The sequence below is a fragment of the Lissotriton vulgaris genome, chromosome 11 (assembly GCF_964263255.1).
Source record: "Lissotriton vulgaris chromosome 11, aLisVul1.2, whole genome shotgun sequence".
Taxonomy (NCBI): domain Eukaryota; kingdom Metazoa; phylum Chordata; class Amphibia; order Caudata; family Salamandridae; genus Lissotriton; species Lissotriton vulgaris.
In genome coordinates this window covers 1050580847-1050725025 of record NC_141699.1, presented here as the reverse complement: position 1 = coordinate 1050725025, position 144179 = coordinate 1050580847, and the positions used below count along the sequence as shown (strand labels likewise).

General features: G+C 43.7%; 1 protein-coding gene across 1 annotated transcript; it reads left to right on the top strand.

The window, feature by feature from the left end:
- The first annotated feature begins 47384 nt into the window (after nucleotides 1-47384).
- TMEM212 (transmembrane protein 212) lies at nucleotides 47385-113513 on the top strand. The gene is made up of 4 exons (XM_086944940.1): nucleotides 47385-47587; nucleotides 90170-90229; nucleotides 104843-105166; nucleotides 112812-113513. The coding sequence occupies exons 1-4, from the start codon at nucleotides 47429-47431 to the stop codon at nucleotides 112830-112832; spliced, it is 564 nt and encodes a 187-aa protein (XP_086801066.1). The 5' UTR covers nucleotides 47385-47428; the 3' UTR covers nucleotides 112833-113513.
- Nucleotides 113514-144179: the final 30666 nt, after the last annotated feature.

Sequence of the window (144179 nt, the reverse complement as noted above, 5' to 3'; positions counted from 1 at the left end):
GGGACAGAATAGGGGCCAGGCAGAAGAAATAGACGAAAGACCTGGAACAAGTCAGACAGGCAGGGAAACAGAGGTGCCACATCAAAAAGTAAAGAGAGTGCACGAAGAAGGCCAAGTTTCCTCAACAACTGGGAGGCACGGAGGCAGAAGTGCACCCCGATACGTCAAGAGACTGAGGCTCAGACTAAAGACAGTCGAAGAAAAACTGAAAGACAGAAAAAGGGCTCAAAGTGAAAGAAATACAGCCCAAGGCAAATCGCTAAGAAAGAGCGACAGAATAAAGAAACAGAACCGACTGTATCGAAGCCCTGAGTGGACGTACTTTGTGTTGGAGGAAATTGACGAGCCACACCACAGTGGCAACAGTGACGACGAGTCCATTGCTGATCGGAGTTCGGACGAAGACCCTCCTTGAGAGAGCCCCGAAGTGAGCCTTTGGTGCAAAGAAACGAAGAGGGGTAGCAAAAGCCACCTGTAAGCTAAAAATGTCTGATCCGAATGTCTCTGGAAGATCCCGGTGTGGGTGTCTTAAAACCTGTTGTAAAATATGCGTGTGTAGTGTAGCCATGTTAATAGTAATGTGGATAGGACTAACCGTTTTTCTACCTTTTATGATAAGTAAAAATCCTAACTTGTCCCCTACTGAACCCGAAGCAGTAGACGTAGGGGTTGTACAGACTGCAGAAACACCACGAAGCCTAGAAAGACGCGACAAACGAGTAGGACTGACACACACACGACCTAATTTAGAAGCACCAGATGAGGATGGACTACATTTTCACAAAATGAGAAACAGGACGCATCTAAATGTTTTTGCTAACTTGTTAGTGCATTATGTAGAAGCTATGGAAATAGAGGACTGTTATGTCTGCATGAAGCTGCCAACTTCAGTAGCTGAAGGTGTGACATACCACCATTTACCTTTGACCTATGGAATCTCCTGTAGTATATTAGCTAGCTTGTTTTATAGAAGCACTTTACAGTACTATTATTCAAATGATGATGTAGTATTTTCTGAACTTCCTATTAGAGGACACCTGAATCGTGTACATACTACAAGTGACGTGACCCGCTATATGGGAGAATATTTCCTGACTATAGGTAACATAGATTTAGATACAGCAAGAGAAGATAATCTGACCTGTTCTCTGCAAGAGCAGGAAAAGATGTTTATAAAGATGGCAGACAGAAGGAGAGAAAAGTTTCAGAAGAAGGCGCATGACGAAAAGGATAGAGTCCCTAGGTGGGCTGAGCACATGGATAACACCTCAGAAGGCGAAGCCAGTCCTGCCTTGTTGCTGGATTTTGAACGAAAGGGGAAACTTTGTATCCACAGGGAAAAGACAGAGTACTATAAGAATGTATTCATCGGTTCCAGCGAGTGTGAACATAATTACAAGGTAATTGGAGGTTGGGGTTTCAAAAATGGGTCAGAACCTGTGTTCCCCGGAATATATTATATATGTGGGAACAAGGCTTATTTCAAATTGCCGGATCACTGGTATGGAAGCTGCTACTTTGGCATTGTTTTCCCGAAAATATACCATGTGAATACTGCAGCTGGAAGCGATGAAGAGACTAATGGCTTAGTGCGTAGTAAACGTGAAAGTGTAGGTGAAATTATAGGTGATATTTTTAGTGCACTGATACCTGGAATGGGGGTAGTTCTGAACACACATAGAATCTGCAAATTGTCTACAGTAGTGGATCGGTTATCTACTGACACTGCTGCTGGATTCCTGCTGGTCAATACTGAAATGGTTGCGATCAGATCAATGGTTTTACAAAATCGTCTTGCCCTTGACACCCTATTAGCAAAAGAGGGCGGAGTCTGTAGAATGCTGAAAGCGCAACATTGTTGCACTTACATTCCTGATAAAAGTATCGAACTAAAACAATATGTGAAAAACATAACTAATCTGGAAAAGGAACTCAAACCATTGGAGGTTGACAGTGCCTGGACGAGACTGACTGGAGGTCTCTCCTCTATAGGTAGTTGGTTTACTAACCTAGGTAGAAATCTTTTGTGGAAAATACTGATGCCAATAGTTATAATAGGTGTAGTTGTATTGATCATTTTTATCTGCTGCAAATGCCAGAAGTGCAAAAAGAAATATACTGTAAATAAGAGGGGGGTGAAAAGAAATATTGATGATTTAGAATTAGAAGAGTTAAAAAGTGAAATTTACAAAAAGGTGAAAAATCACCACTCTCATAGAGAAGCTGCAAGAAAACTCAACGAAAAATTTGTTGAAATTAAGATGGATGATATGGATGAATGAGAAAAAGTTGGCATCTGTTTCCTTCTATGTGGTGATGATAGTAAATATCATCAAAGAGGGGATTGATGGAGCTGGGATTCGCGTGCAAGCGCCCTGCTCACATACAAAACCCTTGCCTAAATCGTATAATCATATTAACACTATTGTTCGTCCTTTATTAAGTGGTTTCCCAAACACGCGGGTGTCCCCAGGATGCTTGCTTGTATGTCTTTTTTCATACTAACGAAGCTTGCACTAAAATCGGCTGCTTCGCTGTAATTCAGTCTGCGCATGCGTCGGTCATACCCATGTGATGTGACGCACTCGCATTCTGGAGGGAAGTTGTGCTCATGCGCACTGTAGCAAATATGGCCGCTTGTCTCTCACCATGCTCTCCGCTTGCTACCGCTGCTTTTGCCTATCTGTCTTTTCGCACTAAACAATAATGCTATAGTCATTATAAAGTAAGGGTTGGTTAGTATTTTATCATGGTATACAGTGTGATCATTTTTATATGTGATTTTAATTCGTTCTCGCTTACTTTTCATGTACCGCGTCTTTGTGGGCTGGGGCATACATGAGCGACGCCATGCTGAGGCTCCTCTGAACCCTGTCAGGTGACCGGGGAAAGTCCTAACTGCGCAGAAGCTGAAACCAGCCAGCTGGCCCCAGAAGCCAAATGCGCCTGAGAAACCCAGCACAAGATGAGGACACTCACCTTGAGAATAACTGATTTTGTTGCAATGTCTTGTGCACTCAGATTTTCTATTGTATTCTATGCATGGGAACGTGAACCCAAGGGGCGGGTAGGAAAATTTTAATATTTGGATGAGAAAGTTGAATTCTAGGAGGTGGTAATGACCACACCACCTCTCCTGACCAATCATAATGGGGGAAACTGTCATTTGCAACATTAGTGGGTGGTCTGAGGGACCCCAAAACAGTATAACTGCCCTAGTTTAGCTTAGGAAAATTGTCCGACTTGTCCGAGTAGCAGACCTGTCACTGACCCTACGAACTCTATAGGTGCTCAATCTGAAGTGCTGCGGAGCACTCTGTCCATACTTTCCACAAACTCCTAAGGGGTGGAAATAATCCTAAGTGCTGGCGAAGCACTTTGCTGGGGAATTCGAAAACCTAATCGGGGTTACTGGCGGATTACTTGCAGAAAGGTGCAACGCTGGCGTTGCTTCTGAAGCTGTGGGTGTTGGTCGTACCTTGGTGAGCCCAGTCCTGATCCCAAATCCTGAGGGGTATCCTGTCCTTACTGTCCGTGAGCTGTACCTGCTCGCATTCTGGCATTCCTTCCTGAGGGTCCTTGTCCCCGTCTTTACAACTGACCCGTGGCCAGGGTTAGTCTTCACTCAGACCTAGGTAAATATTAACCTGTGGGTTTGCGTCTCTCTCTCTACTCTTGACTTCTCTCTCTCCTTCCTTAATAAAGTACTCTTACCGTGATATTGTTCTATCACCTTGAGAACGAGTTATATGCAATTGTTCTAGAATTGTTCCACTTCTCTCCCCTCCCTTAGAAAATTACCTACTGTTATATTATATTAGTATGTTCCAATTTTCCCCTACCTTTAGCCTGATTGCGGTGAACTTAGTAAGAATAGTTTAAACACTTAGGTTAAGTACGTGTTCTAGGTCCCATCCACATCCTATGTTTTAGTATAAAATTGCAGTGACTAGTTTTGTTCTAAAAACTCCTACCTTTTAGTCTTCCCATGTACTCAAATGGTCTTAGCATTTATCTATAGCTATTTTATAGTGTTGATTTTGATGTTAGACGCATTATTCTGCCTATCACTTATTGCTTTGTCATATTCTCTCTAAAGAACTTATATAAAGTTTTAAACATCCTCAGGTGTCTGTGGTCATTTTACGGAATTGTGGAAAGTATTTACTGATTATAAAGAGTATCTGATGTTAGGCCTGTCTACTATTTTCCCTTATAGCTCCAGGTCCGTCGTAAGAATTGTGCCTGTGGTAAGTCAGGTACATGGTATGCAGAGGTGAAACCAAACCTTAATTGCTCATAGCAGCGTGCAGGAGGAGAAATATAAAATCCTCTCCCGATTCACCCAAATTATTAGTGTGGTGTTTGGAAAATTCGCACGCCAGGGCCCAGTGCGTGTAAAGAATTGGTAACCCAGGTGGCCCGGGATAACTGCGCGCTCTATCACTGCTTGCGGGCTTCGATCAGGACTGAGACTTGGTCTTTGAACTTGAGGATGTGCATTATAATCAGCCTGTGATGTGCCCCTGTGGTGGCTTGGGCGCAAGGGAGTGGTGCGCCTGTTCGATCGCAAACCATGGCAACAGAGAGCCCTCGGGCATCCAGGAACGCAGCCAGCACTCCATTAAGTCCGCTGCCCATCCTCCAGAAATCCCACCAAGTAAAGGTTGTTACAAAGGGACCTTTTTATCATCTTTGGCCCGTCTGTGAAGCTCTTGGGTGTGGGAATGGAGGCGGGCAACTGGGTCCTTAAGTTTCTGGACCTCATCTTCCACGGTGGATATACGGGATTCAGTTTCTTTAATCCGGGTGGTGGCGTTGTGGAGATCCTTCTGGATGAGGCTCACATCGATCCGGACCTCGGCAATCTTACCCTCCACTGAAGATTGCGAGGCATGGATAGCTTGGAGGATCACGGGCAGGTCAGCAGAGTTGGGGGGCGTCCCTGTCTGCAGTTCACCCCATCGCCCCAGATTCGGTGGTAGTGAATTGATCCATTTTAGTCTAGGTGGCGGGGGTCTTCAGAGCCTTGTCTCTGCCCATGTCTGTCCCTCAGCAAGGCAGGAGGTCCGAGCGGGCTCTTGGGCCTGGGCGGGAAGAAGGAAGACCGGAAAAGGTGAGTATGGGGAGAGGGTCTTGCCGCTCCGCGCCCTGCCGCCCGGTCGAAGGCTGATGCTCTCCTCAAATATGCCCCTCCGCCCTCCTGGGGCAAGTTCAGGAGTGCAGGGTCACACAAGCGGGCCGGGGCCAGATCTGGAGTCAGAGCCCAAGAGGTACGGGGAACGGGGTAACCAGGGGCCAGGACGTGGGAAGACAGGAAGACCTCTCAGTTCCCGCCCCGATGCGGTGGCTGGCACTTTTCCAAAGGTGGTGGCGGAGCAGAGTGGGCCACTGCAGTCTCCCCAGGCTCCCAGGCAGGCTGAGAATCGGTGTGCGGCCACAGCAGCAGCAGGCAGCAGGGGCGCCTCTGGGCGCTATGTAAAGCAATGTCACAGGCCAGCGGACCAGAAGGCGGGGTGTAATGGATGGCACGAAGGATCCCCCCTCGCGTGGCCCTGCCACAAGAGTCACACAGCAACCCACCTGCACTCAGGTCAGTAGAGTATAGCTCTCAAGTCCACGGAGGCCCAGAGTCAGGCAGCCAGTTGCGTCCGGGCCCCCGGCTGCAGCGTTGGGCATCAACAAGATGCGGCTGAGGAAGTCGTAGTCTCCGGTCCAGCCACCACAGCCTGGTACTGGCCCGCACTGCAGGGCCACTAGTGGGGAGCAGCAGGAGTCCCAGCAGCGCCAATGGGAGTCGGGAGCTTGAGGGGCGCAGTCACAGTGACGGCCTGGCCAGGGACAGGAGGCCGATCCCCAGGCCGCATGACAGATACGCTGTCCAGACACCTGAAGCCACCACAGGCCCGATCCCTCAGAGAGGCCCCAGCTGCAATCTGTCTCATCCCCGGGCTTTCGGATGTAGGGCGGGTGAGGCTCTTCCCACAGGCCAGCCGAGGCCGCCGCTGGAAAGACCCCCACAGGTCTTAGTTGGAACGTGAGAGTGGGGGGGAGCTCAAGCCCTGAGATTCTGATGCCCGATATATCAGCCGATCCCATGGCCGCAGCACGTCCTCACTGCCGCCCTCCGCTCCTGTCCCTGCAGCTCAGCCTGATAACGCCGAAGACGTGGTCAGGCGGGGGGAGGCCGCACTTCAAAGTCACGGCATGGGATGCCGCAGCTCCTGTTTAGTCCGGGCAGGGATGCCAGCAGATCTGCGAGAGTGCGATGCCGGGCTGCTTTCAGCGGCAAGCGGGTCCGCAGCACCAGGAGCAGGTTCAGGGCACCTGGTTGCGAGGAGAAGGAGCCGCCATCTTGGGTGTAGGCACGCCGAGGGCCAGGCTGGAATCTTCCTCAACAGTCGGGAAAAACGAAGTCTGCAGCTCCACCTTGTAGCATCGATCAACACCCTTTTCTACTCATCTCTGAACCCTAAAAATACCTTTCTACATCTAAACTCCACCCACTCCTGAAGCCTCAAAACCCCTCACCACCCTAAACTTCACCCCATCTTGAACCCTGAAAACTCTTTACCACTCCAGCCACTACCAATAACTGAACCTTAAAAACCCTTCCCAGCCCTAAACTCTGTCCATCCATGAACCCTAAACCTTCTCAACACCCATACACTCCACCTGTCCCTAAAAACACCTCACACACCACTCATCTTTGAAAGCTACAAAGCCATTACCACCCCTGCACTCCAACCATCTCTGAACCCTAAAAAGCTCTTTCTATGCCCTAACGCCAATTATTCCTGACCTCTAAGAACACCCTCATCACCCTAAACATGATCCATCCCTGAGCCCAAAACCCCACATCAGTCCCAAACTCCACCCAAGTTCAATGTAATTTGGGATTTTCCTTCAAATGATCATACCTTTAAAATGTTTCCTTTCGTTTTTGATTATTTGCATTTCCTCTGTTGTTGGTTGGGAGTTTTATATAGCAAGAACTTGACCCGAAGGTATCAGAGCGCTTTACATGAGCACCTGTTACGTTACAGATGGACACATTCATTTTTAGTAGGCACAGGGAGATTAAGTGATTTGCCCAGAATCACAGGATGTTGAGCGTCCCTGCTGAGACTCGAACCCAGTTCTCCAGCTTCAAGATTGACCGCTCTAGCCACATCCTCTCCTTAATATTGACTTTCTTTAAAATTGGTTTTCGAGGATTTGGTTTCCTCTAATGCTGGTTCTTTGTTTTTGTTTTTCCATGAATTCACTTACTACCGCTGGCTTTTCGCTCTGTGTAGGACCCCGTCTTACGTTAAGCTGTATTGTTGCTTTTTCAAATGTCTAGACGTGATTTGGGGCTTACTGTGAGTTCATCTTTTAGTGGCAGCCAGTATTTCCCAATGTCCATGTCATGAGGTACAAATCTTGTTTATTCACTGTGAGTATCATTGAGGTTGTGGATTGGTGTCACCTATAAATTGCTCAATAGGCAGTGCATTCTGGGACAGGTTTCCCTATGTGAAGGCAGCTAGATTTACTTACTGATTTTGCATTCACAACACTTTGCTCTGATGATTCTTAAATCTATTACTTCTTAAATTATCATCATCCCCAACCACCATTAATTCGCCCACTGCTCTAAGGATCTCATTCTGTTCAATTAGCAAAGTTGGAAATCAGGCAAAAGAGCTATGTTTGTCCATATTTCTACTTTGCTTCTGATACTGGGTGGATACATATAGCACTCACTGCCAAGATGTGGAATTTCCTTAAGTCATATTAAAATCAAATTAAATGTGCAAAACCTTGTGGTAGGAGAAATACTGTATCCCAAAACAGGCACACAAAAATTGACCATTATTCAACCTTAATTTGGCGGCAGTCATAGTGAAGTAGGGTGTGCAAACCTTGACCCCTTCCTGTGCAAAAATTGCATTCATTTTGTATGCGCTGTAATTGTTTGTGCACACGTCTACACATGCCTAAGGAGGTGGTAGTGGTGTAGCAAGTGGGGGGGACGGCTGCACAAGTTTGAGTTTTGGGGTGAGCAGTCCCCCCTGCTCATACCTGCGGCTGACGCAGGCGGCAAAACAGGAATCACCAGCAATCTCCCCCCCCCCAAGGAGAGAGCATAATTAATTCTGATCCACTAACACAATCTAATACCAAAACAGGTACCAATGCATCTGTATCTGCCTTAGAGTCAAGATGACTATGTAAGTGATTCCATCTAAAACTGTGAATGTTTTTATGCATGCCTGTTGGTGCTCTGCACAGAATTGATGGTAGGATTGTTGACATTTTGAAGAAAGGGAAAATATAGATATTACTACCCACAAGCCTGACTCTTTTCAACTCATCCAGGATACATTTTGAAATTTCAAAAAAAACCTAAATTAAGCCATGAGGTAAGCAACATCCACTCTTTACATGCATCTTTGTGTGGTGTTAGGAAATACAGTGATCTTAATATTCATTTTAATTTAAATATTGGTGGGGATTTTAAAGTAACTTATACACGCAGAGGAATGTGGAGAGAAAAAAAATGTGTCCAAGCGCAGATCCCTAAAATGGATGACTCCTAAAAACGCATTGATTTTGTCCTGTCTGAGATATGGCTTTTTTTATATATGGGGATTGATTTTAAATTTGCTGACTTTAGATGATGAATTGAAGTGTAAAGAGACCCCTAGTTAAAGGGCTGAAAATTGAGTAGCTGTGTTGACAGATGTAAAACATGAATTCAAGAGTTAGAATTGTGGCATCCTTATTCAGACCTGGGAGATATCTTAGTCGCCAAGATGTCTCAGCTAATGCTTGATCCTGGAACCTCCTGTGATCTGGAGATCACAGATCTGAATGCTGACAAGGCCAACTCAGCTAAACTGCCTTCTCATGTCAGTCCACTGAGTTGTTCAATTTAATTTGTAAAACGGGGAGAAACATGAGCTGTTATGAGAATTAGTTCATCACATAATAAGCATGACCAATCATGGGTCGCGGTGGTTGTCCCGCCACTCATGGGCTTGTTGCCAAGTCCCCTCTCTACCATTCCTATGTGACTCTTAGAGTATATCCATTCATATCCCTTCCCTATGTATATAGAGATAACTCTATTCACTTGTACATGCAGTAGACCTTTGTACTCTACCATTCATATGCGACTCTTAGAGTATATCCATTCGTATCTCTTCTGTGAGTGACTATACTATTTGTACATTTGCAATTTTTCTTTCGGTGTGTATCTCTTCCTTGTGTGACTTTACATCTTGTACATTTGCAATTTTTTCTGTTTGTATCTTTTATGTAACACATGTAATCCTTAGTCCTTATGTTGTGCAACTGGTTCTTATGTAAAGCGCTCTGACACCTTTGGGTAAAGTTTGTGCTATATAAAATCGCATTAAATTAAAAATACATTTTTTTTAAAAACACAGCCCCCGCAGTGTGCGGGGACCCCACACTGCTCACCTTAGAGAGGGCCACCTTGGGCTGGCCAGCTGCAAACAAATAAAACACTCAGAAGTACACAGGCAATTTGGGAATGGGGACCCCCTCCTTGCCTTGCTGGGAAAGGGGGCTTAAGGTTTTGTTGCGTCACTGCTGTTGCCATGGGCTTAAACCTAATTGTTTCCAAGATGCACAAGCAGACCAGCTTATACCAGCGATGCTAAGGGAGAAGGTATTCGCTGTCTATCATTTTTAAATCTAAAATACTTTATTTTTAATTTTAATTTTATTTAATGCGCTTTTATACAGCGCGAACTTTACCCGAAGGTGCCAGAGCGCTTCACCTAAGAACCAGTTGCGATACATAAGGATTTAGGATTACATGCGTTACATAAAAGACACAAACAGAAAACAAATTGCAAATGTAGAAATGCTCTGCCACTTACAAAGGGTTAGTGGATATTAAAACTACCGTGCTGGAGAGTGATTGTCATAGGCCTGTTTTCTGAGCAGAAATAATCAGCAGGGGGGTAAATATATGTATTTCAACAGAGAGGGGGTGGCGTGGGGGGCAGCAGAGAGAAAACGTCCGCGCGCCTCTCGGTCATCTGCTGCTGGCTCCTGGATGCGCCGAGATTGACGTCCTGGCTTCGGTCCAACATTCCAGACGAATGACGGAAGACTTGGAATGCGCGGCTGCCGAGCCCGGAGACACACAGAGCACCGTCCCGAGCTGGACTGGGAGCCTGAAGAGCCCTGGCAAACACCGACTGGCATGCCGCCCCCTGGCTGCCAGGCGAGTAAGTGCAGCAAGAGGGGGCCACAGGCCTCACTCCCCAAGACATTCTATAAAGATGCTGAAAATGGTGCCGTTTTGCAAACACATTTGTCATCATACAGTACCTTGTCTCCCTCTCCTTTTCCACCGCCTTCCTTCTTTCTTCTGCTTTGTCTTCCTCTCTTCAGGTTTCTCTCCTCCTTTCTCGAACCACAACATTTCCATGTCATCCTCTTCAACTCCTCGGATTTCATTCAAGAATCCTTATCCTGAAGTCATCTATCTCAGCTAATCAATATCGACTGTCAATTTGAGTTCTTCTGAATGAACCAACTTAGTTGATGTTTACATTGACGTCACCCCAGCTGAACAATTTGATTGGCTGGTCACATAGTAAGCATGGGTCCTCCCCTAGGCTGTCTCTGAGTAGAATGCTGCAATCAGAAGGGTGTGTTCCCACGAGGATGAACATACAGATGCTCGGATATTCTGGGTAGTAGTATGTTTTCTAAAAATTTAGGGGCATATTACCAAGGGGGGGCGATAGGCAATTATCGCCGGTTTAGCGGCCGTTTGCGGCTGCTAAGCGGCGATAATTCTATCGCTATATTAGCTAACTGATGTTAGCGACAGCTTTTAGGCGATATAGCGAGCGCTTTGAGGCCCGCTTTGCATGTCAGCGATATTTATCGCTAATGACATGCAAAGTGGGCGTACCCAACCTGTTAGCGACTGAAAGCAGTCTCTAACGTCGCTATTGCCTATTAGCAAGGCAGGCGTAGCGATGGAAATATTCCCGCTATTGCCAAAAACGAACGCCTGCTCAGACCAGTTCTTAGCCATGTTATCCAATGAGAGGTGGATAACATGGCCAAGAGCATTTTGTCGCTAATGCGTGAATATCACTGTATTCTCAGCGATATTCACGCTATCGCCGGAAAAATTATTGCTTTGAAGATAAACGTTGCTAATAGCAAGTTATCTCAGTGATAATTTCCGGCTATGCTTAGCGATAAAAAAATCATTGCAAAGCCTAGTTAGTGATAAATATTGCTACTCGTTGGTAATATGCCCCTTAATATTGTGTAATTCAGAGCATCCATGAACACCATTATTCAAACTAGTGGACCATATAATTGAATTTTAAAATGATTTGTTTATTTGACAGTGCTAGGGATGTATTTAATCACAATTGGATCTCTAATTTATTGCTTGTCTCTACATATACCTCATGGAGTTGCAGAGAGCAGTTTATTGACAAACACATGTATGTGCACACACACACACACACACACCTACACACACATATTCAGATGCATACACGATTTTTACTTACATGACACTGGCTACTTGCTTGGGTCCCAGTCTGTATTGCTTGTCTCTCTTGCTCCTCTCCGCTCAATCGCATTTTGCAGCGGCGGACTTCTGAGAGGCCAGAAAGAGGAGGGGCGGTGACAACCAAGACTTCGTGGTGCCAGGGCGGAAAAGAACTGCAGTGTTGTGTTGGCTATTCAAAATCTGCACTTTAGGCCACCAGTCCACAAAGAGTTTTCCTGATGCAGGCCATGGCCAGGCAGGCCCTTCAGCAGTAACTGCAGGAGGCAAGAGAATTGATGCACCAAACCCCCCACACAAAGGATCACCCCACACCACACACACACACCTACACACCCGCATGGATCCATCCAGATAACTGTGGCTTCATTACCAGGGTCTCTGCCTCCACTCTACATAAGCACAATCTCAAAGGTTTCCCCAGAGTATAATTATATGAATGTTATTAGCTAATTCAATCATCATTGTACTATCTCTTTATTGTTTTTTATGTTGGTTTTATTCTTTTGTCCCTGCATATGTACTTATTGTGTGTTGAGATCTGTCTAAAAACAACCAATACAAAAATATTGAAATAAATGTTATTAGCTGCTAGAGGTCTGACATTAAGTCACTTTTCAGAGGAACTTATTCAAGGCATTCTGATCCCCCAGAGATTTCAGTGGGACACCCTGGGAGCCCTTCTGTCCAAGATCATGTTCTTCCCTATCCTGGTCGCCTCATAGTTCGCCATTGCCACCAGTCTTATTTAAGGTATACTTGGTTCTGTTTATTTAAGGGGCATATTATCAAGGACAGGCAATACAATATCGCCGCTTTTATCGGCAGGAAACTGCCGATAAAGCGGCGATAATGGGCTTGATAATATGCTCTATGAATTCCAATCGAAACCCATGTTAGATGTGAACACATGTAACATGGGCTTCGATTGGAATTCATAGAGCATATTATCAAGGCCATTATCGCCGCTTTATCAGCATAAAAGCGGCGATAATGTATCGGCTGTCCTTGATAATATGCCCCTAAGTTCTTAAGAAACACCAAAATGGGAGATCAGTACGATACCAATGATACACTAATGTGTGATACACTAAATTACACTAAATTGGCACAGGAGTGGTGATCAGTACATGGAATTCAACAAGACAGCGACCTAGATGGGAAGTAATTACCTTCGACTAAACAGCACCGAGATGGAGATAATTATGGAGAAAAATAGAGAGCTAACCCATCTTCTCTTTATCTTCCCAAAGTGCTTGGTCACAAATTAACTCTTCCAAGGTCTAAACTTTGGGTTTCCATTCTGTTGCTAACATGAAACTCAGGGGCATATTTACAAGTCCCTATCGCCACATACACATCACTTTTAAGGACGTTTGTGTGGTAATAGGGGCTTTGCCTTATTTACAAGGCAGTGTTAAGCCACTTAATACCACCTTGAAATAAAGCACTCTTTCACTCTGTACTTTGCGTGAAGGGTGTGGGCAATGGGTGTTGCAGTGGGCGTTCCACCACAACACCCATTGATTTTGACCCTGCCCCCTATTTACAAATAGGAGGCAGCGCCAACATTAAGACCAGGAAAAGCCTAGTCTTAACAAGGTGAAAGGAGGAGAAATGCTTTATTTCTCCTGGTTGTTGCTGTTTCTTTGTGCGCTGCATTGTGCAGCACACATAGAAACAGCAAAACGCCATGAATTTTATGTCCAGGAAGGTGCCCCTCATTAAAAAATGATGATTTGCAACTATTATGTGTGTTGCACAATGCAGCACACAAAGAAGTTTCAAATTACCATTTGTGATTGTTTATGTGCAGGAAGGGACACCTTCCTGCACATAAACAATCATTCCCTCAAGGTAGGTATCCTTGCACTATGGTGCAAGGGTTCCTGTGTTGGTGCTAAGCAGCTTAATTTAACGCCAGGGCTAGGGAAAACGCAGGGATGTGCCTTATCTTTGTAAATACAGCTCATCCCTGTGTTTTCGGAATGGCGGAGCATGGCATTAGCATTTTGTGCTTAAATTGTAAATATGCCCCTCAATGCGCTGGTTGTGACAGTGATTAACAGCTGCTACCACCAGCTGACCAAATTAAGGATATCGTACCTATCCTATCACCTCTCGTAGAGCCACAGTAGTAGACACAGCCATTAACTCTAGGTTTGAATATTTTGGTAGTCTTTGTGCTACTCTGCCTGTGACCCAAATGCAATGTTTGTAGTGAGTAAATAATACCACATCCGGGGCTATCATAGGTCTTCTGTTAAGAATAATATCCATTATTTTGAAACTGTCTTGACAATGGGCCTTCCATATTTAAATGCCGCAAAAAGAACAATTGATGGACATGATGCTGAACAATGTCAAACATCCACCCCAGTATAGAGATCTGGGCCTAAATCCATTGCTTTGTGCTCCCCACATCATTCCAGCTTACACCCAGCCATATGAAAATCAGTCTTGACCCTGCTCCCCATGGTAAAAGTGCAGCCCAAACTGCCAGGCCTAATCTTCCTTGGAGCGGAAACAAGCACCCTGGCACCAGTTTCGAGGCATCAACCCTCATCAGCCAGACTCTTGGCACCAGCACTTATTTCGTCCCACCGGCACATATTTATGTCAGTTCACCACATGGTTAGTGCTGTCAGTCTACCTTTAAAAAACACATGAGCAAAGTGTTCCTGCAAGGATACGTAGAACGCCGTTCGAGCTCTCGTTTCAAAACGTCTGGATTTCATTTCCAAATTGACAGTTATCTGAGATCTGGTCAACGGATGTGGCCTAATCCATCCACATCTAAGATTTTACTCGTGGCTGACATTGTACTCCACGTCCAGTGCCGTCTTCTATCATTTTATTCGGCATTTTCTCATAAATTCCAGGGAGTTCTTTCAGCATTTAAAAATATCGTCCTGATGATGGTCTTTATGACGACTGCCCTCTAGACCGAAAGGTCGATACTTCATCATCTCCTGAAATGTTGCTTTGGCGCTAACTTACAACCATTTCTTATTGATTAGTTTAGGTTGTTTGCTTTATCCATTAGGAGTTGATGTTTTTAGTTATGAACTGTAGAGAAAATATTGTTTGCCTCTGTTCATGACTTCTGCTCCAATTCATTTGTCTGTATTTATCTCCCCAATTTTGCGTCAGTAAATATAAATTTGCCAAATATAGTTTTTTCTCTGTGTGTTCTCTCTTTTCCTTCCATCAATTTATTTTGATTGTGTGTTAAGACTGTTATCCCGTGGATACAATTGAGTGTGTTACATTTGTACAACTCATCAATCATACTGACTATTCTTTAAATAAGTCCCTTGTAGCATACTCTGACCTTAAACATATAGTGCCCAAGCCTACAAGGGTTTATTGGGTTTTCCCCTGCCTATAACAATTCTGACTTTGGGTCACTTAGTATAGTCCAAATTGGCACATTTTTAGGACATTATTGGGAAGTAGGCGCTGTTGGTTTGGGGTTTTTGTCAGTATTGACAGGGAGAGTAGGTGGGGCAAACTGCAGTGGCTGCCTGAGAAATATCCTGGGCCCTGGCACTTATGATTTTACAAATAAAGCACTGCAGCACACCTTCGGTCCTCTGACGGCACTGTCTTCATAGAGGCACCATCAACCTGCATCCTTCCATTCTTACATGCATAGGCTGTGTAGACAAAGCACAGTGCTACAAGATTAGTGACATTGCTGCTCTGCTTAAATACAATACAATGACATGGTTGGCCACAGGGAGACAAAGGAAGGGCCAAGATGCCATACTGCTGGCAAAGAAGCAGACGTGCCACCACGTTTTGCAAATGCTGGCAACAACTTATAAGGCAGACTAACACAGAAGTAAACATCAATATGTGAAGTTACCAAAAAACAGGCATTTGCAATGCAATTGGTCTCGCCTTTGGGACCTTATATGTATTTAGCTATGCAGCCCATTAGCCTGGGTGCTGAAACATCTACTGTTCTTTAACCTGGATGGAAAGTAAGCACCAAACTGCGTGACACGCCAGGTATGGGAACACATGGAGAGAAATATTGTCTTTCAGCAGGAAATGGTATAGTCCAAAGCTCTGTTTTTGATATAAAATCAGGGCCTTCAGTGTTCATATCTCTGAAAATACAAGATTTGAAAAACATATATTATTGTTTATGGGTGCTCGTGGAAGACAATTTCTATGGACTGTAATCTAGAGAATGCTAAAGGGATTCTGGTATTTTACTGACCTCTGCTGGTCGTTTTCTATCAAGAAAGTTAAATGGAGGCAGTTGCCAGAAATATATTAAAAAAAAAGGAAAGTCCCTCAGCAGAAAGCAATTCTGGTATTTTACTGACCTCTGCTGGTCGTGTTTCATCACAACAGTTAACCTCTTTGATGCGTCGGATGGCCCCCGGCCGTCCAACGTCATGGTGCTTGTGTGCGTGGGAAGGCCAGGGGCCGTCCAAACTGCGCACGCGTCAAATTCTGCCGCAGCGGAATTTGTGCCACGTCGAAGAGGTTAAATAGCGGCAGTTGAACAGAAAAAAAAGTCCCTAAGCGGAAGCAGACAAGTCCAAGGGATATCTCTAGAGCCCACACAGTACATATGCATATAAGTATATACTAAGGTATATACGTATATACTAAAGTATATACAAGAGGTCTCGAATGCTCGACCTAAAGAGTACAACCTGTTCCTTGGGTGAAAACAGCCAGCGTAGGTAAACAGGAAGAAATTCTACTTGAATAGCCATATTCAGCTTGCCATCAAACCAGATGCCAGGGTTTTAAATTGGTGCACTGGCTTTATGCAATCACCTAAAGTATAAGATACATCTTCATTGGCCAATGAAGCATCTGTCATTCATTTTCAATAAAAGCACACTGCAGCATTATGAAAACCATGGGAGCATCTTGCCAAAGCCTAGTACAGTGGATCTTAACCTGTAGTCCGAAGAACTCCTGGTGGCCCATGAGGCTTCTTCAGGGGGCCCGCAACTTTGTACAAAATCAATACATTAAAATTAATACAGTGTATATAATTAAAGAAGCAAAATTAAACATTTGACAACTTTTCCGTATTTGATTTTAAAGTAAACTAACTAATCCAATATTTGGGCATTGTTTTGTATGCATTCCTTTATATTTTGTGTATTGTTTTGAGGCTCAAATCATAGAAATTGTTTGGCTGGGAGTCCCTGGCTTCCAGCAGTGACTCAGTGGTGGTCCTCGGATTCCAGTAATGATTCAGTACTCGCCTAGTACAGTGAACAAACCTTGCCTGTACTGGGAGGATGCATGTGCATGTCAGAATCCAGTGGGTGGTGAAGTAGAAAAAAATGGCAGTCAATGGGAATGCTTAACTAATCTGTAAGTGAGAATATGAACAACTACAAATTCTTACTCTGCAAAACAAGTCTAGAAGGAAAAGCTGATTTGTGGCTTATTTATAGCCCACAAGACCTCTGATTTATGAGGCTTTGCAGACTCTTTAAAAATATTTGTTGCAAGTCGTTTCCCATAATCTGTGTGGGAAAATATTTATGCAACAGCTGTGCCCATTCATCGTAGTAAATGTAGGCACGCTGATCAATAAAGGGCACTGTTTCCAGGCACTAGGCGTAGCTGGCAAGTGGTGTCCAGATAATACAGCTTCTGCCAGTCCTGACTTCATAGCCAACAGTGGCATCCGAGGTGCGACTTATAGCTCTGAACCAATAAGGCCAAAGGGAAATTAGAAATCCCACAATGCAAAGTGTTGTTTATAAACCTGTCAGAACCGTCTAGTGTTATCACTCGTGTGGCCACTTAGCCATAACCACTGAGACCTAAGTTGTCCATTTTCAAGTGTAATCAGTACATCTGGGTCAGGATTTGAATCTATAATTAAAATGTTATAAGCTGACCGATAAGTCACACAATGCAATGTGCTATTGGCCAACAACCCAGGACTCCAGTTATGTGTCTTTTATGAAATGGTGCCACAAAAGGTAAACTAGATACTATGAGGAAACCTTGACATATTGTGCAAAGCAACAAGGCTTTCATCTGAGAAATGCATGTGTAACATGTGCAACAGTTAAAACAAGAAAGCATCACAAAACATTTTACACAGATAAAACAAAAACAAGCTAAACATCTCAAAAACAAGAGTGACCCTTCAGGAAAAGGACTCCTTTGGTTTGAAACCTGATTTTAAAACCGTGTCTCTGATCCGCAGCTACAACATGCGTGTGACTACAGCAAACCAGTATTGCCTTCGTTTCGGCTTATTCTGTACTGTTTTGTAAAAATTTCTTCTAATAAAATCTTTTGAAATAAAAAAAACACATTTTAGGAGTTAAATTTACAAGGAAAATTTCTTGAAGGAATCATAGAAATATGGCCACCTCTAATGCAGTGGCTAACATAAATAATAGGTGCAACAGAGTTTATGAAGGTCTCTTGGTCACACCTCAAGTTAAGAAAGTTATAAAAAAGTTGCAGCTGGTGTCGGGGCAATTTGGCAGGAGGGGGATGTGGGGGGGAGCAACAATAACAACACCAAAAAAAGTGAACTTACCTGAATGTCCGCTGCAGCGCCACTCTTCTGCCTCCACTGAAGCCCCGGTTCCCAGACTCCCCTACGGCCAATCCTAACGCTACTCTCATGCGGCTGACAGCATGAGAGTATTGTCAGAATTGGCCTGAGTGCCCTCGATTTGTGCTCCCAGAGAGACTGGGAGCCTGTGCCTGCTATCTCCAACCCGACAACGCAGCTCGGGGTGGAGACAGGTCAGGGCACATGTTGGTTTGTCTGTACTAAAACAGCCGGTCAAACCTACATGCACACTGATAGCAGTGCACTTACCACTCCTTGTCCATGATGATCATGTATTAATCCCCGCCCCCAAGACTCGGCCAGGAAATAAAAATAAAACGATAATAAATCTGCTTTATTATTGTTTTATTTTCAAGTTTTGCACCTACTGCTGCTGGCAGGGGGCCGGCGATGATCCTCCACCATAGAAGAGGAGCTGCTGCTGATTATAATAGAGATGGCACTCCGCACCCTTTAAGAAGCGCCTGCTCTAATGTTTTCATTATCTTCTGATTTCAAAGCCATGGAAGGAAGCTACTGCAAGGCCTCACTCTCTCGTCCTTGAGTGTGGGTGATGAAGGCACTCTGCCTGGAGCTGGTTCATGTCAGAAAGAGGTACTCAGTACTAAACATGTGCTCAGGATCCAATGGGAGGGATGCACTCTTCTGTCTCGCACTGCCCCTATCAGTGACCACACACAAAAAGAATATGATGACCATAGAAACGGGGAGAGGGGAATTGATGGGGACTGACGGCACCCTCCCAGGTACAAATGAATGAAACTCACCAGACATAGCAGGTTTGCTCAGAAACAGAGTGACATTTATTTAGTGGTACCAAAAGCATGCATCATTGCTAATTAGCAAGGAAGAAGTCAGATCTGCCACCTTAGGGGCTCTCAGACCGCTTCTTCCCAGAGTGACAGATTTTTAGGTGCTATATACCTAAAGTAATGCCATGTCAGCGGAACTAGAATAAGGCACCAAGCCAAATATGGCTGACATGGATGTGCAATGTCTGCACCATGCAAAACAGCCAGATATGGGCAGACCAGAAAGGCAGGCTCTGCAGTCAAGAAACGCAAGGTGACCCGTAAGGGGGTACAGAATAGCTTGTTGAAGCTTGTCCAGTCAAGGTCAGATAGGAAGCCCTTTTGAGCTCCAGGCCTCATGTTAATGTGATCTATCTGAGCATGATGGGCCCGATTCACAGAATGAACTTAAGACTCAATCCTAAACTTACTACTGTTTTGGTATTCACAGATTGCACTTACTACTTTTGGCCTTCACAGAATGAACTTACTCATTTCGGTATTCACAGAAGTTAGGACTCCTAACTTTACTACTACTAAATTGAGAAAAATCCTAATTTTAAGACTTTCGGTATTCACAGAACGCATTTAGGAGTCCTAAAGTTAGTAGTCCTAACTTCTGTGAATACCGAAATGAGTAAGTTCATTCTGTGAATACCAAAAGTAGTAAGTGCATTCTGTGAATGCTAAAAGTAGTAAGTTCATTCTGTGAATACCAAAACAGTAGTAAGTTTAGGATTGAGTCTTAAATTCATTCTGTGAATCGGGCCCGATATCTTTTGAAGTGCATACACATGAATTTATATGGATATTCATATATATTTTGTAACAGGAATAAGATCAGAGAGAAAACAAAGACACTGAACACCACCATCCTGACTTGTCACTTCTGCAGGGTATGGTTGTTATTTGCAGGAAATGGGTATCTAAAGAAGATCGAAACCCCATTAGTAACCTGCTGTGAAAGTCCTGCATCTAACCATAACATTGAAAGTCTATAACATAGCTGTATCTCTTTATAACTAAATAACTAACTCTCTGTGTTCTGATATGAAGCCTCTTATTCCTTAACCTAAAATGTACAAGAGATAAGTATATATGTATATATACATATATATATATATATGGGGGCAGGCTCCTTAAAACACATCAGTGCACGTGTAAAACAATTCATTATTCACAGCATGTCATTGAGGAAGGGACAGGATTTCCCGAAACCGGTCTGGCAATTGAACTTTTCATGATGATTCACTCCGTTTTTCCACGCAATGCAGTTGCTTTGAAATAAATGGAATATCTGCATTTACCTGTGGCTTCTTCCAGGGGGGTAACCTTTGAGTGAGAATATATATATATATATATATATATATATATACACACACACGGGAAACGGGATTGCCTTATTTCTAAAAATGAGTATATATATTTGAAAAATGACCACCCTATTACCCCTATTTTGTATTTATTACCTAAGGTTCATAAAGGAGTATTCCCTATACCAGGGCGCCCCATTATTTCAGCACAAAATAGTTTATTGGAACCAATTTCCAAATATGTCGATTTTTTTCTTCATGGCCATATGGAATCATTGCCATCCTATATCAGAGATACAGGCCATTTTTAAAGTAAATTGAAGGAGGTTATTTGGAGTCCAGATTACCACTTCATTGTTCTGGACATCTGTTCTCTGTACATTTCTATTAAGCATGAGGATGGACTGCATGCTATTCAACAGTTTCTGTCTAATCGTGACATCAAGTTTGATGAACACAACAACATGTTGGTAAAGATGATTGTGCTTTGCCTTCAGAATAATTTCTTTCTCTTCAATAATGAAGTTTATCAACAGTTGCGAGGCGTGGCCATGGGGTCATGCTTCTCCCCCAGTTACGCGTGTTTACACGTGGGCTGGTGGGAGGAGTGTGTCCTTGGTCACGCCTTGGATGTTGATGGAAGTCTAGGAATGCGTATTATTCACATTTGGCGTTTCATAGATGACGTGTTCATAATTTGGCAAGGGACGAAAGACAGTGCAGAACAACTTGTGATGAGTTTTAACAATAACAAGCTGAATTTAGAATTCACTGCCACCATTAGCAATGAAAGAGTTGAATTTTTAGTTGTGGAGGTATATATTTTAAACAATACTATTCAGACCAGGCTCCACAGAAAAAGTACTGCTGGAAATTCAACTCTCCATGCTTCTAGTGCCCATCCCCGTCATTTGATTAAAAGCATCCCCTATGGGGAGTTCTTGAGGATTCAACGCGTTTGTAGCAATGATTATGACTTGGAAAAATGTCTTAATGAGTCTTTTCAGAGATTCTTGATTCGTGGTTACAAGGAGATTGATTTGAATAATGCACTAAAGAAGATGATTTTTATACAAAAACCCCCATTCAAATAACAGATGTTGAAATTGTTCCTTCTATTAGTGAAATGATACCATCAAAGGAAGAGATGAAAGTTAGATTAATTACTACTTACAGTAGTCATGAACGTAAGATTCATAATATTCTTAAATCTAACTGGCCAATTTTGAAAACTGATATAACTTTGGCACCTTTATTGGATGAAATTCCATGTATCACTTTTAGGAGGGCTCCCTCTATGAGGGACATTTTGGTTAAGAACAGTCCAGAAGTAGTTTATTCATCTAATTGGCTATCCAACCGTACAGGTTTTTTTAAATGCAGTTCTTGCAGAGCTTGTAAATTCGGTTGTCGCACTAGGGAATTCAGGGATTATTTTAAACAAGAAACTATTAAAATCAAAGGAATGTTTACTTGCAAAACAGATCATGCTGTTTATGTTTTGCAATGTTCATGTAAACTACAATATGTTGGGAGCACCAAGCTCCAAGTGTACAATCGCATTCTTCAACATCTTCGGGCGATTGTCAACTCTGACCCTAGTTACCCTGTGGCACGCCATTTCAAGTTGGTACATGAAAATAATTGAAATGATTTGAGTTATTTTGTTATTGATGCTGACCAAATCAAAGAGGGGTGGTGATAGAGAACGCAAGATCAGACAATTGGAAAGTCAATATATTCTACTTCCCGACACAAAGATTCCAAATGGTCTTAATACGGGGAAGGATTTGTACAATTTTTTATAAATATTTGTGTGGTTTTAGATATTTAAATATTTATGATGTTATATTTATTATGGTAACCAATTTTAATATTGAAGTGTTTGTATTCAACAAAATCCATCTAACGGAGATTTTTTATTGTGAATCAATGATCATGACTATATTCAAACTAAAACATTATTGGTAGAGCTGCACAGAGCTGTAGTGTCAATGTGACCATTTTTGTTCTTTATCCCAGTATCAGATGGTTGCTGCCACCTATGAGTTTGGGTGAAATTGCATGATATTTCTTTATCAGGCTACTTTATCCCCCTCCCCCATATGGAGATAATTTTGAGTGCTCCTTAAAACCTATCAGCTGTTTCTGTATCCAAACTATTCAAAGGCACTTAAAATATTACTCTATTCAATGATCTTTTAGTGTGATAAGTTAGGTTGTTAATGACAGGGGTGTGAGCCCTGGTCAAGCAGCAATCGCAATCCTTGTCAGGTTAAGGCACAAGCCAACCCCAAATTAACCTGTGCTGAATTTCCTGGTAGCTTGGCACAGAGCAGTCAGGCTTAACTTAGAGGTAATGTGTTAAGTGTTTGGGCAACACTTCCAACAGTAATACAGTGAAAACACCATGCAAAAAGGATCCCACACTAAGGGCCTCATTAGGATCGCGGACGGACTTGCGTCCGTCCGCGACCCCAGAGCAGGAGGGAACCTCCGCATGGCATGCAGAGTTCCCTCCTGTGCAATTAGGATGTGACCGCCACCCTGGCGGTCACATCCTCTACTTTTAACATTGCGGCGGGTGCGGCTTCAAGCTGCACCCGCGGCAATGTTAAAAATGCACGCATTGCATTTGCATGCAGTAAGAGGCAGGCACCGTGCGGTGCCTGCCGCTTTCTGCATGCAAATACAGGGGGGTACCATAGGTACCCCCCATGTGCACCCCCCACCCCCCCTTCACCTAGGGGGCCCGCAACGGGCCCCCGCAGTGAAGTTCCGTATGCTTTTCCACGGCGGAAAACCAGCCGCGGAAAAGCATAATTTACAGGCCATCCTAATATGGTGGACGGTGTCTGGAAGACACCGTCACCATATTAGATTTTTCCGCCGCGGTTGTAAGCCGACCGCGGCGGAAAAGCTGCGGACGGAAACCAGGACCCACCAGCCATCCTAATGTGGCGGTGGGTCTTTGGTCAGTCCGCTGCGGTTTTTCCGCACCCTCTGGGCCGGCGGTGGCTTCCGCCGGCCCCGAGGATGCGGAAAAACCGCAATCATAATGACCCCCTTAGTTAGAAAAATAGAGTAACATTTATTAAATAAAACAAGACCAAAAATGACAAAAATCCAATCAGTAGAACCGGAGATATGAACTTATCTCTGCGAAAAATAGCATAAATGCTAACTCGGGATATCTGGTCGTGATGGACCAGGTCAAAGTCACATTTTCAGGCTGACCGCGATGGAACGTAGGTCAGATTTAGTCAGGTTACGCCTACTGAAGTTTACTTTCTCAAGTTCATGCCCAGAGTCGTGTTTACATTGGAGAGAGTGATGAGGAGCAGGGAGAGTGTAGCGTGAGGCAGTTGGAGAAACGGAAGAGCTGGGTGGCATTGAGGGCGGACGTTGATGGAGCTTTATTTTGGTGGTCCCTGTGAGCGGTTGATGCTGCATGCACCATGAGGAGGTGGGCAGCCGAAGCTTCGTGCTGATTTGCGTTGTGAGGGGGGAGGTCACAGTGCAATCAGGCCTTCATGGGTCAGGGAGAGCCAAAAGCTTGATTTCAGTGCCCTTGACCACACAAAGGGGCACATTATGATGGAGGACGGACCTGAGTCCGTCCGCCACCATAGAGTAGGAGGGAACCTCCGCATGGGCTGCGGAGCTCCCTCCTGTGCAATTAGGATGTGACCGCCACCCTGGCGGTCACATCCTCTATTTTTAACATTGCGGCGGGTGCGGCTTCAAGCTGCACCCGCAGCAATGTTAAAAATGCACGCATTGCATTTGTATGTGGAAATTGATGATTCATGATCCGGCGGATTACATCAATGAATAAACTATAGAATAATACGACCAGTTTGCAAACATCATAGAGCCTCCTAATTTCAGAACGTATCTTTCACACGGTTTTATTTTGAAATATTAGAACCTAAGTGAATATTTCTCGTATTCGTAAAACAGTCAGGCTTCCCCTTCCGGGTTACACCCTACCTTCCGGTTTAAATGAGGCAGCGCGGAACCAGACACTAACACACACGCGAAAGCGGAAGGAGTGAACGGCAGGCTCCTGACCTCAAAACCTAGGGATTCCCCTTACAAGGAAGTGCGCACCTTGCGTTTTCGGATAGGCTTCTGTTTGGCAATATTTCTTCTGTGTCCGTGTTATCTTAACTTTGTCCAAACACCGGACTCCCTTGCTCTCCGTACTCGTGGCACACGCCGATAATTAATAACTCTGCTGGTGGGACAATCCTCTGAGACTCAATACCGGAGAATAGCTCTTACCGACTGACTTGTTTTCAACTTAATCAGTCCTACAAAATAGTGTCCGCTCTGCTTTGAAGTGTCATACTGTCTAGTGTAAAATCCAAGATGACATAAAATTTCGAAATCTAAATTCATCCAAATAAATTACAAATATCGATTTACACTGTTTCTTAATTAGGTCTGTCCTAACAATATTAAGCATGCCATAATGTAGACAATGGTCTTTCTCGATCATCTACGCAGAGACAAGGCATTTATACGTCCAGCTATTGCTCATATTGTATAAAGTGAATTCTTAATTGTCAAAGTAAGAAAAAAGTGTTTGAATATAAACATATGAATATAGCGAACAGAACTGTTTTTAAAAAAAATGTGAATGTTGTATTAACAGATTGATATTTCGAAATACCGGACTTTTGTTGGAAACCAATATTAATAATGATGAAGATTTGCAATGAGCAATTTGAAGTGTAAATAGGTATGCAGCATTAACTGTGAATTTTCCTGCTCTCCTTTCCCCTGGCATGCCAATCTATCTACTGGGAATTGCAATGGACTGCTCTATCTGATTTAATTTGATTTTCTGATTTTCTTCTGGCAGACAGTTAATTTAGCTATATTTATCGCCTTATAAACAACCTCTAAAACACTGTAATATCACAAAACCATATAGTCTGAACGCTTCCTCCGGGTATTCACCTCTTTTTTCAAATTCTAAGTTTGTCACTTAGGTCTCTTGCTGTCATTGATCAATGCATCTGGAATTTTGTTGATTCACCATAAATCACCTTCCCTCTTTTCTTCTCACACTTCACAAACTGGTGTTGGGGTCAAAGGCCATTTCTTAGACAAACTCTTAAAACTTATATACCTTGATCTTTTACAGACTTGAAAAAGCCCTGGCGCGAATCGCCATAGGGGGCGAAACACGTGTTGGCTGTTCATGTTTTTATCAAAATCAATAAAGAGCTTTTTCTACACAATAATGAACCTCTGATTCAATGTATATGAGCAAGGATTCAGCCTAAAAATATAAAGAACTGCTGCTAACACACTCACTATCCCCCTAAAGACTTTATTGAAGTGTAAGTGGGGCTGGGCCCAGTTCCTTCCACCCATCCTGCCAGTAATGGCCCTTCCAGTCTTACCTAAGCTCCCCATTGTGTGTGGCTGTCTAGGAGGAATACACAAAGCCCACCTGTCAGCTATACCCAGTCATGTGACCCAGAGATAGGCTGCAGACTCCAAATGGCTAAGGCAAAAAATGCCACCTTTCCAAACATTGCATTTTCAGAATTGCAATTTAAAATCCGACTTCACAAGGTTAGGATTTACATTGTGATTCCAGAGACACCAAACATGAAGGGGATACCTATTCCAATTTGAAAATGACACTTAATAAAATGTAATAAGGTAATGCCAATGTTATCCTATGGAAAAGGTAGGCCTTGCAATAGTGAAAAACGAATGAAAGAGTTTTTTACTACCAGGACATGTAAAACGTAAAAGTAAATTTCAAACTTTTTTAATACACTGCACCGTGCCCTTGTGGCTGTTCAGAGTCTACCTTAGTGTGACTTGTATGTATTAAAGAGGAAGGTTTGGGCCTGACAAAAGGTTTATTTTGTCAGGTCAAAATGCGAGAGCGAGGAAAATTTTACTCTAGACCACCTCCCGGCAAGATTACTCAAAGTGGGTGGTCTCGGATGGCCATGACTGCTCGCATTGAGAAAACGTCTGTTCGAGTTGAGGAAGCTACTGCTCAAATGAAACATCTACTCGAATGAAAGAAAGAAGCAGCGCCCTCTGGCACTCTTTCCAGCATGGGACAAACACCAAGTGCTAAAAATCAGCGCAAATGGCGTGACCTAACTCACTCTGCCACTTGCGGAACTCTGACAAATATATATTTTATTGCATGTAGTTAATTAAAACCAGTAGAATTTTTTATTAAAATCATCAAATTATCATAGAAAAAGAAAAGAACAAAAAAAACAAAAAAACTTTTCTATTTACAAGTTCAGCGTTAATCACTTACCAATTGTGTATGTCAGATGTATATAAGTTGATCCTCAATCTAAGCCATCCTTAATCTGGTGACTAAAATCATGTGCAAAATGCAAATGTATACTAGGTATTGCTGGTCCTCTATTTTATGGCTAAGATCATGAATATAAAATACAATATGAGCAATACAAAATAAAGCTAGTTTTTAAATGGTCATCAGTTTCATTACTGTGCAAAATGCATATATGCATACATCCGCAATGGCATAGCTAAAATCACGTGCAAAGGGCAAATGTAACTGGATGTTACGGATCCACAATGTCCGGTCAAAAACCATGTGCAAAAATGGTAAATGAACAAGTTGATTGATAGATGTTAGTGATCCTCAATTTCATAGCAAAAATCATGTACAAAAATACAAGTATGGGTATCACTATAACAATGATGGTATCTAAAATAGACAGCACTAATAGCATTCAGACATGTAGTATGGTGTATGACATAAATTGATGCCTGAATATTGTACAATCACTATGTCTGTGATGCTATCTTCAATCCTTAAAACGTGTGGTACAATGTGTTTCATAGTTGTTAAAATCAAGTAAACACTATGGGTCTCAGCTCAGCCTTCTGTAGCCACCACCAGGATACCAAATGTGCTAAGTGTGCAGCAGCCACGGCGGGTGGTGGGAGTGCCTGAAGGGCGGTGACGTGGGAGGAGGGAGGGGCAGGGTGGGGGGTACTAATGTATGGATTACGGAGTTTAACAGGTAAGTAAACATATAAATAAAACGAAATTACTACCCCCCACCCTGTCCCTCCCTCTCCCCAGGTCACCGCCCTTCAGGCACTCCCACCACCGGCCGTGGCTGGTGTGCAGATACAATGCGTTTGTCATGCATACTTAAAAAGCACTAAAGTTTGATTTTAATAATAATGTGCTAACTTTTTGCAAAACTCTGGCGGCCCTGCATGAGGTCTGTAGCGGAAAGCTGTTCAGTAGTAACATTACAGCCAGTCAACATGATCTAACTTGGAGAGTGTGGAATTCACGTAGTAAATAATACCACCTCAAATTGTTCACAGCTGGGCAAATACACAGAAGATGAATGATAGTTTCTTCAGCCTGGCCACAAAGTCTGCAAAACATGTTTGGCCAAGATTGTTTCCATGTTGGGACCTGATCTTTTGAAGTAAAAGCTCCCAACCAGATTCAAAGTAGCAAGTGCTGGATTGACGGTGTCATATGTTGGACATGGTACGGCTGAGTTGATCGGATCTCATATGAGGCTAAAACCATCCAGCCATGTTTTTTCTTTGCTAGGGCGGCTTTGTCCATTATCCAAGCTTTTTGTTTTGCAGTGTTGTTGGCTATTTTCTTTTAATGCAGTAAAACTGTAGTTGGTGCTCCAGGCATCATGCATATTGGGCATTGTTAAGGCTTGTTTGAGTACTGTATGCTAGTCTTTTTTTCCTTTTGCTTGGTTCTTCATTTCCGTCCAGCATTGCCCAAGCAAGGATTCCTCTTGTGCTGCTTCTAATTTCCAACACATTTTTATTATTGCTGCTTGCCTAACTGGATGTTGGCTTAATAACCCGAATTCCAGTGGACTTGTGCTTGAGATGTAAACTGCGGGGTCTAAAAGATTTGTTTGAATAGGCCTGATTGTTGGAGATTCAGGAAGTTTGCATCTTGACCTTTGAATTATTCGGATCCATAGGTGAGGGTTGGGAGGAACTTAGCTCTAAGGCCCATGCCTCTGCTTATGGAGTGCTGCAGGGTTCCATCCTCAGCCCATTGCTTTTTAATATCTATGTTAGTCCCTTGGCCACAATAGCTGAAGAGGTTGGGCTATCCATATTCTTGTATGCTGACGACACTCAACTAATCTTCTCTCTGTCCACCAAGGAGACATCTAATGTGTCCTCTCTCCAGGTTGGGCTGCAAAAGATAGCTTGTTGGATGCAGACCAACAAGTTACAATTAAATGGGGGAAAAACTGAAGTTTTGATCCTCTGGAAAAATAAAGATCTCTGGGGCCCCCAACATTGGCCACCTCAAATGGGGGATCTCCCACAACCGTCACAATCAGTCCGCAATCTAGGCATAATCATAGAGGACCAACTATCTATGAAGCAGCAAGCAGTCAAGGTCACTGCAATCTGCTTCACCATCCTAAAATGGCTTATAAAAATACTCTGGATGGTGCCTAGTCCCACACAAAGAACAGTAATCCAGGCTTTAATTACTTCCAGATTGGGCTATGGCAACGTCCTGTATTTAGGAGCCAATAAGGAGGTGCTTTGAAAACTGCAGGTAGTCCAAAACTCTGCGGCCAGACTGCTTTGCCAGTTACCTAGAAAGCCTCCGTCTCAGGTTCTTTCCGTGACCTCCACTGGCTTAGGGTGGAGAATCGCATTAAATTCAAGGCCCTATGCTATATGCATAAGATCAAATCGGGTTCAGCACCACAGTATCTGAGCGCCTTGGTACATGCTTACCTCCCTACGCGTCTTCTCTGATCCTCGGCTCAGGCAAAGTTTCAAGTCCCCAGGATCAAACAATTGCATATGGGTGGCCGGTCCTTTTCTTACTTGGCTCCTTCCCTATGGAATTCACTCCCCTTACAACTCCGGCACAAAACTATTTACAACAAATTTCGCAAAGACCTAAAAACTTGGGGGCATATTAACAAGGGCTTTATCTCAGCTTTTTTGGCTTTAAAAGCCAAAAAAGCGGAGATAAAACTATCGCCCTATTTACAAGAGGGTGTTAACATGCATAATCGCATGTTAGCACCCATTTTCCAGACGCCTCCCTTTGCATCTCTAAGATGCAAAGTGGGCGTCACTGGGCAATACAGCCTTGCAAATATCGCTGATGTGCAGATCACGATATTTACAAGGCTGCCCCAGCATTTTAGCAGACGTTAGTTTTTGAAGAAAACTGCTGTTTTCTCCAAAAACTAACGTCTGCTAAAATCCTGATTTACCCATCCCTAACATAGGGGGTGGCTTATGCTGCTACGACCACAGGGTTGTATCAGCAAGTTTATCACCCTTCTGCAGGGAACATTGCTGAAAAACCAGCGATGTTCCCTTCAAAACAGCGATTTCCCCCACTATCGCTGGAATTTTTATCGCCCTGGAGCAACGCGTTGTTGATAACGCGCTACCGGGGCGATAAATTCCAGAGATAGACAGCGATGAATAACAAAGCGCTAAGCATGCTTTGTGTTATTCATAGCCGTTCCTTTCTGATATGCCCCTTGGTTAATTAAACAATAGTGCCTCTCTCTCTTCTGGCGTGCGTCTGATGTCGCCAGGAAACCTCTGGGTAGCTGTGTGCCTTAGACAATTAATAATAATAATAATAATAACAATATTAATAAAAATTAGCTGCATTAACTTTTAGTAGATGGGAAGTTGATGGACTCTTTAACACCTTCGCCGCAGGGCTAATTCCCCCGCAGCTCTGGGGGGCGGGGGGACACGAGCAGCGCCACAGTGCTTGTGACGAGCTCCGCTCGGTACGCTGCACGGTGGCGCTGTGCTGATGACGAGCTGAGCTCATCATGACCACGCCCATTTTTCAGAACGCTCAGCACAGCGGCGGAATTAGCCCCGCGTGTGAACGCCACGCTTGTCATGACGAGCTCAGCTCGTCATCAGCACGCGCCCACTGTGCCTCATGAGGAGCTGAGCTCGTCAAGAGCACGCAAGGAGTTAATTTTAATTTTAACATGTTTAATACAAAACGTAATTTATTACTTGAGCTTTTCTATTTATTAAGGGCCCGATGTAGGTAGCCAAATACCGGTCGGTAACGGACGATTTTAACGAATTTCGGCCGTTACCGACCGGTATTTGGCTTTTCAGATGTAGGAGTCTAAAATAGACCGATTCGGTAAATAAGAGTCGGTAAATTTCCGAATCGGAATTAACCGAATTCTTATTTACCGAATTCTTATTTACCGAATCGGTAAATAAGAAATGGTAAAAAATGAGTTTTGAGATGTAGGAAACCTCAAAAATACCGAATTTCATGGAATTTGGTATATAAGAGTCGGTAAAATTGGATTACCTGCATCGGGCCCTAAGTGCGGAGTTCTGCATAGCACGGACACGGAACTCTGCTAACTCCGCCCAGGCCTACTGACAATCACCCCGCCCCAAAACTTTCTGCATCAAAACTCTAGTTGAATGTTCCCTGTTGCTCGGGCATGAAATGCATACGATAATTTTATAATCACTTTCCCTTAAATGCTACACGAAACCAAAAAAATCCGAACACTTTGCATTAGTTGAAAAATGCCAAAAAATCTTGTGCACTTTTTACAGCCTGCCTGCACCCTGTTGTGGAATTTAGCTTTCATTTTCCCATGAATTACACAACATGAAAACAGCACGTGCCTGTTCTACAGTGCGTTGACGTTTCCCATGAGCGAAATCCTGAAATTAAATCCGGCGAAAATCCAAACACGACACAAACTGACGACTGAAATTCTTCACCCTACGTTTGGAGGAATTTGTTCATTAAGAAATACAGCCATGATCACCAAATAACAAACAACGCTGGAATGCTAACAATGCTAGCCATGAGAAGGGGATTAACACCAGCCAACACAAGCACAACGGAGGTCAAGCCCTGCACCTGAACACGCACAATCATACTAACTGAATTTCACGCATTGCTTGCTAGCAGTTGTAACACCAAGAAGAGCCTGTATTTTCCCACGGTTATTTGCTGCATTACATTTGTAAGATGAGCGTTTCCTGGACAGTTGTGTCCAGTTTCACGAATTAGTGTGCTGAATTCCTAGATAATATGGGCAGTATTTTTTTTATTCAACTTTATTTTATCATTTAAATGTAGCATAAACATGACCTACTAATGTGCAATGCAGAGATTCGCCAAATAAAGAAAAATTGTCAACAAAAAGTATGAAAAGAAGAGGAAATTAGCTGTAAAGATGTTCTATGCCTAAATCCGAACTAAATTTGGTTTATTACCTAAAGTACATAATTTACATACAAAGAGGCAAAGATGCATTTTTTAACAAATGTCATATGATGTGTTCATCAGTACAAAAATAGAGCGCAAGGCGAAAATACATGTAAAATATCCTAAAACGAGTTTACAGGCTGTCATTGTTAATAAAAAAAATGCATTCCAACTTTAAGTGCCTCATAGAATAAATTAAATGGCAATAAAAAAAAAATAGAGATAAAAAAGAAAGCACAGCAGCGCAGGGGTCTCATTATCACAGCAGGGTATATGAATGTTGGTTTATTACGTCTGAAGCCTTTCCTAGAAGTGTAGTTTTTATTAAATCATTTGCGCCGAAGGGTAAAGTATGTATCGTAGACAATCATACCATTTACAAATTTCCAGCGATTAAGAGAATTCAAATGGATACATAGACTTCCTTTGTTTGAAACATTTTTTAAATTATTTTTGTAATAATATATAACCAATCTTGCAGTATTTTACACCAGGCAATTAGATAACCATAAGCATAATATTGAAATTTAGTGTAGGTATAACTTCAAAACAATTAGTACAGCGTTGGTATTGTAACGTAAAGTAAACAGAACAATAAAGTGGGCGTGCCCAGTCCGTAATTCAGTTGTGTGACATCATACACAGCAATGCGCTTGCAGGGTGGGGTAGTATCAACCATCCAGCATACACTAATTGAGATCTCACGCCTATGGAGGTGAAAAGTCACCTGCCCTTCAGTGCTTATTTTGTATAAAACGAAGTGCCATGACCCAAAATATTTCTTGGGAGTCCACAGCAGCTGGTGCCACCCCAGCTTCTGCTGCCAAAGGCGAGTGAAAGCAGTAACTATCTGCCAGTTAAAAAAAAAATATATTAAATTGGCAATGTGGAATTGGGCTAAAAAAGCACATAGCGCCACCATGTGGCGGATAAATATGTGCCGGTGATTAGATAAAGGTGCCGGTGCCAAGCACCAGCAAACACCAGCACAAATTAAGCACTGCCGCCCTTCCTTTATGAAAATTTGTTTTAGGTGCGCGATCTGGCAGTACTGACATTCATTTCTTACATATGGATCTGACCCCCGGTTTGAGTCAGATCAAGGCAAGTCGCCATAATTGCCACCCAGTCCTGTATTATATTTTGTATTCGTAACTCTGTGCTCTTCCTTCGGCACTGTGCTTTCACATTCAGACTATTTCTGTGGCTCTCTTCTCCGAGCATTCATCCACCCTATGGAAATTTGCCGCCTGTCAGTAATAGCTAGATCAGTAAATCGACTAGATAAGTATGTGTAAAGTGTTCCAATAGGCATGCCACTGTTGTGTTGGGCAGCATGTGCACCGTTACCCCCCCTGCGACTTGCATGCAGTACCATGTCCCAACAATATGATAACATTCAACATCCTCTTCTAGGATGCAATGGCAGCTGTCCTGTGCCTCTGGAAACATGTGGTTTATCCTACCAGGTGGTGACATAAACTCTATGCAAATGATGGTACTGTACAACTTTGAACCTAGCATTTCCCAAGACTTTGTGGGTGCGTGCATGTATAGTACCCCAGTCAGGGTTAGTAAGGGGAGTCACCACGTTCACAGACCACCTGTCTTGCAATCCCACTAGGTCACCAATAAAGCCTGGCACAATAATGTGATAGCTCCACTTGAGCCAATTAAGGTATAAATGTACTTTAAGCATATACTCTCAGGCAGCTCTACGGTACCAGTGCCCCACCATTTACGGGCTGCTGCTGATACAGCCCTGTGTAACAAAAAGTGGTTCTGAGGAATGACATACTCTTCACCGAGCTCCAGGAATTCTATGGTAGCACTGCCGACATTTAGGTATCTCAGAACATTGATACCATGTACCCTCTAGTACCCAAGAGCACCCAGATATCCCCCATGGTCTACCAGTGAGGTAAGGAGAATCTCTCTAGAGTGAGGTCTCTTAGTATGTATGCACCAAAGCACCCTAACCCACACATGGCAGGATGTTCCAACCAATATGCCTTTATGTAGCATAAGAGATGTCCAGTTGGGATTTAACAGCGCCTGTCTCAATATGTTCTTTGGGGTTGTAGTCAAATCTGCAGTCTCTGCCCCATCCGAGCAGGTGGCATGCCATCTAGGAGCCCACAGAAGCTGGGCCCTTAAGTAATTCATCCTCGATAGCTCCAATCTGTATCGTTTTGCCCCTCAGAATAGCTCTAATGTGTTCCCACTTTATAGTTTTTTCAAGTGTACATGGCCTTTTATCACCTAGGCGTGCCCTAATATATGTAAATATACCATTTGCCATGATATTATTTTATGTGTATGTGTTGTTGTGTGTCTTGTCATTAGTCACATTAAGTCTTATGTCTTCTGTGTGAAATCACTAAACCACTTTATTCACAGTTTTTTATCTTCCACACCGGTTTGAAAACCAGCACGCACCAGTATGGTGCCCAGGGCACACCCACGCCCTAGATGAAGTGAGGTGCATGTGTGTTCCCCCCTTTTGAAGGGGGATGTTCGCCACTAATCAAATGTCATTCTCTTTTGCAGCAATACGAGTAAAATACAAACCGTATGTATATGAAACACGCATGTTTTATTATTAACAGCGTATAGCATAAAAACTAGTATTCTTTTTTTTTTAAAAAGACCTATTCATTATAATATAGGAGTGGAAATACAGGGCTGGACCCTGTATGGTCCTGATGAAAAGCCTGGGGGAGCTTGAAACATGTCGACCATAACACTGATCTAGCTCAATTTAAAAGTTAGAATACAGTGTTACCCCTTTTTAATTTATACCACACTAGGAGCAAAATAAATTGTTGAGGCCCACTAGCACGGTATTTTTAATTTCACACCCACTCCACCATCACCACACTTACACCACACATAGTCATCTCACAAACAAGTGCTCCTGCGTAGTCGTTTTGTCGTAGCACGCTCCTTTTCGTAGAGAACTGGGATGGCCCCAATGATGAAGCATGTCACCTTGGGGCAACCCCGGTGAGTGAGGGGACTCTAGAAAGAAATTTTTCTTTCTCACATTTTGGTACACACTGACTTAATAAGCAGTAACCAGAAAACACCAACCAGGTCTCTGAACCCTTCACAGTGGGTTCCTGTATTTCGAATACTGACTGGAGGCCGACCTGGTCTGGTTTAACCTCCCTCTCCCTCCTATTTTTTGTTCTTGTATCAAGCAGCAGCGGGCTGGTGGAGTTTTTACATAAAAGGTCAACTGTAAGGTACACACCGAGTTGATCTAGTGACTCGACATTACACACCAAAAATCTCACTAAAATCATCATGGCACAAAATACAGGACTATCTTTCTCGGAAGATGAAGTAGACAGGGCTATCGCCTCCATGCTACCACATGCAGGGGCACCTACTGGAGAAAATAGTGATGCAAGCCAATGTTAGGACGAACTAACAGAACTGAAGAGAACACAGATAAAAACGTTGATTCATGGCATCATGATGGCAGAATACTTACAAGCAAATGCCGCACCAAGAGGCCTTATAGTCAGGAACGAACCATTTATATTTCAGCACGACAAGCAATTCAAACTAGACTGGTCACAAATATCTTGGCACTGCACCAGGGACTGGCTAGTTCTGATCATAAAAACAGCGACCAGACTAGTAGACTCCCTAAAAGAGGAGATTAATTCCATGGAGATTCGCCTGAAATCTTTCCAAACTCCAGCAGAACTCACGAAAAGACTAAATGAGCTGAATAAAACTATGTCCGAATTCGAAATTAGCCTAAAGGATTCGAAATATATCAAGCTATCCAAGGATAAGAAGATATTTTCACATGAAAAAGTCTATCCTTATGTCAGGGATGACTACAGAACCAGCAGCAGGAACCCTGGCTATAACACTGATAGCGATGGCTCTGACGCAGGATCAGACAGCTTAGGGGGATCAAGCAACTACAATACTACCCCCAACAGAAGACCCAGAAGAGGAAGAGGCAACACAAGAGGGTATAGGGGCAACCAAGCACCTATATGGCCAATGTACCAAGACCCATACAACTACGGTCCTACACCGCCTCCTTTTTTCTATGGCCCACCCATGTATCATCAACCAAACTTCCAAAACTGGGGAAATAACCAAGGCAATCAAGGCAACCAGAGGAAACCTTTTTTAGGGAGAGGCCGCCCAGCCCAACGAGCAAAGAACAAACCCAGCCAAGGAGTGCAATGGGAGGAACCAGTGGTGACAACAGTACGTCACACACGGAGCAAAGGTCCCCCGGAACCCACCACGAGCACCAACTCGGTCTAGTGGTAAATCTGTCTTCGATAACCCTGACAGACACACAGATCCAAGTATTAAATAAGGGTTTAGGTTTTGTACCAACCCCAACCACAGACAAATTCAAACTTTGCTGGGAATTAAAAGAATTCCTGAGAAAAATCAAATTACAGGTCTTCTTTCAAGACAAAAACTCCGAAGAACGATCTAAAAGTGACACAGGACTACAAAAGAAATCAAATTTTGTCCCACCAGCCCACAGCCTACCCGTGGAAATACTGACCTTTGAGAAAGCAGTCATGAAGGAGGTACAGGAGTTGGACCCACGCACAATCAAAGTATTTCACAATACTAGTAAAGCTGAACAATCAGCAATACAAGAACTCTCAAAAAATAACCTCATTACCATCAAGCCAGCCGACAAAGGCGGGGCAATCGTCCTACAAAACACCACAGATTACAGAAGAGAATGCCTCCGCCTGTTAGGGGACACAAGAAATTACGCCATACTGGATGAAGATCCCACAGAACGATTAAGGATTGCGATTGCCTACCTAACAGAGGAGTGTCAAGCCAACGACTGGTTGAGTAAGAAAGAAATAGAGTTTCTGACTAATAAGAAACCAACGATACCATATTTCTACACTATCCCGAAAATTCATAAGAGACTAGAAAATCCACCAGGAAGACCAATAGTCTTGGGGATAGGGTCAATCCTAGAACCCCTGTCGCAATTTGCGGACGCCTTTCGCAGACCTTTGGTGCAGAAAACCAACACTTACCCTAGAGACACTAAGGACGTACTGTGTCTCCTAAAAGATCTAGCTTTTGATCCAACATCCAGTATTCTAATCAGTCTGGACGTTGAAAGTCTGTACACCAGCTTGCCACACAGGGAGACCTTACAGATATTGGAGGAGGTTCTGTACGAGAGCGAGTGGGAATTCCACACCCCACGACATGTGGTGATTGAATGCTGCCAACTAGCATTGTCTGAAAACTTTTTCCGTTTCGAATCAACACTATACAAACAACAACACGGGACCAGCATGGGCAGCACTTTCGCGCCGAGCATAGCCGGACTGTATGTCCATCAATTGGAGAAAAACAAAATACTAAATGAGAGGAATCCCCACAGACACCAAATTCTGGAATGGAAACGTTATATCGACGATATTCTGTTGATCTGGCAAGGTACAGAGGAAGAAGCACAAACATTTTTGACGTGGCTCAACAAACAGGATCCCTTCCTGAAATTCACTTGCTCAATGAGCAAGACTGACTTGGTATTTTTAGATCTGAATATACATGCTGAGTCAGGAAAATTAGTTACAACAACTCACTTCAAGGAGACAGCAAGAAACTGTCTCTTGGCCTTTGACAGTTTCCACCCTCGCCATCTTAGACAGAACCTCCCATTCGGGCAATTCCTCCGTTTACGAAGGAATTGTAGCAAAAAAACTGACTACCTAACCCAAGCAGAAGACCTGGGCAACAAGCTGAGAAACAGAAAATACCCAAACAAACTGATTAAGGAAGCAAAAAAACGAGCTGCAAATAATAATAGGGAAGCCCTATTAGAACCAAAAGAGAGAACTCAATCAGAGAACAACAGACCAATTTGTATCACTACATTTAATCAAGTTTCAAACACTGTGTCTAAAATAATCAAAAAACACTGGCCGATAATCAACAGTGGTGGACTAACCATACCTACCCCCATGTTCAGCCATAGACGTGGCAAAAACCTGAAAGATTTTTTGGTACATACCCGTCCCATACTTACAAATCAAACAATAAGATCCCAACCACTACCAAGTGGACATTTCCCATGTAACAATTGCAGTGTTTGCCATTTAACATCCACAACGAAAACCATAACCTTCAACAATGCTACAAGATGGGAGCTAAGAGGTTTTTCCAATTGCAACACCAGTGGAGTGGTGTACCTGATAACTTACACATGCAGCCTACACTATGTAGGGATGACCACTAGGAAGGTCAGCACCCGCATAGTGGAACACAGAAGCAACATAAGGTGCAAACGAGCTGCCACCAGAATGACCACCCACTTCATTGAGCAGAACCACACATCAAATGATCTCACTTGGGTAGTCCTGGAAGTAGTGAAGAATAAGGACAACCTGGAAAGAATCCTCCATGAGCGAGAACAAAGATGGGTGTTTCGATTGCACACTGACACCCTGGGGCTTAATGATGAAATCCCATGGGGGGCATTTCGACCCTAGCACCCGCCATGTAGAAATGATTATACTTCAAAAAGGACAAGTACCTTTTTTCTGAAACTGAAACTATTTCTGAAACAGCCCAAATCCCACCCCCCTTCCTCTGAATCCTTCTCAAAGAAAAGAAAGCAGAAATATCTATTGACGATAAAGTGAAACACCAATCCACTATCAGAGGATCCTAAAAATACAATACAACAAATATGGATGGGTTCTAAAGCACCCCGTAATTACCATCCGTTAATTCCTTCCTTTTTAATAAATAAAAACATCTGTGTTCTAAATTAGACTGTAATTAAGTCCTCCACTAGAGCATCACTCTAAATTACTCCGCCCTCCAAAATTCGGCCATATACCAATTTTATACACAAAATTATCAAGTACTCGTGTCGATCTCAACGACACACTCTCAAGATGGCCGCCATGGACGAAACGGTCTAGTCTTGTAAAAAGGCCCGGCAACCCGGAAGCGCGGTGAATCTAAATACACCGGCACACCCTTCCTGCTTCAGTATGCGGTCGGTGAGGAGTGAACAGGTAGTACCGAGCGGGTTTGCCGATAGGAAGTATGTACAGCAGGGCGCAGTAATGCCGCTATGCCAAACCTCTTTAGAGGGTTTGATTGACTTTCCGTGCAGAAACTATAGATAAGGAGGAACGTAACTTTTACCTTGAAATCCTTACAGCAATGTTTCCACAAGGCGATCCTGCCCTCGCCTGAGACCATGAAGTGTAACTTAACACTCATATATGTAAATATACCATTTGCCATGATATTATTTTATGTGTATGTGTTGTTGTGTGTCTTGTCATTAGTCACATTAAGTCTTATATCTTCTGTGTGAAATCACTAAACCACTTTATTCACAGTCTTTTTTCTTTCACACCGGTTTGAAAACCAGCACGCACCAGTATGGTGCCCAGGGCACACCCACGCCCTAGAGGAAGTGAGGTGCATGTGTGTTCCCCCCTTTTGAAGGGGGATGTGCGCCACTAATCAAATGTTATTCTCTTTTACAGCAATACGAGTAAAATACAAACCGTATGTATATGAAACACGCATGTTTTATTATTAACAGCGTATAGCATAAAAACTAGTATTCCTTTTTTAAAAAAGACCTATTCATTAGAATATAGGAGTGGAAATACAGGGCTGGACCCTGTATGGTCCTGATGAAAAGCCTGGGGGAGCTTGAAACATGTCGACCATAACTCTGATCTAGCTCAATTTAAAAGTTAGAATACAGTGTTACCCCTTTTTAATTTATACCACACTAGGAGCAAAATAAATTGTTGAGGCCCACTAGCACGGTATTTTTAATTTCACACCCACTCCACCATCACCACACTTACACCACACATAGTCATCTCACAAACAAGTGCTCCTGCGTAGTCGTTTTGTCGTAGCACGCTCCTTTTCGTAGAGAACTGGGATGGCCCCAATGATGAAGCATGTCACCGTGGGGCAACCCCGGTGAGTGAGGGGACTCTAGAAAGAAATTTTTCTTTCTCACATTTTGGTACACACTGACTTAATAAGCAGTAACCAGAAAACACCAACCAGGTCTCTGAACCCTTCACAGTGGGTTCCTGTATTTCGACCTGTAGTCCTAACCTAAAAATGTACCCACCCTAACACCTATATTGCCCCTTACAGATCATATTTATTGACATTGTTTTATAATTGAGACAGCCATATTCAATAGTTTTAGACCTGTCATCCTTAGGGTGGTCTTCCCTAAATGTTTTGCTTTCTTCACTCCAGTTTTTGCTGTAACTTTTTGTTGGCCTTAGGACTCTGATGACTTTACAAGTGCTAAAGTGCATGTGCCTCTCCCCTAAACATGGTGACAGTGGTGTACACCTTATTGGCATATTTAGTTTACCTGTATGTACCTTGTAACATGGTATTCCATATACCCAGTGCCTGTAACCTATATATGCTACTTGTGGGCCTGTCGCATTGGTTGTGCCACCCAAACAAGTAGCCTTTCAAACCTGTTTCAGGTCTGCCATTTCAAGGCCCCTGTGTGCAGTTTACTGCCACTTTGACTTGGCATTTAAAACCACTTGCCAAGCCTTAAACTCCACTTTTATTGTACATACAGGGCGCTGTTTATCTAAAAGGCGTACATGAACTTTTAAGCTTTACATGTCCTGGTAGTGACAAACAGCTACATTCGTTCTTCACTGCTGTGATGCCTACTCCTCTCATAGGCTAGTATTGGGAATTCTTTAAAACACTCTTAAACTGTCATTCCTGATTGGAGAGGAGTAGCTACTTCATGTTTCATATCTTTGTAATGGTGATGATAAATCCTCTTTAGTGGTAAAGTTGGATTTGATGTTACCATTTTAGAAATGCCACATTTAGGCAGTTCTCTACTCTTACCTTTGGTCTGTGGCCTGCAGCCTGTCCCCAATACACGTCTGGGCTGGGTGACAGCTACATTTTGTGCATTATCTCTAGACAGCCACAAACACAGGAAGGGCTGGGTGTGACAGAAGACTCATCTGCTATTGGATAGCCTTCCTGGGCAGGAAGGGGGGGAGGTAGCTCACAATTACATTTTGAAAAGTCTGTGTCCTGTCCTCACACAAAGGCTGATAACCCCCCCCCACCCCCCACAGGTACGCTAACAGACAGGACTAGGTTGAAAGGAATCCCTGTGTACTGTAGAGAACTCCTTTGAAGTCACCTCCTACATCAAAGGCACTTTGGGTATAAGACTCTGACCCTACCAAATCAATACACTTTACTGGAGCAAAGTCTTCAGTGCTGTAAGGATTGCCACTTTTCTGTGACTGGTGGTTCTGAGGAAGTGCTTCTCTGATTTGCTGAGCTGCCCCGCTGCTGACAGATCTCTGCGCTGCTGCGGACAAGGACTGGACCCATTGCACTTAAACAAAGAGTGACTCCAAGGGATTGCTGGCTTGCCTCCTGTTTTCTGAAGTCTCAGGGACACAGAAGATTTCCTGCAATCCTGCTGTTGCTGCTGGACTCTTCCATCCATGAGTCCTGCCTTTGTCTGAGGTGCCCCCTCCAGTCCGGGGCCTTAGAAGTGGATTCTGCAGGTGATTTCTTCAAAAAATTACACATTACCTCGACTGCATGAGAATTTCCACTGCATCGCCCTCTGACACAGATGCAGAGGCTGCACAATGACAAAGAATGAGTAGCCAGCGTGGCTTGAGACTGACGCTCTGCGCGGTTTGACTATGATGCAACGCATTCACTTCAACGGAGCTCAATGATGATGCGGGACCACCTTTGCGCATCTCAATGACAACTCAGTAGACTCCCAACGTCAACAAAAGCTGCATCCAAAGTATTTTTTCAGCGGGCCTGTATGGGTCCTGTAGCCGGCCTGCCCTCCATAGTGGTTGGCCTGAACTTTGGATTTACACTAGTCCCTCACGACCTCAAATAACATTCTTACTGTGTGTGATTTCTAAGCACTGTTTTCATATTTAATCTTTAAAAATTCATAACTCGACCTCCACCTATTGAATTTTTGTCATTTTGGTCTTGTTTTACTCATATACATATTCCATATTTTTCTAAACTTGTGTGGAGCCTTCTTGTAAATGTATTTGAGCTTATATATGTATTTGAGCTTATATAGAGCACAGCTACCCGCAGTGGGTGTCCCGGCGCTTGCTTAGGGAACCCGTCCTGGTATTCCCCTGTGAGATAGCCCCGGCAGGGTATCCACAAGGTGAAAGCCAGGCATCCCGCCGCGAGGGGCCGTTGTGGAGATTAAGCAAGCTATTGCCCAGAGTCGCAGAGTGTGAACCCATGAGTCGAGAAGGCACCGGAGCGAGAATTTTCGAGTCCGTGGAATTTTTAGCCCAAGACCCGCCGAGGCGGGGAATTGAACCCTGGTCCAGGGCCGATCTCAGCTTCCGGGTCTGCCGGCTCTAACCCCTGAGCCACACTTCTCATTGAATTATTTTAATTTAAGTGGTGCACAAATGCTTTACACATTGCCTCTTTAGGTAAGCCAAAGTGCTCTGAGCCAAGCTACCAGAGGGTGAGCACAGGTTATTTTAAGGTGTGTATCTTACTTACCCCGACTAGAGGGGTGGTCCCTACTTGGACAGGGTGCAAACCTCTGCCGATTAGAGACCCCATTTGTAATAAATCATCTATGTCACATGTAGGAACAGGCTTCCTATGGTGATCAGAATAGCTGATCAGACATTGAAAAGCAGAAAAAGGTCTACAATATTGTGGGCTGATGGAAAGGCAGATATGGCAACAGGTAATTAATGACCTATATGATTATGATGCATGACTCATAGTTGGCGATTGGCCGATTGGGGGTGCGTGATCAACGCATGAATACTGTTTGTACATGCCACTAATTTACTGGCTCATGACGTGCTGTTCCTAATGGTTACCCTTACACAATGATTAAGCATATCTTGCTAAGGGCATGTTGAAAATGCCAATAAGGACAACATTACGAGCAAATGATTTCCAGATGTAAGGGGGTTTAACCTTACCCAATGATTTATTATACCTTTATAATGGAATGTTGAATATGCCAAGGCAGACAAAATTACGAACAAATGATTTTGAGATACAGGTAAGCACATTGTGAGGTGATGGATGGCTTTGATGAAGTCTTCGGTATATGCACATAACTGGTATTTTGAGTGATTTTATATACATATATTATATTGCCTTTCAGTGACCGGACAACTGACTTTAGACTGACAACTTTGCACCCAAAGTTCTTGATTGCGCAAAACGTGAGCCGATATTACTTCTATTAATTCGAGCTTGTGAATTGTTAGAAAATACCATAGTACAAAGTTGGAAGTTATGTTATGTTATGTTATGCGTTTTTATTAGGCTCACAGATGCTCCAGCAAAGGAGCGTCCTGGCGCCCGACAAGGTAGCAGCACAACACAACGAAACAATAAATCAAACAAATTTTTAAAACTAAGGGAATAAGAAAGTTTTCACCGCACGGCGAAAGGAAAGCAGATCCCTGAGGGCTCGAATCGCCGGGGGAAGGGAGTTCCAGAGCACCGCCGCACGCACTTGAAAAGAGCGTCCGCCGGCCCTACTCCGCTTGAAGCGCGGAACAACAGCCAGCTCTAAATCAGCAGATCTCAAAGCTCGGGCCGGGATGTAGTGGGCCAAAAGTGTAGAAAGAATCGTAGCTGGGGACCCCTTGAGAATTTTATAGGCGACACAGAGGACCTTAAACCGGATCCGCTGAGCCACCGGGAGCCAGTGCAACGAGCGCAGGGTACTAGAGGTGGGGCACGATCTAGGTAGTCCTACCACCGATCTTGCTGCGGCATTCTGGATCCGCTGCAGGCGTCCAATCTCTGCCTGGTTCAGGCCTACCAGCAGGGCTCGCGTAATCCAGCCTAGAGATGACAGTGGCTTGGATCATGAGTTGCCTAGTAGAGGCATCAAAGAACTTGAGCACAGGACGGAGCCCGCGTAGAATGCCGAAGCAACAGGCCGCCGTACGTTTGGTGTGACAGACAAACGTAAGAGAAGGGTCCAACCAGACTCCGAGGTTTTTAAGCTCGGAGACTGGGGTGGGAGTAAGACCCAGATACCCTGACCACCATCTCTCTCCCCAAAGTTCCGGTTGTTTGCCAAAGATCATTACCTCGGTCTTGCTGGCGTTCAACTGGAGACAGTTGGACGTCATCCAGCCGGCGACCGCCCGCAGTCCTTGTTGGAACCTGGGGGCATCCACATCGGCATCCCCGCTGATCGTGACCGCTAGCTGGGTATCATCGGCGTATGACACCATTGTCATACCCCATTGCCTGACAACCTCAGCTAGCGGCCTTACGTATAGATTAAACAATGTAGGACTCAGCGAGGAGCCTTGGGGAACCCCCAGGCCCAGCGGATGGTATTTGGACTGATACGGCGGGACGGTCACGCTAAAGGCCCGATTGGCTAGGAAAGACCGGAACCATTGGAGCGCGGTGCCGGTGACACCAGCCTCCTCTAAACGACGCAGAAGGATCGGGTGCGATACGGTGTCAAAGGCGGCGCTCAGATCTAATAGCACCAGCGCCGCCGTTTGCCCCGCATCGAGCACGGAGCGAAGATGCTCCACCATGTACAGCAGAGCCGTCTCCGTGCTATGACCGGCCCTAAACCCGTTCTGCGTCATATCGAGGACATCAGCATGAAGTAGATGTTCCGAGTGGGGGTTTGACATATTTTTTTCAGAATTGAATACATATTTAGCCTTGATATATTCTTGATTAGGTAAGCAGATATTTCATTGGTTACTAGCTTAATGATGGTAGACCTAAAACATCAACTTTTTCTGTTATCAACCTCTGGATACTCTTATGTTATACTGACTTTTCTGTCCTCTGGGGTACTTTATTGGGGAGTGCCAATGACGATCAGATGTACTTTGATTATATTGTAATATAATTTCCCCTCCCTGGAAACTATACAATATTATCTTTTGCACATGTTATGATCTGGTCAGTGTGACGGCTATTTAGTCATTCACGTTCCTGCGATGACTTTGAAGTTGTGTACATTTGTCATCGTAGCCCTGATGACGCCTGCTGTCACATCCGTGGCATAGACGGAGCACGTGTTGTCATAGCAAAGATTTGAAAGATGCTTTTGAGAAAATAAAGGCTGTTGGTGGAAATTTTACTACTGAACTGTACGTTGAATTATTGGGATGTGCTCGAAGCTTTGAGCATGATTTGGATCTGATCCGATGGAAGAAGGAATTATGGATCTTCTTCCTTCTTAAGCACCCATTAGGTGATTACTTTTACTAATGGGACTTTCTGATTTGTGTCTACACTTAGGGGGTCACAAGGCGACTGGGGGGGAAAAGCGGCGGACGGTCTTTCCGTCCGCCGCAGTCCCCCCGCCATAGTAATATGGCGGGGAGGAAATGGGTGGCGGGCGGGCAAGGATGTTGGGCGGATTGCCACCGCCCGCATGGCGGTGGCGAACCGCCCGACATCCTAATGGGCCCCATAGTGTGTGCGCCTTCTCTCCCAACCATCTAGTCTTGTTTGAACATGGCAGCAGGTAATACTTTAAGACCTGTGTCTTACATATAGAAGAATAATGACATATTTTTGGCCAAATACATGCACTGTTGTCATTGAATTCACAAAGGACCAGATGTTCTGCACATTTGTCTCCCTGTGAATCAGAATAGCAGCAGGTGCTGGCCTGTTCCCTGGTTGATACTTTCCCCCTTGCCGTTCACTTTGGGATGAGAAGCAGATGGATAGAGTAGATCTACCCCCACCAGTGAATCAAAGACTTTCCAAAAACATGACACAGTGATCCACAATTGGATCCAATCTCAACTGAAAATTCATGGTGGTGGAAGATGTTGAGACCAGAAAAATATCCAGATGTCTGGGAGTTGAATAATAACAATGCAGCAACATTTGGCTAGTGTATGCGTAACTACTCATATAACTGGACAACCATTGACAACAAGACATAAGTGAAGTCATGGGGAAAGGATGTACTGGCTGCTGCGCACCACACAACCCTTTACGTATTCCATGATATTTGTCTTCATGTTTTCCCAACAAGCATGTTTAATTACTGTGTTGTATGTTTTAATGATAACAGGGCTGCCAGGTGTCAAATGTATATGACATCACACCTTGAGAGTCTATTGAAGAAATGCAGGTAGGGCCAATAGCCACTTATAATGCTTAGATTTCCATATGACAGGCCTTTTGGATCAAGAATCTATGTTTTGCTTCTAAAGTGCATGATTGAATAACAAGTTCTATGAAGGTCAACCCTGATGCTATTGTCAAATTCCCTCTTTCTGCCCTCACTCCCAATCTCCCCCAGGCCTTGGATGGCTTTTTGTTTTTTTATAAGAACCTCATTTGTTTCCATATTTTTTTTTTATGTAGCTTGTTGTGTTTTGTCTGTATCCTTTGACGTTAGTGATGACACACTGGATGTATGCTATCTCATCTGCTTCTCCCGATGACCTCTCTGCGTGTCTGCCTCTGACAACCATTATTTAATCTGTAAAAAGTAAATAAGTGCAGGGAACCCAAAGGTTTCTGAGTGGCTCGCCAATAGTGTTGCTCAATGTCTGCATTGCTGAATACCATAGCAGCGTAGTTTTGATTTCACCTCATGTCAGTTTAGATCTAATATCAAAAAGTATCTTTTCTGCCCCAAAATCTATATTCCTGGCAAGTGTCATCGACATACGTTCGTCTATTTTCCCACTAAGTCTGTTTAAACTACACTGTACCACATGTCACCCCTCTACACTGTACCACACTCCACAAGCCTACATTTCCTCTTTATCTCACTCATTCAGTTTTTTTTTTATCTCTAGCTTCTCCCTTTATACTTTTTTCCAAAATGTATGTTCTGCCTTCTTTTTTCCTTTCCAGCATTTCGGTCTCTTGCTCTGGGTGATGTTGTAAAATGAGTGTATGTACCGCAAAAAGAAACCAAGAGGTTGTACTTAAGCATGGGCGTAAAATCCGTTCCGCTCACAGATTTTGCGGATTTTCGGTAAATTCGCAATACGCGAACTCTCGCGAATTTGCCGAAAATCCGCAAATTCGCACGCGGCGGATTTTTTTGCTTGGTGATACAATATTGCGGCGCGCGGCGTTCACTTACCGTCATTCAGCGTTTGCCGAGTTGTTTTTCTTGATATTTTGCGAGTGCTGTGCCATTTCGGATCTTACTGCGGGATCCCGCAGGAGTTTGGCGACCGCGATTACGTAATCGCGGCTTGCCACCTTGCACAGCGAGTACGCCGTGATCACGTATCGCGGGAGTTCGCACCACCCTTCCTTCGCCGCTGAATTTGCGGTGTAGTGCCAGCGGCGAATGGTTCGCGCAGTAATGTCCAATTGCCGCAGGCGGTAAATGATGCAGCGGGCAGTACAGGTACGCTCTGTGAGGCGGAGCGATGGGGATGTCGACAGACGACGGAATAGGGCAAATTAAATAAATAAATAACTCCTATTCCGTCGTCTGCCGACATCCACCCCGCAGCGCCTCACCGCCCTACCGTGCTTACCTGCACCAGCCGCTGCTGGGTAAATGAGGGCGTGACAAAATTAGAGAAAAACTCACAGACTTACAACTACTTTTCTCTTTGCAGCTGGCAATGGAATCACAACTCGACACAGTAGGACAGAGTGCATGCTTGTGAGGATGATTTATCACACACTTACACTCTGAGGAAGTCTCCCAGGGTAAACCTAGCCTTACTTTATCAGTAAACAATGAGTGTGTATCATGACTACAGTCGCCAAGGAGCATTTGTTTACCCAAAAAAAAGACTGGGCTTATGTTTTGGTTACAGAGAGTCCATGGGAATGTAGCAGTCTGGAAGGAAAGAGAAAATGCCGAGCCTGTACAAGTGCGCGGGGGGGACGCTGCTTGCCTTCGGGAGTGTCAGCATTTTCTCCGGGGTCATCGCCTTCTTCCCTGTGTTCACCCTCGAGCCTTGGTTCGCTGGCTGGAGTGTGCGCATTGCCTGCCCGATCTGGAATGGAGCACTGGTAGGGGATTATGCGGCATTTTGGAGAAACCACCTCCCTAGCAATCAGTCCGAAATAATTAAAGACAGATGTTGTTTTCTAAGTTTAGGTACACGGACACGGTTTTGTAACTTTGTAGCCCTCTGCACTGTTTAGTGCTAAAGGCGGGGGTTACTTGGAATTCTGGTATTCTGCGGCGTTTTCCGCATAACTATGGATTTGATGCATTTACCACATAATCCATCATCTGCTTCACAATTTAGAAATGTTACCCAAACAATTGCTTCCAGTACAAACGGGTGAAAAGTTACTAAAAAGCTGAAAAGCAGTGACTCGTTTTGTCACACAGTGGAAGGCCCTTCTCAAATGCTGACTGGCCCCCTTTCAGCTTCCTGTTGCTACAGTTGGGGGTTAAAGTCGTATTAATTAGGTGACATTTAGGCTAAGACAGTGCTAACTTGCAAAAAGAATGACAAAATATGACGTAATACTATCAAAAATGTGCTGCATTATACCGAATAGATTTGCCTTTTGTTTGCTGCATAATATTATCAACCCTTCTGCATAATTTAGTGAGGATAATTCCAGTGGCCCAAGCCAAAGAGTGTTTTGTTTTCTTCATTTTCTAATCTTGCACTGGGTATTAGTTTTAACCAAGGCTACTGGAATCATGTGGCAAAAAAGGCCCAAATTATTTGTCAAGTTTGATAAAGTTAGGGAGCATGTCGCGGTTCATTCGGTTCTATGACAGTATTACTTCAATATTTTATCATTTTTAACACATATTAATACTATTTATTCAAAAGGTTCACCACATTAATACTATTTTAACATTCGAAAATAGCCATAAGCAACAGGAAGGTGGCAAGGTAACCTTTGCAATGTCTCTGCCACTGCATGGAACTTAGGGGCAGATGTAACAATAGGAATACCTATTTCCAAATTGTGATTATCTAGAACCGCAAATCGGAATTCCTAATGTATGAAATGTTTTATTCCTAAATGTTGATTCCTAGCTTGCTCATGAATATGTATGGGGTTGATGTCAATTTGTAACTCATTAGGAATCACAGCCATCAGAAGGATGGTGGCTTGCTGAGGTCAGCAGATGTGATTTTTTTTTTTAAATAAAATATTATATGTATATTTTTAATTCAGCCCATTTCCTTAAAGGAAAACAGCATGCATTTAGAAAGCTAAAAATGAAACTTTGAAGTTTCATTTTTTCTGAGAAGGCAGTGGTCCGTAAAATATATTTTTTCAATATTTTCAAAGGCAAAGGGGTCTCAAGGGGACCTCTTCCCATTTGCGAATGGGTTACTACTATTTTTAAAACTGTGGTAAAGTATTACTGTTTTGCAAATGGAATTCAGTCGCAAAACAATAAAACATACCATATTGATTCGGCATTTGGAAGGGACGCCCTAAAGACAAGCCACTTCCAAATACAGACTCGCAAATTGCGATTCAGTAACAAGTTACCACATCGTATTTTGCTCTTTGTACAATTGAAAAAGCATTTTTCTGGTCACAAACAGGCCCATTATAAGAATGGGGCCGTTTGCGACCGGAAAACTGCTTTGTACATCGGCCCTTCCTGTGGTGCTTTTGATCAGCCAAACTAGAAATGACATTCTTTGATGAAATCTAAGTGCATATGGTGGATTACGTTGCAAGTGTGGTAAATCCATTATTATGTGGAAAATGCACAGGCACAGAGTCGCATAATTCCAGCAGCCCAGGTTTGAACTCATACTAGCAGTAATGCTTGGAGTTGATAAAATAGCTGTGTTTTGCTCATATTAACATCTGTTTCTACATTTGGGTTATGATATGCCTGTTAGTTTATTCACGTCAAATTAACTATATTATTTGTGCTAAATGCCATACTGTTATCAAATGTAAAAACCTTCAACTATTTATCAATAAAAAAAATATGTACACACAGGTACATAATTGAAAAGTTGAAAATCTAAGGAATGAAGGATTTCAACAAAAAGCCAACTATTAACTTTTTTCAGGCTTGTACCTGGAAGCTTAGCTTTTATACAGATGCTATATAAACTGCAACAAAAAGAAAACCAAATATACTGCATCTGCCTGGTGGCATAATGCTATTGCATCTGTGTAACTATTGATCCCATGCAGGTTAAACAGAAGAATTTTGTTTTCCTTAGTAACCCAGTGCAAAATAGCATGAATAGGGGGCTTTGCTCCCAACCCTTTCAATATTACAACCGCTTAGTCCAGCATTTTATTTCATTAGGATGCCAGGACATCATTTCTGAAAAGTGTTGCATTGCTGCGTGAAAAAAGCGATGCAACACTTTTCAGTGTGCCCTCCTTGCGACACCATGGATGCGCCTTATTTACTGTACGGCCCTCCATATCGCAAAGAGTTACAGATATGTCAGTATTTCCGAAGTATCTGTAGTTGCAGTAATGACGCATTGCTGGAGTGTGTTGCAAAAGTGATGCAACTCCAGCAATAGTTCATCACACATGGGCAAGTCCCGTGTTAAATGTGCCTGCCTCAGTCTTGAGCCTGCTGTCAGGCAGGCGTAAGATTTTGACTCAGTGGTGTCCTAGAAGTAGTGCAGTGAAATCTGATAGATTTCACTGCGCCACTTCTACGGGGCTTTTTGCGGGGGAATGCCCACCCTGCATACATTATACCCGACGCACCTGATTACTGATGATGTCAAGACTCAGGGTGCAAGTAAATGGCAAATGCAATATGAGCAGCCACAGCCTGTGCAGGTAGGAGCAGTGGGGCCTGGTGGGGGAGGATCTCGACGGATGATGATGATGAGAGTAAATTAAATAAATAATTAATTTTCCCTCGTCATTGTCCTTCGAAATCCCCTATACCGGACCCCACCGCTCTTACCTACACGAGCCGCGGTTAAATATGAGGCAGCATTCCAACAACGAGATATAATTCCCAATAGGCAATGATCTCAACTGTATTCTGGAAAAGCAGTGATATCTTGGATATATGGGAACAAAGTCCCTCATGGTCCACTATGTCCTTGCTAGGCAATCATGACACCATTTTGCTGCAGTGAAAATCTTGCTACGGTGATCTTGGATTTGCTTTCCAAAACTCATAGTTTTACTATGATTATGTATTGATGGATAGTGGGAATACAGAGCTATATTCGGAATGCTGTGTTGTGATGAAAACAAACGTCACTATTTTCTGGATAGTTATACAAAATATTCTAAGACTGTGGGTTGTTAACTTTGCTGAACGTTATACTGCAATGGAACAGGAGGATTCTGAGACTGGACTATGTTGCTCATGTTATGTGCAAATGCCAAAGTATACATTATTATAAATCTAGGCCTAGATGTATCATCGTTCCCATTTGCGATTTTTTAATAGCGATTTTTACCGAATCGCTATTAAGAAATCGCAAAATGGGATGTATGTTTAAAATCGCTTTTTTTCTTGTGATTCCTTATTATTCCTAATTTGCGAATTCGCAAGTTGCGAATTTGCAAATAAGGAATAATTTCCCATTCATTCCTATGGGCCCGGAGGCCCATAGGAATGATTGTGAAATAATTCTCAAATTGCGAATTCGCAATTTGCTAATCGCAATTTGAGAATTATTGCAAGGGTGCAGGGGTGTCTCATGGACACCCTGCTGCACCCCTGAAACTTACATGTGTGTGCATATGGCCCACATACATGCCCTATGGGCATGTATGTGTGCCACATGCCAACTTCAAAATTGCTTAATTGTGAATTTTGAATGGAATTCACAAATTAACACCAACCTGAAATTGGTGTTAATTTGCGATTTCTTAACCTGAATTCGCAAATTGAAATTGCTTCATACATGGCATTTAAGGAATCGCAAAATTGCGATTCCTTAAATGCTTAAGCAAAATAAGGAATCGCAATTTTTTGCGATTCCTTATTTTGCTAATTTCTCATACATCCCAAAAGATGCAAAATATCCGTTTGCGATTCGTTAAGGCCGAAATTCTGCGAATTTCGGCCTTAACGAATCGCAAAAGGCTTGATACATCTAGGCCCTAGTATGAGCATGCATAATACCAGAACTAGAGAACACCATACTATTAACCCCTTCAATGCTTTTGACTGAACCATTCCGTCATCAGTCACGGTTGGGCTGTGCTGATGACGGAATGGTTCAGTCACAACCACACCCATTTCAATGAGGGGCAGCACAGGAGGGGAATTCCATTAGCAGCGAAGGTGTTAATAATTTTGATTATTTTGCTGTTCTACAAGAGTCAGGAAGAAACTATAAATCATCTTCCACAGCCAGTGCTTAGTGACCAAGCTTGAGACAGTTTTTCATGTCCTAAAGAGAAGTGTTCGTGAGCATATAGTTGTGTTTTTATTCTTTGTGTTTTGTTTTCAGAAATTACAAGTTCTGCATCCAAGTAAAGTTACATAGAAATGTTGTTAAGGTATAGCTACTTAGCATTATAGTTAGGCATAGAACTTACTATGACACGTTACTTAAGATCTTGCTTTGCCTCAAAGGTATCCGCTATGTCCTGCAAACATCCTTGAACAACACGAGTGACGAGTCAGAGTAGAAGAGTCTGGTATCTCCGTTTTCTCTTTTCTCGTATTCCCCTTTCCCTTTTTCTATCACTGGCCTTCATATTTATGTGTATGTGGTCACTGGTAGAGGCAGTGAGAAATGGAACATATCACCTCTTCCACTGGATTCTGCACACAGCTTTAGTATGTCCTGAAACCTTGTTCTTGTCTGGATTTAGGCATTTTTGGCTGCTTATTTAGTCCATGTGACAAAGGATCACCACTAGACTGAGGTAATATGGCTATTAGCTAAGAGTGGTCAAAATATTCTGTTCCACAAGCAGAATTTGTGGATTTTTGTTGACTCTGCGTTACTTTTGTAACGCAGAGTTCTGGCCAAATTTCCCCAATCGCCACGTGGTGGAATTTTTTCTTTCGTGCAGCTCCAGAACTGTAAGTTGGCGAGTGCGAGTGAGATTTGGTGTCCCTTAGCGTCATTTCCGGTCACTAGGAAAACATCTGGCAACTTTTTTTAAATGCGTGCAGTTGTGGGTGGTTGCAACGGCTTGCGGTCAAAAGGCAGCCGCTCAATTAGAAAATTTACTCGAGTGGCAGCAAAATCAACTTGAGTAGCTGTGCCATCTGGCATGCCGAGTGGTGCCGTTCGCGCTGATTTCTTATCCAAAATGCCCTCCCGCGGAGCGACGTGCCTATTTCCGCCCGTTGGCAGAACTCTACTGAATTTTGCTGTTTTTTTTATGTAACTTTGTGTGATTCCGCAGTGCCAATTTCTGTGAGTTCTCCCTACCCCTATTAATAGTCAAATTAGAGGGAGTGTCCCACAGAGATGACAGAAATAGAAAAAACACGTTCTTTGTCAAAGTATTAACTTGTCTAGTGAATGACAACTCAATGTTAAGGATGGCTCCAAGATTGCCTACTGAACATGTAGGGGGAGGAAGACATGCAAAGAGTGAACCACACTGATAACAGGGTCCCTTCTTGGCTTTAGAGTGTATCTTAAGAACAAAGCACATAACGTTGTAATGTTTTGCCATATAATTTCATTGGAGTTGCAGTTAACAAGGGAACATGAGGATCACTGGGGACTTTGGTTAAGTTCATGTACAAGAAACACTGGCCCCAGGGTTGAAAACAATACAATGCATGCAAATGGACCAAATTGTTAATTTATTCATCAGTTTTAATAAATCATATGTAAATAATATTTTATTTAAAAAAAAACGTTTACTTTGTGGCTGCATAGTGGGTGTGTAGTGACAAATGTGCTCAGTGCTCTCATCAAAGTGATACACAGATGTAAACAAATTCAGTGATCAAAGTTGTGCATCTTAAAAACAATAATACTGGCTAATTTATATGTTATATGTAAGGCTCCCTGTTTTCCGTTTTTACAGATTTTTACAGATAAATACAGACAGAAAATTATTTGTTTTCTGTCTGCATTTATTTTTAAAAGTGGATAACTACAGAAAATTGTGCTTCTTTTATGTGACTCTCTGTGCTGTCTTTCATGAATTATAGCCCAACAGCTGAGCAGATAAACAGCATGGGAAATGAAAAAAACAGGATGAAATTTCTATAAATAATGGCATATGTTAACATACATTTGTGGTATACTGCCAATATTTAGTGAATAATATTGTTGCGTAATATTTGGCAGCTTAAATAGCTAAATCACTACACACATCAAAGTATGAGTGCATGTCTATCAGTTAAATAAATATGGAAATGTACAGTTTTACAACTTCATTTATACACAAAATACAAAATAAATATGGATAAATACAGATAAATAGGCCCAAAAATAAACATGGATAAATACAGACGGAAATGTAAAAAAAATAATACAGTAAAACTGGGAGCCCTAATTATATAATATATCTAGGGCCCGATTCACAGAACTAACTTAAGACAAAATCCTAAACTTACTACTTTTGGTATTCACAGAAGTTAGGATTTTGTCCTCAGTTTGTCTTAAGACAGAGTTAAGACAGACTTACGACAAAATCCTAACTTAAGTCTGTCTTAAGGCTGTCTTAAGACAAACTTAAGACAAAATCCTAACTTCTGTGAATACCAAAAGTAGTAAGTTTAGGATTTTGTCTTAAGTTAGTTCTGTGAATCGTCCCCCTAGAGCCCGTTGTAGTAGTCTATGATGTTTTGATCCCTCAAGAAGATGGGGGACCACCATCAGGACTCGCAGGCCAGACTGGCCCACCGGGCACGTGGAGTATCGACGGGCTGGTGGGGTGGGGGCCTGTTTCACTTCCGTGGGCGCTGGATTTGTTGCTGGAGACCTGCCAGCCATGTTCCTACTTGCACTACTAAATAAAAAATGCAAAAATCAAATGGTTTTAAAGTACGCTTTAATGCACACTTTAAAGATGTTTCCTTAGAAGCGCATAAAGTAGGAATGTGGCAGGCCAGCTGGTTCCCAGCAACAAAAATGGCCTCCACCCTGTCAGCCCACCAAAATCTCAGTTAGCTAGTCCCGCCCTGCCACAGTGGAATTGCCCAGTGGAATAAAAAGGCCTATACAGCACTGAAGCCAGTGGTTGCTGGTGGGGCCCAACTGCACTCCTTTCTGGGGACCAGCACTTATGTTTCCTTGTCAGACTTTAATGCAGAGCAAGAGACAGAAAAACAGGAAAGGAGGAAAGAAAGAGGAAGAGAAATACAGAAAACATTTACGAAGGAATAAAGCAGAGATGAAAAATAACCCGACATAGTAAAATAAAGGGGCAGGGAGAAACTGATGGTGGATAAAAGCAACATGAAGTGGAATCAAGATTATGCAGCATCAGTATTCGGCACCCCAACATTCAATAGTGCCAGCCCAGGCTTCTAAAAAAACAATGGGCATATTATCAAGGGATTTATCTCCACTTTTTTGGCTTTAAAAGCCAAGAAAGCGGAGATAAAATTATCTCCCTATCAGCAACAGGGTGCTAACACGCAAATTCGCATGTTAGCACCCTTTTTCTCTACGCTTCCCCTTGCATCTCTAATGAGATGCAAAGTCGGCGTTCCAGTGAAAAATAATAGGAGAAATGTTGTTAAGCGACATTTCTCCTATTATTAAGGATTTCGCTAAACCTGTTAGTGATAAAAAAGCAGTGCTAACCGCGGTTAGTGCTAACCGCGGTTAGTGCTAACCGCGGTTAGCACTGCTTTTTTTACACCTGGGGGCATATTACCAAGCAATAGCGATAATTATCACTATTGCTTAGTTAGAGATAAAAATTTACCGCTGAGCTGCGGCGATTTTTATCGCAGATAAACCTTGGTATTATCAAGGTTTATCGCAAATGCGATAAAAAACAGCCGCAATGCATGAATATCGCTGAAAAGTCAGCGATATTCATGCATTACCGGGCTAATGCTCTTAGCCATGTTATCCACCTCCCATTGGATAACATGGCTAAGAACTGCTCAGGGCAGGTGTTAGCTTTTGGAGATATTCGCGCTTAGCGCGAATATCTCCAAAAGTTGGTAATAGGAGATAGCGATGTTAGCGACTGTTTCCAGTCGCTAACATCTTGGCACGCCCACTTTGCATGTCATTAGTGATAAATATCACTGACATGCAAAGTGGGGCCCAAGATGGTCGCTATCTCCTACTAGCTGTCGCTAACTGGTGTTACCGACAGCTAGGTAATAGGGAGATAATTTTATTGCAGAGGTGCAAAGTAGCATAGCGTAGCATAAATTGCAGTCGTAGAGTGGTGCGGAGGAGAGTGGCGTAGAGTGCGGTGTTGTAGAATGCAGTGGTGTAGAGTGGAGTAGTGTAGAGTGTAGTCAAATAGAGTAGAGCAGTACAGTGGCACAGAGTGGCGTGCTGTAGAGTAGAGTGGCATAGAGTGCAGTGGTGTAGAGTGCAGTGATGCAGAATAGTGTGGCATAGAGTATAGTGGTGTAGAGTGTACTAGTGCAGAGTGGAGTAGAGTGGAATAGTGTAGAGTGGTGGATAGTGCAGTGTTGCAGAGTAGGGTGAGCTTGCATGGCGTAGACTTCATTGACAGAGTGCAGCAGTGAGTAAAGTACAATGGCGCAGAGTAGAGTATTTCAAAGTAGAATAGAGTGCAGTGGTGCAGAGTAGATTGGCACAGAGTGCCGTTGAATAGAGTGCAGTGGTTTAGAGTAGAGTGACGTAGAGTTCCGTGGAGTAAAGTAGAGTGGGGCCAAGTAGAGTTGTGCAGCGTAGAGTAAAGTGCAGTGGCATAGAGTGGAATGGGACAGCGTAGATTGCAGTGGTGAAGAGTGGCATGGTGTACAGTAGAGTGGTGCAGAGTAGAGTGGAGTGGCATAGAGTGGAGTGGCGCAGAGTGGAGTAGAGTATCATAGAGTGAGGAGGCATAGACGCAGTGGCGTGGCATAGATAGTTTCAGAGTAGAGTGAAGTGAGGTAGAATGGAGTGGTGCAGCATAAAGTGCAGTGTTTCAGGGCAGAGTGCAGTCACATAGAGTACATTAGAGTGCCATAGAATGCAGTGGCATGGAGTTAAGTATACAGAGTAGAGTGCATTGTTGTAGAGTGTATTTCATAGAGTGCAGTGGTAATGACATAGTGTGCAGTGTTGCAGAGTAGAGTGGGGTAGAGTGGAGTGGTTAGACCAGACTGGTGTAGAGTGAACTGGCGAAGAGTGCAGTGGTGCAGAGTAGACTAGAGTGCATTACATAAAGTAGAGTGATGCACAGTAGAGTAGAGGGGCATAGAGTAAGGTGGTGCAGAGTGATGTGGCATAGAATGGAATGGTGCAGAGTAGAGTGCAGTGATACAGAGTGGAGTGGAGTAGTGCAGAGTAGAGTGCAGTGGCATGGAGTGGTGAAGAGTAAAGGGGATCGGCGTAAAGTGGAGTTTGCATGGAGTGGCAGCGTAATGCCATTACAGACAACACATTTTTAATTGAAAGTACCATTACATTTGCACAGACACACAGTTTTACTGAAACAATACACAGTGCACACATGATAATGTGTGGAATTGTCATCACCTAGTGTATTGATTTGTTTTGATCGCATTAAAATGTCTGTTTCCATCACACTTCAGAATTACAATAAAATGTGCTACGTTTCTGCATTCGTAATTCATATATATTTTGAAATATCTGCACAGTTCATTTACAAAGATTAAAATGTTGTTGTATACTAGAAAAAAAGCTTTTCTTTCACAGCAAGATTGTCTCATAAATCCTCTCACTTTGAAGTCAGAGAAAGAAAAGTAAACACCAAGCTCTTTTGGAAGATAGAGTCTGACATTTGACCTCTGTCATTGAATACACAGCAAATGTTACAAAATAAGAACAAGATTTAAAGGCGTGTTTACAGAAAGCGAGCACTCAGAAAAATACACTAAATATGCTATGCTCCATGGAAGGTACAAACTCATCCTGGACAGCCTTAAACAAATAAAGCCAGCAAATAGAAAGCAAGCAAATTTGAGTTACAAACCACTAAGCCAGTGGCCGCAATGGGCAGAATGCATTCCCAGGGAAGTTTTCTGTATATCCCCAAGATACCTTTATCAAATCAGACAGCTGCGCTGCTTAGTAGGCTTCGACCTAAAATGGGAAAATGGCTACTGGTGCGTTATGTGCATGTGTCACAAAGCATTCACCCACGTGCACACCCTCGGCACCATCTTGGACTGTTTTTTTTACTATTCCAGGATCTCTGGAATGTGCACCCATGTGTGCACATGCATTACGCATCGCACCCTGTGCAGTCAAGCACATAACAAAGCCAGTAGGTCAGTGTTCGCCTTTAAAGATGAGGCCTATTTGCTTTTTTTAAAATTGAATTACAGAAGCTTGAGTTTGATGTTTACATTTAAAATTGTGTTTCTTATGGATTAAGAATTTGCATTCTTTCAATGTGTGTGCTCAACTTAACTATATTGATGATAAAAGGCATGCATAGTTTAATGTCTCATAAAGCACATTTTCGCTCTGAAATATTAGCAAGCAACAAAACCCAGAGACCAGCTGTAGTTAAAAGCACCCAGCTCTTCACATATATAGTACTCCACAACAACACATAACAAGGTGAACCAACATTAGTCTAGTGAAAAGGATACTGTGACTCCCAATAAGACACCATTAAATCATGTGAAGTAATATAACAAACAGAATAACATTACAAAATAAAATTCAGCATATTGTAACATACCAAACAGCATAATATAACAACATAAGATAATAGACCATGTCACACATCATAAGGTAACTTAGCACACATAAGCAGCTTTAATTGTGCTGTGCTAAAGCATTAAGGCATGTCCCTATGAACCGATTTTTGAGCATTTTTACTTCTATGCTGCTGCCTCTTTCTGCCTCATTCTGTTTTTAAATTCTCTGGAGCTCTTCACAGACTTTCATTTTGTTGAATCAGCCAGTAGTCACTTAAAACTCCAGATGTTTCTGCTTTTATCCATGACAATTTTATTACTGCAATATGCCAAGATTCCAATCTCCACTTCATGCGAATACTTCATGTATTTCTAAAACTAAACTAAAGAGAATGCTCTGGAACGACAATGTAGGCAAAAGTATATTAAACCTGTCAAAACCTGGACATCACAATCCTTTAAGACTAATAGGAAACCACAGTCACACTACCCCAGGTGCTGGGGTTTCTCGTGCATCGAAATTGCTCGTGTTATGTTTTTGAAGGTTTATTCAAATTCCAGTTCTTGCATAAGGCAGTCTCTTGAGCTTTAGTACAGGAAGCTAACTGTTTTTTAATGAAAATCTGGGCAATGAAGAGCACAGAGCAAAATCGAAAACAATTGTGTGGCTGCAATTTGCTTACATATTATTCTAATATGCAAATTTAGGAACCAGTGATGGAAAATTGCCGTCCTTGGCCTCGCTGCTGCATGAAAACAGTTTTGACAGTCTGAATTACTGCGTCCAGGAGAAGGAGCGACATGTTGGCGCTGCAAACGCTATGCTATAGGCACCAGGCATAAAGATGGGTGCAGATATAACAAAAAGAGCCAGAGATAAGGCCAAACGATGCCAATGAGAATCAATCTGACCATGTTAAAACAGTTTGATTGATTTTGTTCCTGTAGGTGTTACAGCAGAGGGCTATTGAGACACCCGGAAGCATGTTTCTGAGCCCTTTGAGCCGCTGTAGTGTCCCTTTTTGTGATGCTTCATCAGGGCAAACCACCAAATCATAGAAATGGAGTGAGGCAAGACAGAGCAAATCAGTGCGTTGCATTACTCTGCGCTAGGGAGGCGTTCCAAGGGCGTTGCGGCGGGAATTCCCACGCAACACCCATGGATTGTGGTGCTTTCCCAGATCTACAAGATCATGTATACCTGGGGGTGTGCAAAAACCTTACGCCTCCTGAGGTGAAGTGTGACAAGAAGAAATAACTTTATTTCTCCTTCTTTATTCCTCTTTCTTTGTGCGTTGAATTCTGCAGTGCACGTATAAGGAGGAGCATGTCCCAATATATTGTTTCTGTGCAGGAAGGTGTCCCTTCCTATACTTAACCTGTTTAGAGCGTCGAACGTTCATCGCCCAGTGCTGAACGTTCGAATAACGGGCGGGGCCGTGTCGGCCAACTGACGTGCGCAGCACTACCAAGGTAGTGCACGCGACGACCGTTGGCCGACGGCAGCACTTAAGGGGTTAAATAATCCTGCCGACAACAACGGCACCCTTACCCTGCGTTACGGCTAGGCAGGCGAAATGGTGCCAGCGCAAAGGAAAAAGAACAGGAATGCACAGTATTGGATAAATACGGTGCATTCCAGCCCTTTTACTTTGATGTATGGCAGTGCAGCAAAGTGACTGGCAGTGCTGCCCTATGCCAAATTCCCATAATTATGCCCCTTGTTACGGTCCCTTTAAGACAATGTTTCAGCGGAAATAGGCAGTGCAGGCACTAGGAACATCGTTAGATGGCCCTGATTGTGCTTCGGACTGTTTCATGAGGTCTTTTCTGCTTGGCTGTTATCACTTGGCTGTCCTTGTTTATTTCAGTAGAGCATCTCTTCCTTGCCCTCCTCTGTCTGCGCCTCGAAGTGACTGCAAAGGAATCAAATTCACTGTACAAAAAAATTATATTTACATTAAAAACAGAATATGTGTATTTTTTGTTTATATTTGTTATGTTTTTTCAATATAAAGAGAGTAGCTTAACTAATCATCGGCAAGTAGACATCAGTAACAAATATCATCTGGGACACTTAGAAGGAATGCCAGAACTCACTCATAAATTTCCCCTTCTATCTTCAAAATTAACTTTCTTTATTCCTCTCTGGGAAAGTAACTCTCTTAATTGTGGCTAATTTTTATGTCTCGGCTAGACACCACATACGCAGTCTCGAAGAGACATGTGTTCTATCAGTAGAATTGCAGGCCGCCTATAACTTACCATTGGTAAACTTCAGCGTCACTCTCATTTTCTTTGATGCCATCTGTCATGGCATGCGGGTGTAGCGACCTCTTCTTGTGTTTGGCCCTCCCATAGCGCATGGACCAAGTACATGTCTCGTCACACTACTCCCAGTTTGCAGAGCAATTTTCTTCCTGGTTTTCAAGCACTCCATTGGACTACTTGTGTTTTCAGGCCGTTTCCCTTGTACACATAACACTAAAATGCATGTGAGTGTAAATACATTAATGCATTTCTTAAAAAGTTGTTAAACACAAACACAACATTTTTATTTTTCTCATGATCCAGTGGTATTTGAGCGCTCACTTTGTCATCCGTCTTGCCATAGAACGAACACAAGCCGATAGTATTGGAGTGCTTTAAGTGCTCACCTGTTACATTACACAATGACACATTCATGTTTGTCACTGATCCTGCTTCAATTAAAGTTCTCTTTTCCTGTTGTGGCTTGCCCATCTCCCCATCCTCTCCTGCTTCTCTGCTTCACCAGTCCCCTTTTTTCTTGCATGATCCAATCATATTGGAGCACTTGTTCCGTCCTCCATCTTGCCATAGTTTTAACACCAGCCAATGGTATTGGATCACTTTAAGTGCTCACCAGTTTCATTACACAATGACACATTCATTGTCGTAGGCAGGGGGAAGCGTAAGGGATTTTCCCACAATCATAAACTGTTCACTGACCCTGAGATTCAAACCTGGTTTCCCAGTTCCCCTGTTGGCATCTCTGGCCGTTACGCAACATCCTTGCTTCACGTCAAAGCTCCTTCAATGTTTCTCATTATCATTTCCACATTTGTTCAGCAAGACCCTGTCAACATCGAACAAGCATTGGTAAAGCCAATACAGCTAAGCAATGCCCGAGCTATTGGCCTATTCAATGTGAATGTCTTTGAGCAATGTTGTCTAGCAGCACATCTGCTGTTCAGTATGACTGAAAGTCACTTTAAAAAGTGCTATGATGTGCCCAGCACAGGCCATGTCATACAGCTTTTTTGTGTTAGTACGGGCAGGACAATAACTCAACATGGGGGGGCGGAGTGACTTGGCGTTGGTTCAACATCCTGTGATTCTGGGCTTTCTGTGACTTTCAGTCGAACTTAATAGCAAGTGTGAAGGTAGACATTCACAGTGACAAGGCCAATAGCTCGGGCATTGCTGCGACCTGTTGGCTTTGCCATTGCTTATTTAAGCCTATTAACACAATCCTCATTGTTGATGTTGTTTGTGCGCTTCCCGTAAGGTAGGAATTAAACTTCAACTACTGCTGTTGCTTTCTCTATTCATAAAGCAGAGCTGTAATTTGTCTTACATTACTCTGAAACTGGTTTAAAAGTTGTTTTCACAGGGTTGATTAATTTCACAATTTGTTATCAAGCCAATTTTTTGAGTACTTCTTTCCATAAATATTGCAACTGTATTACTACGATCCAACATGTCTTTATAATCTCCTGCCTTCCATGTTCATTTCATCCTGAGGAAGCAAAAAAAGATTCTAACTCTCATCCCATTGGATACCGAAAAGATGGTGGTAACTGCATTAGTACTATCAAAGATAGTCTACTGCTATGGCTTGTACCTAAATATGCAACTTCAAGATCTTAGCAAGCTACAAGACCTGCAGAATGTGGCAGCCAGATTACTGCTGGCATTCCCAAATACAAATTTGCCTCTCAAGACAATAGAAAGTTACATTGGCTCCCTATCAGGCATAGAATAGGGTTTAAATCCTAATTTCTTGCATACAAGGCTCTTCATGGTGAAGGCCCGGATTTTCTGAAACAATCCTTCAGGTGGTATATCCCATGGAAAAACCGGAGCTCCTCGGGTGCCACGAAACTTGTGGTCCCAGGGTCAAATGGACGAACTGGGGAGGAAGACGTGTTCTGACCTCCACTTCCAAAGAATGGAACCAGGTTCCTATTCACATCAGAACTAGGCCTAACCTGCTATCCTTTAGGAAGGAATTAAAAACATGACTTTTCTCCAACTAAGGACAATTCCTATGCCCACATTACAGAGCTAGCGCCTTGACACCTCTGGTTATTTGTTTGCGCTTTAGAAGTTTATATAACACTCAGTGCTTAATTTGTGCCGGTGCTTTCCGGTGCTAAGCACCAGCACTTAATTTTCAGGGCCGGGGCTACCCGTGATATCAGCTGTTCACTAAATTCACAGATGTCTCCTTGGTGAAGAGTTATTATTGCACGTGATTGTATTTAAAATACTGATTACAGTACAAATTGGATGCTGCAGCAGCAGCCCGCTTCATGAGGCATGTCACACTCAGATTGAAACTGCAGTGCCAGGGGGGGCCTCCTCGTAAATTACAGGTCATTCCAATCAAGGCTGGGTCTGCACGCACTGCTACTGCTGGGTAGTATTGCAGCTGAGTCACGGGCTTCTATCAGGCTGACAGCGCTGCTGCTACAATGTATTCCGATGCCGGCCCCACGGCGCCGCTGAGGCGGGATGTAAAGCAAAGTCTGCCCATTATGCCACGGGGGAAGGGGGGGACGACGTCACCTCCGGTCCTGTTGCCAGAGCGGGAAGTTTGCAGAGAAGGCAGTTGGCTAATGTCGGGCTGGAGGTGGCAATTGGAAGAGCGGAGAAACACATGCTGATGCCATATACCTGGGACAGGAGGCCCCCTCCACGAGTTTTACGGTAGGGTCATTAACTGAACTCTGGCTACTGGTTCGAGGGACTCGGGTGCGCCACGCTGGCCTCGCAGTGCTGTCTGCTAATATATTTATTTAACTGAGCAGATGGAAATGTTATAAATGTGCGAAACAGTCACTGTATGTAACAGTTACAGTCACTGTGTGTAACAGTCACTGTAGTCACTGGCACTCAACTCCTCTCACCTGACCCACTCTGCTGCCAATGACGTAGGGCACACGTGCCATGGTGTTTCTTGGAGCACTGTCGTGATTCAGGTGGAAATATTTGTGGCATATACACTATAAAGGCCAGGTGGTACAAAAAAGGCATTGAGTAATTATCGCGAGGGGGATACATGACCGCTTGCACGGGTGGCGCTCCTGACACTATTGCACTGAGTCTGTTAGTGCCTCAGCGTCAGGGAGGCTACTACCTAGAAACCATAGAGAATCACAACACCAGCAGTGTCTCAGCTGAGCTCAGACCTCCTGCGGCGCTGAGCACAACAGCACAGACCTCCCCTCAGTTCACGCAGCACGGTGAAGTAATCCTGACACGTTTCCAAGAACTACACATGTGTCTTCAGAGAAACTATTCAACAAGCCCACATTTATATTAGCGTGGCAGGAAGATCCTTCGTCGACCTCTAGTGCCCACGTTGCAATCAGAGGCCCTTAAAAATATTTCACGGTTATTTTTTTATTTTGAGACTTACATTTTCATATTTTTTAAAATTTCCGTACAGCCTGTGGGCAGCAAAACAAAAAAGCCAGCCACGTCTATTTCAAGATGTGTTTTGTGGTGCCCTGCACAAGATGTCTCCAAAAACAAAACATGATAAAAGGACCCAACTCCTCATACCCCCCAAAAGCACTGCTAGGAGTTTTTCCAACTCGTTTTGAAAAAAGATCTGATAATTGAAGTGGCATTTTTTTAGCACAATAGCCACTTCGCCAAAGCTGTGGTAACTGACTTAAATAGTCTGCAGATTCTAGCAATTAATCCAAATACATAACCAACTTTATCAAAGGAGCTACTGCTGCGATCAAAGGCGTGCAAGATTAATTTACAGAACTTGTTTCAAGCAAGGAAGGGAGGCAGCAATAAGCAGCAGGATACCAGCAAATAAAAATAATGCACTCCACACTCTAGAACTATTTCCTTAGAGAAACTAAATGAAGGCCCTCGTTGTGAGTTACGGTGTCTCACCAGAAGGGTTAACTCTGGGTAGGGACCCCAAACCCTGCATTACAGGTAGCCGAAGTCTCCAGAAACGATAATACCAGGTCCAGATGCACCTAGCCTGGTTTTACCATGTGCAGATCTGCACCCAGTGAAACTGCCGCAGGGACATGGGCAGGGGATGCAGGCAGGAGGACAGCCTGACCATTGCACGGCACACAAGCAAAGAAGACAATGCTTTTCTTGCCTTACCCTAACCCTGCACTGCTCTGTCTTGACCTGATGAAACTGCTGCACGGACATGGCCAGAGGCTGTGGAAGGGGTACAACCTGGCCCTGCCTGCCCATTGCAGCACCACAGGCTGAGGCTGAGAAGACAATGCTATGCCTGCCACAACCAAGGTGAACCCACTGCTGGAAAAGTGAGTGGAAGTCGACCTGGAGTCGGGTGATTATCAAATTCCAGAGATTTTGAAAGGAAGCTGTGATTGTAATACAAGCTTTCACAGTGCGTGCTGGTAGCCTGTGCGCTTGTATACACTATACAAATAAATCTAAGCAGAGGCTGAAAGGCTCGGTGGAAGTGAGCAGCCTCTGAGCTGTCTTCAAAAGTGATGCCAGGAGGAGGCCCCATATAATAATAATTATCCCTCCGTTTAATGCCAATAATGGAGTCCTAGAGTTTTTTGTAGCGCAAATGGGTGCAATGTCTGATGTTTATGTTTCCCTCGACGCCATTGTTTCATTTTGCTAGCAAGAAACTGTCACTCATAGTCTTTGAAATGTCACTCATAATTGCTCTGAAATTATAGAAAAGTCACACATAGCAATTTAAAACCTTGGCAGCTATAAACTGTGGGGCTCTGGCAGGCGATGTGGAGGTTTATGGCATGGGTGCTTATGTGTAACATTTCCATGTGTTTTTGCCTGAGGACATGTGTGACATTTTCACGGTTGCTGGCTTGCGTGCCAGTTGAGGGTGTGAGTGTAGCCAATAGAGGAAGTGGGTGGAGCTAGTGAGGGAAGTGGGTGGAGCCATGGGAAAGGGGTGTGGCCTCCGACAAACATTTGAGCACCTGCACTTCATATTTTACAAATTAAGCACTGATAACACTAGCTTACCCGTCGCACGTTGCTGCGATCTCAGAAGAAAGGAAATTTAAGGAAACTTGTTATGATAACATTTAATTTACATTGTGTCATTTTTATTAAAACTTATTCATTTTAATATGGAAACATTTTAAAGTGTTGTTTTAATTCTGTTTATTTATTCGAGTGCTTGTGGATACACGGTATTTTTTGTTTTCCGTCTGGTGCGTACACGAATAAATCAGAAGGTTTTCCGACGCGTGAGCTTGCCACATACAGTTGTCCATGTGAGAAGCACGGATTCTCCAAATCTAGTCCACACACTTGCAGCGATTGTCCTTGTGCTTTGTTGATGGTCATTGCAAAAGAGAGTCACACCGGAAACTGTAAACGTTCAGTATCGGAAAGATTATGAGGGCCCTGGGGGGCCTGGGGGCCGATATTTAACATTTTTTTTTATTTCTGTTTGCCAGAAACCTTCACGGGAGTGTACTCAACAACTTTTAACAAATTATTATTATTTTTTTTTATTTTTTTTGCCAGAAACCTTCGCGGAGTGTACTCAACAAATTCCATGCCGATCGGATGAATGGTGTAGTAATGCATAAAGGACAAACAGACAGACATATTTTCGTTTTTATATATATAGATTACATTTCATATGAATGACCTAGAAACACCAAGGTGACTAGAGTGGTATGTCTATGTAAGGGTTCCTGTAAAACATTAATATAGGATTCTTGTAAAAGTACATAAAGGAAAGCAATATGGTTAGATGGGCATTAGTAAGACGGGTGGATATGATATTAATTATAGAATCACCATGGAACCTGCCAAAATTCAGGTCAGATTGATCAGCTTTGGCAATGCTTGTTCATATTTTACATTCTCTTCAACATGCAATGATATGAATGAGACTGAAGTAAACAAAATGCTGCAATTGCTACATTCCTGATGCAGGCTGTGGTAGCCTTACCTATTACTTTGAGTCAGACACAAATCCTTCCTGAAAGCAGTATACAGTCATATGGTCTGAGAATACCGGTGACAGTATATCGCCTGACATAATAATTGTGCCCTATACATTTTTTTTAAAAATGTCTTCCCATTGGACATCATAATTGAAAATGTTTAGAACACAATATTTCTTTTAAGTTCAAGAAAATTTTATTGATAATAATAAGAGAGAAAACCAGGTGTCAAAACAGAGTACAATGTGATATCAAGTTAAAAAATCTGAGCAAAATAATACAGTCATACATATATAAGCATCATAATAAGATAAATCTGGGTACAAAATGGAATAAAAAAGGAAAAGTCAAAGATAAAACATGTTAAGCATAAAATATGAAAAGCATAAGAACATGAGTAAGAAGGAAAAAGTTGTTACAATGAAGGATAAGTGGAATGTATCGAGCGATTAAGGAGGCTTAGGAACTTCTTGTTGTGAGGGTGGAGGGTGAAACAAGCGTTTACTACAGGAGTCTAAATAAAGTGTGACGGGAGTCCATAGATCCATGCGTTTTGTAGCCATGGATGTCGGGAAAACATGGGCAGTATCAAGCCTATGGTTATGGCATACATTAAACCACCACGCCTTGAAGGAAATCTTGGAAAAGTCTTTCCAATTGACCGTTATTTGTTGGAAGGCAGCGGCAAGTAAAAGGTCAATAATCTGAGGTTTTAAATCAACGTCATTCCAACAAGGAGAGAGGCTGCCCATGAAAATATGCGTATGAGAAAAAAGGGATAGAGGTGTGGAAAATTAAATTAATTTGAGACCAAACCTGTAGCCAAAAGTTATGAACATGAGTGCATAAAAATAACATGTGAAACAAATGAGCTTGTGGCAACGAACAAGACCAGCACGTGTGGGGAGTATTAGGGAAGCGTTTGTGAAGGTCATGGGGTGTAAAGAGGAGTCTATTGTAAATGAAAAACAGAGTCTGAGTGAGAGTTGCTGCTCTGGAAGATTTGCGAATCTTGGTCCAGATCTTGTCCCAGAAGGAGACCGACCAAGAGACAGACAGATCATGCTCCCAGGACTCTTCCACCTTAGATTTAGGCCTTGGAGCCTTGCCAGCGTGAAGATATTTGTAAATAGCAGTAGCTTTTGGTGTAATGCGTAAGAAGGAGTGAAGTGCAGAAGTGGGGGTGGATGAGGCAGAGGGAGTGCAGGAGTTAGAGAGGTCATTGTATTTTGCTAGGACTGTATTTTTGAGTAACTGGTATTTGCGTGCAAAGGAAGTAGGTAAGTCGTAGAGGGAGCGGAGGGTATTAAAAGATAAGAAGGAGGAGTGGGAAAAAAGTTGGGAAACCCATTGCAGACCACGAGTGTGCCAAGTTTTCCAAAAAAAGGGTCTGTCACGAATGAGTAAGGAGGTATTATGCCATATGGTGGAGGAAAGGAAATCAGCAATGGTAGTAGGAGGTGAGTGCATGGAAGAGAGAAGCAATTTAGTGGTAAACCTATGAATAGGAGTAGAGATAGAGGTGGGTTTGCGAGAAAAGGAAAGGTATTCAGCAAAGGAAAAGGGAGAGAGAAGGAGGCGTTCAAATTTGGCCCAAAGAGGACAGGGGGTGTCCGGGTCTTGAAGCCAAAAAGAGGCTTGCCTTAACTGAAATGCCTTGTGGTAGGTTGGGAAGTCAGGAAAGTTAGCCCCACCTTCTGATTTTGGACGTATCAGACGTGCTAGAGACATTCGTGGCTTCTTTTTATTCCAAAGAAAGGACGTTAAGATAGAGTTAATCTTCTTGAAAAATTTGGAAGGGACAGAAACCGGAATGTTAGAGAGGGTATAAAGAACAATGGGAGACAGCATCATTTTAATAGTGTCAAGGCGGCCCCACCAAGATAGATAGAGGGGATGCCACCTGGATGTGAGATCCGTTAATTTTTGGACGCATTTGGAGATGCATAGGGAGACGGTATCTGGGATAGTGGGGGTAATATGCATTCCAAGATACTTAATATTGGAGGGTTTCCATGTGAAATTGGAGGCGGCAAAATCGGGTTTGAATGTGAATTTAGTCAAGGGGAGGATCTCACATTTATCGTTATTGAGTTTATAGCCAGATATTTGGGAGTAAGTGTGAACTTCGGTGAGAAAGGCAGGAATGGAAACGGAAGGGTTGGAGATAAATAGCAAAATGTCATCCGCATAAGCGGCTAGTTTAATGTGGGACTCTGACAATTGGAAACCGTGGATAGAGGGATTTTGACGGAGCTTGGAAAGGAAGGGTTCTAAGGCTAGATTAAAGAGGAAGGGAGATAAGGGACAACCTTGGCGAACACCTCTTTTTAAATCAAAAAAGGAAGATATTTGACCGTTGGCACAAACCGCTGCACGTGGGTTAGAGTAGAGTAGTGAAATCAAGGATATGAAAACAGGACCAAAACCGAACCAGCGGAGGGTGTGAAATAAATAAGTCCATTCGACCCTGTCAAATGCCTTTTCAGCATCCAGGGCAATGGCCGCAAGGGGATGGGGTAAAAGGCGAGATTTAGAAAGAATGTCAAAGAGGAGTCTGGTGTTATCAGTTATGTATCGACCTTTAACAAAGCCCGATTGTTCCTCCCCCAAGAGGTCTGGAAGAAGAAGGTCTAGACGCGCCGCAAGAGATTTTGCAAAAATCTTGTAGTCAATGTTGACCAAAGATATTGGCCTGTAGTTCTTGCAGTATTGAGGATCCTTTCCCTCCTTGGGTATAAGGCAAATATGAGCGTCTGAAAAAGAGCCTGAGGAGGATCCCAAGGAAAGGAAGGTGCCAATAAGGGAGTGGAGTCTGGGGATAAGGAGGTTTGAGAAGTGGAGAAAAAATTCCACTGTGAAGCCGTCAGGCCCAGGGGCCTTGTCTTTTTGGAGGGTTTGAAGCGCCTTGAGCAGCTCTTGTTGGGATACATCTAGCTCCAAGTGCGAAAGGTCAAGTGGGAAGTGAGATGGTTTTTGGATGGAGGAGAAGAATGTGTCTAAGGAGTGGGAAGAAGGCTGAGTTTCAGAGGAGTATAAGGTCTTATAAAAAGTAGAGAATTCAGTGAGAATGTCTGCGTCTGTATGTTTGAGAGTCAAATTGGCGTCATAGATTGATTCAATGTTTAATTTGTTATGTTTCACCTTGAGGTAATTAGCCAAGATCTTGCCAGCCTTATTTTTGCCACCATAGAACTTGGCACTAGACCTTAACAAGTACAAGGACGCATCATCCGTAGACTGTTTGTTGAATTTCATCTTAGCATTAACTAGGGCAGTTAGAGTTTGATGTGAACGAGAAGTAAAATAAGAATGCTCCAATTTCTTAATATCCAGAAGGGTAGCCTTGGTAAAATCGCGTGCAGCTCTACGTTTTTTAGCAACAAAGCCTATGATGAAGTCTCTTGCTGCTGCTTTAAAGGCATCCCAAATGGTATGTTCAGGGACAGGGGAATCATCGTTTAAGGAGAAGAATTCATGAGAGAAAGAAGTGAACGAGGTAGTAAATTTAGGGTCCAAGAGGAGAGAGTTATTAAAACGCCAGCGTTTAGGGCCTACGGATTTGGGTAGTATGTCCAATTGAGCTAATGTGGGGGCATGGTCAGAGAGTAAAATTGGACCGATTTCCGCATGAGTGAGAGTTTGGGCAATATTATGAGTAACAAAAATGTAATCAATTCGGGATTGGGAGTGGTGACATGGTGTCGTATCCTGATTTTGGTTGCCTCGGAAACACCACGGAGATGAAGCTTATCCACAACTCCCCTACACCGGTTCACTCTACACCAATATATATACACTGGTGAACAGAGATGATGCCAATGCCGGGAAAGCAGGGAAACAAAACAAGGAAAGGCGGGGAGACACAGGAATCAGGAATCCAGGATGCGTAGAGAACAGGAAATTCCCCTCTCGGGTCAGCAATATCTTCTCCTGTAAGTAAGAGGACTGATTAATGGAAACGTTCAAGTGACCCCTCTTATGTGTATCTCCTTTGTCTTCTATATGATTTACCTGGATACTGTGTGTAAAGCATCTACCTAGACGTGACTGGATTCTGTTATCTTCACAGAAGAAGTCGATTATAAGATGCAGTAAAAGGAACACTCCTATAGATAAGGAATATATATTAGATCTTAGTGTCTTTGCTACTGGGGACTGTCTAGACTAACATAAGGCATAAATATGTACCAATTCTGTAGCGTGCTGTAAGAAGAATGTCTCCCTGTTACTCCACAAGAAGCCCACTGGTTCTCTAACAATGATTCCCTGTTTTGTGCCTGTGAACAACCTATAAAATAACGTCCTGGAGCGCTGAAAACTTATGAGAGTAGCTCCAAATCAAAGACAAAAATCACCATTGCCGGTATAATTATCACGGATACTTCTCCGTTCAACCCAGCTCCAATATAAACACTTCGTTCAGCGCAACCTGTCCTGAACGTAATCTTCCTCTAAGAAGCTTTAAATCACAAGCTCTATAATCACTTAGCTCTGCACTCGACGGAAGAACTCGGAAAGACGCCTCGAGAACACCAACCGAATCCCGACGCGGTCCGAACGCCAACAACCCCGGAAGCAATGCACCAATCCCGCAACGAACGCAAAGCGTCCTACCAAGGACAAGGAAGGACTAAATACTCTATTCACGCATGCGCTAGTCCTTGCGCATGCGCTCTTCCGTGAGTAGCGGAGCTATTGCCAACCATGTCATTGCCAACCACGTCAGTACGGGTTCGGCAGGCATGACACATGGTGAATAGAACGTAAATTCCTGAAGTTCTGGATTACATAGGCGCCAAGCATCAGTGAGTTTGTGTTGGGAAATAGCTCGAGAGAAGGATTTATGGGACTTGTTAGGGATGAAGTGTGCTTTGGAGTTCCTATCGAGAAAGGGATCTAGGGGCTGATTGCAATCTCCTGCTAGTATGAAATTATCATCAATAAATCTGGTGATTTGCTGGGAGAATGAGTGCCAGAAAGTGGAGTCACCAGTGGTGGGAGCATAAACATTTAGGAGAGAAATTGGAACATTCTTGACAGAGAGTTTGGAAACACTGGTCCAATCTGCTGATCTAATTATGTCCTCTGGGCCTGCGCTGGCCCATAAGGCCTTGCGTGCCTTGGAGCCTCTGGTACAGTGTGGACCAAAAGCAAGGGTATCAATCAGTGCCTGATGTATAATCCATTTGATCCAGCCAGGTAGGGTAGTTGAAAAGACATAAGGTTGTGAAATGAAATTAATAATTGAACAGAAGAGAATGTTCTTAGATTTGCAGTTCTAGCAATATGCACTTTTAAATAACTTCCAACACAAAGTTTATGCTGAAAAAGAAAGCATGGATAATGCACAGACTTCAATTTATTTTTTGTTCTCCTATGAACCCTTTAATAAAGACCTTAGGGGTACATTGAACAGAAGAAACATCTAAAGCCTTGTCCTCAGAGATATGCTTCTGAGAAATAAAAAATATGAGCATGAGTAACTTTGCTGACAAACACTTCGAAGAAAGGTCAAAGTTATCATTTCATTAAATCAACAAATTCAACATCCCACATTTTTTTATAATTGGGTAAAGGAGATTTAGAAAATCTTACTTCCTTCAAAAGTAAACACATTTTTAGATGTTTTATAAAGGTTGTCCATCAACTGTGATGTGCTCCACAGATATATTATCGATCTGTAAGTATTCACCATTCGATGCGCTTTATCCTGGGAAGTAAGGGAGGCTAGTAAGTGTATTATCAAAATAACATCCGGTAAAAAGGGGATCTGAATCCCTGTCAAGAGAGCAGCTATTCCATAACTTTCAAGTGAATTTGTAAAGTCTATGTTTACTGGTGCTTAGAATTGGTTGACGCATAGAGCAGCCTCTGCCGAAATGCATCAACCAATCCTAGGCAATCCAGGACAATCCGAAACTTCCCAGGCTACCAAAAGAAGCAATTGGTTGAGAGTCATATTGTGAGTTGCAGTAGAGGGTTCAAAAGAAGACTGGGAAAGAATGTAATTAGAATTGGGGTATCTATTGAATGTTCCATGGCTCTAGGTAACCAAGGATGAGCCTGCCAAAAAGGGATTACCAAGACTGATTGAGCCTACAAACAATGTACTTGAGCCAGGAATCTGGCAATCATAAATGGTGGAAAGGCGTATTTGAGATGATGCGACCAGTTCTAAAGGAAGGCGTCTGCTGCTAGAGGATGTGGATCAGGGCCTCCAGCTCTATGATGAAGGAAGCTGATGAGTATTCAAATATGAAGCTAATAGATCTATTGACATTGGACCGAATAAAAAAAGAAATCGTTTTGAATATGAAAGGATGAAGATGACAACTGCAAGAAAACTAAAGACATCTGGAACACCAATATGCATTCAAGTTTAGATTTCTCAGGAGGTACTCCGCTTGGACTTAAAGTTTTTGCTGAAGGCAAAACTCCCAAAAACTTGTGGCTAGTTCTGCCAATGGTTTAGATTGCCACCGCCCCCCCCTATTGACTGATGACTCTTACAGAAGAGAGATTGTTGATTCCAAGAAGTATAGAACAGCTTAATCTGTCTTCTTGCTGATATTTGGATCAAAACGGAGGCTACAAGCATCTCTAAATAGTTAATATGTGGAAATGACTACTGTCCTTGCTGTCAAACACTGCCCACAACCTGGTAAGCTTGCAAGATCGGGCGCAGTAGCTCAAATTGCTCTGATGCTCCAAGCATCTATGTTATCCAACAATCATTGAAGGTCTGCATGCGATTCTTGATCTATTTGTATTGTGTCTGAATAGGAGAGGCCTCTGTAAAATGTTGAATGATTTATCTCTGTAGATCTCAATTGTGAAGTGGATTTGGAAAAATTGTCTGAACTGATGAGACAAGTATGCTTACCAAACATGCTAAAGACCTTAGGGAGGGGAGAGGACTCTAATGTGTGCTTAATCTCTTTCTTTAGTACTAGGACTTTCTGATGAAGTAACTGCAGAATTGATTTCTCTGTGTCAATGAGAAAACTCAAGAATACAACTTGGGTTTGGGGAGTGTTTGAAGATTTATCTGTGTTTCTTAGGAAGCCTAGATTCTGAATCAACTGGAGGCACATGTTTAGCTGACATAATAAGTGAACCTCGCCCTGGACTATAAGTAGGAAATTATCCAATTGACAGTCAACTGTATCCCTTGAACCCTTAGATAAGACGCATCTGGCTTGGTATCAGCTTTCAGTAGAAAGTGTGATTCAGCAGCATCTATGGCAAGCAGGGTCATCTTCTGGCAGTATCTTGATCATGATAATCTGGGGCGGCGTACCTCTCCTAACAGGTGGTCAAGTGGCAATCCTTTTATAGTGTATCTTAGCTGAGATGTAATTTCTAACATCACCTTGGCCAACAAGCATTAGGATGATAGTCTAAGACGCATTCCCTTAAACATTTAAGTTTATTCGACATTGAAATTGAGATAACAGGGTACTTGTCCAGACGGATGTTGCATCAGGTGTTTTGTTGATGTCTATATGTAAATGACTCAACATTAAGGCAGACATGTAGATGATTTTGAAAAAGTACAGAAAATGGGGTCTCGGTCAACTTAAAATGGAGTCAGAGCTTTATAACCTTTAGGTCAGAGGGTGGTTCTCTGGATGGGTTGTGCAGTCAAAGGAAGTACTCATTTCATGGAGGACCCAGTAATAAAGGATGGGCATGGATGATGGAATGGCTGCTTGTTGCTCATTGGATTAGAGGCTCCGGTGGCCTGATCACCTTGTGGGATCTCTCCACTACTAAAAAAGCTTCCTCATAGAGAGGAGGAGCACCATGGAGTGCTCCAAGACCTATTGGTCTGCAATAGCCATCATTTCCTGGAACTGTTTACTATGCTTAGTCTTTCCCTGGGAGGAGGAGGGAAGAAGAAGACTGGTCAATAAGTCTTCTTTCTCTATTAGTTGTCATGGGATTGCCACAGATAGAAGACTGAGGAGATGCTTCCATCGTTTGTGCCCGGTGCAACTCAATGGAGACAAAACCAGTCACATATTGATGGGTGATCTAGGAAAGCAAGATATTTCAGACTAGGAGGATTGTTGCAGTCACCCTTTCCTTAAGCAGCATGTCAGATTCCTTACTTGCTGGTGTGCGACGGCACAGCCCAAGCCTTTGCCGATAACAGCAGCAGCCACTGCATCTATCCATGGAAGATTACTTTAATAACTGAGATGCCAGGGATGGCTTAGAGGGAAAGCCCTGGATATGTCTCTATTGTTGGGCCAGCCTCCCATACAACTACAACAGACCCAGAATTCAAAGACCTCGTCAAAATATACAGCTGGTCTCTCAGGGCAGATATCTACTCTCACTTGTTAGGCACTGATATACATATTGACATAAGTCAATAGGATTCATTAAGGTCTTTTTGTATTGCTCAAGGCATCAATTAAGGGCTAGTGGTTACAAGATGCTTGCAGACCAATCCTAAATTCACTGTTTGTATGCTATTTTCCAAAAATGTCTATGTGGTTTCTTTCTATCACACAGGCCTCACATATTGCCTCTACGTGCCCAATATACCGAAACGCGCAAACTATCTCTGTAAAACTGCACAAATGGTGAAATAAACTACAAGTTGAGCCCTGTGGTGTCATTTGGTTCTTTTACTGCGTTGAGGACCACAGGAGGAAATTATGGACCATTATATATATATATATATATATATATATATATATATATATATATATATATATATATATATATATATATATATATATATATATATATATATATATATATATATGTTGTGAACAAGGCGGTGAATCCGCCAAAAAACGTTAAGGCTTCCTTGCAAATAAACGTTTGGTGCTTAAATACTCACGGTGTCGGCGCCTGCTTCTACGTGTGTGAGCAGGATTGAAAAAAAAAAAGAATAATAAAATAAAATATATATATATATATATATATATGCAAAGAACTCTGGGTAGCTCTCAAGTTTACGTGGAAAGCAGCTCCATTATAGAGTACTCTCAACACCAGCAACACTCTAAGTTTTCTCACCTCAAATGTCTGCTATTCTATCAAAGTCTTTAAGCGTAGGATTAGCACAGTGCCATCCACCCTGAGATAGAAAGGGACAAAGTCTTTTACTATTTTTACCATGTTTATATATATATATAAAATATATATATATATCCAAATTCACATTTTTTTCTTCAAAGCACTGAAATAGTCTAACATTCATTGCATTACCTGAATTAATCAAATACAAATCAACTCATCCATTTTGTTAAGCTAGTTACTTTGCGTTTGGATAAAGAAAAATAATACAATCATTATTTTTTTCTCCACTTACCAACATGTGCATTTCTAAAAATCTGTCACTTGCAAATATTTTTAGTAACATCTTACTTGAAACTGTGGGAACTGGGATAAGCTCAATTCACAACTCAGTTCTACATGTTTTGGCACGATTGTATTGCAATTAACTTATGTTATTTCACAGATTAACAATGTGTGAAAGAGAGTTACAGTATTGGATGGACAACAGAGACATTTGGTCCTCCTCCCTTTCCTTTGGGAACATTGCTAAACCTATGTAATTTTAAAGCCGGATTTCTCCTGCTGTGGTGCATGAACACATGCTCAGAAATACGACTCTTGTGGATTTAAGAGAGAGCAATGAAAGTGTTTAATGGCGAAAAGACTAAAATATAATGTTAATGAATCCCAGTTGAAAAAGAAAGCTGGGCGTAGAATAGTTGTCTAGCTAAATACCCAATTAAAGCACATTATTGAAAAATAATTGCAAATGCACAACTTCCAAATGGGTGAAATATGTGCTCCAGTATCCAAAAGAAATTAATATATGTTTGGTGGTTCATGTCCACCATTACAGCCATAGCCCAAAGCTAAGCAATGAAAATGGGCCGCTTGTTTTCCGCATTTGGGTAGTAACTAGTGTGAAATATTTCAAGACGTCCTAACACTGTGTCTAGTGATAGCCACACCCCTAATACGCACATATCAGCTTTAATCAAGTGGGGAATTAGAAGGGTCATCAGTCCCATTCAACGAAAGGAGGCAAACAGCGATTCACCCATCACCATACAATACACATGACATGATTTTGAGTTGACTTTGCTCTTGGAGAACCTTTATTCTCTGCAATCCTTTGAGTGACAATTGCGGGAAGAGTTAAGCAACCAATAGGGGACTCATTATTATGTTTTTTGTCCTGGTACCCCCTTCCCTCCAAGTTACAGATCATGGGATATCACTTTCTGTGGAGGGTGAAGAAATACCGGGGGATTACAAGATGGACCCTGAGGGTACCCCCGAGAAATGGAATTTCTGGGGGAAGTTGGAATACCACAACCGGTTCTTGTCAAACCCTATTTCTTGCCAGATATTCACCTGAAGATATTGGGTGCTTCTAGCAGTCGAAATTTCCTGGGGGAATGTATGTCAGGGTTGTTAACTCATGTTAAAGGCACCATCAGAATGTAATGTAATGTAAAAAATTCTTATAGAGCGCACTTACACCCAATGGTTTCATGGCGCTGTAGGCAGTATGGAGATAGGTAGGAACAAGCGGGAGCGGAGGAGGAGGGAACTAATTATATGCTTTATGGAACAAGTGTGTTTTCAGGAGGGACCTGAAACGAGGGTAAGAGGTGGTGAGCCTGAACTCTAGAGGGAGTGCGTGCCAAAAAGAAGGGGCGAGGAACGAGAATCTGAGCCCTCCATGTTTCTTGCGTTTGAAAATAGGGGTTTTAAGTAAAGCAAGATGGGAAGATCGGAGATTACGGGAGGGGGTATAGTGATAGAGAAGGGAAGAGATGAACGCTGGGCCGAGGCCGGCTAGTGCTTTAAAGATGGTGCAGCCCAATTTAAAGTTGCACCGGTCGACCACAGGAAGCCAATGCAGGGTTTTAAGCAGTGGGCGAACATGCTGGTGCCTGGGTTGTTTGAAGATCAGCCGTGCAGCCTGATTCTGGACCAGCTGTAATCAGTTCAGCTGGTAGGGGGGGATGCCAACATAGAAGGAGTTAGCATAATCTAGCCTGGAAATTACCAGGGCCAGTAAAGCCAGGGTGAGAGCCTCTGTGGTAAGAAATCGAGATATCTTACGAATTTTACGTAAGTGAAAGAAACTAGAGGAGACCACCGCGTTAATGGGGGGTTTCATCTAAAGATCTTTACAGATGATCACCCAAGGCTTTTAGCAGAATCAGCAGGGCAGGGGGGGAGACCTAAACGAGTAGGCCATAAGTTAGGGCTCCACGGATTGGAGGTACCCCCGATGAGAACCAATTTGGTCTTATCTGGGTTAAGTTTCAAATAATTCTACCCCATCCAGTCACTGATGTGATATAGAGTGGACTGGAAGTTGTAAATTGATTGATCTAAAGAGTCGATGTCGAGGATCAGTTGAATGTCATCTGCATAATTAAATGCAGTGACATTACTGCCTCGTAAGGAACGGATAAGGGGGGCAAGGTACAAGTTAAAAAGGAGGGGAGAAAGAGAGGAGCCCTGCGGGACACCGCATGTCAACCCAACCTTGTCAGCAGAGAACTGAGAGAGACGGACAGCCTGATGACGGTCACTCACGAACGAGCGAACCCAGTCAGGGACTAATCCCCGAATGCCGGCCTCCTCGACAAGGCCGACCAGAATGTCATGGTCGACCGTGTCGAAGGTCGCTGACAAGTCGAGAAGCACCAAAGCCTGGCTGATGTTACAAGCCGCGCCACTCCGCAGTTCTTCCATCACTGAGAGGATGACCAGCTCAGTAGAATGGGCAGGTCGGAACCAGGCCTGTTGGGAGTCAAGAAACTGTGAGTGTTCAATAAATGAGCTCAAGCAGTGAGTGACATGAGCCTCAAGAACTTTACTGAGGTAGGGGAGTAGGGAAATAGGGCGATAGTTGTTCATAAGGGAAGGATCAGCATTGGGTTTTTTGAGAATGGGCACCACAACAGCGGTTTTAAAGGAACTAGGAACTAAGCCCATTTTGAGTGAGTTGTTGAGGAGAGTCAAAGGGGGGAAGGGGCAGGCAGAGAAGGCCTCGCGCAACACATGGGGGGGGGCAGCAATCAATAGGGGAGCCAGAGCTCACCTTATTTAGCAGAATTAGAAACTCAGCCTCCGAAATAGGGGGTATCTGTGTGATTTGCTGCAGATTGTGAACAACGGAAGTGGTGACAGGGATGGGTGAATCAGGAGGGACCAAACAAGAAATACTGTTTTAATTTTGATGACTTTTTCAATAAAAAAAGAATTAAGGGAGTCACAAAGTGCTTGGGAGGGAGGAGGTTTGATGGTAACCCTTTCTGGATGCGAGAGTTCTTCCACAGTGGAGAAAATATCTTTTGCCTTAGAGGCTGAGTCTATGATTTTCTTGGAAAAGTAGGAAGTTTTGGCTTGCAAGATAGATAGCTTATAGTCTTTAAGCAGGGTCGTAAATACCAGCTTCTTGTCGGGAGCATTGACTCGTCGCCAGCAACGCTCAGCCTGTCTGAGTTTAAGTTTCTTAACTTTAAGTTCCTCTGAGAACCATCTTTGCGCATCATGAGGGGCTTGACACTTGTAATGTGTCACTAGAAGAAGTGTGGCTTGCTTCATTGTTAGATGGAAGAAACGATATGTAGTAAACAATGTGCAACTTCATGTGTTTGATATCTCTAAAGCTGTAAGTACCACATTCTCCATCCAGGACATGCAGCCCTCTTTCTAACATCGTAGATAATAACAGATATTAGTAATAACTATATGTGCATATGATCTATTAACCTAGTTCTACAGGGAAAAGTGAAACCCCAATTGCCACAATTTTTCTGCGTCCACTGTGGTGGATGTTGTTCTGCTGTATCAGTGATAGGAAAAAGTAAAAACCTTATAACACATGCAAAAATCATCCGTCATTTCGTCAAGCAAAATGCTGTTGGTCATTAAATGGAAAGTAGTTGGTAAACAATTATGGAAAACACATGATCATATATTGCATATTTTTTCCTGCAGCTCTCGAAATATGGCAGAATATCCAGCAGCATTTTTATCACTCCTTCTGCATACTACCAGTCTTTTTTATATAAAATATTAAATGTTGAACTATTTTAATTCCTTTAACTTTAGTGTGTTACATTACCATTTTTGGCCATATGTAGTGCTTTTGATTGATTTGAATAATTGATAGATTGATTGATTTAAGCATTTATAAAGCGCAAAACTGTATTCCAAGTGTGTGTCTTGGTAGGAGTCTGTGAAGGCGTAATATAGTAAACAAAAAGAGGTAATAAAAGGATAAAACAGAGAGATGAATGAGTGGGACTTAGACCTATGTAGTATATTGGGAGAATAAAAGGTCTTCAATTCTTTTTCGAAAAGATTTTCAATCAAACTAACATAGGGGGTTAGAGAGGTATACGTTTTGGCTGCTAATCAGGATATACACCTTTTTCTAGCTTTCTTGACCAGTGGAACAGTAAACAAATGACTTCCTGAATATCTTAGTGCCTGAGTGGTAATTTAATGCTTTAACTTTTCTTGTAGAAATTGAAATACTTTTCTTAATTCAGGGCTGTGTCAGAAAACATTTACATTCTTTTTGACTCCTTTAGCCCCTTCCCTGCTGGGTACATTCCCCCGCTGTGCTGGGGGTAGGGGGGGCACGCGCAGCGCTCCCATGCTCATGACGAGCTCAGCTCGTCATGAGCTACAGTGCTCCTGTGCTCATGACGAGCTGAGCTCCTCACGGCCGCACCCATTTCTTTAGAACCTTCAGCACAGCAGGGGAATTAGCCCAGCGTACGAGCGTTCTAAAGGCCATGACGAGCTCGGCTCGTCATGAGCACCGGAGCACAGTAGCTCATGACGAGCTGAGCTCGTCATGAGCATGCAAGGGGTTAAAGCTGTATTAACTTTGTATGTTTTTTTTTAATAAATAGCAATGTTTTTAATTTTTGTGGGGGTGTGTTTTGAATTAGCCACGCCTCTCCTTAAATTACTCTAATCCCCTCCCATTTAGCAGTGATCATTTCCCATTTCAAGCTACTCCCCCAAAACGTACACCTCAGTCAATCAATCAGGGTCTTGTAAAGCACAACAACTCACCAATTAGGGTCTCAAGGCACTGTGGGTGGGTGGGGAGGGGGTCTGCGGTTCAGTCGAAGAGCCATGTCTTGAGGTCCTTTCTGAATTGAGGCAGTGACAGTGATTGCCTGCACCTACACGTGCAGAGATCTATACCAGAGCAACAGAGATCTTTGAACAGAAAAGACAGGAGTGGTGGAGGCAGAGGTCTCTGGCTGTAGGATTGTGAATTGCAATTTGTAGTAAATAATAAGGAGAACTACTTGGGTACTACTTACATACTACAAAATACAGTTTGTGAACTGGACCCCGCATCTATTGTGTATTCCGATTCCATACAAAGTCCAATACCAGTAGAATGATTTACATTTTATAACCAGGAGAAAATACAAATTCTCTTTGCAGTGTGTAGCGTGCATTTTAAGACCTTTCTAAAGTAATCTGTATAAGGATTGGTCAGCTACCACTTTTTATCAAACCACATACAGTGATTGTCATTAAAATGTGTACCTCTTAACCTTGTTCTGCAGGTCATGGTAATCCAGATTTTGGTGCAAATGGGCCTACAATTGGTAGGAAACTACCACCAATTTTATTTCTCCCACAGACATTTCACCAGGCTAAATCCTGTGGAATGTGTGCTGGGGAGCTTTGCCACATTCATGATTGCAGCTGTGTATCCCACATTCTGCGGTGCATGACTCGAAATGGGAAGAAAATATGTCACATTTTAGTGTGGAATTTGCCAGATGCTATATTACCACCGCAAATTATGGGCGATTTATAATATGGCCTCTGGTGGCTTTTCAGTTCTGGAAAAACATTTCCAACAAACAAGCACCAGTGGGTACATGGACCATGTAATTTAACAATGAGCTTCAAGTTGCTCTATTTTATTCACAAAATTAGGCAGTCATTACAAATTTTTAGTTGGAATGGGATTTACAAGTTTTGTGGTTATTCCGGACGGATACATAACTGCAAAAAATCAAGTGGATATGTTATTGGAATACAGAACGGAAAAACATTCCACATTGGCCTATCAATGATAACTCTTAATTTACAGGGAATACTGGGCTCCAGCATTACCATCATGATCATCACCAGTATTGGTATTCACTGCTCATTATTACCAACCGGAAATATGGGCCAACTTGTAGGGCAGGCCTTTGTGCCTCCCTTCAGTTCTAACGAAGGTACCCTCCTATTTTCCCATCTTCTTTGAAAAGTAGTAAACCTCAGTGATTTAACCATGGCTGCCCCTCTCTCTCGGAGTTAATGTGCTCAACATAGAAAAATGGGCTAAAGTGAACCCCCCATCCTCAAGACCATTGGTATTATCAGCTCATATTCAGGAGTCATTGGTAGACTGAGCTATCAATCTTGATATATAGAATTTTGCTTATGCACAATGCCAGTTTATTTAATTGTTGAAGTAGACAGAAGAGTAGCGACTGGTGATCTTTGAAAGTTGTGGGGCATAACTCCAGCCCCAAATTTCAAGTGTGAGTGAATGAGAAAAGCGAACAAGCTCAACTGGTTGAAGAGGGAACATTTTGAACACGTTCTATTGGCTGCTGTCTAGATCAGATTAACTTTCAATATGCCATAGTCAACCAGAAAATCATCAACTGACCAAAAAAGCATTACAAAAACATAGTCCATCTCAGACCACTTTCGGGGGTACAAAGTGCAGACATGGACTACTGTGAGGGTTGAAATTATTTGCCACTGGTGTCCTGGAACCCATTGTACTATGTCTATGCAACCTGGGCCAAATGCAACATTTTCCACACTTGATTCTTAGGATAGTGAAGGTGAGCAGTCACATACTTCTCAGGGAGGTGGTGTGAGAGTACACTTTACGAATTCAATTGCCAATTAACAGGTACAGTGAGTTAATGTCTAACCCAATTCTTATTTATATGAGAAAGAAAGTACTTTTAATTGCACAGCAGAATTTATTATCATACAGTGTAATTTTAGTAGTGAATATTGGTTGGAAACCCTGTACACAAGCTCCCATGGGCACTACACCTCCCCAATCCAATACTTTCAGCAGCGCAGACAACCTTATCAGTTATAGTCTCAAGTAGTCTGTGGCAAATACATGAATCAGGTGCAGATTACTTAAGGCTGATCCAACAGATACACATCAAAAATTGGGCAGAAAAGTCTCAAGTCCTCACTCTCGAGTTTTCAGCATTTTACAGTTTCCTTATTATGATAGCAGGTGGAGACCTATGTTACCTGCTTGTTGTTTCCACAGTTGTCGAGAAGCAGGCCATGTCTATAGCGTACGGAACAGCCTCCCTGTGGAACAGCATTTGTCAAACAAATGCATCAGTCATCGCAGTCACACCGGCTTTGACAGTGGTGGCCTTCCACTGTCTGAAGCGTATGGACCCTACTGCAAGGTAGTTACGGCCCCCACAAAGCCGATTGATCGGCAAGGATGCAAGGAAGGAGGGCGCACACTGCCTCTCATCTGAGCACAGTTCACCACAGTGCTTTCTGGTAAATGCAGTATGCTTACTTCAAATTTGCTGTAGTGTTTCACCAAAGTTGGTGCATGTAGTGTTGTTATCTCTAAACATGTGTTTCTGGGTTTAGCTCTCCATCAGTAGAGAGCAGAAGAAGTAGAGAACAGAGAAAAGTCATCAGGGGTTGCTGGCATGCTGCCCAAGTCTTCACAAGTCACAATACCACTCCACAGACACACAGGTGCATCCCAGGAGAGCTTATCAGCTTGTTGGCTCAAGGCAGCATTTTAAACACAAAGGGGGAGGGAGCATATTAAGATCTTTGCTTCTATTGTATTCGACAATAGCCTTACTGGCAAAGCTCCTGACTGTAAGGTTCCTCTGCTCTACTTTCCTTGTTTCTGAGTATATCACATGGTGTTCGGGAGTATGGGAAATGTTACTTTTAAAAATTCTGTATTAAATATTTACTATATGGTTTTCTAGCCCTGATGAAGTCAGCAATGACGAAACACGTGTTAGCAAGTTTGGAGAAATAATTAACGAAGAATCTAGAATATCTTTAGAGAATGATAGGTAACCACTGTTGAATTATTTGGGTGCTATCCCACTGAACAGGGATTGGTAGCCACTCCCATCCTCTGTAAAAACTAGGACTCAGTGGCTATAATGATTTGATGTGATCACATAGGCAGTGTGCGCCCTTCTGTCTCCTGGCTATTCGTTAGTGATCAAATCACTTTCTCTAGTTAATCATTCCGTGAACATGTTAGCCTTCTCTTCTTTGACAGACTATCCCCCTACATGGCCAAGGAGACCTCTTTCCTCTCTCCCATGACAAGCAGGCTTCCATGGACTATCGAGATGCTCTTCTCTACCAGCATTAAAAAGCATTAAAAAGATTTCACTTTAGGGAGACTGGCTGTCAGGCAGACACCAGCCCTAGTCACACAGCAGTTATTCAGTTATTCTGGGAACACTCCATTTCTTGGTCATGAAGAATTTCAAAGAAGTGGTGTGGTTTGGTTCCTACTTTTCTACACATTTTCCAGACACGAGCTATGGATCCATGATATCATACTTCCCAACTAGCTTGGGTTGTGTCCCCTTCAAATGTAATTTCCATGCTGCTCTCCTTTTGTATTCTCTTATTAAGTCAAGATTTTTTCTTGCTGTATTGCAGGATATTGTATTTATTATCTATAGCATACTTTTATTATTGCTTCAAGTACTTCAACCATAATTTATGGTTTGGGTGTTCTTTAATGTTTAACCTTTTACCAGCGTTTATGATTTCTACAATGTATTTTTTACTTTTCTTGCACAGTTTTCAAGGTTTTTTATACCCAGAGCAAACATTGTATGAATGGAAATTACTTACTTGAAATAGGATGCCATTTTAATTATTCAAACAAACAACCAACATTTTCCGAAATGGAGTGTTTTGCTAAACTATATCTTTTATATATATAAAAACGAAAGTATGTCTAATTGTCCTTTATGCATTACTACACCATTCATCCGATCGGCATGAAACTTTGGGAAGTTGATGAGTACACTCCCGCGAAGGTTTCTGGCAAAAAAAAAAAAAAAATTGTTAAAAGTTGTTGAGTACACTCCTGCGAAGGTTTCAGGCAAAAAAAAAAAAGAAAAATTGGTTCCTCATAGTCTTTCCAATACTGAACGTTTACAGTTTCCGGTGCGACTCGCTTTTGCAATAACCATCAACAAAGCACAAGGACAATTGCTGCAAGTGTGTGGACTAGATTTGGAGAATCCGTGCTTCTCACATGGACAACTGTATGTGGCCAGCTCACGCGTCGGAGAACCTTCTGATTTATTCATGTACGCACCAGACGGAAAAACAAAAAACACCGTGTGTCCACAAGCACTCGAATAAATAAACAGAACTAAAACAACACTTTAAAATGTTTCAATAAAAATGACACAATGTAAATTGAATGTTATCATAACAAGTTTCCTTAAATTTCCTTTCTTCTGAGATCGCAGCAACGCGTGACAGGTGACCTAGTTGGGTCATAAATTCTGATCTGGATCCAGATCATATAATGTGTGTGCATCAGTGTATGAGTGACAAATTGAAAATGTGTTAGTATGACAGATAAGTGACATTGTGAGAGATGATAGATGCTTGGATGGGGTTCACTTTAGATTTAATATGTACATGTATAAGAGGCTAGAAAAATCCATTGAGCAGGCTGTCCGTTAATAAGAATAAAGTCATACCATAACAAGAAGATTAAAGCAGATTTATGATATAATTCACTGAATTACCATTCTGAGCTACTATGAGGGAAAGAAAGACAGTTGTTTCATAAATAGTAGTTGGATGCGCTATGTATCACAAGTGTTGACAGGAGTATCATAATTAGATGGAAGGATGGGCTATTCTTCGCATGTTATGACATGTACTGTAAATATTAGTATGCTTGCACTAGGGGTTATGATATCTACATTGTTTAAAGTATTTTGATGATTGATCATTTCTATTGATTGAAGTACTAATTGGGATGAAACTGTCCACTGCATTGTAAACAGGTATATACTCCTGCTGTGAGTGCCTAATTGCATGTGAAACTGGTTTTGTGACTTTTAGTTGGGCCCAGTGAATGACTTTTAGTTGGGCCCAGTGAATGAGCTAATATAACATGCTCAGAAGCATAAGCCTGTTCATGGTTATATGAGGTCCGCAACCGGTTCTGTGACCTGGAGGTACATTCTAATCAGGCCCTCATAGCTGGATTAGAAGCACTTTCCATGTTTTGAGTAAGTCACATAAAACAGCAGTGACAGCACACTGAATATTGTAAATGATTAGTTTTGACCAGCACTTTTTCTTTGTCAGGGGAGTGTGTGATCTGCTGTACACAAGTGTAAATTTCTGCTTGAGAGAGAGGCCTTGACCCTTCTGCTGACATTCAGTGTGTATGTACAGTGCACAAACTTGCAGTCGATGTGCAGCACCTTTGGTATTAGGACTTTGTGTGTTGACAGGACTATTGTAAATATTAGTATGCTTGAACTAGGAATTATAATATCAACATCCATTAAAATATTATGGTGGGGGAATATTTTTATTTGTTAAAGTGCTTATTGGGGTGGGAATGTCCTCTGATTCATAAAAGGCCCATAAAAGACCCCAGACGTGAGAGTTCGACTGCATGAGATACTGGTATCCTTTCTTTTTGTTTGCCCTTCGAGGGCCTGATTTAGAGCTCTGCGGATAGTTTACTCCATCACAAATGTGACGGATATCCTGACTGCCATATTACAAGTGACACGGAATGTAATGCATTTGTAATACAGTATATGGAATAGCCATCATGTTTACAGGACTAACCCATCTGCCAAACTCTATATCAGGTCCTGAGTCTGCTATTATAAGTGATGTGCAGATTCATAGGTTTCTCCATGGTAATGCAAGGTCTAGAATGTGTGTGAGAGTATTTGCACATGTATAGTATGGTAAGAACTAAGTACTGACACCAGTGGGATACATTTGGATAGCCCCGGCGTAGCATGGAACAAGATTGAGGGTCAAAAAAGCGCCCCAGACAGTGGAAATATATTGACTGCATTCCTGTGATTGGAGAATGGAGACTCAGACACTGATGTGAGGGAGGATGGATGTAGTGCCACCCAGAGAAATTCCTAGTTAGTAAAAGGCTGCTGATTAGATCTTTCTCAGCACTGGTCATTTTGCGGATGGTAGGGGTGGGACAGTAGTTTCTTTTCTTCAAGGTGAGGAAGTCTTCAGGAAGGGCTCCACCTTTTTCTCATTCCCTGATTCCTGCTTCAAGAAGGCTGATCATAGCCTGGTGGAATGATCTCACACTTCATTTTCCACTTGCTTTTGATACTATTGCTCAGAGTAGGCATCATTGCTCCCTTGCCTGTCTGCATGCTGCTCAAAGAGAGAAGGAGATTGGCTTGACGTGCAGGGGGATACAGTAAAGTGATGGATGGAATGCTTGAATTAATCTCAGGCACTGGCAATTACTCTGGCCACAGCTCAAGCCATTGATATTTTGCACACCAGGTCACCTACATTTGGATCCAGCTATTTACAAATCAATCTTGACCCTGCTCCAATCAGAACAGTCCAGCCCAAACTGCCAAGCCAGATCCTCCCTGAACCAGAATATAAACACCAATAAGTCTAATTGATATCAGCCAAAAGATATTTAGCAGACAAATGTTTGTCCAGCTACAATCATGGCTAACTGAATGTCATATCCTTGCTGACTCCCAAGCAGGGTTTGGGAAAGGGGTCAGCACACTTTTTTGCTTTTTAACTGTTTTTATTTTTAAACATCAGCCAAAGTCTCAACAGGTCAGTTTATACTCATTGAATATAACATTATTACAATTAATTGTTACTTTCAAGCATAAGAAGATTTTCATTATGGAATTCCCTCCTCCAGTATTCATTCCCCCTCCTTCTCACTAGGATAGATATGGTCCACCTTAGAGGGGTCAGACTTCTTGATCAAGTATTCCGCTTCTAAATTTTGGGTTGGAAATACATTACTTTGAAGCAAGACCATCGCTATATCCCCCTTATTGATTTAAGGGCGACATTTGACCTGGTCCCGAGGGAGAAGCTGTGGAGGGTTCTTGAATCATATTAGTTCCCAGATCACTTGCTCCAGATGCTGAGACGTATACATACTGACAATTATGCTAAAGTGAGGTGGAATCAGGGGGGAATCTCACAACCCAGATCCCTATAAAGCTTGCTGGCAGACAATGTTGTGTACTGGCTCCCACTCTGTTTAGCATCTATATATATTGAGCAGTATATTGTCTTGCGCAGAGCAATCATGATGCACCCAAACTATGTGGTTTTCCAATCCCAATTTTAAGGTTTGCGGACGAGATCCACCCTATATCAAGAACCCTGATGGTTCTGCAAGCTGAGCTGGATTCCTTTGTAGGCCATTTTGAACTGGGAGACTAGAAATAAATACCTCTAAATTGAAATTTATGGCAATAAATCTCCACAAATCTTTCCGGGACAAAATGGTATGAAGCGGTGTTGTCAGAGCAGGTGAAGCCGTTTGATTATCTGGAGGTAAGAATGACGGATAATATAATATGGGCCCCAAAAAATGGGAAAGTAAAATTACCCTCCAACAAGGGGCCTCAGCTATTGGCAGGAAGCAAAAGGGCTCCTCAGAGGAACCTATTTCCCCAGCTCTCCCCATCTACAAAGCCACAGCCATGGCTGCAGCAGCATATAATGCTAAACTTTGGGGGTCTACCAATTGTCAAATACTTACGCTGGTTGAAAATAAATTCTTTAAGATTTCTGCTCAATTTACCCACAAGCACACCTCTCAAACCACTGAGACTTGAAATGGTTCATAAGAACATCCACCGGGTGACATCCATAAAACCTTATTATGCTAGGGACTTCTCTGGACATCAGAGGAGCAGAAGCCTTATACGGACGCTTTGGTAGAAGTTTATGGAGATTGGAATGTAAAGGATATGGGCCTCGCCAGGGGGTATCAGGAAGTGTGATATCCAGGACATCAAGTCAAGTTACTGGAAATTTGTGTAATTAAAGATCTGGAATACCCAAATTGAGGATAGTGTAAAGGGACAATTCCTTAATCACAAGTGCTCCCCTTGCTATGAGGAGAACTTGAACAGAATTTATCTGCCCCAGGCAGAGCACCGGTATGGGAAATTTAGAATGGGAATTCTGGCCTTGAACACTGTTACAACCAAATGGGAAAAACAGGCAGGGTAACAAATGATTGCCCACATTGTCCATCCCATAAAGAGACTGAAGCACATTTTCTCTTTTTCTGTGCCAAATACAATAAACCGCATAAAAATGGATAATCCCACTATGCAGACGCTGGGGGTCAGTAACTACTGGAATACTTTGAGAATTTTGAAAAGTAATATGAGTGAACTGATTGTGTTTGCATTATCTACAGTTGTCTTCAGGGCATGGAAACTGAGAGTAAAAGTCTCCATTGTGTAGGCTTAAAACAGAGTACCCAAACAAATTGTCCCAGCCTTTTATACAGTAAATTAGTTTGCCTCAAAATGGCTTTGGTTTGGCTCATATGCTGGGTATGATCACTGCAATTAATTTTTTATTTTTTTTTGTCCCATGACCATAGTTGGATGGGGGGCAACTGTTTTACTCTTTTTTAACCTCTATCAACTATTTGTATGTTTATATTTGTAATTTTATATCAGACTTATTTTATTGTTATGTGGATGAATTTGATGTGAATATTTTATGAAGTATTGATATTTGTGGGTGTGATGTGCTTTTATGGCATTTTAGCTGAAATAGGGATATAGGCCCCAATTCACAAAGGTAAAATGAGACGAGAGTCTAAGTTTATGACTTTCGGTATTCACAAAGGATATTTACTACTCGTAAATGCCATTTGTGAATACCGAAAGTTGCAAATACAACTTTTGGTATTCACAAAGGGCATTTACAAGGAGTAAATGCCCTTTGCGAATAACCAAAGTCATAAAGTTAGACTTTCATTTCATTTTACCTTTATGAATTGTGCCCATTATGAATGGCTACAATCACAGGGATGGTGGCCTGCTGGGGTAAGCAGAACACCATGTCATTGATTTTTAAATAAAGCTATATTTTTTTATAATGCAGCCCTTTTTCCTTAAAAGAAAACAGGATATATTTCAAACATAAAAAAGGAAAGGAACCTTTTCATTTTTTGAGAGATCTAAAAAAAATGTTGGCTCCCACATTCACTAAGTGTAAGGAGACCCTTGGGGTCACCTTCCCGTTTGTGACTGAGTTACCACCCACTTGAAATGGGTGGTAACTTTGGATATATATACACGCACATGCACATGGAAGATGAAGTAGCCTTGCGGTTAGAGTGGGCAACCTCAAAGCTGGAGGACCGGGTTCGAGTCTCAACAATGATGCTCAACATCCTGTAATTCTGGGTAAATCACTTAATTTCCCTGTGCCTAGCAAAAATGACTGTGTCCTTATGTAAAATGCTCTGATATCTTCGAGTCTAGTCAGCGCTATATAAAAACTCTAAAAAATGTGTGTGTCTGCACATGTCCAGCAAATAAAATAACTGCTGTTTACCATGCATACTTAAGGTAAAAATTCTGAATTAGTACTTTTTTCCCACAGGCAGTTATCGTTGGAGTACTTGTGCTCTTGGCGTACAGAGAGTGGACACAAAGATCACTGGTAAATATTCAATATATCCAAAGACCATAACACAAAAATAAGGATAACTATTTTGACTTCTGTTGCATTAACCCATATGGGAATAATTTTATTGTTTATTACAATTGTATGTGTAATTTGAAGTTTATATGTAAGATGTCATTTGTTGAAACCGTATAAAGCAATCAACAAAACAATTGCTTATTTTTATCACATATCTCAGTATAAAATAGGACTGACCATTCTATGAATGCTGTGAATTGTGAGCTCAGAACAACTTCAGTAAGACACTACATTATTATTATTATTGTTATTAACTTAGCATGTTCCAAATGGGTCCCTCAGAGTGTGTACATTTATCATGCTGTGCATTTCCAATGAAGGTTAAGATACAAGAAACTTCATGATTTAAATAAGTGAGGTGTTATTTTATGGGAAAAATACCCCATTGCAAAGCTATTTCATGGGCATGTGTTGAAAGCTGGTAAACTGGCCCCCTCTTGTGGTCACTTCGGATGTCTCTACAATGCTGCTGCCTACCATGCCCTTAATGTTGCACCAGTCTAAAGATTAACATTATTCTTACTTTGCTGCTCAGTAAGCTTTTTTTTGTTTAATTTAGTGTTTTATCGACGATGTAAGCATACCTGTTGTCTGTACACTCATATATTTAAAAAAAATGAGCAGGAGATCCTTAATAATTTTAGGCTTCCAATACAAAATGTAAAAAAAAAATACTTTTATGGAATGAGTTAATCTTAAAAACATTAATTTAGTGAACTACATATTTGTATTGTTTACATTAACTGTCATTTAATGCCTTATGTAGTAAGGTTATGTTTGAAACAAAGTACAATACTGTTTGATAAAATGTTAAGTGCTCAAGGCTTTTGTATAATTATCAGACGGTGGAGAGAGAACATGTTAAGTACTGTTTGGTAGTATAGGGGAGAGAGTCAGATTAAAGATCACAGTAATATACCTAAGGCGTTTAACCATTTAATATGTATTTTCTAAGGCTCTGTAATATTCCTTTAGGCAGTGCTTAATTTGAGCCGGTGGTTTCAAGTGCTTGGCACAGGGACTTAATTGTCAACACTGGTACTTTTGACAGTCTGCCACAAGGTGGCACTGTCTAAATTATTTATTCAATGTACATTGAAAAATACTATTGGCTGCCGCCCAAGCCATTCTTATAGCTTTGTGGGCCTGGAATAGTCTGAATTGTCACACTTGTAGGAGTATGATGGTTAGTAGTGTTTTTTTTTACAGAGTTTTACTATCATTGGCAGGATGGCAGGGGCAATGTGTGGTTTTTACAGATTACGCACTGCCTTTAGGCCTCTTAGAGGAGTGCATCGAGACCCTGGAAGAGGGTGGAGGAGGAGGGTATGGAATGGTTTCCTTAAAGAGAGAGTGTGAGAAGTGGAAATCTACCCTTAAGGGCTCTGTATGACAATCGTGGTAGCAGGGGAAAGGCAAAGGGTCAAGCAAAATTTAGAGAGCAGGAGAAGAGGACATCTAGAAGAGGAATAACGGATGGAGTGCAGTAGGGAATAGGACACAAGAGGGATTTGAAACACAGATAAGCAAAGTGGGGTGGTCCTAGGAGGTATTTACAGCAGGGCTGGGGAAAAGCAGGGTGGGAATTATTTATGTTATGCATAATGAATGTTTAATATGTAACACTATAGCTTATGTCGTCACCAAAACAAAACAGTATTAAAAATGTCTGAGGAATACAATATCATGTACAAGCTTCCTTTGACCCCAATGTATTTGGTTTCCTGATTTAAAAAAAATACAGAAGTCACTATTTGGTATATCAAAACCAAGATGAAAATTCATACCCTTCATGTTACAGTCTTTGTGGGAAAGGCGATGTCATGAAAGATGCATCTGGAACAGTGTAATCACAGAAGTTCAGCATAAGTAATTATCTTAAACCCATTGAATTGCCCAGTGGTTCTTGGCTGAACAAAGAGGCTGTGAACATTCTTTTCAGATAATTCACCCTAAATGTTTTCATTGATCCCAGAGCTACCTATATGATATTTTACGTGAGGGATCATACTTCGGCCAGTAGGTATGGTGTCAGGATAAATCATATCTAATTTATATGCAGTATGAAATGCACGTGACATCACGGACATTGCACAATTCCATTACTTTCTGAAAAGGAACAAGATCCTGGAAGAATTCAGTTTTGTTACCGAGTAGCCCATAATTCGGAGTTCATGTCGATCACTTTTATAGCTATTGTGGCCTGGTGGCTTAGTGGACTAATGCGTCCACTGTCGGAGCCTGTGTTTGACCTCATGGTCACAGGTTCAAACACCGGGGATCCACTCAGCCTTTCATCCTTCTTATGTCAATAAAATGAGTACCATTGACTTGGGTAACAATAAACATCTGTTTTTATGTGCCAAGACTCCCAGGGGTGAATGTGCGCTTTACAAATACACATGTTCTGTTATGTTATTTTGAGCTATGGATTGTTGCCTAGGATGATGTAGGCCTATTTGCTACCTCCAAAATGCTCTTCCCCATCCTCTGTTGGAGCGATTTATACTTTGTGGCCAAATTAATTAAAGTTGGTACACCCATGCCTTTTCTTGCACACAGATTCTCTATGAACTTAATCAAGCTTAGGTCAGCTAAGGCAACGGGCCATATTTGTAGATGGGGCGGTCAAGCAAGAAAATGGCATGCCGTGTGATAGAGGCATTGGCCATGGGGGAATATCCCTTATTCACAATGGCTGCAGTTGTAAATTCCACCCAAACATGAGCATTTGAGATGTTCCAGCAGTTTGTTTCAGCAGCACTGGCAATGCCCATCAGACTAAATTCTGACCTTGATAGTTTTTTCTTGTACTCGAGCAGGTGTGATGTGCTGGACATTGACATTGTCATGTTGTGCATTTGTTTGTGTCCTAGTGCAGAGGTTAATGGTCTGAGAAAAATCCCATAAGACAGATCCTCATAATTTAACCATGTGCACAATCTGGCAGAGAGGTCTATGGTCCTCAACAATATCTTATCTTATCTTATCTTATCTTAAGAGGGACTTGTATAGCGCTCTGTCACCATAGGTTTCCTGGCGCTGGGTGGTACTTAGAGATGTAGAGAGGGGGAGCTAGCCAGACTGTGTAAAAAGATTGGTTTTAAGAAGTTTTCTGAATTCCAGCAGAGACATGGAGGATTTGAAAGATAACGGCAACTGGTTCCAGAGTTTGGGAGCCAGATGAGCAAATCTGCAACCACCATATTTTTTTAGTTTGATTGGGACTGCGGTCAGAAGTTGACGATGGGAGGACCGAAGGTTGCGTGCCGGACGGTAAGGAGTCACTAAGGACTTCAGAAAGACGGGGGACGTACCAGGCTTTGTAGGTCAGGCAGCCAATCTTAAATGCAGCTCTCTGTTCGACCGGCAACCAGTGGAGTTTACAGAGTAGTGGTTTTGCAGACTGCCACTTCGGGGTCTTAAAGGCTAGTCGGGCCGCCTGATTCTGCACGACTTGCAGCCTATGTAGCAGGTATTTCGGTAGGCCATGATACAAGGAGTTGGAAAAATCCAGGCGGGAGAGCACAAGGGCGATTAAAACTTGTATCAGGGCTTCAGGCGAGAGTAGGTGGGAAACTTTCCTGATTCTCCGAAGCTGAAACATACACGAGGATACGACTGCACCAACCTGAGGCTTGAGGGAGAGCTCTGAATCTATGATAACCCCCAGGCTCTTTGCCGATTTAGCCGGGATGGGCGGGGAGCCCAACTCTGTAGGCCAAAACTGTGGGCCCCAGTGAGTGGAGCTACTGCCATCTTGGCCAGAAATCCAACTGTTCACCAGTGAAATAGATCTTGCAAAATGAGCATGATATCTTTGGAAATTAATACAATCAAAATTTGCCCTGATCACTCAAATCTTTTTAATGCTATTTTGTGGGAATATTCTTTATCGGATAGACTCTCAAAATATTCTGTGCCTATGAATGACAGGTTCTGCGTCAAAAAAACACAATCTATAGACGCTTAGGCCTGCCGATGTTCCCCAAAACTGGGAAACCCCCATGGGTATGAATGAATGAGAATACTTTTTTAGAGTGTGAAGTAATGACCTTAACAAGATATGCTGTCACTTAAGAAAGAATGCAAGACTTCTAGCAAGACAGACTGCTATGTGGATGTAGAGTGTCAGATGTTAAGAACCTTACAACATGCAAGGTGAGAAGTCATGGAGCTCAGCTCTGATGGCAGGAATTCAAACATTGTAGAGTGGTGTAAGAAAATGGCGGCCTGCAAGCCTGGCTCCAACAATAGGAGGAAGCACTAAAAATGTGTCTGAGCAGGATCTGAAGCAGCAGGTAGGGGTCTACCTGTAAAAAGGGAAGCAAAGAAAACTGGGATCACTGTTAAAGATGGCTCTGTGAAAGAAACATAACGCCTTGAAGGAAATGTGCTTATTGACAGGCAGCCAATTAAGGTAAGCCAGATAACTGGTGTACTATCTCTGAGATCTGAACACAGAAACAACTGAGTGGCTGTACTCTGGACCATCTACATGGAGTGGATCAGATAGGTGGACAGTCCTAAGTATATAGAACTGATCCAATTTAGCCTAAGATGAAGGACATCAGAAGAAGGAAAAGATATTTCTCAGGGCCCTCTGTTTGTGCTCGGAATGTGGTGCTTTTTTTGTTACTTTTGCTTGCAATACCACACAAAACCATCAGATTTGAAACTCACACTTCACGGTATTTCCAAGATCTGAACGCAAACAACTAGCAGTAACAAATCTTTGTGGGATGTGACATATTTCTGAAAAGTAGATTTTGGCCTCCTGTACTTTTATTTATGATAAAGCTTTAAACACACCCCCTTCATTTAAGTTTATTGCAATACGTTATGTGTTTTTCTGAATTAACCCTTTGCTGCTGTGTCACCTTTACTTAATTGATGCTTACCTCATTTATAATTTAGAGGATGTTTTATTCATTGCCCAACTCTTGGTGATTTCTAAAGGTTTATGTTTCACCTTTATCTCTACCCATTCCAACCCCTAAAATCATCCTAACCTCTTTTTACTTCTATCCACCCGTATACCCTAAAATCACCCTTTACCTCACTTTACCCCTACCCAAGTGGTTCCCAGACTTTTTCAACCTGTGGCTCCCTTTATCTATTGCCCGTTGCCTGCGGGTCCTCAATATGTTACTTTTTTTCGTGTGGGAGGATGCAAGCCCAGCCTCAGAAATACTTCAATGTTTCTCCTCTTTTTTCGGGCAGTTGGTCACTTGCATGTCCAGACATCCTATAGATGGGCAAAAAACACAGGAGGTTCCCGTGTCACAGACCGATTGTGCTAAAGTGGCAGGTACACAAAAACCCAAACAGTAAATAAATAAATGAGCCAGCTAGGGTTGCCACTTGACCGGTTTTCTACAGGCACCACCCTTATTTTGATGTCCCGGATGGTCCCAAAATAAACAAGCCCACCCAAAGCTGGTAGTTTAATAGCCCTTATGATCTGCACATACCTCAAACAACAAATATAACTTGCGATCACTTTTAAATGTATTCTAGAGCTGTGTTAATGATCAGTGACTCACAAGTGAAGTAAGCACCGTCATGCAAAGTGCTGCTGTCTGTTGAGCCCTGTAGCTGACACCGCGGCAGGCCTTGGTCACGAATATTCCCAGTGTAAACAGTGAAACAACCAGTGCTGTGCGCTCACTTCCGAACGGACTCGTGCTGATTCGTGTCTCACAGGCGTAAGCGTGTTTTACTATAGATGAGTGGGTGTTTATGAATATGGTTGTGCCACCACATTCCAAAACTTTTACAGAGTGGTGAATATTTGAAGAATGGGGAGGGAGCCTAAGCAGTCTTTCTGATGTTGTGTTAGTAATAGGGGCTTTGCATTATTTACAAGGCAGCGTTATTCCACTTAAAATGGCTGAACCCAGTCTGGTATATAAGGCCCCCTTTCACTCTCTACTTAGCGTGAAAGGGCGGGCAATGGGTGTTGTGGTGGGTGCAACACCCATTGATTTTGATGCTGCTCCATATTTACAAAGGTGCCCCTTCCTGCACATAAACAATCAATAAATTAATGATGTTTTGCAATTCTATGTGTGCTGAATTAAACAGCACACATAGAAGTTACAAAACGCCATTTCAGATTGTTTATGTGCAGGAAGGGACCCCTTCCTGCACATTGACAATGTTCACCTGCAACGCTGGCACCCTTGCACTATCGTGCAAGGGTGTCTGCATTGGTGCTAGATGGCAAAATTAGCACCAGCGCAGGGGGAAACACAGGGCTGCACCGTAGCATTGTTAATACGATGCAGCCCTGCGTTTCAGAAGTGGCAGAGGGCAACGTTAATCCAAGGAGGCTAACTCCCCACTCCACCACTTACTTGTAAATATGCCCATTCATTTTTAAAGATAAGCCAACTGAAGACATGGGGGCATATTACCAACAACTAGCGATAATTATCGCTAGGTTGGCTTAGCAGCAATATTTTTATCGCCGAGCTGCGGCGATTTTTATCACTTAAGAGCCTTGATATTATCAAGGTTTATCTCCTAAGCGATAAAAAACGGCCGAAATGCATGAATATCGCTGAAAAGTCAGCGATATTCATGCATTACCGAGCAAATGCTCTTAGCCATGTTATCCACCTCCCATTGGACAACATGGTTAAGAACTGCTCAGGGCAGGTGTTAGCTTTTGGAGATATTCGCGCTTAGCGCGAATATCTCCAAAAGTTGGTAATAGGAGATAGCGATGTTAGCGACTGTTTCCAGTCGCTAACATCTTGGCACGCCCACTTTGCATGTCATTAGTGATAAATATCACTGACATGCAAAGTGGGGCCCAAGATGGTCGCTATCTCCTACTAGCTGTCGCTAACTGGTGTTAGCGACAGCTAGGTAATAGGGAGATCATTTTATCTCCGCTTTCTTGGCTTTTAAAGCCAAAAAAGCGGAGATAAACCCCCTTGATAATATGCCCCTGAGTATTTTGTTTGTATTGGCAGGAAAGATTACAACGCACATAACACAATTCTCCATTCTCCTCACACACCCCCCAAACCTCCAAAAACATTTACAGTTGAATATGATATGACCCCGCAATAGCTCAAATTTCTCAGCCATGCCAGCACAAGACATCTCGGAGCACTCTCAGCTTCCAAGGGCAACAGAGAAGCAGCTGCAAGGGCTTGGAAATGTTACCCAGATATCTCAAATTATGAGAATTATAATGGTTTTCACGCGCAAATAAAAAAGAATATAAGGTGCACACAAAATGCACGTCCGCACCTGCTCAGCACCACAATAATTTTCGTTTCTTGCATTGTTGAGCTGATTACTGGATCCAGACGATAGAAAACGGGCACTTTTCTCCAGATGGTATCAGAGCAGGGAGTTAATTAATATTTAATTGTGTTTTGTTTCTTTCCTGGGTTAAAATTGGTGTGTCCGGTGCTTGGGTTCGATGGGGGTGGGGGAGGGGGCGTGCGCGGACTGCATGCCATGAACCTGAATGAACCGCACTGCGCTCGCTCTGTGAAGTACAACACACACCCGCTCAGTGATCAGCTAATTAGCAGCACACATGATTAGGATATTATGGTTCTATGTATTCAGAGGAAGGTTTCATTAGAATGGGAAGCTGTACCCCAGGGCCGGCCTTAGGCATGTGCAAGCTGTGCACAGGGCCACCAGACCCCAGGGGCCTCCACATCAATATATATCCTTAATATAATAATCCTCTGAGGATGGATACATATTTGTGTGGCGGCCCCTGGCAGGGATTTGGCGGCCTCTGGCTCTATTCCACTTCCAAACAACCTGACCCCCCCTCTTCACTGGCCTCCGTGCTCCGCCCCGCCCGGACCCCCTCTTCTGGGGCCCCCTACCTACGCTTTCTGCCCAGGGCCACCATGAACCTAGAGCCGCCCCTGCTGTACCCCTCTACTTGCATGCAACATTCTTTGCATACGTGAATCACCTTTGCGCACTGCACGTCTTTGGATACACATGAAGGGGCGAAGAAGACATTTGCTGTTCTGGTAAATTCACAAGATCTTTTAATCAAATAATTTAACATTTATAAAGATTGCCCGATTTTCCTGATAGAAGCGATTACTAGAGTTGCTGCAGAACAGGGGCAGCAATAAAGCTCAGCATCACTGTCCTGATTATTTGAACCTAGCCCCGCCTAAGCAGGCACGCTCTTTATTTAATTGCAACACGTCAAACGCTGGTCCAAACCGTTCCAGACGCTGACAGGTGCAGGGCCGGACTGGCCGTAGCGGGCACAGGGCAATCTCCCGGTGCGCCGCACGGGTGGCGGCTGGTTTTGGGCCCCTGGGGGGGGGGCGTTTTTCTTACAGGGCCGTTTTTGCAGCATAGCTGAAAAATCGTCCCTGTAACAAAATGGGCAGAAAACCGGCCCTGGCAAAGAGCTCGGCGGCACCCCCGAGGGAGGCCGAGCACTTTGCCAGGGCCGGTTTTGGTTCCCAGTCCGGCCCTGGACAGGTGCAGCTTCCGAAACTCCCTGCCATGACATTCCCACAAGGCACGTGCTACTACGCGGGACCCGCAAATGCACATTTCAGATACTTAACCAACATGTTTTAGAACTGAGGTGTACTGTCAGAACTTCCTACCTTTCCTATGTTCCCAAGAAGTGTGAGGTGCCGCTGGCAAGTGCTGCCAACGCACCGGAGTGCACAATGTTGGGGTTGGCAACTGTGACCTTACGCCCAAGATTGAAAGAAAAAAACTCTTAAAACTGATAATTCGCTTTCTCACTGCCACATGGTTCCAAGTAATGTTGGGGTTGGCAACTGTGACCTTACGCCCAAGATTGGAAGAAAAAATAACTTCTAACAAGCCTGTTTGTAGCGCTTCTCCTTTTTTTAGGTCTCGGCTTAGAGACGCGCGAAGCGGCGCGTTCTCGGCAGAGAACTATAGCAATCGTTTCAGCCGACAAAGGGAGAAAAGAGCTGGGCAGGCGCCCAGCATTCTGAATGGGAGAGGGAGGGATAAGAGCTGGCCACGCGCGGATTTGGTCGCGTGCACGCTCATGGCGCCAGCGTCTCCGCCGCGTGCCGATGACTGCTCTCTTCCTGGCCGGCTTCACGGAAGGCAGCATGCTTGTTATCACTGCCCACGTCCACCACTTCACTTGCTATGAAATTGTGAAGGAGGAAAAAGCATCGGTGAATGGAGTCGCCGGAGGTAAGCGGCAAGCTGAGGATCGGGGAGGTTTACAAGTCAGGCTGCTCTGTACAGGTTGCATTAGGGGGAATGGGCCCCTAACCTAAATCTGATCAGGTCCGATAGACGAGAACGCATTGACCCGGCAACACCAGGGCCTGTAAATAAATCACAGAAGAGCTGCGCCTATGTGCCGCAGTGTGAAGGCCAAATTTCGGCTTTTTACGAGTAGAATGTAATCGACATAAAAACGACACTGCTTAACACCTCAAAGAGTGCACACTACAATTACTTTACAAGTGTGAACACCTCTACTGTTGGTCAGAAGGCCTCAGTGTGATTTTAACTGCTGTGCATGGAAAATGCCACGGCCATAAACCTTATGTGCAGATGAACAGAGTATCTTAAAAAAAAATATTTAAATTGTTCTGGGAGTGGAGGGGCGTCTGGACTGACTCAACACACACGTTTAATAGATGGCATAAGTCACACTGCACATATGCATCTATAACATGTGCACCCACACCTGACATACAGAAAGTGCTATATGGTATATAGAGATAACTCTAATCACCAGTCTCTTCTTTGTGTGACTTTACATCTTGTACATTTGCAATTTTTCCTGTTTGTATCTTTTATGTAGCGCATGTAATCCTTAGTCCTTATGTTTTGCAACTGGTTCTTATGTAAAGCGTTTTGACACCTTCGGGTAAAGTTTGCGCTATATAAAATCACGTTAAATAAAAAAAAATAAAAAAACATACAATTTGGGCAGTGGTGACTCCTCTGCGAAGATGGAGGTACGCCGCACAACTACTCTTTGAGGAGTGGAAAAAGGAAAAAAAATTATAAGAATGCAATGTTATTATAATTGTATTTTTCTGTACTGAGGGAGGTTTACAGGGCGGGCTGGGCTGCCATCACATCCAGCAGGGGAGGTGGTTGGAGCACTTAAGTGTGCATGATGGTTTAGCCGGCTATCTTAGACTGGCCAAACAGTCATGTATGTTCTCCACCAGCTGTAGTGTACAGCCTGAGTGGAGAACATGCACAGGCTCATATTCCCAGTCTGAGCACCGAACCACAGTGCTCAGACCAATCATGACGCTACTGTTAGGGTGGCAGCAGCATCATGATTGGCTTAGAGAAGCTTTTGTGTGCTTCCTGCTTCCGGCAGGAACAGAAGAGGGCGAAGGTGAGGCCAGCATGCAGGTAAGTCATTGATTTTTCTACCACACCGCCCGCTCCACCTGTACTTTTAGGTGGCAGCCGCCACTGAGTTTGGGAACCACTGCTCTACCCACACCTGAACCCTAAATTCACCTTTACCTCCCTTTCTCTCTACCCACCCCTGATCCCTATAATTCAGACTTTACACCTATCCATCCCGAACCGTAAAATTACTTTCACCTTCACCCCCCCTTTATTTCTATCCACTCCTGAACCCTGAAGTCACTCTTTACCTCCCTTTACCTCTATCATCCCTTGAGCCCTAAAGTCATCCTTGCCTCCCTTCACCTCTACCCACCGCTGAACCCTTAAGCCACCATCACCTCCATTTATCTATACTCACCACAGAACCCTAAAATCACCCTTACCTCTACCCGATCATAAACCCTAACATAATTCTTTTTAACAAACATAAAAAGTTAAGTCTGTATGGGAAATGCTGTTTCCCCTCAGGCAGGAAACATCTGTGTCCTTCCTTAAACACTTACCTGCCTTCAGCCTAGCGCCCCTAAATGTTTTGGTGGCTCTTTCAATTGTTGTATGCCTTTCAGTATATTTAACCGCTCTTTGACAGTTTACCCCCTCAACCCCACATCATATACCTTTGACCTCGCCGGAGGCACTGTATTTACTGACAGGGGGCTTAGAGCCTGCCCATTGATTACCATTGGTTGGCTTCATCATCGCTTTCATTTCCTTGCTTGTTTTTGGTCAGCGAGTGCCGGCTTCACTTCCTCTTCGTGTGTTTGTCCTTACCCTGGAGAATGGCTCAAGTACTGCTTCCCTTGCCCAGTGTCCTTCCACTGCTTGATGTTTTCAGGGGTACTTTTTTCTTTTACTTGCACCGCCTTGCTCCACCCTCCTGCATGCTTGTTTGCCTTGCCCCCACACCAGTCTCCTGCGTTGTTGCTTGTCTGGTCCACCCCCACCCCTCCCTGTTGTTGCTTTCCCCCTCCTGTCCTGCCAGAATTAAAGCACCCACAGGTTGCACCAATGGGTTTGACAATACTACAAAGATGCAGAGGCTCTGTGTTCCCTGCTGTGAATAGCCTTCCTGGCATTGTCTTAATGGGGCCAACGCGGCAAACATCAGCTCTGATGTAAGATAATTAACTTTTTTTTCTGAAGGTAGAGAATAATCCCATACTAAGAAAATAGATCACTGCCCATCCTATTTAGCACTGACCTTGTCACAGAACTGTTTCCCTAATTTTCAGCCATGTTGCAACATGGCTAAAAGAAATTGACAAAGCCAATAGCTCTCCCATAGGTGAAACCTATCGCATTTACCAATGCCTGTTAGAAATGCTGTAGAGATAGATCCCTTGTCCATAGAGTACCTTAAGTGGGTTGGGCTTGCTATGCTTGCAAGTTATAGTTAGGGGACGTATTTATGTCCCCACTGTTTCAAATGTCACCAGCTGCAGTTCTGGAAAGTAGGACTGGAGACAGTAGGATACAGATATGTGTTCACACACACAAGTAGAACCTGAATTAACTTTATGTTTCTCTGTTAAGTGACACCTCAAAATGATTGTGAAACAAAACACTCAGCTTTAAAAGGGCAGAGATCATTATGTCTTCGTTGTCAAACATTATACATAACCACACTTTAAATTCAGTCATGATAGCAATTTAATCCGAAGGGCCCAGATTCCTGTTTTATGGAATTCCAATGCTGCAGTTTTGGGCCTGTGGAATTACCCATACTGGATGGACTGTCTGCATGGATTTCCTGCAATTGCTGGTGCTCATTAACTGTGCAGACCCGGAGTTAATAGACCTCATTCAACACGGTATTCCCTATTTCAGGGGGGTTTGATGCACCCTTTTCTTTATGTGGTTTCACCAGCCCGAATATTCAAATTGATAACATTGGATCAGGTATTCCAGCACTTGGAAAATCCAGGTGCTGGGAAATATGGCCTCTTACAATGGTCTGAAGCACAAATCTGCATGGGAATTCCACATGTCACAACTAATAATCAGGATCCAAAATAGCAGGGGCCTTATTTATGAAGGCCTTGCCCCGCCGGTGCGTCACTTTTTCCCATGTTATAAGTGACGCACCGGTGGCGCAAGGCCTTCATAAATAAGGCCCCAGGTATTTTGCCTTATAGGTCCCCATTCACAATAATATGTTCCTGTTCACAGATGTCACACGCCTTGCCTTAGGTGTGAATGACATCAATTTGAGGGATGATGGACGGAGCGTTTGAGCAAATCAAACCCTCAACCCCAGTCAACTGATCTGGGTTCAATCCATCATCATTCTTTAGCTCACTCCGCCACCCCAGTTCAGACATGGCCATGTCTGAACTGGGGTGGCGTGGTGAGCAAAATAACGATGGATTAAACCCAGATCTGTGACTGGGGGTGAATGCTTTTGCCAATGTGCAACATTCCGTCCATCATCTTGTGTGTTTTACTTACAGAACAGAGCCATAAAACGTTTAATTCAGCGTGTTACCATGTTGATACTCATGAGGATTTCACTCCCAATGCCCTTACTATGCATCAGATGATAACAAACCTCATTTAAGAGTTTTACGTGTTTTGTTGCATTTGGTAGATGATGGGTGTGATTAAAAAACGTATCCCCTATCACATTTTGACAATTACGCTCGGCAGCACTTACAAGCCTGTTTGTCCCTAAGTTTCGGAAAACTCGCCTAGGGGGCAAATCCTTGGCGGTTAGAGCGGCCATTATGTGGAACACCCTGCCAAACCAACTACGGCATACGATGGATCTGGCCATTTTTAAAAAACTATTAAAAACACATCTGTTTAAACAAGCCCTCTAGATTCCCGGTGTATGCTGTCTTTGTTTCCTCTACACGCCAGGACAGTCTCGACTAACAGTGCGCGATACAAATCAGCCTATAATATAACATAACATAACATATTTCGGGAGGTCAAACCTTCCGGAACTTAAAGGTAGAAATAGGCCCAATATTTACAGATACAATGCTGATAAATCTGCATCTTATGTTTTGTTCAAGACTACAATTCTTCATTGGCGATACTATCACATCTGAAATATTACAAACAACTGGGGGCCATATTTATCAGAAACTAGTGGAGCATGGTGTTACGCCAAGATTGGTAACGACGCGCCCCATCAGTTTCAAAATGCAGGGATGCGCCGTCTTTACAAGAATACAGCGTACCCCTGCATTTCCCAAAGCGTTGATGCTAAAGAAGGTGCCTAGCACCAGCGCAGGCACCCATGCGCCATGTTGCAAGGGTGCTTGCATTGCAGGTGGGATTGTTTATGTACAGGAAGGTACATCTGAACATAAACAATGTTTACAGGTGATTTGCTATTTCCATGTGTGCTGCAGAATGCAGCACACATGGAAAGAGCAAAATACGAAAAGAAATGAAACATTTTTCCTCGTATTGCCTGCTAGACCAGGTATTCCCATGCAATATTTTAGGCTCTGCCGCATACCTTGTAAATATGGGGCAGCGTCATAAAGCAATGGGTGTTGCGGCAGAACGCCCACTGCAACGCCCATTGCACACCCCTTTCACGCTAAGTGCTGCTTAACCCCTTGCCTGCTGATGACGGAACCGCTCCTTCATCAGCTGCGGTGGTGCTGTGCTGATGACGGAGAGGTTCCGTCATGGCCCGCTCGGAGCGCCTGCGCGGCGCGAATTCTGCGCCTGCGCTGAGCGTTCCATTGAGCGGGGCGGGCCATGATGGAACCGCTCCGTCATAAGCACAGTGCAACCGACGCGGCCGCCCCACCCCCTTAGCACTGCGGCGGAATAGCCGCCACAGTGAAGGGGTTAATGTAGGGGCATTATTTGCAAGGCTTGTAAATAAGGTGAAGGAATTAACATCAACAGAATGTCGGAAAAAGTGACGTTCTGGTGGCGTTAACTGTTTGTAAATATGCCCATCTATGTCAGAATCTATTTATAACATAATTATTGAATCAACAAATGGCCACCTCATAATGTGGGCCAGCATGATGAAAGGTCCAGTTACTCACAGAAAAGGTTTTGGAATCAAGCATAGAAGTTCTGGAGTAAATCACACAAAAGTCAGAACTCCTTATAAACAATTTTGTGAATTGGTCCTAAGTGGTCTTTACAGAATATAACATAATAGCACATATTGTTCAGGTGACATGCATTAATATCACCCTTTCTCCTTTTCAGTGGGATGCCGGCTTCACCTTTGGTCTACTGAGCATCGTTGGATCCTCGCTACATTTTGCCGTTGCCATTGCGTCAATTCTCATTGGCCCGTATTGCTACTATTCTTTTGCGGGAATAGCCGGAACCAACTACCTTGGATATGCTATTACATTTCCCTTTCCATATAGCAAATATATGTCAGTGTGCATCGATCCTTTGCACTATGAGTCTTACCACTTGGTACTACAAATCGTAGATGTCTGCTCAAGCGTGTCCATCCTGGGCGCCTCACTGGCCTTGGTGATCAAGCTTACTGCAAGGCTAATTCATTCAGGGACTTTAAATGTAAGTATTGCAAGTACTACTGGAGATTTTTTAAAAGAAGAAGTGAAAATGATTAAATGTCTGATTCTGTGAATGGTGGTATCTGATTCAATGAATGGTAGTTACCTATAAAACTACCAGTAGGAGTGTTAATGGAATTTCCTCTATAAGTGTAATTTAAACAGAAGTCTTCTTCACTGGAGAAATGACCACTGTCATACTGGCTGATGTAATTTCTCCTGTGGAGAATCCTGCCATAGGAGGAAATGGTCTTTCTACTGTTTCGGAGAGTTATACGGTCTAAACATACCTCTAAGGCATTACCAAGTATAGTATGAGTTTTATATTAAAATGTTTTTGGTTGCCATTTTTGGGTATGGTGTTAACCAAGGTCTTTTATTAATAATAAAATTTATAAAGCACATGACTAACTCAATGCGAGGTGTTCCTGCGCTGGAAACAGATCTGCGCACCCTGCCTGTCGACTTTAAACTTTTGTGCACCCTGATCTAAAAAAAACACATTTAAAGTTTTTCCTGAAAAGATCTTCCGATCTCATTCAACAAACCAATAAAAACAGGGCATTCCACAGCTTTGGCACCAGGTAGCTTCTTTACCTTTGGAACAGTTGCCAGCAGCCCCCCTGGTGATCTTAGATTCCTCAAAGGTAGCAACTGTAAGTATCCCAGCCCTTTGTTAGAAAAAGCATTGTGACAGTAGCACAAAGCTTTAAAATATGTTTTTACTTATACTATGAATAATATATATATATATATATATATATATTTTCACTGAAAATACCATAGGTTTCAGGCCTTATATAGTTAGGAATTTGCATTTAAAAAACCTTGCAAATTCACTTAAAAAACCATAGGTTTCAGGACTTATATAGTTAGGAATTAGCAATTAAAAAACCATTGAAATTGCTCCTATATAGTTAGTTGTACTAACTATATTCCACTGCTGATGATGTCACATATTACATCATTCATGACATGGTCAGTGACATCACTGATGACATCTCAAATGACATCACTGATGACCTCACTGATGACACTTGCCTTACTTTTGGGATTCGTCTGGTCTCTGTTCGCCGCAAGTTGGAGGTTCGAGATTGTTATTTGAACTCATATATATATAGATATATATATATATATATATATATATATATATATATATATATATATATATATATATATATATATATATATATATATATATATATATATATATATATATCCACCTGTCACGCTCCCTAGGAGGAGACTCTAAGAATGCGGTAGGCAATGCCGGGGACTGTCTTAAGTATTTGTTTATTTAAACTAAATAAGTATTCAACAGATATCCTTTGAGTCCAGTTCAAAGCAAAACAAGTATTCCACAGACATTCTCGGAATCCATAAATAGTACAACCAATAGAAAAGGGGGGAGTTTGTAGGCCTCTTCAGTCTCTCCACGTCTTTACCCGGGGTCGGATACTTCTCCAGGGATCGGGCTCAGGAAGAAAAGAAAACAAAGAAAATTTCCAAATTCCTGGACGTGTTCTGGGGCGTATTTTAGGACGAAAAAGGGCAGGGGGCATGAGGAGATCACTGGGGAACCGTCACCCGTCTCAAACCATGTGTCTAAACTACACCGAGAGTGAACTGGGAGTGCAACAGAGAACGCTAACAGCCCCGTGACCACCCTCAACCACCCCTACCCCGTCCCACCCCGTGAGTAAAATAATCCCCTTAAACGGCCCGTACCTTGTCCAGCCACACTTCTCCAGAAGTGCGGTGGGACGGCTCGTAGTAACGGTGGCCTCTTGGCGTGACGACCTCTTCGGTCGGGTCCTCTTCCGAACTCTGGCTCGTCTTCAGATGTTCCTGTGCAACGCCGTCCGTCTTCTTCACTTCTGGGCTTCTCTCCCCTCCGGCAATCGCGCATTCGTCTCCGTGTTGCGCTTCCTTATCCGCCCCGCCTCCTCGGATTGGTCAACCAGGTATGACGTCAGACTGTAAGGCGGTTCCGGCGAGGAAATCCAAGCGGCATTAAAGGGGCCGTCAGTGTCCTGCGGACGGGGTGGAAAGGAACAGTTAGTAAAGTCCACACCCCGTCCGTCAGTGTCACCGACCCAGTGACACCACCATAAGTTCACAAATATTGTGCGCTCTCAGTAAAACACACTCTGCACTGGTAAAGTAATCCACAAAGGTGTTCAATTCCACAACGCGTTTCAGCTTACTGCGAAGCCTTGTTCACGTGAGACGTGCACACACAAAAGGTAACTGATTGACAGTGGCATGAACACAAGAGAGGGATGCAGGTGCACTTCATAATGCTATAGCCTTGGTGGCAGACATGTTGGAATGGTTTTGTTAAGAAAGTACAGCTCATAGTACGTATCTAAATGCATATAAATGAATAAATGAAACTTTCGAATCAACTCATAATGTCACAGTGCTCTGTAGTACATAATAGAGGAAAGGAGCAAGAGGACACAAAGTGGTGTAAAATAGCCCAAGGCTGTCTGCTGAGCCATTGTACTAAATGCATACAAAAATATCCATCTTTATCGATCTGCGCTACAAAGTGCAGATTGATAAAGTTTTTGTAGCACAGATCGATAAACTTTTCGTATCGCAGATCGATAAAGTTGGATATTTTAGTATGCGTTTGGTACAATAGCTCAGCAGACAGCCTTGGGCTATGCTACACCACTTTGTGTCCTCTTGTGTCCTTTTGCTCCTTTCCTCTATTATTTACTACACTGCACTGTGACATTTCACATGAACAAGGCTTCGCAATAAGCTGAAACACGTTGTGGAATTAAACACCTTGTGGATTACTTTACCAGTGCGGAGTGTGTTTTACTGAGATTGCACAATATTTGTGAACTTTTGGTGGATTGAATTGCCGGCATCCTCCGCCGGCGTGTGCGCCACTTCTCACGGGTCTGGCGGTCTGAAGGACCACAAAAAACTGTGAATATATATATATATATCTATATAAGTAAAAATGTAAATGTTTGTTTGTTCAAAATCGTAAATCTCCGAAAGTTCTTCACCGATTGCTTTGAAATTTTGACACAACGTTGGATTCGAATACGCAGGTGTTTTTATATACAAAACATTGGATTCGAATACGGGTGTGTCGAATACGTGCGTGTTTTTAATCAAAAGCCCAAACAGACACATAAAAATGTCAATGTTAGTTTGTTGAAAATCCCTTGTGGGAAAGAGTTGATTGTTAATTTTCATGTTGGTACTTTCTTATTGGGGTAATTTACACATTCATGAGGACCCTCAAGCTGCCCATCAACCTGAGTTTCACATTTTCGCTTTGTTTATCCTGGGAGTGAGGAAACACAGGCACATTTTCACAACTTTTGTTTTTCCTATCCTCTATAAGTACTACCACATAAGAATTAGAAGACTACCTTCCTGATGAATATAAGGATCTTTTATCATATAATTGCCCTTAGAGGTTGCATCATGGAATATTGCTAATTGATATATTAGGAAGCATCAGCGCTATAGACTTAGATTAGGAGTACAGCGCCCCCAAAACCATGGTACCATAGCGGTCAGAGACCCCAATAACACCACCACCGCCAGGATCATGGATCCGACGCCAGTGTGGAATGGAGGCTGTGCCACTGCCGGCAACACCGTGCCAATCACAACGTGCACCACACCATGAAAAGGTCAGCGGAAAGGCAAGGAAGGGGCTCCAAACAGGGCCACTGAGTGTTTTATCCCATTGGGCATTGTGGCTGGAGGCCCATGTCGTGCCCCTCTATGCCTGCATTGTTATGTGCGAACTGTGTGCCATGCATGACCTGATGCATGGCAACAGTGTGTGCATGACACTGCAGGCTCTGCAATGCGGCGGCATTGCCTTCAGGCTCTCTCTGTGATCAGAAGCATGCCGCTGCCGCAAGACAGCCGCCAGCACCCCGCCAGCACAGTGTTAAACTCCAAATGCAGCAGTCGGGATACAACCAGCTTGGCAGCGTTCTCCTGACACTGTGCCCTGCCGGTCCGACCACCAAGGCCATAATAAGGCTGTTAATCTTTGGCTTAACCAACTCAGATCTACTGTGTTGGGTATTACAGTCAGAACAATATAGGGGCCCATTAGAATGTCGGGCGGATCACCACCACCAGCATGGCGGTGGCGATCCGCCCGACATTCTGTCCCGCCCGCATGCAAATTCCCCCCGCCATATTACTATGGCGGGGGGACCGCAGGGACGGAAAGACTGTCCACTGGTTTTCCGCCCAGTCGATTCGTCGACCGGGCAGAAAAGCTTTTAATATGGTGGTGGTGTCTGTTAGGCACCACCAGCCATATTAGGATGCAGGCGGGGATTTGCCTTTCCGTGGCGGCGCCACGGAAAGATATGCGGTCTTTAACATGGATTCGGGTGGTGGGGGGTGCACATGTACCCCCCTGCATTTGCATGTACAAAGTGGCAGGCACCGAGCGGTGCCTGTCACATTGTGCATCCAAATCCACAACTTGCATTTTTGGCATTGCGACGGGCAGTGCTTTCAGAACCGCCCATCGCAATGTTAATAATGCGTGATTGGCCTGACCGTGTGGCTGGTGCATCCTAATTGCATGTGAAAGACCGCCGCATGCATTGCGGGTGGTCCCATTTCCTGGGGCTATGGCGGGCGGACAAATCCGCCGGCCATACTAATGAGCCTCTTAATGTTCATCGTAAGAGAGCTAAATAAGGATTATCCTAATGCATATCTTCTTTCCATTCAGTTTTCTCTGTTAGGTCTCCAACACCAAAGCCAGAGCCTACTACGCCAATCTGTGAGGCTCCATGAAACATGTACCTGCCTAAAAGGCTTTAGCACAGTGTAATAACAATCTATCTTTGAAGGTGAATTGCCTTTAATACATGCATTTCAAAATTTTTAAGTCAGGTCTACTGGTGTGGTCAAAATGTTTCATAAAAAACAGATGAAGCCTAAGGAATCTGGCATAACTTTTCCCAATGAAATGAGAAGGCTCATAAGCTTTACTGTTGGCTTGACACAACAACTTACACAGGCCTTTTGAAGTGTGCATAAACTGGCACCCATCATGCTACAAATATACAATGACAAATATGTTGATGAATACAGTTTGCAAAACTATATACGACAGATCTCAATAGCGCCTATCAAGAATCACCACAGTGAAAAACCCCAGGGTTTGACACAGGGATGTAGGGTGGCCAACACCAGTACCTTTTTCTACTATATTAATCTGTGAGGTCACTTGTAAACAAATACCTGTCTTTAGCCTGTAACACAATGTGATAACAAAAACTGTAAAAGGCCTAGAGACTTTCACAAATGCATTTCACAATAAATAAACTAGGTCTAATGCCTTTGTCAGAATTTACATAATAAGCAAACCAGGCCTATGGCATCAGTCATAACTTTTCCCAGTGCAGCAATCAGAACTGCAGCTTGCCACCATAACAAACTCAGTCCTACTGTTTTGAGTGTAATCTTACCCACAAGGAAAATATCAGTCACACATTCATGCAATTACACATGCAGTAGCTAACCCAAGTAACTATCTGTCCTAAAAGGGCCTAGCAAGGATTCTTACGGAGCAAATCTTCTGTATTCACGGTTTGTCACAGGGTGTATCCAACACCAAAACCTTTGCCTACTACAGTATTCTGTGAGAATTCATGTAACAAAATTCTTCTCTGCAGGCTTTCACAGAGAGTAATAACAATCCGCCCCTAAATGCATTGATGTAAAGATGTGGTTTTCACAATCAATAAGTCAGGTCAAATGCCTTTTTTTTATAAATCATTTTTATTGTCATTTTCAAAAAAAGAACAACAGTACAGTAGTATCTATTGCGAGTGTAGCTTAACATCCATTACATATACATCTTGCCATGATCAGTGGCTTACCATTATACCCAGGTCAATCCTGCTGTAATGAGCACACGTTTGCACTAGCCAAAAAGTGCAAAACAAGCACAGTTTGCAGTGGAAGCACAAACCTTCAGCCCAATCAAATCTTGTTAAAAGGGGCACCGACATTAGGGTGGAGCCTAGACCCATCCCTTAATAGTACTCAGATTTTTTTTTATAGATAACCTATGGTCTGGCAACAGCTGCACTGTTGAGCCAGACTTAAAAATGGCTACCAAGAGTACATTCACTAACTCTGAATTAGCTCATGCTCACGCATTGAGTGAAACACAAAGGGCTTCATAAAGATTTTGGTGGGGACTTGAAAACCTCCAATCTCTAGAGGAAACTCTAAATGCCGTATACAGTCCACCAGATGAATTTCCTCCACAATATCAATCACATGGTGTAGGAAATTCAGATGATGGATTTTACTTCGTATGTAGAATTTTCTCCAGAAATCTGAGAATTTTTATTTCCCTGCAGACTCTAAATGAGGCTCCAGGTGTACCACTGAAGGTATGCCTGGTTTGTCTTAGGAACAGGGTTAGCGTCTTTTATACTAGAATCATGGTTTATCACTTCTACTGCCTCTGGGGGGGTCTCTGGTGGGGCCCTGAACTTTTTTGGCCCTGTCTCATAAGGCACCCTTGGGGTTATACTGACTATGTATGCACCAATTCTAAGTTCTGCACATTTAGGGCTTACTTCGAGAGCATCTTTGCCTGTGTGCTTTGGTCTGTAATGTGGCACAGGGCACAGGCCACAACATAGTGTGTATTATTGCAGAAGCTCACATTTTGTGCCCATATGGCATAGGCACAAACTGTGAGCCTGTATAGTTCACATTACAGAAGGGGCCATAAAACTACCTTTGTTCTGTCTGCTATACGAAAGTGTCCCTCAACTCAAAAAAGCAGATAAAATAGGGTAGTTACCTGGGGTAGGTCTGAATTCGGGCCCTTAGTATCTAAAGTTTGCTACTGGTGCTCTTTTAAAAAAATATCTTTTCAGTGTGCTTTTTATTAAATTTAAGAAGGAATGATTTCTATCTTTTTCCTAAACCGGGGTTCTAAAAGTCGGTCCTGGAGGCCCGGATACATACCAGATTTTTAAGATAACTACATTTATCTAAATGGGGAAATGCTAAAATTATGACGCATCTGGACCTCAAGGACTGACTTGGGAGAACCCTGCCATCAGTGGCGTAACAAAACGTGAATGGGTCTATCTGCGAGATATGCTGAAGGGACCCCTCACACTCACATCAGTAGGGGCAGACTACGGTTAAGCCTGGGAGCCCCCACGCACCACGGGGGGCCTTTATTATGCCCCTGCCTGCTATAAACATTTCCGGGCCATGCGATGTTCCTGTGCAGATCCCTCTTTGTTAACACATCTTGGGATGCTTTGATTCCTAGGCCATCATTATAACTCAGACGAAGCAGTATCCCAGTTTACTGAGTGCAGGACTTCATCTATAAAAAAAAAAGATTGCTGAAAGCAGGTGGAAAATGCATTTGGAGAAACCACATATGATAAAGGAACTGGTATTTCCATGGTTGGCATGTTATTCCCCATTCAAAAGCAGGCAACACGTGATGCCGGGTAACTGGAGGGGAGACACAGACTGAAGCATTAACCCTGACCCTGGTATCCCCCTCCCTCCCTTTAATTAACAAGAATCTCAGACTTAGGGTGTTTGTGCATTTTATAATCCTGTAAATTTTTCTTTGTGTCTTTTAGGGACCAAAGCACGCCTGGTGAAAGAAGGCTTCAGCGCATGTGCTGCATCGCTAGGCGAGACCTAAAAATGAAAAACCTGGACCAAACCATTTCAAGACATATTTTTAATACCATGACGGATTCTTCTGGCATTCATATGATGACATCAGGCCTGCTACAATCACGTCATTCAAGTGTAGTATTGAGGAAACACGTGCTTTTTTACTTTAGGGTTCATCTGCCCCAAGGATTAGCAAAATCCGGTTTTGGAATGATCAAAGAAAATACAATAACTTTCTGTGAAATTCATTGTGACCTGTTCATGAGGATCAGCTGAACACCTGGTTGGAATTTGACTTTGGGTAATATTTCCTATTAGTAGATTTCTAAAATGCAGAACAGCTGTTAAAAGTTTGTATTTGATAGGCTTGTTCACGAAATCTAAAGTGATGTTACACCTAGTGTGATGTTCTGAAGATCAGAAGTGATAATGTACCAGAACCATTGATAAAGTTACTGAAAGATTTCCCATTAAGAGTAAATGTGAGTGCATCGTGCAAATGTATAATGATGTAACGTCTGCATCACTTGAGAATCAGTTGTCGATATACAAAAGTAGGCATGTGTAAAACGATGCGATGAGTCAGCAAAATGTATGACCTACGGCTGATAAATTACACATGTTGTGAATATGCATAAGTAAATTATATGTTTGTTCCTTCATCAATGCTTGAGTTGTAAAATTTACTAAATTAGGAATTTGTCAAAAAAAGTAAGTGCCAGGGCCCTTCTGGGAGGTCACTGTAGCCCGCAGCACTCATTGCCCCTCCTAGGCTGCCAATGGCAGAACCATCACTAGTGCTAACCATGGCACTGCTAAAGTGTGACAATCCAGCCTATTCAAAGCAAACCCAAAGCTATAATAATGTGAGAAACAGATGGTATTCATTTTTAATGTATAATGACATATTTAACACTGTTGTTTGGCTTATCTCAAAATTTAACAGACAGCGCCACCGTGTGGTGAACTGTCACTAGAGTCCATGCTGTCAATTAAGTGCTGGTGCCAGGCACTGGAAACCACCAGCTCAAATTAAGCACTGACATAATTTAGGCCTAATGCGGTAACCCTGGGTGTACCTATGGTATCCAATACGTTCAGTACCCGAGAGAAGATAGAGTAAAAATGTCAGACCTTATTTAGAGTTTGGCCAAAAGGATATTCCATCAAAACATGGCAGGCACTTACATCCGCAGTAATGCAAGTGCCATAGCTCAAAAGGCGCCTGTAATGCAGCAGATGGGACATCCACCACGTTTGTGGCAGAGTACCCCATCCGCCAAAGTAAATAAGGGCCTTAGAATTTAGTATTGCTTCAGTTACATACTTTTCACCCTGAATAAATATAATTTTCCTGTGGCTATTTCTTTCAACATCATGTGACAATGAAGCATGTTGATACACTTGGACACACCTTCTGCATTACGTAAGCCTCGTCAGTTCAGCTATCAGGCAGATCTTCTGATGATTCTGAGAAGGGCACTGGAGAACATGTATGAATTGTCACTGTGGGGGTATTTTCACATTATAAATGTATTTCCTTGACCCATCCCTTCCTCTAGCCCAGTCTAGCTTTAAACAAGCATTGGTAATGTATCGGTTTCACCTATATAATGAATAAAGGGCTGTGTTCATCAATCATCGTTCGGGAGAAGGAGAGAACTCCCTGACAGATAACATGGGAGTGGGTAGGGCGCAGCAGGTAGAGCTGCTGACTTGAGAGCTGGGAGTCCTGGTTAAAGTTTTGGTGGCACGGGGCAACATTCTGTGATTCTATGAAAATAACGTTATCTCTCTGAGTGATAAATTGTTATATAAATATGCTGCAATACTAAAAGGCAAAACTTTATAAAAATATAGTTCCTAAAAGTCAAAACTTTATAAAAATATAGTTCCGCCAAAGCAGATGTTAACATTATTTCGGTAGCGGGAAACTGATAAGAGAAGCTGATGAGGAACAATCATTGGTAAATGAAGGAAAATATGCTACAGCCAATAGAAACTGAGGAAAGGTAAGTGGCACATACAGGAACCAATGAGAAGCCATTTAAGAGAGGAGGCAGTAAGTCCCTTTAGTTTATCTTAAAAAAATTGATTTCTCAAGCACAGCTCAAGTGCTGTGCAGGCGAAACCTAAAAACGGATGCACACTGTGAACATGTGACTTGTTTACACCATGCACAAGCTACTTCCTTCCACCTATGCAGAAGATTTAAGTAAGTCCCACTTTGTGAGTCATACATACATACAGTGTGCTAACAGAGAATATGGCTTTTGCCATGTGTAAATCTGACTTGCTACTGAAGGAAGCTGTATAAATTGGTCCCTCGCTTTATGTGCTTTTGCAAACTGGGTACCTAGAACTAGGGCTGTGCAAAATTCACATAATTTTCCTTTCTGTAATTACTTGAAGCTTTGAAAAATTGTAGGACATGCAACCCAGGAACCCAGCACTATATTTTACCTCGAAATGCATCCTTGCATCCATTTTGAACATGAAGTTGCATTTTATACTAAAAGAATAGAGCAAAAAACACATGTATCACAAAAAACAACCACTGAGTTTTCTTATTTTTTGTTGTACACAGGCAAGCTAAATTTATTTTCTTGTAGAGATTTCAAATTACTCTATATGGCACAAAGGTGTCATTTATGGAATATTGCGTAATAATCGTAAAACAAAAAGCCACTAATTTTGCTAGATTTCGACTGCGTGAGGAAAATTTGGGCCAACAAAAAACACAGCAAACATCCTTAGCATGAAATACTAAATTATTTTCATTCTTCAACATATTCCGTATTTTCTCTGTATAGTTGCGCATATAATCTAGTCGGAAGGGGAGAGTGTATGGTGTCCTTCCACTATTTTCATGAGAAAGATTCTGTCCCTGAGACGGAGGGTGAAGAAGAAGACAGTATCCTTCTAATATGAGCTGTGCAATAGTGCCAGCATGTACCTTAGAACCATGGTTATTAGCTTGTGTAATAATTGCAAGATCTCCTAAGCCCTGGTCTTGGGGGTTCTCTGTCAGCATCCACTTTGTCATTGAGAATGCCATGGTTGGGGCCACCAGTGGAGCTCTCAGTTGTCTATAGAGGGAGCACCCACCATTGGCCTGAGACATAAGTCTCTCTCTCTCTCTAGTTGATTGAGAGATGCACTTTTACGTTTGTCTACTTTAAAAATCCACACAGGAACAAAATCATTAACCTTTCACCAGAGAGAATACAGTGCCTTTTTATGTTCTATTATTATTACAGAATTTCATTTAGTAGACATTTCATTGACCTTGGTAGGACAAAAGGCTAGGATGAACATGTCTAGAGCCAAACCATAGGTCGCAGACAGATAGTAGAACCACCTTACCAGGATGGGACGAGGTGGCAAATGATGAAGCATGTCCGATTACGTGAGTGCGCCTACCTCGTCCAATTCTTGGACTTGCCTTGTTTTACCTGGAGGGAGTGTGGCAGAAGGTGGGGAGAGTGCTGTTAGTTATAGGTGTCCTAGGAAAATTGTTCCACGCACCAGTAACGGTTGTGACACCAGTTTTTGTGTTTGGATGGATTCTCTGAGGGAGGCATGAACCTGGTAGTACCTCTTTCTCTATCTCTATGTTATATGATCACAGGCTGATATAATCAGGGACTATTTTGCATTAGCATTACCTCCTCGTCCGTCTTCCTCGCCACAGTAATCACCATTGAGCCTCCGGCTCCCACAGAAACTCCAAGTCAAGTTCTCATTCTAGTCTCCCTCTCCCTCTCCCAATATGGCCTCCGGTGGTGATAGCCAATCCCATAAAGGGATACAGAAACAGCAAAACGCTCAGTTTTTTTGTTTCTGCATTACTCCGAGTGCTGTGTGCCTGCGATGCAGGTGAGTGGGGCTGGGTCCGGCGTTGGCTGGACTCTGGTCCCTGTGGGGTTTGGTGTCGGGGAATGTTGGTTATGTTTTGTGTTTTATTTCTTTCTGTTCCCCTCATCTGCCAATTCTTCTGATCCTGCTCTAGCGGACTCAGAGTTTCGGGGGGATCGGTTCACTTGGGAACCGGCCTCTGTTACGGGGTAGCACAAGTCTTTGACCTGCTTTAGCGGTCTTTTTGAATTGCGCTGCTTTTCTCTAGATGCGCGTCCTTCACAGCGGACGTGGCGCGGTGATGATATTTGTTTTTCTTCCCCCGTTGGTAGGCGGTGTTGCTGAGCTTCTTCGCTTTGCCTTACCTGTTTGTTGGTCCTCAGCTGCATGTTTCTTTGTCGGAGGGGTCTGACGGCTTCACTGAGGAGGCGCGGGACTTCCTCCACTTTTGTACTTGTGTTGGGAGCGTGCAGTGGGAGGGTTTGTTGGTTGCCTGGCAACTTGGGGACTTTTTCTACCGGTCATGTTTGCGGTTTGCTGCCTGTCTGGATTCATTTGGATTTGCTGGTCATGGAGGGTGGTTCGTCTGCTGGGGCTGCTCCTGGCTCCTTGGATGTGGAAGGATGTGAACAAGGGCTCTTTTCCACGTTTTTTGAATAAACTTTATCTTTGCAAGACTTTTCCGTGAAGTTTCCTTCCTCAGTTAAGGTTGATTCCTTGATGGCTAGTATGTCATCTCATGGCACCGTTGTTTCTGAGGATTCCTCTCCTGCTGACCAGGTGGATCGTAAGGTTGATGGTGCGGTGAAGCGCACTTTTGCTGCTGCTAATTTTTCCATCCGGGCAGCGGCCTATTCTTCTTACACCGTTCAATCTTTACTTAAGGACTTTCAGTCGTTGGCTGAATTGATGGACCAGGGGGAAGATGTGTCTTCTACGCTGGCTATGATGGAGCAGCAGGTTCGTCTGCTTTCTGACGTATCACTTGATTCCCTGGGGGCGGCTGCTTCTGCGGCGGGGTCTCCTGTTGCTGCGAGGAGGCAGTTGTGGCTCCGCTCCTGGAAGGCTGATGCTGCAAATAAGGGTCTGTTGATGAAGATCCCCTTTATTGGTGTTAAGCTGTTTGGTTCCCCGTTGGATGATATGGTTAAGAAAACGGCGGAAGACCGTAAGCTGCTTGCTCCTGACCGGGCTAGTCGATTCCGGGCTTTTGGATCACAGAGGGCTTTTGGTCCTTCACGGAGGGGCCGTGCGAGTCCGCCCTTTCGAGGGGGGGCGTAGCCGGGGTGCTCCTTCCTTTGACAAATCCCGGTTCTCCGGCGCTTCCGCCTCCTCCACTCCTGCTTCAAATTCATGACTGGGTTGCTCTTGGAGTGGGTCCGGTTGGGGGTCGTCTAAGTTTCTTATGGGACTCTTGGAGCAAAACTGTTTCGGATCAGTGGGTCCTTCAGGTGGTTTCCGAGGGTTTTTGTCTTGGATTTACGCGGACTCCCCCAGACTGTTTCAGGTCCACTCCTTGTCCCAGAGACGCTCTGAAGAAGGTGGCGCTTTTGGAAGTCATTGAATCCCTAGTGCAAAAGAGAGCGGTGGTTCCCGTGCCGAGGAATCAATTGGGGTTGGGCGTTTATTCTATTCTGTTCCTGGTGTCTAAACGCACAGAGGATCTCAGACCTGTGATGGATTTGAAATGGGTGAATACGTTCGTTCCTCATCAAAAATTCAAGATGGTTTCTCTCCAGGTGATTCTTCCTCTTGTTTCTTAGGGGGATTTTCTGGCCTCGATAGACTTACGGGATGCATATCTCCATGTGCCTGTACACCCCGACTCTCAGAAGTTTCTGCGGTTCTGCATCCTGGGTCGACACTATCAGTTCCAGGTATTGCCTTTTGGGCTCTGCTCTTCGCCCAGGGTTTTTACTAAGGTTCTGGCTCCTCTTGTTGGCCATTTACATGGGGAGGGCATTAGTGTTTTTCCTTATCTGGACGATATTTTGATTTCTGCTTCTTCTCTTTCTAAGGTGGAGTTGCATGTCCGGAGGATGTGCCATGTCCTGGAATATCACGGATTCCTGGTAAATGACCTGAAGTCCTCCCTGGTTCCTGCACAGGAATTGGCTTACATTGGCGCACTTTTCAAGACTCAGTTGGGAATGGTGTTCCTGCCCCCTGCTCGGATTCTGTCTCTGTTCTCTGCTGTTCGATCCCTGTTGTTGGGGCCTTCTCATCCTGTGAGCCTGTGGTTGAGGGTGCAGGGTCTAATGTCAGCGTCTTTGTTAATAGTGCCGTGGGCTCGCATTCACATGCATCCGGTGGTGTCCAACATTTCATTGCATTGGGACCCATGTTCCCTAGATATTAATGTTTTGATCCCTGTGTCCTCTGAGGTTCGGGTGGTCCTGGGTTAGTGGTTGAACGAGGTTCATCTGTCTCATGGTCGCCCATTTCTGATTCTTCCATCTCGGATTCTCACTACTGATGCCAGCCTGCTGGGCTGGGGTGCTACTCTGGGGGATTCGACGACACAAGGGGTTTGGTCTTAATCTGTGATGTCCTATTCGTCCAACTACAAGGAACTGAAAGCGGTTCAATTGGGCCTGTTGGCCTTCTCGGATCTTCTGTTGGGTCACCATGTGCAGGTCTGGACGGACAATCAGGTGGTGATGTCGTATATCAACCATCAGGGGGGTTGCAGGGTTCTTTCCCTCAGTTGCCTCAGTCATAGAATGTGTTCTTGGGCGGAGTTACACCTGGCATCCCTGTCTGCGATTTATCTGCCTGGTCAGGAGAACACTGTGGCGGACTGTCTGAGCCGTGTGTTTTCCTCCAAGGGTTCATTGTCCCTGAAGCTCTTGATGTTCAGGAGATTGAGGCGGATGTTTGGGTCTCCGGTTGTAGACCTCTTTGCGTCCCAGTCCAATGCCAAGGTCCGCTGCTTTTGCACAATTATGCCTTGCCGGAATTCTTGGAGGGTGGATGCTCTGTAATTCCGTTGGCCGCGGGGCCTCTTGTATGCCTTTCCCCCTGTTCCCCTGATTCCAGCTGTCTTGCAGAAAATCAAGAGGGAGGGGTCCTTTGTCCTTCTGATTGTCCAGGGGTGGTGTTGTCGCCCTTGGTATCCTCTGTTGTTGGAATTGGCTGTGACACCGGGGTGGGCTCTCCCATTCGTGCCTTTCCCTGTGTTGGGCCCTCTACTTCCGCTTCCTGTGTTCCGATCCCTGGGTCTGCGGGCCTGGCTCTTGAGAGGGAATCCCTGATCCGTGGTGGTTGTTCGATGGCTGTTGCTGGTGTTATTCAGCAGTCCCGGAGGCCTTCTACGTTAAAATCCTATGCTAAGCATTGGGTCAACTTTGCTTCTTGGTGTCTTCGTCACGATCTGTCTGTGGCTTCTTTGGACCCAGCTCGCATTCGTGATTTCGTTAATGAAGGTTTTGAGTTGGGTTTGGCCATTTCTACTATCCGTGCACCATGAGCCGCCATTCGGGCGTTTCATGTCCTTCCTTTGGTTTCAGTGGCTCCTTTGGTGGTGAGGCTTTATAAATCTCTGTATTTCCAGCGGCCCCGTCCTATCCTATGTCCTCCTCCTTGGGACCTTCCTTTGGTATTGCGTTCGTTGCAATCTGCGCCGTTCGAACCTTTGGAAACGGTTGATTTGAAGTTTTTGGCGCTTACGGTTGTCTTTCTTGTAGATATTGCTTCTGCCAGGCGTATTGGGAAGTTGGCGGCTTTCCTTCGGTCTGCTCCATTTTTGGTTGTTTTGATGGATCGTGTGGTCTTGCGCCCTCATCCTACGTTTGTGCCGAAGGTTGATTCCTTTTTTCATCGGTCTATTGAGGTGGTCCTTTCTGTTCTTTGCCCGGATCCTTCCTCGGATGAGGAGTGTCTTTTACATCTGTTGGATGTTCGACATGCCTTGTTGGTTTATTTATCCCACACGTCTTCCTTCTGTAAGGTGGACAATTATTTTGTCAATTTTGGTTTGTCCCGTCAGGGCTTGAAGCCTTCCCTTTTCACGGTCATTCGTTGGATTAAGGAGACTATTTTGTTGGCGTATGGTTCTGTTTCCGAGGCTCCCTCTCTTCCTATTCAGGATGTTTGCCGGGCTGCCACTTGGTCGTCCCCTCATACCTTCATGTCCCTTCAGAATGGGGGTGGGGGCTCGGTTTCCTTTGCCTCTTCTGTGCTGACTGCTGGTGTTCCTTGAGGGGATTTTTCTGAACTCGCGCGCTTCCCATGTCAGCGCAACAGTTGTTTATCTGCCTTCCTGGTGTGGGCTATTTTTTTCTTTCATGCTGCTGATATACTTTGGTCTCGGCTCAATGGTGATTACTGTGGCGAGGAAGATGGACGAGGAGGTAATGCCCCGGTTACTTACCGGTACTCTTCATTACTCCGAGTCCTTGTCTTCCTCGCCACAGTATAGTTTCCCTTCCCTCCCGGCCCTCTTGGTGGCTTCATGTCTGTGGCTTGGTTTTCAGGACGTTTTGCTGTTTCTGTATCTCTTTATGGGAGTGGCTGTCACCACCGGAGGCCATATTGGGAGAGGGAGAGGGAGACTAGAATGAGAACTTGACTTGGAGTTTCTGTGGGAGCCGGAGGCTCAATGGTGATTACTGCGGCGAGGAAGACAAGGACTCGGAGTAATGAAGATTACCGGTAAGTAACCGCTGCATTATTAACGCCTTCGCTGCGCCCGTTGGCCAACAGCCATCGCAAGCACTACCTCGGTAGTGCTGTGCATGTTCGTTGACCGGCGCGGCCCTGCCCACTTCTTTAAACCGCCGCACCGCGGTAGAATTCATGCCGCGGTTAAGCAGCTAAATAATATTTGTGTGTTGCTGATTCCAAGATATAACACATAAGGCCATAAGCAAAAACAAAATACTAAACATTAAAGTGCATCAACCATTCCCTTTCTAGGTTACTACTCAGTGGCATCCCTTGGTGTACATATGTAAATGTTCAGTATTTGTAAAGCGCAAACAATTACCCGAAGGTGTCAAGGCGCTGTGGGCCGTTGGGAAGATTAAGCAAGCTATTGCCCAGAGTCACATGGTGCTGGGCAGACCCCTGCCGCTGGAGCCGGGGATCGAACCGGGATCCCCAGCGTCAGTCGGCCTGGCCGCTGCGCCACACCTCTTCCATATAGTATATGCTGTGACTTGAAAAATGGACAACCTGGGTTGTGATGCCATTTTATATGACGTCATTTCTTGTGACGTCATTGAATATGGTGCACTGCGTGTTAGTTATTTCTCCCACTTAAGTTTTTTATGACTTGTGCCTTGAATATAATACTGATCGAATGAGTTTTACTCTTATCGACGAAAATGTCCATGGTTTATGGCAGCCTTCAGTAGCCCAATCTACCAGATGCTTGAAAACTGATTTAATCTGGGAGGAAAGACGCTGGGTATCACTGCCAGTTAAGTGTGAGCGCACAAGCCTGATAAAGGATGAATTTTGTACGCTTTTATGTGCATTTCTTAGACGATATGATAGCTCATGATGTGCTATCATTTGATCGCATCAGAATTTTTTATCTGAAATGAGGGACCGGATTCTGTTGTCTGACAGCTCGTTCTGTTCCTGTCTTTCAAACTTTAATCACAGATGGCGGTTCTGCATGGCAGTGCTGCTAAATCCGAAAGCAGCTCAAAATAGCCCTGGTAATGAGTGATGTCTGAAGTGGAAATTCCAAAGTACTGCTTTTCCCCAGCCGACATCCCAAGTGTGTCTTCCTTTACCGTAATTATGTCTTGTAGGCATAGAATTATGCTATGGAACGTTATAATACAAAATGGCGGCCTTCCTCCAACTGCAATTAAAGCAGCATGTCGGGTCACTGTAATGGCGGTTATCGTATATCCGAGCAAGAGGAAACAACGGCTTGGCAAATCTTATCAGACTGCTGAAAATTGATGCTTCTGTTGTGCAGACATGGGAAGCGCGCGAGTTCAGAAAAAACTTTGAACCCTTCAAGCATTACGTTTGAAGCCACTTTCGCCAATCTAGCCATTTTTCTAAAACTTCAGTAGAAAATGTTAGGGGCATATTATCTAGGGACGGCGATAAATAACGCAAAGCGTGCTTAGCGCTTTTTAATTTATCGCCGTACATCGCTGGAATTTATCGCCCTGGTAGCGCGTTATTACCAACACGTTTCTCCAGGGTGATAAAAATTCCAGCGATAGCGGGGAAATTGCCGTTTTGCAGGGAACATCGCTGGTTTTCCAGCGGTTTTCCCTGCAAAAGGGCGATAACCTTTCTGATACGACCCTGTGGTCGTATCAGCATAATCCACCCCCTATGTTAGGGATGGGTAAGTTAGGATTTTAGCAGACGTTAGATTTTGGCGAAAACCGCAGTTTTTGCCAAAATCTAACGTGTGCTAAAATCCTGTGGGCTGCCTTGTAAATATCGTGATGTGAACATCAGCAATATTTTACAAGGTAGTCCCAGTGACTCCCACCTTGCATCTCATTAGGGATGCAAAGGGAGGCGTCGGGTAAAAGGGGGCTAACATGCGATTATGCATGTTAGCAACCTCTTGTAAATAGGGCGATAGTATGATCTGCGCTTTTTTGGCTTTTTAAGCGGAGATAAAGCCCTTGTTAATATGCCCATTAATACTTTTGGATTCCCTAAAGTAGTGTCCCACTGTTTCTTGGGATTCTCCCCCCCCCCCAACCCCCCTATATTAAACATCTCTATTTCAGTTTTGTTTTTATATGTATTAAACGGCAAAATGCAGCGATTAATTGTACCGTGGGCGGGGGTGCTTATACCCTTACAATCCTCGGTTAAAGGGTAAAGGGTTCGTTTTTTTAAGATCAGCCTAGACATACAGGAACGTTGAATGTTTTTTTTTTTTTGCGTTACATCACTTCTATTTTTCCACATATAAATTTGTAATTGAGCCCGGAGATGTTTGAAATTGACGGTGCAAAGCTCTCTGTTCCTTATAAAAAAAGATAACACAATTAAAACACATTCCTCCCGTCCCCTCTCCCCTCGGCTGTTCTCACAAATAAAGTGAGATGGAGGGGTATACACATCTTGAGGCCCGGTGACGTGCTTGTAAGTGCTTAACAGCTGAAGTCCTTGGGCACAAAATGTTATCTTTCATCCTCGGGCCAAGGGAAAAGAATACAGGGGTGAACTCTGTCCTCCATGTTACAACATGGCCCTGGGTCCTTAAGCATTTATGTAAAACACTTTTTTATTTTTTTTATTTACAGTTTTATATAGCGCGAACTCGCCCCGAAGGTATCAGAGCGCTTCATGGGCACCTGTTGCGTTACAGATGGACACATTCTCCAAATTCAAGGGCATTTAGGGCTCGAATGAGTAAAGCAGGCCTCAGTGACAAAGCACGTTCACCGTGGAGCAAAAAGATGTATATTCGTCATTTGCTTGCGGATATCACAATCCAAACATATGGAGAAATACGTGCTTAGCAGCAATCGATAAACCGAGCACGAGACCATGTTTGGAAATTACCACCTTTGTTGCACGACCAGGAGTACAGCCACCGAGAAGTCCCCCAGCTGAGAAAATTTGAATTCTTAACCAGACGCAAAATGCCCAAAATCCCGTTCAAACGCATAAAATGCAGACATGTTCTTCTGTACCTAAATCGCACTTTAACAAAGGCACTCACACATACATTTAACCCAATATGCAATTCCATGCCAATGGGCCTCAAACAAGGCACGCGGATTAGTCAAAAACATGTAATCAAAGTAAAATAAGGCTGGGCAACAACAACATAGATCTGCAAACCCGCAGAAGCAAAAAAGCTCAACCAGAGAACACTTTTCCAAAATGAAAGTGCCGGCAAACTTGCGATCATACCACAAACCAATGCGCGCAGCACACACGCCCACTTCAGCTGACCCCTTTTAACAGGAACTGTGGCAGGCATGTCAGGGGCAATAAAACCAGCAACCACAGACCAAGAGCAGCTCAAGGTTGACCCAGACTCTGACCCCTGTAAAAGAAGCTGCAACAGATGGAAATGGAACCTTGCCCGCCACAACTCCTCAGGGTCGGACTGGCCTATAGGGCAGGCAGGAAGTGGTCGGTGGGCTGGTTTGAAATATCAATGTGTGGGTCGTTTTTTTTAGCAGTTTGCGGGCCATGTTTTATGGCCAGGCGGGACGGTTTTTAGGTCGATCCTGGGCAGCAGTGCATGCGCTGCTCAGCGAACCATGCTGTATTGAGTTAGGGATTTGAAGCCCCGCCCACTCCCCCGCTCATATTTTTCATTGGCTTGTGTCATTGTCCATTGTAAATGCTGGCTTCTGATCCCTTAATCGCCTTGTTAGTCCCACTTTAGTACCGCCTTGTCTTCATTTGAAACCTCCTATGTTGACTGGCCCTTTTACTTCTGTTGTGACATGGTATGTTTTGGGTCGTCTGTAAGCACTATTTTCTTTAATGGGTTTTGCCCTACTGCAGGCACGACATACTTTCCTTACATTCAGCTCGCCATGCGCGTTTTCACTTTCAAAGAGGTGGGGACAATGGCGAGCACTTGTATGCAAATGCGGTCCGTGCAGGTAACAATGGTGGGGCCGGCAAGGGGAGATTTCGAGGGACAAAGCAGAGGGAAAATCAATTATTTATTTAATTTCCTCTCAGCAACATGCTTCGAAATCGCCTCTTACCCGGCCCCACCGCCCAACCGCTGTTAGCTGCACGGACTGCAGGTGATGCAATGCCACAGTCTTGCATTTGCAAGAGTTTGAGCTATTGGCATTGTAAATGCCAATAGCTTAAAACTCTCGCAAATGCAAGACCTATGGCATTGAAAATATTTTTTCGATTGTCAAAGCCCCCATGCCGCACTTTCACATGCTTGAAGGCCGCGCCCTATTCTTTAGAAGAACCGTGCCTAAGGAAAGGTTCACAGCCGCTATTAAACTGATTGGCCGCTATTGAGCTATTGGCATGCACAATGCCAATAGCTCAAACTCTCGTAATTGCGAGACCTATTGCATTGCAAATGCTTGTTACTGTTGATATCCTTGAGGTTACCACAAGCATTGCGAGCAGCAAACACAAAAGTATGCAATCTCCTATGCCTTGCAAAATACCCATACAGCCAGGGGAGGCTGTTGGCAAATTTAAGTGGTGGGGTGAATATTTTGATGCACTGACAGGCACTGCTTAAAACCAGCAGTGCCCTTAGTCTCAACGTCAAAGCTCTCAATCGTGGTCCATTATAAACAGTGGTTACAACTGGTCATGATTGAGAGCTATGGAGTTGAGGCTGGACCACCACACCTGAACCGAAGCCTCTCATTCCACGTGCCCGCCGGACAACTCTGCTCCGCCCAATTCGCCCTAGCCTCCGTCCCCAGGATAAACAAGACCAGAACGGGTGGAAATTCTTTCTTTTACTTCATCGCCAAAACCTGGAACACCCTGCCCCTCCATCTCAGGGAATCCACGTCACTGACCCAGTTCAACAAGGACCTCAGGACCTGTCTCTTCGAATGATCCTAAGTCCAGAGGGACCAGCACCCCCTCCCTCTGCCAGCGCCTTGAGAACCTCAGGGGTGAGTAGCTGCACTTTACAAGCCCCTAATTGATATATTGATTGATTGAAGGCACTGCAAATTTCTCACATTGAATCAAAATTATTTTTATTTAAAAGATAAAAGGTATATTTAGCTACTGCCTCAGTGCTCCTCTCCATCGCGGACGTTCGTGGCTCCACCACAAGCTCCCAGAGCCTCCGCCAACTCCCCTCGACCAATCTAGATGCTGCTCTTATGTTGCTGATATTAAGAAGCATGAGAGAAGCACCAGGATTGGAGTGGAGTGGGCTGGCTCAGCACTCTTCCAAGCACTGGGTGCCCATGCCTTCTTTCCACCCGGTTGTGTAGCACAGCTTTGGTTGCAGAGGTTTAAAGTGCGCATGTCAGGCTGGTTGTTGCAAGTCAGCTGGCCAAAGTGAAATACGCACTTTAAACTGAAGTGCACACCACTCCTTCCCCTGCTGACAATCAGAAGCAATGGCCCCACCTCAGACTCAGCTGCCAGCATGAAAAATAAAACGGAAATAAATTCATTGTAACCCCATTTTATTTTTCATGTTTGAGGCACTCGCAGTGGGGGGAGGGAACGCTCCTCTGCTCTAATGGAGGAACTTCCAATGCATTCAGTGTGCCTTTGCAAGTTCAAAAAATTGGCCTGATCCGGACTTTTAGATATATAGGGCCCGATTCACAGAACTAACTTAAGAGAAAATCCTAAACTTACTACTTTTGGTATTCACAGAAGTTAGGATTTTGTCTTAAGTTTGTCTTAAGACAGACTTAAGACAGACTTAAGACAAAATCCTAACTTAAGTCTGTCTTAAGTCTGTCTTAAGACAAACTTAAGACAAAAATCCTAACTTCTGTGAATACCAAAAGTAGTAAGTTTAGGATTTTGTCTTAAGTTAGTTCTGTGAATCGGCCCCATAATTCGCTAATATGAGCCACTTTTATTTCAGTGCCTTGGCCTATTTTTTGTCCCAGTTTAACCCTTTAAATCCTCATTTTGAGCTCAGATCAGTTAGACTCCCAGAGATAATACAAACTCACCTAAATGTAATGAGAAGAAGCAGGGAGACGGAAAAGCATGCTTTCACCACATGCAGAGGTGCCTCAAAGGAGGAGTGGCGAACACTCCTTCTCCTAACACGAAGTCCTAGAACAGCCTCCCTTTCCATCTCTGGGCCTGTCCCTCTCTTCAGGAATTCAGAAAGGGGATCAAGACCTGGCTATTCATTTGATGCCACCCAAACTGCCTGGCTCCCTGACCTGGATACCATCGAGGGTGATTAGCTGCGCTTAACAAATCTTGATTGATTGAATGAAAGGAGAACCATGCAATGACATGCTAAGAAACACAGAAGACAATTATTAGACTAAATTCTATGTACCCATCCCCCTCTGATTCCCTTAGGAAATGCAAGAGAGCTCACAGGCAGGATCACCGCACCCACTGACAAAAACCTACCGGCCACAATGGATATAACCTGAACCTTATTGATGCAGGTGGAAAGGCATATGTATAAAAAGTAGAGCATCACTCACTCATGAAATAGCACATGACTGGTACATGAAGTATTTCACTGGAGTGAAGAACAGACTACAAGCAGAAATCATCAGAACTGTAGCCATCTAGCTGAATATTCTGTAAAAGAATGTAATGTAGTGTAATGTATATGTAATGTATAGGCATTTATATAGCGCACTACTTACCCGGAGGGTCCCAAGGCGCTTCGACCGCTGCGAAACCCTTCCTGGCTTCCCTGAGAGATGGTCCCTTAATGGGTATCTCCAGGGTGAGACCAGGCATCCCCGGCGGTCTGGTGGGGCCGTTAGTGAAGATGAGGCAAGCTAATGCCCAGAGTTGCCGAGTGTGATCGCTGATCAGAGCGGGCACCGAGGCGAGAGAATTATCGAGTCCGCTGACCCTGGTCCAGAAACCTGCCGCGCCGGGAATCGAACCCTGGTCCCGGGCCGTCCTCTGCTCTCGGGTCTGCCGCCTCTAACCAGTGAGCCACACTACTTCACTGTGAGGAGCCCTTCCTTCATTGTCCTTTTTGTACTCGCATCTCTTCCATTAACTTTTCTCTATAAAATTGGTTTCCACTGCTATCTCGGAGGGTCCTAGCTCTATTTTCTATCTTTGACTGGAACTGCCATCTCGGGTACTATCTTTTACACACAGGGCATGCAACCTCTTAGCAATTTCAGCCTCAAGGCTTCACACCACTAGAAACAGTCCAGCCTGAACTGCTAGGCCACAGCACCTTTAAACAAACGCACAAGCAATCCTAGAATGGTTTCAATTTCTTGTGTCTCTGCAGTAAAGGTCAGCTTGAGTCCTATAGCACAGTGAGTTCAGGTCCCACAACCAGCCACAGCCCTCTTTCATACTTAGACTCACTTGATTGCACAATGTACTTTGGGTAGAATGCTTAAATTAGTCTCGGCCACTGAAGATCTCTCGGGGACACATTTCAGTTTAACCCCTTGCGGGCTCCCGTCGGCCCCGTCGGCCAACGGAGCCTCGCCCACCCTTTAGAACGCCCGGACCGCGGCGGAAAAAACGCTGCGGTTATGGAGCTATTGTTTGTGCCATTACAGGTGGGGACTAACCATAAGCAAATCTGACATGCTGGGGCCTATCGATTCTGAATGGGAACATTTTTAACCCCATACCAGTTTCCGCCTTGTGGAGCCTCACAGTGAGGTGTAGCTTGAAACATATAGTGCAGCTAGATCAAGGCAAATGTTTGGGCATACTCCTCCTACTCACTAAACGCTTAATTGTGAGTCTGACAGTCCTTGGACCGCTGGACTCGTGGGGGTCCGGTAGTGGCGGTCTTCCAATCGCCTTATTACGAGATGGGTGGTGGGACCGCCACAGCCCTGCCGCAGCCGCCAGGGAACCGCCGTTACCTGTTGGTGTTGTGGCGGTGTAGAGGCATCCATATGCTAGATGGGACAGCTGCGGTGTTTTTGGCGTTCCTATTGCGATGCCCATTTTTAGAGGCACCGCTGTAGAAACGCCCAAAAAAGCCCACCAAACAGGAGGAAACTTCTAATCTGGCAGGCGGCCCGACCACGTCTTTGGCGGTGTGGCAGCGGGGCAGACCCGGTGCTGCATCGCCAAAGTCGTAATCGGGCACTAATACTCATGTAGCACAAAAAGTAAAGGGTGGAATGCTTGAATGGATCTCAACCAAAGTAACGGCAAGTGACTGAAATTTCAGTTTTGCGGTACTGTAAGAGATTAAGGAGGGCACGCTGTCCTATCGGCAGAGTGATATTTCCTAATCCCTCCAATTGAACATGTAAACATTTGGTAAGTGATTACACAGTTTACACAACTGGATTTACAAAAGTATTAGCACATCGTATACCACTGAATATTCTCATGGGGTGTGTGAGACTGGACAGGTTGCAGGTAGAATAGATGTGATAGAGAGTGGTGATAGTAATATGAGACACAATGAGGCATATTAATCTGATTTTCTCATTTCAAATGTGCATCTCATGGAGATTATATTTGACTCAAAGTGGTAGGAAAGCTTTTTGCAGGTGGGAATAGAAAACTTTGAAAAATTACCTCCAAACGGACAAATCTAATAGAATTGAAAGATAGGTATTGGACCCGACAGCCTTAGTGTGGTCTTTCCCCAACTTTTTGCCTGCCTCTCTCCATTTTTCTGTATTCATTTTTGCTGGCTTTAGGACTCTGCTCACTTTACCACTGCTAACCAGTGGTAAAGTGCTTGTTCTCTCTCCATTAAACATGGTAACATTGGCACACACCCAATTGGCATATTTAATTTACTTATAAGTCCCTTGTAAAGTGCACTACATGTGACCAGGGCCTATACATTAAATGCTACTAGTGGGTATGCAGCACTGATGGTGCCACCCACATAAGCAGCCCCTTAACCATGTCTCAGGCCTCCATTGCAGGGCCTGCATGTGCAGTTTACTGCCACTTCAACTTGGCATTTAAAACTACTTGCCAAGCCTTAAACTCCCATTTTATTATATATAAGTCACCCGTAGGGAAGGCCCTTGGTAACCCAAACGGCAGGGTGCTATGTAATTAAAAGGAAGGACATGTACTTTAATGTTTCACCTGTCCTGGTAGTGACAAACATCTAAATTCATGTTTCACTGCTGTGGGGCATTCTCCTCTCATAGGCTAGCATTGGGAATTTCTCAGAAAATACCTTTAACCTGTAATTCCTTATCAGAAAGGAGTAGCTTTATCATGTTACATATCTTTGAAATGGTAGTGATGAACCCTCATTACTGGTAAAGTCAGATTTAGCATTACTATTTTAGAAGTTTCTCTGCTCTTACTGCTCTGTGTGCCTTACAGCCTGCTCTAATACACGTCTGGGCTAGGTGACACTTCCCTTTGTGCAATCCTTCTAGACAGCCACACAAACAGGAAGGGTTGGGTGTGATTTAGCACCCATGTGCATTCATCTGCATTCCGATGGGTCTTCCTGGGCAGATGGGAGGAAGGGGCTCATGCTGGCACTTCATAGGGTAGTGGCCTGACCCCACAGAAAGGACTGATAACCCCCCACTGGTAGTCTGGAGTGATAGCTGGTTGTTGAAAGGGATACTGGTGCACTTCAAAACTACTCTTTGAAGTTTCCCTCACATCGAAAGCACATTTGGGTATCGGAGCCCATCAAAACAGACACTTCTGGATCTTAAACTGAACCTCTGTCAGTGTACTGCAGTGCTCCTCAACGGACTCAAACGGACTGCTTTTCTGAAAGGACTGCTATTCTGCTTGTTGCCCTGCTGCCTGCTGCTCTCTGACTCTGCTGGAAGGAGAGCTGGACTCTGCCTTCCCTCCAAAGTGATCTCCAAGGGCTTGTTAGCTCACCTCCTGTTTCTGAAGTCTCAGGGACACAAAAGACTTCCTGCAGTTCTGCTGGTGCTGCTGGACTCTGACTTCTGTGCGTCCTACCATTGCCTCAGTGTCCCTCCAAGTGGGTTCTGCAGCTGAGTTTCTGCCAAATCCAAAGTGAAGCAATGCAAAGCCTCACAAAGTCTCACCGCACAGCTGACAGCTCTCGGAACCAACGCCAGATGATGTGAAGGCTCACAAAGCTTCACCGCACAGCCTCTCAGAACTGTCGCCAGACGGTGCAAAGCCTCACCATGCAGACTGCACTTCAGGATCCAAGGTACTGTGTTCAGCGGCACCAAGTAGTTCCCTGTAGCCGACCCGTGCTCCATTGAGGTCGGCCTGCACTTTGGATTTGCACCAGTCCCTTGCAACCTGAAGTAACCTTTTGAGCATCACCTGCTTCTAAGCGCTTCACAACATTTATTTCTACAAAACTCAATATCTTGACTTCTACATGATGGATTTTGATCATTTTAGTCTTGTTTTACTCAGATTAATATTCTCTACTTTTCTAAACTGTTGAGTCTTAAAGTGGTGTAGTTACTGTGCTGGTGTATGGGCTATTGCATAAGTACTTTACACATTGCCTTTGTTAGCTTACCTCCATTTTTTGAAGTCTCAGTGACACAAAAGACTTCCTGCAGTTCCTGAACTCTAACGTCTGTGAATCCTACCATGCTCTTTGCCAAGCTACAAGAGGGTGAGCACAGGGTAATTTAAGATTGTGTTGTGACTTACCCTGACTAGGATTGTGGTCCCTACGTGGACTGGGTGCAAACCTCTGCCAACTAGAGACCCAATTTCTAACAATAGGGAACTACTGTGACCACTTTCCCCCTTCAACTAGTACAGACTAAGGGCCTGTTACGATGTAGGTGGGATGATTCTCGCTGCCGGTTTTTTGGAGACCCGACTGCCCAATTTGTAACTTAGCAGGAACTCTGCTACAAGACTACTGCAGTGCCACCTCCTCCACTGATAGTCCTGCCCCTGCGCTGATGGTGGGAAAGCCAGAGGCGGATCATGTTTTCCGCCTTTCAAATTGTGATCTGCCTTTCAGCAAAGCTTTTCCTGGTGGGGTCACCGCCGTGCATGAGTCGGTGGAAAGGTAGCGAAGAAGCGAAAGAAATTGCAATTATCTCGGTCTCACCTCAGGATCCATGTCGGCCGCCATTCCAGGACCTTCCTGTGCTGCCTCCCCCCTCCATGATGGTCAGCAACTCTGTTGTCACCATATTCTGAAGTAGGCTTGTCTGTCACTACTCCAATTTAGTGAATGCAACATTGACTTTCGGCTTGTTTCTAGCAGCGAAACGTGACTCCGTCGTGCCGCCGCCACCAAGAGACTGCCAGCCCATCAGGAACATCTTAATAAGGCAGGCAGGAAGGCCTGCAGCTTGGCGGAGTACTCACTCCAGCTGATATTGTCGGACGGCAGTAGGATCCGCATAAATCGTAATCAAGCCCCAACACATTTCTTTAAGGAAGATTCCTAAATGTTTCCCCTTCTACCGCTGATACCTCTCTTAATAGATAATTAAATGAATTGCAGAGAAGCATTTGGTTTCAAAGTTATTTGATATTATGATAGGGGAATAGTAGCCATTTAGCCAAACAGGCATGGCAAAGATTGAAATTGTAACTAGGTAATTAACTTTAGTAAAGTGCACATTTAATGAGCATCCTTGAACTTTAAATTCAAACTACTTACTTTTAGATTTCTGCATCAGGGATACTCTATGCCTAGAAAACTCTATAGAAGAATGTGTAAATTGTCTTGTGTGCAAGACAAAATGTGAACAATGCTTTTGCATGGACGTCAATTCACCAAAATGCTAGAGGTAGAGCAAATGACATCACAGGTCATGTGACTTGTGATGATATCACAGGAAGTGATGTCACATTGAATTTGATCTTGGTGATATCACAGGAAATTATATAATTTTGTAATTTTAGTTTTTATAGCATGAACTCGATCCAACGGTACCAGAGTGCTTTCATTGATCACCAGTTGCGTTACAGATGGACACATTAATTTTGTTAGCCACAGGGAGATTAAGTGGTTTGCTCAGAATCACAGGAAGTTGAGCGTCCCTGCCGAAACTCGAACCCGGTTCCCCAGCTTCAAGGTTAACCCTCTAGCCATTAGACGACATCCTCTGCCCATCATATCCCAAGACCTCTGACCCACAACATTATCACAGGAAGTGACATCACAGAAGGTAACAAAAATAGCAATAACTACCAGATGCAGAGCCGACAGCTACCAAGGTATAGCCCTCATATGCATGCACCAGTCATCAGTTCTCAGAAACAGCCCTGAATCCTGCCAGGTACACGATTTTGAGAATAATAAAATTAGACCAATTGATTCCGATAATAAAAATGTCTGATACTCAGTGCGCAAGATGCACAAAAGGTGCAAGTGTGCCTTATAAATGCATTTTATCTTTGGTAATGTTCAGTACCAAGCACCCAGGCGCAGCACCAAATTCACAGGCATAATTCAAAATAAGGGTCCAGGGTGTGGCCATCAAATTCTCTGGCACAGCCTGAACTACCCAAGACTAGCATAATTGTCAAATGTCAAATGTCAAACGTTCTTGAAAAGTGCGCAACTCACCGTGAGGTTTCATGGCGCTAGCAGTGAACGAAAACGGTAGGTCAGGCAGCAGTCCGGGATTAGTAGGCTACTGAGGGAAAAAGCCAGGTTTTGAGTTTCTTACAGAAACATTTGTGATCAGTTGTGGAAGAAATGTGTTTGGGTAATTTATTCCATAGCAAGGGGGCGAGATAAGAGAAAGCGCGACCTCCATTGCGTGAGGTTCGAATACGGGGCTGAACAAGATACGATTTGGAGCATGACCTTAATGTTCTACCAGGTAAGTACCATTTAAGTTTGTTTTTCAGATAGTTTGGGCCTGCACCATACATTGCCTTATGAACAAGACTTAAGATTTTAAATTGGCATCTTTGTCGAATCGGAAGCCAATGCAGGGTTTGAAGATTCGGAGCAGATGGAGCTCTCCGAGGGAGATTGAGGACCAGCCTTGCAGCAGTATTCTGAAGAATCTGGAGTTTGGTAAGCGGATCTTCATTTAAAGCAGTAAGAAAGGCATTTCCGTAGTCTAAACGGCTGATAACAAGACCCTGCACCAGCAGTTTCCTTGCTTCCATGGGTAGCCATTTGAAGATTTTGCGAAGATTACGCAAGATCCCATAACAGACCCCCAAAACCTGAGTGACATGGGGTTTCAAGGGCAAAGAATTGTCAATGGTAATCCCAAGATTACATACAGATGACTTGGGAGGAAGGCACATGCCTAGTTCCAAGGGCCACCAATCCGGCAACCAAAATTCCTCGGCCCTACCAAACAATATAATTTCAGATTTACTACTGTTTAATTGTAACTTGTTTGTACTCATCCATTTGTTGATTTGAACCATACAGCTTTTAAAGCGAGCTTGGGTACCTAGGTGGTCAGAGTCACAGGTGACCAACAATTGGGTATCGTCCTCATAGGACACGGTCTGAAAACTGTGTGCTCTGTTGATCCCAGCTAAAGGAGTAAGGTAAAGGTTAAACAGCATAGGACAGGGTATTGAGCACTGGGGAACCCCGACAGGTCATTGAGTCGGCAACCACAGTGGTAGACCTGTCGGCCAAATAGCTCTCAAACCAGGCAAAGGCTTTTCCTCTGATACCCACCTCCCACAGCCGATGTTTCAGAATGCTGTGGGAGATGGTATCAAAAGCGGCAGACAGATCTAGGAGAACAAGGACAGCTTATTCGTTTTTCTCCAGGGTAAGCCTTAGATTGTCGACGATCTCAATAACAGTAGTCTCAGTCAGTACTGTGGGAGGCCCGATTAACCATAATTAACCATGATACCGTAAAAATTCCACAGCAGAAGCATCATTTACAAACACACAGCTTCATGTATCTAGACACAGCTTCGACTGCACTGGCCCAGGTAGATCCATGTAGCCAGACACAGCTTCGACTGCCCTGGCTCAGATAGACTAATAAACAGACAGCAGGCCTGATGAGCCCAGGCCCAGCAGTAAATGCTCAGGCAAAGCACCAAAATCTCAGGCAACAAGCCAAACATCAGGATAAAATCAAAATATGCAAGGTCACAGGATATTCCTTGTTACAGGTATCATAAGCCCCTACCAATCAAATCTGCCAATGCTTAGGTAGCTCTTCAATGTGATCAGACAGTCTCAAATGCCTAATTGTGTTTTCCCTTGCACAGGTATATCCTCAACAGTATGTCCAACCTCACTCTTTCACAACTGTCTGCTCAACAATAACTACCAAAACACAGTGAAAAGTATAATGGATTCTTTTGACATTTTCACAGGTAGAAAAGTGTGGCTCAATGGTTAGAGCAGCAGACCCTGATGCAGGAGTCTGGCCGGGACCAGGCTTCAATTCCCGCCTCGGCGGGTCTCGGGCTCAATTTCCTCGGACCTGATAATTCTCGCTTCGGTGCCTATTCTAATCATGAGTCCCACTCTGCACCTCTGGGCAATACCTTGCTTAATCTCTACAACGGCCCCAACAACACTGAGGATGCCTGACTTCACCTTGGGGGTGCCCAGGAGTGGGCTCCTCACAGGGAAAAGGCCAGGAAGGGTTCCTCAGTGGTATTTGTACAAGCGCCGAGATGCCTACGGGTAGTCGTGCGCTATATAAGTGCGTAATTATTAGAAGCAATTAAGAAGTGTATCACTGCCCTATGTAGGAATGCAGCACTCCATGCCATAAACCATTAGGAAGACAAGCACAAATCGGTTTCTTCCCAAAACAGAACTTGTTGGATTCAGGCATAAAGTTGTATTTTTCCAGTCACATGAAATCCAAAGGTTCCATGTTCCATAGGCAAATTAAAGCACTGGAGTTCTTTATCAGATGGACTGATTTCTGACACCAGTATTCCCTGCCTCTCCTAACTTGTAAAACAGGCCAAAGCGGCTCCCATATCTGATACCAAAGAGGGCCACACACCTGATTTTTAAGGACTAGAAGTGGTCTACAGGAAGGAAAAATTCAGCGTGCTCTCCTTCGCGGTTTCTTCCAATGGTACTCCTGACTCACTCAGCCATCACAACTTCCCCATACTTATTTCCGCAAATAGGATGGTAGTATAAACGCTGCATCCCCTTCTTCATTCCCCCTTCTACACCCTTCCTTAGCAAAACCTTCCTTGCCACCCTTCATCTTTTACTCCTTCTTACCACTATCATTTTAGTAAATGAATGCCCTTTCATAGTCTAGGCCTTTCCAGTGACCCAGCATGCATACAGGTACAATGAAGTGAAGGTATGGCTGTATCACATTCCAAGGCTACACCTGGGATTCTGGATCAGCTAGAGTACCACAGATAGAGGATAAACATTGTTTGGGTCAGAGGTGTAATGAAATGAAGTGAGGCAATGATTTTGAAACGCTGTCTTTGGAATTTTTTTCACCTCATGTTTGTTAGAACAACAAAAATAACGTACAAAAGTAGAAATCTGTGACCCATTTTAACATGCAGAACTCTGGACTAGGCACATGAACCCTCCAAACTGGGCATCATTGGGCACCACAAGCACCCATTATTTACAGCGATTTAGAGCAATACTGAGGCATGAAGTGTTACTACAAAAGCAAAACATCATTACCATATAATGTGGACTCCTGGCCCTGTCCCCGGATACATGGGATGAAGTCTGCACTCAGAGAAAAGGCCCTGATGCTACCTGCCTGGTGGCCATGTGATCATCATAAGTGCAGGGACGGACAGGAGGTGGCACAATGCACTGAACCTGCGGTGACTCAGAGACCCAACTACATGGAGTCTGTGTCCCACTGTCTGCCCTTTGCAATGTAGCCACTACAAATATCTGATCGCTTCCATGCGCTGAAGTCTGCTGGAGAAGAAAAATCCTGAAACTCGACTTGACCGTGCTAGTGTAAATTGTTCTGATTCTCGAAAACCAACATGGTCCAGGAACAAGGTGAAAACATATCCACCGTCAGGTCAGTGGGGTAAATTTGGCAACCATTTATTGACTGATGGAAGGGGGCCAGGGCCGGACTGGCCATAGCGGGCACCGGGCAATCCCCCGGTGTGCAGCACGGGTGGGAGCTGGTTTTGGGCCCCTGGGGGCCGTTTTTGTTACAGGGCCTGTACCAAAATCGTCCGAAAACCGGCTCGGCAAAGAGCTCAGTGGAACCTCCAACCTTCAACCCCCCCCCCCCCCCCCCCGAGTGGGGAGGGCGGAGGGGGGGGGGGGGCGGCAGAGCACTTTGCCAGGGCTGGTTGCGGTTCCCAGTCCAGCCCTGAAGGAGGCCAACAAGTACTTTAAAATGTGATGTTGTTCCAGCTTCCTTGGGCTCTACCTGCACAAAACATGCTTGCTGCAACATTCACCATAATAAAACAGAACAGTGACATTAATAAGCCGACCCTCAAAGGGCAAAGGCAAATTGAGAGGGGAGTTTAAGCTTTCAGTCCGACCAAGCAGACCTGCGCAGTTTGCATGTTCCCCACCAGGCTGCATTATACAGCCTAGTAACATGCAAAGCCTCCCTGTACCCATCTGAGCGCCGAACTATGTCGCTCAGACCAATCACAATACTGCATTGCAGCGTTGTGATTGGCTACGTAGAGATTGATGCCCGGGTGCTTCCTTTTGCTGCTACTGGACGGTACTGGGACCGGATGATGAAGAGAACGGAGGAGAGGCAGCCGTCGTCCGTTTCAGTTAAGTTCTCTTTTTTCTCCATTTGATCCCCCTTTCTTCTCCCCCGGGTGACCCCTAAATGACCTCCATATGCCTTTGGGCAGGTGCAGGATTCTTGCGTTTAGCATGGGACTGCCCGCTAGTTCTGGAATTTTGGTCACACTTTTGTAACCAAATTATAGACATTGCAAGTGAATATTTCCTAATAAACACTGCAGTCTGGTTTTTAAGTTTACTTAAGACGAAACAAAAGTTGAGTATTGTTCTGTATACGGACGAATATGCATAATGAACTGTTTTTTTGATTTAATGGATAGATGACGTTGTTAATTGACAATAAAAATTGTACTTGAGTTAAAGACGTGTATAACACAGTTTATAGAATACATAGTGCAATGTAAAATACGCTTAATAGAAACCATTCAAGGCCTAATGCAGCAAGCCAACACTTTCAATTCAAGGCCATCAAGCTATTTTATTATGAATATCACACATTAGAAATCCAAGCCCAAAGGCTGACTTTCATAGTCAAGCAAAGAGGCAGATGAAAAAGGCATTTCAAATACACTGGAGATCCGAAATACACAGGAAATTCTCTGTGACCAATGACAGACCCAGAAAAACACCAATCAGAATACATTCCTGGGCATCATGCCTATGCCAACCCAATAAAAAGCATTGGTGCTCCAGCAAGACCAGTCACAGATAGAAAGGCCTAAACTTTTGACAAACAACAAAATGGTATGCCCAGTGAGCATAAGGGCACACACACACTGAAACCAAGGACATCACCCGGGTACCCTTCCAGCAACAACACATTGACACAAATTGAACACCAGAAGACCCTCTGCCACTATTCAGCCATGCTTATATGGACAAACAGTCCACCAAACACACATCCAACTCGAGTCACACCTTAATCCTGGTCAAGCAGGTAAGGCTTCGTTAACAGTTAGTGTGCAACACCCACACACATTTTCGCCCAATCAACCAATAGATAGAAAATAAGTAAATATGCAACCTCACTTATCGCTTCATCGCTACCAGAACACAGTAAGGCAGGTGTTAAAGGACACTCAATTGCAACAAGATACACTTATTTCAAGAGGATAGAGTGAAGCAATAAGTGACACACCGGTGACAAGTTTGCCACCATCAACCAAACCCATATTGGTGCAACCACAATAATGCTCATTCAACCAGTCCTATGGTTTGTACCACAATATGGTCTAAAGCCAACAATTAACCACATGTCGGTCGCCATGTTGACCCCTACACCATTCTGACTTCAAGGCAAAAGCCCTACAAACAAATTCAGCTATGCATCTCAACCACTTAAGATACAACACTATGACCAGAAATGCACTAAGCCAAGGAAATGTCTGGACTACAACAACAAGCCAATGGAGTCTAAGAAAAAACAAGCTCTCCTATTATATGAAAAATACTACCATTGATATTCTTTGATGATTACTTTGTATAACTTTTCCATCCATGTGCTATCTGAAATATGGAACACTTACCTGACCACCAGCATCATTCCTGACTTATGGAAGCACGCCACTCTCCTTCTCCTTAAGAAGAAACCCTATGTTGATTCAGGGGAATTGAATAATTATAGACCCATTTCACTGCTGCCAGCACCAGCAAAAATGTTGGAAAAAGTTGTGCAGCGACAATTGGACAATTTTATCGAGTACCACAGTGTCCTGCACGACACCCAATGGGGTTTCTGCCTTGGTTTCAGCATAGAAATAGCGATGATAGAGGTGGCGGACTGGGTAAGGATGGAGCTGAATTCAGGAGCATCAGCCATGCTGGTGCTCCTGGATCTTTCAGCGGCATTTGACATGGTGGACCACTCGATACTGGTTCAACGTCTCTCAGACATTGGGATAGAGGGTACAGTCCTTGCTTGGCTGAAATCTTTGCTCCATAATCGCACACAGAGGGTGTCTCTTCAACCGCATCAGTCCAATCACAAGCATTTATGGTGTGGGGTGCCACAGGGGTCGGCTTATAGCCCGTTGCTGTTCAACATATATCTAGTCCCTTTATTCGCTCTGATAGCCAACTGGGGTGTGAAGGCGATTTCCTACGCCGATGACACCCAGTTGTATTTTCCCTTTAATGATCAATCAAAAGACTCTTTTGAGAACTTCAAGAGCTGCTTAAAAGATATTGCCCAATAGATGAACAATAATAAACTCAAGCTGAATGCCGATAAAACGGAGGTGATTCTTTTGGTAAAAACCAGCCCCCTGCTGCAGACCTTTGGTGGCTGGTGGAAATGGGCTCTCCACCCACTCCTGATATGATATGATATGATGGGTATGTATAAAGCGCGCAGCTACTCAGAAAGAGTGTCCGGGCGCTAGAGAACCTCAGAACTAGTCTGCTGCTATCCCAAGGGGGAGGGGGGAAACTTAAGATAAGTGTCTGACGAGCCAGGTTTTAAGCAACTTCCGAAAGGTAAGTAGGTCCGTCATCCTTAAGGTGCCTGTCTACACGTGAACTGGGTTCAACATCAGCTTTTGAGTTAACTTAGTGAGTAAGTGCTCACATCACAAGTTCAACTCCCCGCAGGGCCACATAGGCCTTTCATACCCCTGTAGGATGTGCAAAAAATGTAGGAGTAAAATGTCAGGCTTATTTATCTTTTTTGGCCAAATTCAGCAGGTGACAGCTGCCTGTTTTGGCAGACTGAGAAACTTGTGAAAATGTATACATTTATTTCCATAGAACTGCCGTTGGGTCGTCGTCCATGCCACAGTAACTTCTCGCCTAGACAACGCGAACGGCCTCTATCTGGGCCTACCGACTTACCTTGTTAAGAAACTTCAAATGGTTCAGAATGCAGCTGCAAGATTGACCATACGTGTCCCATTCCAGCAGCATATCTCTCCACATCTTAAGGAATTACATTGGTTGCCAGTTGTCAACAGAATAAGATTTAAGGCCTTAATCATAGCTTTTCGGGCAATTCATGGAACATGCCCCAGCTATCTGAAACAGGCAATTGCGCGTACAAGCAGACTCGGTTACTGATGTCCAACTCTCAGAACCTGCTGTGCACCACAGGAGTTAGGAAAGCACGGATGGGCGCTCCCCAAGGAACCGCCGCTCCCCAAGGAACCGAGAGCGGGCGGAGAGCTGCTGAGACTGGCCGGGGCTGAGACGAGTGCGCTCTGATCAGCGCGGTGCGCCTAAAGTAATCGGGGGGTGCAAGGCTGTGCGAAGCGGCCCGAAGAGGAGTCCCCAGCATTCTGGTGAGGCGCATTTGCAGCGCTAGGGCCCCTGGCTTTGTGGGCTGATTCTGTTGGGCTAATTTACCGGCTGGCATTGCTTGATTTACCTCATTTGAAGAGCTTAATAGTAGAGATAATCGGTGGTACTATATTTCTTTTATATACACTGGTTAAGAGACTTGAGACTATTTGTGATGACATAAGAACTTCCTGAAATTACTTGCAACCACTAAGATTAAGTGCAACCTTTACCTGAAAAAGTGATTATCGTATTACTGCCTTTTACTGCCTGAAACTAGATAAAGTTATATATATTTTTATAAAATATACTTACCTGTGTGGTCTCAGTTTGTGGTGGATTGGGGATTATTGTTGTGTTGAGTGCAAATATTATACACATTGCCTTGGGGATAAGCCTGCCTGCTCGCGCCAAGCTACCTAGGGGAGAGCGGAGGTTATCTACTGTGTGTATTCCTTCACCCTGACTAGAAGCAAGGGTCCCTACTTGGTCTAAGGTACTTACCTATGCCAACTAGAGACCCCCAGATCTAACATTGTTGGACAGCGGTGCGGATTCTGAACTAATAATTGCACTTGACCTGCAGTGATCTCTTGTACATCACTAGTCTAGTTTAGCAGCACAGGTTGCGCAAGATTTTTTTTCTTTTTGGTGAAACCTTTTGTTGAAAAGGTTAGGAAGCATCATGTCTGTGAAAGCGGCAAGCGTGAGAGTAGAATTGGAAGTGGAATTCGAAATTCAGGAGCTGTACAACTACAGAAAGGATATCCTGAAACAATTCTGCAAACAGCTTGGATGCCCAGTGAAGGGCAGCGCAAACAAGGAAGAGCTGCAGAAAGATCTAAGGGCCTGGTGGGAGGCCAAACATGTCTCAGAAGAAGCTACTGAAGTGGAAGGCGCACCGGAGAATGTTTTTTTGCTCAGTGATTTGCCAGCGCGGTCAGCATCTAAGGCTGGCAGCAACCATTCCAGTAGGGTTATTTCTCCAGAGGAGGTGGAGGAAAATCAGAGAGCTAGGGCTCATGAGATTGAGATTTTTAAACTCAGAGCCCAAGCAGATGAAAGGAGAATGCGCCTTGAAAATGAGAAGGCGGCGGAGGAGAGAAGACATGCTCTCGCTTTGGAGGAGAAGAAACTCCAATTGGTTCATGAGAGGAACATGAGGGAGCTGGACATCAAAGAAAAGCAAGGGGGGTCCAGCTCTAATGGTGGCAGCGCACAACCAGTACAGGCGGGTAAGGTATACATACCAAAGGATCTGGTACAGAATTATCAGAGGGGTGAGGATATTTATGCGTGGTTTAGAGCGTATGAACTAGCCCTAAAGATGAATGAAGTGCCTGAGAAAAGTTGGGGGGCAGGTTTATGGAAGCACTTTGAGGCCTCTGGGAGGGATGTCTTGGCACCCTTAGAAGCAACAGGTACTTTAGCCTACCCCTCCATGAAGGAGGCTTTGTGCCTCAGGTATGGGCTCACTGCAGAACAGTACCGCCAGAAGTTTAGGAACTTCAAGAAGCTTGATTCAAGTACTTGGGTGGAGTGTGTGAGTATGTACACGCGTGCACTGGAAGGTTGGATAAAGGGCAGCAAAGTTACTGATTATGTGGGGTTGTGTCACTTGATTAGTTGGGAGCACTTAAGTAGTTTATGTGTTCCAGAGCTGCGCCAGCATCTTTTAGACAGCAAGTTAACTGATCCCAGTGAGCTTGCTAAAGAGGCGGACCGCTGGACTAGCACCAGGGTCCACAAGGGGGTGGTAAGTACCCCAGCCAAGGGTGGACAGGGTCCCCAGCAGAAGAGTGTGGGGGACACGGGTAATCAAAAGGAGTCTTCTAAAGGGCCCCAAAATAGTTCCCAGGAGAAAGAGTCTCAACCCCCCAAGTCTAAGAAGTCCTGGCCCCATAAGGGCAAGCAGGACAACAGGCCCCCACCTACTTGCTATGCCTGTAGGGAGGTGGGGCACATTGCCCCCAAATGTCCAAAGAAACCTCCAGCACCCACTGGTGCTCCAACACCGGCATTAGCTAGTGTAGCTTTGGGAGGGGATTTGATTTCTAGTGGGGAGGAGGGGTTAGCAGTGATGACCCTTGTCTCTTTAGGAGACCAAGAGATGGCCCAGGAAACCTTGCTGCCCTTAAACACTAAGAAATATGGGCAGAAGGTGACCATCAATGGAAAAGAGATAGAAGCTCTGAGAGACACAGGGGCCAGTGTGACATCTGTCAGGTGTCAATGGGTGTCTGAAGAGCAGATCATTCCCGATGTACTCCGTCCTGTAGTGGCAGCTGACAGTTCAGTGCGCCTCTGCAAGTTGGCACGTGTTCCATTTGAGTGGGGAGGAGTCTCCGGTACATTGGAAGTTGTTGTAAGTGATGCCTTGCCTGTAGATTGTCTATTAGGTAATGACCTGGAGAGCTCTCCATGGAAAGATGTAGAGCACAGGACTCACTTGGAAATGTTGGGCTTGCCTGCGTGGATCTGTGTGACCACACGTGCAATGGCAGCCAGTAAGGGTGGATTAGCAGAACTGGAGCCTGGAACAATGGCCCAGGGACCTGTCAAGAGAGGAAGGGGCAGAGGGCGCGGGAAACCAGCCCCCACTGTTCCCACGGTCCAGGAAGAAGCAGAACCTGAGGGGGATGCCCTGGAACCTACAGGGGAACAGGTGGCCGAACTAGGGGAATTGCCTGAGCTGTCCCAGTGGCAGCAAGATGGTGGTCCCTCCAGGGAGGAATTCTGCCAAGCTCAAAAGGAGTGCCCTTCCCTCATTGGTGTGCGGCAGCAGGCTGCAGACCAGGCAGCAGGCCTGGGGTCCAAGGAACATTTGATCTACTGGGAGGATGACTTACTTTATAGTGAGCCTAAGTTCGCTGAGCCCGGTGCAGCCCGTGTGCTGGTGGTACCCGAGCGCTTCAGGAACTTCCTACTGGGTCTGGCTCATGACGTGCCTCTCGCAGGACATCTGGGGCAAGACAAGACCTATTACAGGCTTGTCACCCACTTCTAC

Coding starts and splice junctions, on each gene's coding strand:
- TMEM212 (XM_086944940.1), top strand. CDS start 47,429: ATGCCGAGCCTGTACAAGTGCGCGGGGGGGACGCTGCTTGCCTTCGGG. Junction 47,588..90,169: donor CGATCTGGAATGGAGCACTG/GTAGGGGATTAT, acceptor TTTTTCCCACAG/GCAGTTATCGTTGGAGTACT. Junction 90,230..104,842: donor AGTGGACACAAAGATCACTG/GTAAATATTCAA, acceptor TCTCCTTTTCAG/TGGGATGCCGGCTTCACCTT.